Genomic DNA, 133360 nt, shown 5'->3' with positions numbered 1-133360 from the left:
CAAGGGGCTCAACAAGCAAGGATACTTGGTGCCAAGACTGGACACCTGGGTTTGACCATAGGAAATCACACGGTGGAGAGAAGAACCCATCTGCAAGTTATCCTCTGACCACTACAAGCACATATGGCATCCCCTACACACACACACACACACACACACACACACACACACACACACACACACACAGAATTAAATAAATGTGAGAAAAACACTTGCTTCATTATAAACGAGTATGTGGGACTCAGAGAAGTCACACAATGACCCAAAGAAATGTAGTTCAGGGACTGAAAACCAGGACTAAAATTGAGTCAGTGTTCTCAGTTGACAACACCTCTGCTTTCAACTAGACAAGAACTTTCCAACAGAGCAATAATACAAGCCAAACACATGACCTTAAATTCTCTAGAGTTTAATTAAAAATATAAAGAAAACATTAAAATAACCCAATATATTTTAAGTTTTCATTTATTAAAAAATGTGTTTCTCAATACCAATTCCTCAAATTCCAGTATGTATTTTACAGATGGTATATCTTAAGCCAGACCACCCAAATGTGTTCTGGGTGCCATATGTCACAATACATGACCACAGGTCATACTCTATTATGTGCATTCAAAATGGGAAGTGTTGACTTTGAGGAAGAAGACCTATGCAATGTACATGTTCACATAGTTCTCAGGAATTCTGAAGTCTGACTTTATGTCACAATCATCTGGAAGAATTTTAAACATTAAGGAACTGGACTTAGTCTGAACAGATTTTAATTTAATTGTAATGTAAATCCCAGGTATCAGTATTTTTAAACTTTGTATTGAAGCATGATGAATATTTAAAACTGAACATGTGTTCATAATCCTATGGGTATTCCTAGAATAAACACAGTCAGGTAAACAACATCCAGATCAAGGATCCAAATATACTGACACCTGGAATCCTCATCACATATCCTTTTAATCACCACCTCTGGGAAAAGCTTAATCCCCTGTGACTGGTAAAATGAGTCATATACATCTGTCCTTCCAATGCTAAATCCAGTCTAACCCATCAACTAACACATCAGTGTTCATTTCAGATGGTCCTTTTGTAGAGTTCTACTAATAAGATTTTATATCAGAATGACCTTCCCATCTCCAGGTCCACCCATCTAATTTTCCTTTCTTTCTTTCTTTCTTTTTTCTTTCTTCCTTTCTTTCTTTCTTTCTCTTTCTTTCTTTCTATTTTCCCTGAGACAAGGTTTCTCTGTGTAACAGCCCTGGCTGTCCTGGAGCTCGCTCTCTATACCAGGCTGGCCTCGAACCCACAGAGATCTGCCTGATCCTATCACAGGCTATCATGTGTCTCCTCCCCTGTTCCAATCTTGCTGATCCCCAGGATTCCATCCCCTATTCCCCATTTAGTTAGCCATAGATCACACTGGGGAGCATGCTGTGAAGCCAGTAACACATTTCAATTGGTTTATTGAAAATACATTCTTCTCTCATACAACACATCCAGACCGCAGTTCCCCACTCTACTCCTCCTGACTCCGCCCCCACACCTCTCCTCTGCTCCAGATGCATTCCTCCTCCGTCTCCCGTGAGAAAAGAGACCCCCAAGAGACAACAACCAAACAGGACAAAACAAAATACAATAAGGCAAAGTAAAGGCCTCATCTCAAGGCAACCCAATAGAAGGAAAAGAGTCCCAAGAGCAGGCAAGAGCCAGAAACACTCCTGCTCCCCCTGTTAGGAGTCGCACAAAAACACCAAGTTAACAGCCATAGCATATATGCAGGGGACCTGGTGCAGACTCATGCAGACCCAGTGCCTGCTGTTTCAGTCTGTGAGCCCATGTGAGCCCCGCTTAGTTTATTTGATAGACTGTGTTCTCCTGATGCTCTACGTCCCCTCCGACTCCTACAACTTTTCTTCCCTCTTTTCGAGGGGGTCCCCATCTCTGAGGAGAGGGACCATTGGAGACCTCCAATTTAGACTCCCTCTCTCTCTGCATAACGTCTGTCTGTGGGTCTCTGCACCTGGTCCTATCTGCTGCCAGAGGAAGCCTCTCTGAAAATGACTGGACAAGGCACTGATGTAGTAGTATAGAAGAATATCGTTAGGAATATTTATTTATTTATTCATTCATTCATTCATCTACTTATTTACTTTTTTATATTTTGTTTTGACCAAATTTGTTTATTTCTGCCCCAGGTCTCTAGGCTATCCAACCTCTGGTTCCTGGCCATCCAGACGGGGTCCGGCATGGGCTCCCTCTGGTGGCCTGGGCCTCAAGGTAAACCAGACACTGGTTGGCCACTCCCACAAGTTCTGTGTCACATTTCCCCAGAGCATCTTGCAGGCAGGCAGGATTGTAGGTCGAAAGCTTTGTGGCTGACTTGGTGGCCACTTTTCTCTTTCAGTAGCCTGCAGTGTGCCTTCCTGTGCCAAAGGGACTATAACAGTGGTTCTCAACCTGTGGGTCGGGACTCCTTTGTCCTCCGCAATGGAGTCCCACTCAAACTTCAAATTTTTACTGTATAAGCTTAAACAGAATTCCCAGGTCCACTTGCTTTTTCTTGTTATACTTCCTCAATTTTCACTCCATCTTATTACCATCCAATGTATTGGTCCTAACAGTTCTGAATGAAATATTCTGAAGAAATATCATTTGCTTCTCTTGTTGATAATCTCTCTTCTTCACATTCAAGCAGTTGAAAAACATTCACTTAGCAAATTCAGGCTTAGGACGTTTCCCCAGTAACAAAATTAGAACATAATCACCCTTTAAGATTTATCTCAACTCCACTCACCATTAAAACACAGGAAGAAAAATGTCTTGAATTCATGAGCCCCTTGCTATAGCAAATCCTGAGCAAACAAATTCTCGACATACTGAATTCACAGAGCTGTTTGGCCTGTCATTTGTTGGAATTGCTTTACAATGGAGCTTCATCTCTCTTCTCTCAGAACAGTGCTGTGTTGTGCTTCCAGCCCATAAAAAAATATTTTGAATGGATCTGACTTCACAAAGGCAGCACTCACAGCTGAGAAAGGGAAAACGTGGCCATCTGTTCCCTCTACTTGGTTCAGTTGGACAGTGGCCTGTGGCAGCTGTCTTCCTTCTTGACTCGCCTTTCTCCCACCCAGCCCACCTGCCTCTTACTCAGGCTTCCTCACACACATGAGTTTCCACATTCTTTCCCTCCTGCTCACACATCACCACTTTCCCTCATTTGATCTCTTCATTGTCCTTACAGTCAAGAGTAAACGGTCGCTTGCTGGACTCCATCCTCCAAGCCCAGTTTCCTCCCTGTCTTTTTGCTTATCATGTTGTGCACAGTGGCTCCTCTCTTCCCAACTTCTACCCAACTGATGTAACAGAAAAGGAACACCCGTCTTAATTTACTAAGATGTGATTCAATATCAAGTTCGTTCCAAGTATAGAAACAACCAAGACATTGAAGAGTCTGTCTAATGCAGCTTGGAGAAGCAACAGTGCTGTTCAGGGTGTTCTTCACTTCAATTATTTAAGAGTTCCCTGAGTCACCCACCAGCTATGGCAGAGTGGTCAGGAGTAATCATCGCCAACTGCTACCACAAGTCCAAGCCAATATAAGTTCAACAAAGTTTAGTGTCACACACTTGCTCAACTACGTTCATTGCTGCTCTATTCATGACAGCCAGAAACTGGAAACAACCTAGATGTTCCTCAACAGGAGAATGGATAAAGAAAATGCGATTCATTTACACAATTGAGTGTTACTCAGGAATTAAAAGAAATGAAATGATGAAATTTGCAGGCAAATGGATAGAACTAGAAGAAAATCATCCTGACTGGGGTAACACAGACCCAGAAAGATAAATACTGTATATATTCACTTATATGTAGATATTAGTCTTAAAATAAATAATAACCAAGCTACATTTTGTAGACCTAGAGATATTGGGTATAGAGGAAGGGGCTGGGGAGACATATGGTTCTATCTGGGAAAGACAAATATAATATATTTTATGGGTGTACTTGGGGGCAGAGGTACAGGAATGGGAGAACTTCATGGGGAGGGAGAAAGGAGATGGGGTTGAGCAAAGGAATGTGGGGAGAGACAGCTAGAATTGTGGGGCATTTGAGGGATGATATGGAAAGCTAATGCAGTGGAAACTCCCTAAAACATATGAAGATGATCCTAATAATGTCTCCAAATATTGAGGGAGATAGTGTCCCAACTGGCCATCTCTTGTTACCAAATGAAACTTCCCAGTACCTTAACTGGGTTACATCCAATCCAGTTGTTATCCAAAGGAGTCCCATGGAAATACCCAAGACAGTAAGTTGCTCTCCACAAACTGACAGCAGGCCTCAGAGTTGAATACAATACCCATACAATTCATTGAACATGAAGATTAGCTGGTGCCTACATAGAGTCTTCATCCCTATGTTCTAGTGTCTTTGTAATAGGAAAGTATTCTGCATGCTACCAAAAGAGAAACATAAATACAAACCCAACCACAAAACCTTTGATCTAAGTCTGTCCTGCATGAAAAATATGCCAGGGCAATGGTTACCTTGTGAGAGTAACCAACCAATATCTGATTTGACTTCACTTAAGGCCACTCCATGAAATGGAGCCCATACCTAATACTACTTGGGTAATCAAGAACCAAAGACTAGATAGCCCAGAGACCTAAAGTAAAACCAAATACTAGTGGTCTAAAAAAAAGTAAAAATAAAATGACTCCTAATGAGTATTTTGCTATACTCATAGATGGATGTGATGCTCAACCATCATCAGGGAACCATCATCAGGGAAACTTCCTCCTTCAGCATATGGGAACAAATACAGAGACCCACAAGTAGACATGAGAGAGAGAGAGAGAGAGAGAGAGAGTGAGAGAGAGAGAGAGAGAGAGAGAGAGAGAGAGAGAGAGAGAGAGAGAGAGAGAGAGATGGAGGGATGGGAGACTACATAGCTCTAAATGGGATATCTCCATCAAATCCCTCACCTCAGAGCTCAGAGAACCCAGGAAAAGATGAAGCAGAAATAATGTAAGAGGCAGAGGGGATGTAGGACACCAGGAGAACAAGGCCCTCTAAGTCAACTTAGTAAAGCTCATATGAACTCACAGAGACTGAGGCAGCATGCACACAGGGCCTGCACAGGTTTACACTAGGTTGAATTTCATGATTTTGTGGGACTCCTGTGTATTTGAATGAGTGAGTCTCAGATTCTCGTGCCTTCTCCTGGGGCTCTTTTCTTTCTTTTGATTTGTCCAACTTGGATGCGATGGTTTTTGTTTATTATATTTTATTTTGTTAGGTTTTATTATGCCTTAGATGTCTGTTTTTTTGTAATGAGAGACAGATAGATCTTGATGGGAGGAGGGGGAAGAACTGGCAGGAGCAGAGGCAGGGGATAACTGTAATAAAGATGTCCTGTATGAAAAAAAGAATCCATTTTTAATAGAAGGGGAAAAATAAGAATAAGTAAATAAAAATAAAAATGATTAGTGTCACACCTTTATTTCATCCTGCCATCAAATTTAAGAACCACACAGCTGATTTTAAAGCATGTGCTCAGAACCCTGACAACTAATTAACTCAATATATGACTTTGGACAATTAACTATTCTGAATCTTGCTTGCAAATAGTAATAGCATTTCTTGGGACTATTGACTACAGTCTCTCAGAATACTAAAGGTTGAGTGTTTTTTTTTTTCTTTTTAAGAAAGTTGACATTAAAAATTCATCTTAAACACTGCATACAGTGCTTAGCATACAACACAAATAAACATTAGTTACTAACACTTAGTCATTGTGTCCACATGCAACCGATAAGCTTAAATGACTTGGGCATCAAAACAGCTTTCTTTTTTCCTTAAGAAGTAAGATCACCCAACTGCACTTATTGAACAAATATGAATGACATTTTTCTAAGTACTACATTTTCATCCTGTTGGCTATCTGACAATTAAGTCACAGTCATGAAACTGATTTAGGTGGAATTCAGAAAAACAAGGACTTGAATTAGAAAATTCCTCTGGTCTATCATCAGAAAGCCAAAGGTGGAGGAGTAAAGAACTGTTATCTATTTGAAGTAGGAGGTGGGAGGAGTGCCTAATACTTCAGGACTATCTAAGAACCAATGCAAGTTCAGCCTGATCTTTTCTGTTATCTTTTCAGCTTCACAATGTCAGTAGTTAGTGGAGGGTACCGTCACTCTCCTATCACTGTGGAGTACAAGGCTATCAACAGTGGCATTGGAAGGAAGAGAAAAATCAACGGACTGTTGCTAGAGTTTTCCTGCCTGGCTCACAGTCAGGACAAATCTCTGTCACCTGCCAGTCCCAAGCCGCTCAAACCCGACCAAGTAAACACAGAGACTTATATTGGTTACAAACTGTATGGCCGTGGCAGGCTTCTTGTTAACTGTTCTTACAGCTTAAATTAATCCATTTCTATTAATCTATACCTTGCCACATGGCTCGTGGCTTACCGGTATCTTCACATGCTGTTTCTCATCATGGCGGCTGGCAGTGTCTCTCTGACTCAGCCTTCCACTTCCCAGCTCTATTCTCCTCCTTGTCCCGCCTATACTTCCTGCCTGGCCACGGACCAATCAGTGATTTATTTACTGAACAATCAGCAACACATTTGACATACAGACCATCCCACAGCAAACGGACAGTGTAGTCACCTGATAACATTTCCTTTCCTCTCAAACCTCAAATACTTCCTTCTTAGTCTTCTGACTCAGTTGCAGACAGAAACCCACACTCTCGGTACGCTGAGTAAAACTGAGACCAGACCCAGTTTTGTAAGAACTGGGACAAAAAATGAGAGAGTGTAAATGACTTCACCTAATGAAATTTTCTGTTGTGCTAGTTCACTTCAAGGAGGATCTCCAGAATCCCCCCTTACTTATCGTTTTCTCTAGAGGGAATGTTTTCTTTAGGCTTCTCTTCAATTTTAGACTGGCACCTTTTTTACAAATGAGACATATCATAAATTCATACATACTTTAGAATATAACATTATTTTTCATAACTAACATAACACACAGTAATCATGTACACTGGGGAAATGTTTTCTTGGTAACTAAAAAAAAATCCCTCTGGCATATACATGGATTATGGTGTGTGCTGACCAGGTTTATGTCAACTTGACACAAGCTAGAGTAATCAGAAAGGAGACAGCCTCAATTGAGAAAATGCCTTCATAAGACTGGACCATGCGCAAGCTTGTAGTTCATTTTCTTTTTTTTTTTTTTTTTTTTTTTTTTTTTTTTGGTTTTTCGAGACAGGGTTTCTCTGTGTAGCTTTGTGCCTCTCCTGGAACTCACTTGGTAGCCCAGGCTGGCCTCGAACTCACAGAGATCCGCCTGGCTCTGCCTCCCGAGTGCTGGGATTAAAGGCGTGCGCCACCACCGCCCGGCAGTTCATTTTTTTAACTAGTGATTGATGGAAGAGGGCCCAGCCCATTATGAGTGATACTATTCCTGGGCTTGTGGTCCTGGGTTCCACAAGAAAGCAGGCTGAGCAAGCTATGTAGAGCAAGCCAGTAAGCAGCACCCCTCCATGGCCGCTGCATCGGCTCCTTCCTCCAGGTCCCTGGCTTGTTTGAGTTCCTGCCTTGGCTTCCCTCAATGGACTATGATGCATAAACTAAATGTTTCTTCATAGCAATAGAAAGCTAAGACATGATGCTTATCAAACTGTTTACTCAACTAAAAAAATCTAATTTTTTTTTCATTTAATTATAGCAATAGTAAAATAAAAAGTGTTTTTCCTTTAGGTGTAAACAAATTTCCTAAATTAGACATTCTGGTCCATTAAATTTCAGTTATAATTGCCCTGGAGTAAATATTTATGTGAAATATGAGAACAGCAAATTATTTAACAATAATTAAGCCAGAATTCATATATCTTGAGTAAAAATAAGTAATATACCCATACTATATGTTTATTTACATGTTTCTATTTTCAAATCTCTATTTGTATAAACATTTGATAAATGATAAGTAATAGATATCTGCCTCCTGGTGGTCATATGCCATATTTTAAGAAAAATTAATATACTTATCTCTTAAAACACATTGAAGGGATTTTATTTTAGAAAACAACTCTCTTTGAATGATAGTGCAAGGTTTGCTTTGTGCCAAGAAAGGAAAACGTCAATAGTGTCAGCCAACGGGATTGTGTTTGAGGGACAAGATAGATCTTAACACATCCCTTTTGATTTATTTGTTGTGTAAGTCATAAACATATGTACATACATGGTAAAGGGTTTTCAGTGAAAACAAGAATAAGCTAAAACTTTGCCTTTTATTAAAAATATATTCCCTTAAAGCCCCCAACCCTAGGCCAGTGGTCCAGCTTGCCTTGATTTCCTTTAGCTAAGTAGACTGTGAGTCTTGTACTTTCTCCTTACATAAAATCATCTTTGTCAATCAGACCTGGCCAAATAAGTGCAGGCTTGTTTGGCTAAGTATCTGCTTTTCAATAGAATAAACCTTGACAGATACCCAACATGATTTCACAGAAGCTCAGCATTCCTTACAAATCTACAAGTTATAAATGCTGAAGGCTCACAGCCTGCATGGGTCTGTGCTAGGTCCTCTGAATATAGGGGGTTTTGTGGGACTCCTAACAGTGGGAGTGGAGGTGTCTCTGACTGTGGTACCTGCTCTTGGGATCCTTTTCCTCCTACTGGGTTGCCTCATCCTACATCGATATGATGGTTTGTGCCTCATCTTATTGCATCTTGCTATGCTGTGTTCGGTCGATATCCCTGGGAATTCAGCTCTTTTCTGAGCGGAAACAGAAGAGCAGTGGATCTGGGGGAAAGGAGACATGGCAGGGGTAGAGGACTGGGGGAGTAGAGGGAAGGGAGGCTGTGGTTGGGATGCATTATATGAGAGAAGAATAAATAAAAAGAAAAAATAATATTTTTTAAAAAAGAACTAAAAAGTCCAAAAACCATAATTTACTAAGGTGATTATTTGAAACTGTGAGTTGAAGCAAATTTATAAGTGTACACTGTATAAGAAAAATAGTAAAATACTCTTATGCTTTGTGGAACTAGTAAACATTTAGCTTAAATACATATTAGCATATGGCATAGTAAAAATATATTTTAATACACAGAAGGCTAAAATTAATTTGAAAATTTTCAACTTTCAGATTAATTAATTCAAGATTAAATTTTAAGCTCTTAAATCAGTTTGACTAGAACATGAGAATTTCCGTGGGAGACACAGACAGTATTTACATTGTGTTTAAACATCTGACAGTGTTTCATAAGTATTTGTCTGTTGATGGAGGAGAATTGACTGGGTGTACTTGGCATGTGTAATAAACAACAAACAACTTATCTGAATCCAAATCTTTAAACAAACACATCAGAACTGCACACTATTTCTATAGACACAATTGGAAATGTTTTCTTTCCTATTTTACTATTGATTTCAGAAGACGTCACAGTTGTGTTTTTGTAGAATGCCTGTCTTAGCAATTGAAAAGTCAATTCATTGGGATATGAATGTGTTTGACTGCTAAGGATAAACATTCATTTACTTATGGTTTAATATAAATTTAAATTTTAAAATGTCATTAAAAATTTAAACATTTCCCAAGTAAAAGGTAAAATGAACTTCCATATAGCCATTGTCCAGCTCTGGTGTTACTCATGTCCAGCATCCTTAGACAAAATTTCTCATCTAGAGCCCCACAATTCCCAGTCATTCAGTGATTTTTGAGGAAAGACAGATGTGTAGATATAACGGTCTTATTAAATAAGAAACACAGAGCCAAATACAGAGTTAAAAGCCCAAGAGGTCAGAGCAGTAGTTAAGAACTGAGACTAAAACTGCCTTCTTACTCCTCACTGCCACTGCCATCCTTCCCCTGAGAAACAGAGCTACTTCCTGTGTGTCTGTCTTTTTATTGACTTTCTGTTCTGCCTTCTCATTGGTTGTAAACCCAACCACATGACCTCCTCATCACTGCCTCTCTATACAGACCTCCAGGTCTCTATGGTTGGTATTGAGATTAAAGGTGTGTGTCTCCAAGCTGGCTATGTCCTTGAACATACAGACTCTGCCTGCCATGTGATCAGATTAAGGGCGTGAGCCACCACCACCCGGCTTCTGCTATGGCTTGCTATTAGCTCTGACCCCCAGGCAACTTTATTTATTAACATACAAATAAAATCACATTTCAGCACAAATAAAATATCACCATACAGATGTGACATTAAATACACATTAAGTAATGACATTGGTATCTCTGAAATGTAAGAACTATTTTTTGTCCAATGGTAACAGCTTTATCACAGCTTAAAAAAACAAAATAATTTCTGCCTATGAAAAAGTTATTTTTCATAACTTTTATTATAAATATAAAATATATTTATTACTGGCCAAGTTATTAATTATCTTACATATCCACAAACTGTAGTTATCAATAAACTCTTGAAACTCCTTTTTGTTAATAGTGTTATAATAATTTTTAGATTTGCAGATGGTAATAAATATCTGCTGAATATCTGCCTCCTGGTGGTCATAGGTAGATTTTTTTTTATTTTATTATTATTTTTTTTAATAGTGAAAAGCATAAAACAGGATTCATTCAATATGGCCACACTGGGAAGACGGATAAAGAGACCCATGACCCCCTTCCTCTTGTCCATTTCCCTAAAGTGAGATAAAAGTGTAAATAGTGGGGCAGGGATTACACACCAAAGCAATCCAGGTCAAGGTGTGATCTAGCATTGTCTGGACTTCAATCTCATCCTGGGTGGTCTGACAATTGTTAGAGCTACGTGAAGCCTCTTTAACAGGAGACAAGTTTCTCCTTTGTCTAGTGCCAGGCTTTTTTCTTTTCCTTCTCCCACCATGAGATTCCTGAGAGAAATTGCCATTTCTTAGGGTCCATTGTTTGAACAACCTGATAGACTGAGGGACACCTGTGTCTCTAAAATATCTTCATTTCTTCCAGGCCAGTTACAACTATCAACTTTCTGTTATAACACCTCAGACTTGAAATAAAATCCCTCTATGTCTGAAACACGTACAATAAACAGGATGCAAGTGGGAACTAAAGTTAGAACACATTTGGTGTCAGGTAGCCATGCATAAGAACCATTTTTTTCACAACATTTGGTTTTTAATTGCTTTGGGGAGGGTTGGCGCACTCTGCTCCACCTTGTTGGTTTGATATACATTTTCCTTTTCTTTTTCTTTTTTTCTTTTCTTTTTTTTTTGTCTTTTTTTTTTTTTTTTTTTTTTTTTTTTGAGACAGGGTTTCTCTGTGTAGCTTTGGAGCCTGTCCTGGATCTCACTTTGTAGAACAGGTTGGCCTCGGACTCACAGAGATCCACCTGGCTCTGCCCCTGAGTGCTGGGATTAAAAGCCACCACTGCCTGGCTATACATTTTCATCATGAAGCTGAAGCTGGCCTCAAACTTATGACCCTCCTTTATCAGCATCTCAGGGGCTGAGATTACAGTCAAACACAAGCAGCTAAGTATGAGACTATTTTAATTGTGACAACTTGCCCCCTTGTTACAGAAGAATATTCTCAGAAGGCATTGATGATCAATTGCCTGGTAGTTTGTTCTCCATTGTTCCATGGTGCCTGGATAAGATCCATTCTGGTTTGTCTGAAGTCCCTTCTGGGCAATGTCCCAGCATCTGAGAAATATTGCTAAAGTTCTCTTCATCAAGAGCTGTACATCTTTTCATAGAGGGCAGGCAGGGTGTCTGAAAGACCATCTGTATCCATTTCAAGTAGGCTGTAGTTGGTTTCAGGAGTTAGTGGTAGCAAAGGGAACTTTCTCCATCTCCTCATGACTCTCTACTTCTGGTGACAGCAACGGATGGAAGAACATCTATCTCTTGGGCTCTGTCTAGGAATTTTATTTTATTTTATTTTACTTTATGATCTCCAAGGATGGGCTCAAGAGTGATGAGCCAGGATCTGCTTTTAGGCATTTTGATTGCTGTTGGAGTGGCTAGAGTCATAGGGTGAGGTCCCTCCTACATGGTTTCTTACATAACTTACTCAGACCTTTGTGACTCACCTAGATTTTCATCTTTGTCTTCATCTTTCCCACTGTGGAAAACACCCAGCCATGTTAATTTAGAGCAAATTCTCCTTATGTGATGGGAAAACTGAAGGGCAAAACTCCTGAGAGGCCTGAATAAGCCAAATGTAGTCTTTTTAACTGCCGGCAGGGCTGTCCCAAACAGATTGGCAGAAAGCAGCCTCCGACATCTAGTTGGTTTGAGTTTTTAAGAGCAAAAAACCACAAGTGTCAGGACACATAGAGGCATCTCTAGAGTGTTGTTTACAGAAGTAGAGAGAGAACATTTAAATGATCAGGCAGTTAACCTTTAGGTCAGGGTCACATTGCATGGGAATTTAAGGCTGGTCCAGAGGCAAGTTTGACCCAAGATAGTTTTAGCACTTAGAGTATCTTTAGGAATACTTCCCTGAGATGAAGTATACAGTTCAGTAGCCTGATATAGGAAATTCATTGGCTCTAGAGACTGAGTTAGAGTCTGAGCTGAGTTTTCTGCTCCCATGGTCCCATTAGGCCTCCGGGAAGTTGAAAATTTAAATGAAAAAAAAATTGGATAAGAGGATGGAGGTATATAATTGAATGCCTACAGCACAGGAAATTCAAGGAGTACAGTGATCTCCTGTGGTCTCAGTGGTACTGGGAAGGAAGTTTTATGGGTGCCTGACTGCCACCATTTTAGTTTATTTATACGCCATTTTCAAGAGGAAAAAACATACCTCTGGCTCTCAAAACACAAGGGAATGGGTTTGCTTTTGGAAATTTGTTCATTTTGAAAAGCAATGGAAAGTTTATTGAGCAGATGGTACAGAGATCTCGCAGCTTCTTCCAGAGATAACATCTCCCACAAATATGGAGAATGTGTTGGAAGTGATGGAGCAGTGATAATCTCTGAAGACTAAGTACAATCCCCACATAATTCAGATTTCCTCATGATTTTGTTTGTTTGTTTTTTGATACAGAGTTTCTCTCTGTAGATCTGGATGTCCTGGAACTCACTCTGTAGACCAGCTCAGCCTCCAACTCAGAGATCTGCCTGCCTCTGCCTCTGGGTACTGGGATTAAAGGCGTATGGCCTCATGCCAGGCTCCTTGTGTTTTTCTCTTGTGGCCTCTGCTTGCTTGTTTGTATCAAATCTTCCGATACAACCTTGTACTTATCATGTTGAGTCTTCTTAGGATAACTTTGCCTCTAGAAGTTTTTAAATTTTCCTTTTTTGTAAAGACTTCATAGCTCTCATGGATACCAGTGGCATACTTTGTAGGATATCCAGTTGATATTTTTTATGATTGCACTGGAATTCTGGGTTTTGAGCATGAACACACAATTACAAAGTGCCATTTTTACTGAATTACATCTGGGAAATGACTGTCACTGGTGATACTGACTTTGATCACCAGGAAGAAGTCATCATGCCAAGGTCTCCTCTGAAAGTTATTTTCTTTCCTCTTTATACATGATGTCATTTATAAAGAAGAGGCGGTGTCTGTCCCACACTAAGCTATGCTGGGGGGGGGAGTTTCTGCATAATTAATTTGACATTCCTTGTCAAGAGCGGTTTATCTCTTCACTCTAATTTATGTATTCACTTGTTGACTAACAGATACTTATTTTATACATGAGATTGTAATCAATGTTATTTGAATCTATTAATAAAATTGTTACAGATCAGGTAATAGAAACCCTTCAGTCGGTTTCTGTGCCCTTTGACATGTGAGAAAACAATATGCTTTCTCCGCTTCCTTACTTGCTGACACTGCCATGAAATGTAGAGGATTCGCATATGTCTTCTGGCCAGTCTCAGACTCAGTCTTTAAAGAACTAAGAAGTCCTGGTTCTTTAATTGAAGAATGGCAACAAAAACCAAGATCTGGATCCTGCATGATGTCAGTGATACTTTACTTTAATATTATGAACATCTATCAATATTTCTATATTGCTATCAACTATACCAATACCCTTTATGCCTATGTTATTATTGTTCTCTAATTCTAACCATCATTACAGACATTAGTCTAGCCTCATTCATGACATATGAACTCTCATTTCAGCAATGAGAAACTGACATACACATTGCCTTCATCATTTACTTAATTATTCTATTTAGGTGTTCATGTAGATTCATGTAGAGCTGTATTAGACCCTTTCTCTCTCTCTCTCTCTCTCTCTCTCTCTCTCTCTCTCTCTCTCTCTCTCTCTCTCTCTCTCTCTCGTTTTTCGAGGGTTTCTGTGTGTAGCTTTGGCGCCTTTCCTGGAACTCACTCTGTAGCCCAAGCTGTCCTCGAACTCACAGAGATCCACCTGCCTCTGCCTCCCGAGTACTGGGATTAAAGGTGTGCACCATCACCGAATGGCTGTATTAGACTCTTATTCTGTATGTACATGCAACATACATCTGCCCACTGGAGTCCAGCACCTATACGTACTGTTCCTTTCTATTTAAAACATTTATTTTCTAGGTTACTTACATCAGCACCCTTTCCCCACCACTGTCATGAGGTTGTAGGCACATCTACAACTCAGTTAGATAATTTTTTGATGGTATACTTTCCTTCCCGCAGATCCTCCAAGTTTCTAAATAAATTTTGAATATATATATTCATTATCAAATAACTCCAGTCACTGATGTCTTCTAGTATTTTCCTGGGTTGCCTTTTCCAGAATGACATATAGGTTTCTTTCTTCTACCTAACATTAAGTTTTTGTTCATTTTTCAATTTATAAAGTAATTCATAGATTCATTCTGATACCCTTTACCTTTTAATACTTTAAATTTATAGCTCTGATACATTTAGAATTTATCACAATAGAACTGATCAAATTTTATATTTATGTGGATTTGATGTTTCTCAATACCATTTATTTAAACACTTGTATTGACTTCATACATTTGACATGTCACAGTTATCTATTAAGCTCAATATGTAGTGGGATATTTCTGGAGTTTGTTTTTGTTCTATATTTAGCATGTTTAGTCAAGCAAGGGCAATCTACTCTTCAATTAAAGCATCCTTCTAATATGCTTTAACATTTCCCAAGGCCAGAAGTCTACCATCTGCACCACTGTGATCCTTCCTCAATGATTTTCCTGGTTGGTTGATTTGTTCTTTCACATGACCATTATAAGAAACTAGTGGAGCTCCAGAAAATTTCTGGAGGCATTTTTACTGGACTTGTGTTAAATGGCTAAACTAAGAAGGAGGTGACATCATTCTGATGATATTTTTTTTCTTTTCAGGAGCACAGTTTATTTTCCATTTTTCTAAATTTGCTTTTGTAAGTTACATAAGCAGTTTATATTATTGGCCATGTATGCTGAAGGCATTTGTAAATTTGTGTCAAGTTTTGATATTTATTTATCTATCATAGTTCGGTTGGTTTTGCTTTATCTCAGTAAGTGGAATCTTCTTCCACTAAATTTTCTAACTGGTTTGTTTAAATGAATCAAAGCTGCTGACAGCAGATACCATATATGCTATAGCATCTTCTGTAATTCTCTCGTAGACAGTAAATAGAAGCTACTGAGGCTAGATTGATATGTGTGGTGATGGTTAAAGTTGAAGAACAATATTAACTTCCTGATTGTAGCTCTATTAATTTTGGTTGTATTATTAGAATTGATATGCTTTAAAATTCTGTCTAGGAGATAGAGCAATGGCTCAGCAATTAAGAGCATATGTGGATCTTCCACAGGACAGGTTCAGTTCCCAATACCCACACGATGACTCATAATCAACTCTACTCCAGTTCCAAGAGATCAGGTGCCCTCTTTTGGCCTCCATAAACATCAGGCACAGACATGATGCATATATATGTACATCCAGGCAAAACACTCACACACTTACTGTAAAAACGTAAATGCCATTGTTTATAGAAATGCTGTCTGTATCTGCTTTTGAGTCTCCATTTTACTGGTTACTATTTGCAACTTACTGTAAACAGACACGGTAATGGAATTCTTTGCCATATCAATTTATTAGAATCTTTACTACCTTCACAATTGGCCTATTAGACAATGAATAAATAAACCATAATGTTAAGGGAGTGTTATCAATTCTATGTATTGAAGCATTTTTAATATGAACAGACACTTCACACTTTGCTCTAAGCATGTGCTACCATCATTTTTCCCCTGTGTTTTTTTTAATTGACAACTTTCACTTTATACTTTTTTAGTATTTACCTTCTCTTTAGAATTCAAAGGACCACCAACGCCCTGGATTGAACAACTTTTCTTCATCAAATAGGATTCTGCAGTGCATAGATCTACTCAGTGGCAAACACCAATAAACAAATTTGTCGATCATCACCACAGTGTTCAGACTATTTTATTTTTTTAATTAAATTTTTTTTAAATTTTACATCCCAACCACTGTTGCCCCTCTGTCCCCTTTCCCCACCCCCTCTTCCCAGCCATCCTACCTCCATTCTTTCCTCATAGGGGGTAAGGCCTCCCTTGGTAGTCAACACAGGCTGGCATACCAAGTTGGGGCCAGATCAAGCTCCTCCACCGAGCATTGTGGCTGAGTAAGGCATCGCACCATAGGGAATGGGCTCTAAAAAGCCAGTTCATTTTTTAAAAATGAAATTTGAACATATTTCGTTATTAGGATGCTCAAGAATGAACAACATTCACTGTCTTCATATGATGGAAAAAATGGATAAGGGCTCCCAAAGTGGTTGTCAAAGGGCTCAAATCCCTATTCAATCAATGACAGGAAGTTTCTGATAACATTTGTCTCTGCTGTAAGTTCCAGCCCCGGAATCCTTCATTCCAGCACAAATTGACTATTTTGTCCTTGCCGCTCTTCCAGATCCAGGCAATCAAATCCACCCCAGGTTGCCTCTAAGTCTGCATGCATCCCTTTGAATTGTTACTGCCTTGATACCCTGAGGAGCACAGTAGGGAATGGGGTAAGAATATAAGGTTACACATAGCAAAACTCCACACAAACAGTATTTGGACATAGGCTTCTGTTGCTAGAGTTTTCCTGCCTGGCCCACAGTCAGGACAAACTCTCTCACCCGCTAGTCCCACAGTCACTCAGACCCGACCAAGTAAACACAGAGACTTATATTGGTTACAAACTGTATGGCCGTGGCAGGCTTCTTGCTAACTGTTCTTACAGCTTAAATTAATCCATTTCTATTAATCTATACCTTGCCGCGTGGCTTGTGACTTACCGGTACTTTACATCTTCCTTGTCCTGATGGCGGCTGGCAGTGTCTCCCTCACCCAGCTTCCTGTTCTCTCAATTCTCCTCTCTGTTAGTCCTGCCTATACTTCCTGCCTGGCCACTGACCAATCAGTGATTTATTCATTGACCAATCAGCAACACATTTGACATACAGACCATCCCACAGCACTTCCCCTTTTCTTTTCTTAAAAAGGAAGGTCTTAACCTTTACACATCTCTAAAGTCAGCTTGGTATATTTGGGAATTTGGGCGTAGCTTCTCTTACTACTTCCTGCTGGAGGGGGGCGCTGTATCTTATGGGGACACAAGGAATATTTTAGGGTTATGGAGTAGTCCATGAGGGTGTATCGTCTGAGCCAGTTGCCTTGAAATGGTTCTGGATGTTGGATCATCTGGGCCATGGTGTCATCGGAGACCTTTCAGGTGGTCTTGGCTGGTCAAACCTGATGTGTCTTAATCTGGAACAAATCCATAGCCTCTGGCTTTCTGTGGAAACAAAAGCAGAGTCTCCTTTCGAAAGTAACATATCCTTATATCCAAATTTTGAAGTCAAGGTACCTTTAAAATATACATATTGGTTTAACTCAGCTTCTTTTACAATCAAATATCTCTCTGCAGTTAAGAATCTCAAAGACAACACAATCCAGATTCTCTGTGTAATATTCATCTTTACGTGGCTTATTTTCTTATATTAGCTTGAGCCTATTGCTTTAAACTGCAGCCTTCTAAGCCTGAAACGGCGCTGGCGCCGCCCACTTCAGCTTCCCAACATGGCGGTGATGGTGATACGTTTTCCGCCAGCTCTGGGAGCCATCAACTCTCAGAAATAGTGGGTCTATGCTTCTATCAAAGCAGCGTGTAGCCCAGAAACCTCTTTTTTTTTTTTTTTTTTTTTTTTTTGTACTAGCAAAGGCTAAATCCACCACACAGTTTAATGTGCCACTTGCAGAGGCCTCATTCCAACCATACTGCAGGTAGAGCACGCACGCTAGGAACCCACAAGTAGCTCAAACCGGCAGCTGCCGCTCATTTGAGAGAGACAGTTAGGAACTCTTTTTAGCTCTGGTTTAGAATCTTTTCTCAGGTTTTAGGTGGAAATTCTTGCCACCACATTGGATGCCATTTGTAGCTAGAGTTTTCCTGCCTGGCCCACAGTCAGGACAAACTCTCTCACCCGCCAGTCCCACAGTCACTCAGACCCGACCAAGTAAACACAGAGACTTATATTGGTTACAAACTGTATGGCCGTGGCAGGCTTCTTGCTAACTGTTCTTACAGCTTAAATTAATCCATTTCTATTAATCTAAACCTTGCCACGTGGCTTGTGGCTTACCGGTACTTTACATCTTCCTTGTCCTGATGGCGGCTGGCAGTGTCTCCCTCACCCAGCTTCCTGTTCTCTCAATTCTCCTCTCTGTTAGTCCCACCTATACTTCCTGCCTGGCCACTGACCAATCAGTGATTTATGCATTGACCAATCAGCAACACATTTGACATACAGACCATCCCACAGCAGGCTTCACATTATCAAACTTCTTCTTCAAATGGTGGGTGGGAAGGACTGCTACCCAAAGAAAGATCTTCAGTCCAGGTAGCATGTATGGAGATCTTGTATGCAAAAGCATGAGGGAACAGCATTACTCTCATCTTACCTGCACAGAGAAATGAGTTTGCAGATGAAAGTAGACACTATCCCTGGCTTAGGTTTCTCTGCTGTTCAATGGAGACATTCTGCCTCTCACCTGTCTTAGGTATCGTTTCATTTTTTTTAAAGGAAGATCAAAACATGGTACAAGAGAGGATGAGGAGATGGGGACAAAACAATCCTGTAAGACAAATAAAAAAATACAAAAAAGAGATGTCATACAATATTTGCAATAGAAACTGGCTGAAAACACTACATGCTAACAGACAATATGATACATGAAAGGGCAGACAAGAAAGGGCAGAGGCCACAGGCCTACACTAAGAGCCTTTCAATAGACTACTGAATGGACTGGATCTGCTGTTTTAGCTGAGAGCCTTCTTTGATGATAGCAGAACAAGCGAGGACAAGCCTAGAGACTCCACAGGCCTGTCCTAGGTCCTAGGGCCTGCTTGGAGTGCACAGCACATAGAGGACATTCTTGTCTTCACAGCAGTGGGAGGTGCAGGATCATCTCCAAGGGCTCAGCATCTGCTGCCATCACAATGAACTCAGAGATGCCCCTGTTGAGAGTTTTGGTGGCTTCATTGGCTCCTTTCCAAAGCTGCTTGTAGTTCCGAGACTGCGGAACAAGGTCCAGAAGCTTCTTGGTGAGGTGGTCATCTGTGAAGGGATAGGCCTTTGGATTCACATCAGCCTCTATCATGGCTTCCATGAGCTGGTCTTGCTTCGATGTGAGAACAGCCCACCTCAGACAGGCAGAACTTCTTTCTTAATTGTCCATCATACCTATTCATTCCTCTTGGGAAGTGTCTGTGGTCATGGCAGCCAACGTAAGTAAACCAAATAAGCCCTCAGCCTGACTGTTTCCATGGTCACAAACTTGGAAAGCTTAAAACTGTAGAAGACTAGTGTCAAATGAATGACTTGGATGCAAGACTCACAAACCACCTACATTTTAGAATTTTAGCAGGAAAAACAGTATCTTTTTGGTGATGCTCATCCTGGAGTTCTGACTAGTTCAAGAAAAGCAGCAGCTGATTATGATTGCTGTCTTTTCACCTGTCATACCATGCTTCTGCCACTCTCAAAGGAACAGAAACAGCAAACCTCACATTTCCCATACCACTATATGCTGTCTGTTCAGTGGATTTAAAAGTAGTGTTCTCCTAGTGGCACAGTTTCTTCTCCTCAAGTGCCAGTGAGGACTGGCTGATTCCAATAAAAGAATCTGCATTTTCAAGCCTTGCACACACCAGCATTCCATTCCAGAACAAGCCCAGGCAGGGTTGTTTTTCATTCACAAAAGAAATCCACCGGCCTGAGCCAACTTGCCTTGTGTGCTTAAGGAAACCAAGTGGCACTACATTACTGAGGACCAAAATCCTTCCTGTTCTTCTTAAGGAGACTTAAATGTGTCTCCTGGCTGTCCCACAGTTGAATTTCAAGTAGGAGAACAGAAAGGTTTTGTTGTTGTTGTTTCTGATTGTTTGTTTGTTTTTTAATAGAGGATAGTTAAACTGAAAGAAGAGCATTAAACAATGACTGAAGGTAACATAGGGTTAGTGAGAGAACTTTTGTTACAAATCACACACACACACACACACACACACACACACACACACACACACACACACACATCCTCCATGGGGAGCAGGGACTAGTGTCTATATTCTCTTAAAAGATTATTATCCAGAGTATTTTATCTTGGGATCAAATAATATTAAATCTCTAGAAATTATTTAGTTTGAATTCTGATTGAACATTTCCTAATATGCTTCTCTGTAGTTGCCATAGTCTAAATATTTTGTGAGCCTTGTAAACTGCAAATTTTGGCCATAAAAAGTATCATTAAGTTTATTTGCTAAACTATAGAAAATGCTTTCCTTTCTAATTCACTGAATGGTACAGTTAAACTGACTTCCAGAGGCAATCTTAACATGGTAAGTATACTGCAAATGGAGAATGTAGAAAATATGGAGGCATGAGTGTTTTGTGTGTTAATGTTCTCTGCACTTGACTCTGATAACAGCCTTGAATATTGGATGCGCTTACACTCTTTCATAAGACCAGGAGTTAGAGATAAAAAGTGAATAATATATTGCACATACAATTCACTACATTAGAAATGTTCCTTTATGTGACCCACAGAAAGAAAGTCAACAGCTCTACTGCCATTGCTGTGCCTGTCATATGCACATGAGGCATGAATAAAGGCAACTGTGGCCCTCATTTCCTCTATTCATTTCATTACTCCTATCAGTGTGCTTCAAGAACAGATTTAGAATCCAAGGAGGAATCTTAAGCATCCAATAACAGAATAAGAATTTTGCCAAAAATGTTCATATGATATCCAATTTATAGTGTACTTTTTATTTGTGAAGAATCCAGACATTTGAGGTAGAAGTGTCATGTTTTGACAATTCAAAGCAATAGGTCCTCTATCTTCCTACTGCTGGTCTGTGCTTACCCTCTTATATATCTGGATATTCATCTATCTTTCAATTGTTCCTTTGGGAGTAGCAACTGTTATAATTAATTTTAATTCATTCTGCAAGAGAAGCAATCTCCTAACACACTCCTTTGCATATGATGATGAGTAATTTGTTAATGCTTTATTTTCTTATTTTAATTTATAAAATTAGTTTTTCTCTCTAAGCCTGACTAATTTTGCTCTACATAATGATCTCCATTTTCATTCATGTTGTCGCAGGTAGTAGGATTCCATCTCTTTTATTCCATCGCATGGAATATATTACTGAAATATTTCTTTATTCATGCATCAGTTGGCAGGCACCTAGATTGAATTTGTATCTTGACAATTTTGAGTTGTATTAAAATAAATACTGAGATGCAGATGTTTATTCATTAATAGTTATTTCATTTCCTTTGTGTGTATCCCATGCTATTAAATTTCTGAGTCTAATATTTTCCTTAGCTGCTATATTGATTTACATTCCCACTTAAAGAATCTCGGTGGTTCCTTTCCTTTACATTCTTTGTAGGATTTGGTTTTCTGGTTTTGATTTTGGGTTTTGAGTTTTTAAAAAGGACTTTGAAATGATTTTTATTTGTGTGTATGTATCCCTGTGAGTGTACATCATGTATGTGCAGGTGATGAAATTATGGGAGGTTATGGGGCTGCCCTACATGTATGTTGGGAACTCAACTTGGGTTGAGCAGCAACCACTCCTAACTATTGGACTATCTGTCCATCACCAGGATTTGTTATCTTCTGTCTTTGATGGTAGCCAACTCTAACTGGAGTCAAGTGATCTATCACTGTAGTTTGGATTGGCACTTCCCTGGTGATTATGAGAGACATGTTTTGTTCCATATATCTGTTGGCATCTTTTGAGAAATAGCTATATAAATCTATTGACCATTCTTATTAGATTATTGAGTTTTCACTATTAGGTTATATGAGTTTCTTACACATTCTAGATGATTGCTTTACAAGCTGTATAGTTTGAAAATCTTTATCTGCTGTAGAATAATTCTCTTCTATACTGTAAAGATTTTTCACTTGAATTGGTTTAATAAAATGCTGATTGGCCAGTAGCCAGGCAAGAGGTATAGGTGGGGTGACCAAACTAAGAAGGGCAGGTTCAGAGAGGGCTGGCAAACACAGAGAAGCAAGATGAGAATGTAGTACTGAGAAAAGGTACCATTCCATGTAGCTAAACATAGGTAAGAATTATGGGTTAATTTAAGTGTAAGAGTTAGATAGTAACAAACCTGAGCTATCAGTCAAGCATTTAAATAATATTAAGCCTCTGTGTCAGTTATTTGGGAGCAAGCAGTTGGGACAGTAAATGTACATTTACATTTATCCTATCTTTTCTTTACACTAATTTCTTTCAATCTACAAAACATTTAATTTGATGTAATCCTGCTTACCAAATTTTGCTTTAGTTGCCCATGGTTTTGTGAACATGCAATTTTCTCAGCCCTGTTTATTGAAAAGACTGTTCTTGAAGAAGTGCATATTTTTAGCAGTTTTGTAAAACGTATGTGCAGATTTAGTTCCAGACTCTCTGTCATGTTCTCTTGGCTTCTGTGCCGTTGTGTAAAGACAATTCCATGCTTTTAACTGTTATAATTTTTTAGTATATTTTGAATTTATGGAAAGATAAAAATGTCCTGATTTGTTATTTTTTGATCAAGATTTCTTTATTTTGTCTAGTTCATGGTTTATTTGTTTAGTTTGTTCCATGGGAGTTTTCAGACTCCCCACCCCGCCCTTTTTTTGAAGAATGCCATTAGGATTTTGATAGTTATTTCATTGAACCTAAAGATTGCTTTGAGTTCTATGGACACCAATAAAACTGATTATTTCAATTCAGGAATCTTTTCATTTTTTGTAGGTGTACTCTTCTCTGTTTTTACCAATGTTTTATAGTTGTCATTATGCAGGCCCTTTTGCCTAGATATTTTTGTAGCTATGATAAATAAGATGGCTTCCTATTTCTGATCATTCACTATTGATACATTGGTAATTCCTTTTACATTGATTTTTGTATCCTTTAGCTTTGCTGAAGTTTTTCCCACTCCAATAATTTTCTGGCTGTGGTGGTTTGAATGAGAATGGCTCCCAAAGGCTCATATATTTGAATGCTTATATGTATAGCCTTGTTGGAAGAAATGTGTCACTGGGGAGTAGGCTTTGGGGTTTTAAATGCCCCTGCTAGGCCCAGTCTTTCTTTCTCTCTCTCTCTCTCTCTCTCTCTCTCTCTCTCTCTCTCTCTCTCTCTCTCTCTCTCTCTCTCTCTCTCTCCCCCCCTCTCCTTCTCCCTCTCCCTCCTCTCTTTACTTGCCAATTAGGATGTCGCTCTCAGCTAGTGTTCCAGCACCATGCTTGTTTCCACCATGACAGTGACTGACCTTCTGAAAATGTAAGGAAGCCCCCAATTAAATACTTTATTTTCTAGGGTCGCTATGGTCATGGTGTCTCTTCACAGCAATAGAATAGTGATTAAATCACTGGTGAAGTCTTTAGAGTTTGCTATATGTAAAGTTTGCTTCACTTAATATGACAAGTGGCACTTGCTGTGGAGCAGTCTTGCTGCGTGCTGTGAATATGTGTTGCTACCATTGGTCAACAAAGAAGCTGCTCTGGCCTATGGTATAGTTATAGTCAGACAGGAAACCCAGGAAAGATATAGGAGGAAGGAAGGCAGGGTCAAAGGAGATGGTGCAAGCCACCACCTGAGAAGCAAGATGTAATGGAACTCAGGTAAAGCCGCGAGACACATGGTGATACATAGATTAGTAGAAATTGGTTAATTTAAGACAAATGAGCTAGTTACAAGACGCCTGACACATAGACCAAACAGTTTGTAACTAATATTAAACCTCTTGGTGATTATTTTAAAAGCTGCTGTGGGACTCTGGGACCGGGTGGGACAGAAGAAAGTGTCTGGTTATAGATTCTTGACCAATCTGTATGCCATTTATATCTGTCCCATAATTTTTCAGTTGTAGAATTTAATTTTGACTGTACATTTAGCCAGACAATTTTTTTTCTCCTGGTACGGTGTTTACTTCTCATTGCAATGTGCCTTAGTCATTCAAATTGAATAAATTTCTTTAAAAACTTAAATTACTAAAATCTTTCTCACCCATATGATTATTTGTATCTGTTTTTTGAACAACTGCCCTTTGTATTACAAATTTATGTCAAGTGAAACTATTTAAAATATATAAGCAAGACTCTTACCTGATTCAAAAATTGACTTTAAAAGTAATTTAGTCACAAGGAGGAAAAGGAGGCCCTCAAGAGGTACAGTGATCACAGACATCAATGAAAGAAGCTGAAAAGGGAGGCTGTGGGGAAACTCCGATTCATTGAATCGTGAGCATATTTGGTTTAGAATAAAGTATTCAAGAGAAAACCATTGCAGTGGCTATCAGAAATGGTGATTCCCAGAGCTCTGTTAACTCAGCAACTGCATAGGCATTATGCTCACTCTCTCTAACTCTAAGAACTGAGCACATGCCACGGTGGAAACTTCAAAGACTCTGTAAATGCTTCCTGTGCTACAGGACTCCAGGAGTAGATATCTGTACGAAGAATAAGATCAGTCTACATCCTTGTTAGCCCCAGGTTCCAGGGTTTGTTATCTAAATGAGTAACAAGACAAGAGTGAAGACAATGATGCTGTGTGTGCAGCATCTCCACAGCTAGTCCATCGTCTTTTCTTCATTACAAATGTTAACAAAGGTTACAAACGGTCTCGGACGCTTCCTTAGTGTTTCTGGTCCTCCAGTCTTCCTTTCCTCATTCTTATCAAGTCGCATTTTCACACAACACTATGGTATTTCAGAACAGAATATTGTTACTTTGCTTTGTAAATTAGAAGAAATATAGCCAGAGCCATTTGCCTATTTGATATGCACCTATATTGGAACATAAAGTAAGCAAGAATGCTTTGAAAATCAAGGTTAAAACAATAAGAAATCCCAAAATAGAACTTTCTGCCAAAAAACACTTAGTTGGTGCTAATATGGATAGAAAGTCCTTTTGTATCTAATAGTACCTTTTTAAAAAAACATATTTTAAAGCTTATGTACAAGCATTTATTGTATGTTGAGCATATTCTCTTAGTAGTATATAATGCTACTGAGTATCCAGACAGAATTCAAAATCAGAATTACAATTGTTTACTTAAATTCCAAATTCTAAACATTTATTTTAGATTTATTTTATAGCTTGTTGAGAATGAAGTATATTTTAAGTATGGTTGTCTTTATTTTCAGTATATGAGAAATACCAAGAGAATCAAGATGGCACTGGTGGCCTTGGAGGCCTGGGCTCACTGTAGCAGCTGAGGCCAGAGCCTAGATCTCTCTGAAGAGGAAACATTCCCGTGAAAACACCCAGGCCAGGTCCTGCCCTAGCTGAGCCCAGGCATGCACTCCAGGAAGCACAAAGACAACACTGTGGCCCTGCGCCTGGCTGGGTGTGGTGGGAAGTAAGTAGCTGGTGGAGTGATGGGAGAGAAGGAAGAGAGAATGTAGGTGGTGGAGAAACAGAAGAGGTTTGTGTGCTGTGAAGTGAGGTGGAACAGGAGTCAAGGAGGTTGCTGTTCTTGCTCCTTGGGAGAAGGTGAATTACACTGCCCATCCATTGAGCCGGTAACAAACCCAAGTGCTAGTGGGCCTGTTTCATCTTCCTTTGAGAAAACCGACCATGGTAGGAATGGATGTGACTCCCAGAACTGCATCCTAGCCCAGGAAGAAAAGCAGTGCTGACAGAGTGGAGACACACAACTGACCAGATATGTCCGGCTGTGTTTACTTTTCATCACTGGCCTAGCTGCTAATCTCTCTAGTTGGTTGTGGTGGTGGTTCAACCATGAACCGGAAGACTCTATGTTGAATTACAGTTCTACTGTGTTGCATCTAACTTTGGCCAGAGATTTGTTTCCTTTGTTAGCTTTGTGTTGAACAAACACTGGAAGACACCCAGAGATCCCGCCCAACTCTTAGCCTTCCCGAAGCATGAGGCACTATGGTATGCAGTGTAAGCATTGGCCAGAGAGATGGGGGAGAAAGAAGCTGAAAGGTTTGAGCACTGTGAAGAGAGGCAGATCTGAAGATGTGAAGGTGGCAAGGAATGTGTGAGTAGCCTGCGAAGCCACCCGAGGCCATGGTGAAGTCCTGGCCTATTCTGCTGCCGAGGACTGTGTCTGGGTCTGTGGCCAAGCAGCAGCAAGGGTCAGTGATGATGTTCATGGCCCATGTTATCACCAAAGTCCATGCGGATGTCCCTGGTCTGGACTGCCGCCTGGGACCATATTGATATGCAAGGGCTGCACAGAGTGAGCTCATCATAACTGCTCAACCAGTGTTGCAGGCAGCAAGAGACAGGGCCAGTCTTCCTGTTCTCATGCCCTCTGGGCTGGCTCTCCTGCACCCACATCACCAGGGCTAGCTCTACTGAGGGTTCTCTCTCCTGAGTGCCTGGGCAGGAGAGTGCCTGCACATGCTTGGGCAGCACAGTAGAGCTGGCTCTCATGGCAGGGTCCAGGATAAGCTGGCTCTGAGGGTGTGGGAATGGGAGAGCTGGCCCTGTTACTTCTCTGTTGTGGGGTGGTGTGTTCAAGAGAGAGATGCCCCTCCCCTTGCCCATTGTCATCTGTAGCAGATGGGAGAGCTGGCCTCAGGGATATGAGAGCAGGAGAGCTGGTTCTGCCCCTCACCAACTGCAGCACTCAGGAGATCGATCAAGCCCTTGGGTGCCCGTGAGCCAGCCCATGAGAGCAGAGCTGGTCGGATCTCTTGTTGCCTGCCTGCATTGGTTGAGCTAGTTGGGGCAGTGCTGAAGAGCTCACTCTGGTGGTGAGGATTCTGGAGAGCTGGCAGGCTGACAACTCAGCTACCATCCAGGTCCAGAACAGGTCTATGAGTTAGCCCACTGCAACATCTACCTCATCTGTCAAATGCTGGAGCATGTGAAGGGGCTAGTTCTGCAGATCTAAAGCTGCAGGATCTCCAGGACACAGGGCAGCTGAATATCTAAGAGGAGTCCCATTAAGGATCCAGTATTGATAGTGCAGCAGAAGCCACAGGTATCAAAACAGATCAATGACTCATTGAAATGAACATTTGCAAGAAAAGACATATGGATTAAAGTATACTGTGTGACTCACTATGACACACTACACCTCCCATGACAAGATTAAATTTTTTTTAAATTTTATTTCATTGGGGGGGATTGCAAGGGCAGAAGGCAGTTAAGAAGGGACAGAGAGATGAGTGGGATTGGGATGCATGGTGGAAAATCCATAAAGGGTCAATAAAAATTAAAAGAAAAATGAGAAAAGGAAGAGAAATGTAAGTATACATGGATAAAATGATAGAGTAACTTGTTCATTAAAAAAAATCACAAGACACAAATTCAGAAAATACACTATCAATACTGATTACAGTATTAGGATGAAAAGAGACTATTAACTAAATGTATTATTTTTTAAATAGGAAAAAATCTAATGATCATCTTTCAATGGTCATAAAGCCAGAGTCAAGCTGTTACACGCTTTACTGTGCCATTGCATTTGCTTTATAGGAAGGAAAAGTAAATTAACTTTTAACAAATTCTCTTTTAAAGTTTATTACCTTTTAAAGTAAATTAACTTTAAAGAAAATTCTTTCTATTTTCTGCTTATACAATTGTTTACTTACACCCTGGAATATGATGAAGACTGAAATGTAATTATATATCACCAATAACTTCAACTATTTTAATAAAAGAAAGTTTCCATGTAAATTTTCTTTCTTGTAACTGAAATTTCTCCTAGTTAATTCTTAATGAGAAACCACTAGGGGGCAACCAAGCATCATTTCCATTTCCCCTCTTGTAGCATATACATAACGTATGATAACCATCTGATTTCTTAAAGATTTCCATTTTTATAAAATTGAATTAAACACAAACAAATTGCAGAAATATTCCCAAATCTTTCATTTTGCTTCATATTTCATGAAGCATTTTTAGTACTTTCAAAATCTGAGTAAAGTTCAAATGTAAATTATGAATTGTTTTCTCCAAAAAACAAAAACAGAACCAATAAGATACATATTTTTGGATAAAATTTATTATACAGAATTAGCTCTTCAGTATGGAAGCTAAACTTTTTCTAATCTGCTCTCTGTAGGGTGGAGTTCTTCCCAGAAGCACTGCTGATATAAAATTGATAAAGTACAAAAGCCTGAATGTAACACGAATTTTATTATTTATTATTAATAAATAATCTGGTGCCAGATATTGGGGTGAAGTCTGAATGATGTGAGAGACAGAACAAGCCACAGCCAACCTCACATAACCATCTCCTCAGCTGATCTTGTTTCCTCAGATTGAAAACCTCTGAGTCCTCACTGGAATGAATCTCAGCTGAACTGCTGCTAAAAAGCCTCTAGTTCCTGGTCCTCAGCCTCAAGAGAGCAAATTTCTGTTTCCTCACACCTTATATACCTTTCTATGTCCTGCCATATTACTTCCCGGGATTAAAGGCATGTTTCTTTCTCAAGCAAAGACAAGAGATCTCAAGACCTGGGATCAAAGGTGTGTGCCACCATGCCTGGCTGTTTCCAGTGTGACCTTGAACTCACAGAGAGTTTATGTCAATGACAAGAAAAAGAGTAGTTTAAATAAACAAAAACACTTATTAACTTATCAGTTCTCCCAGTCTTTGGCCTACCACACAGACTTCTGCATCTAAACAAGTCAATGCTTTATATTTCAGACATAATGTACTTCTAGTCAATATACTGAACTTGGAATCTTGGCTTTGTCAAATGAAAATCGTGAAAACTTACCTCTGGGAACACAATTATCTACACCCTCAAAAGGGGAGAATACATTATCCCAGTCTCTCAAGTAGATTAGCTGTGATACTGTGTGCCATCTGTCATGCAACACACCTAGCACAGAGCTTCTACTTAACAAATGTCCAGTTGTTATTAATTACCAAAAGAGCACAACATCATGGGTGTGTGTGTGTGTGTGTGTGTGTGTGTGTGTGTGTGTGTGTGTGTGTGTGTCTGTTTGTCAACCATGCATGCAGGTGCCTGTGGAGGCCAGAAGAGGGAGGGTTTTGGATTCTCTGGAACTGAACGCACAGGCGAGTGTGAGCCATCAATTGGGGATGCTGGGAACCAAACCTCAGTCTTTTGCAGAAGTAATTCATAAACAATTGTTTCTAACCACTGAGGCCTCTTTCCAGCCCACAGGCATGGCATTTTGATGGCACAAGTTGAAAAGTAGAGATCACCTTCGAAGTACACCTAATGTTTTGTCACAGGTAGGTCAGTTGCTTCTGTGTACTATGAGTTCCTGGCTTTTGAACTATCCCCCACCCATTACTCAAATTATCTCCTTTCAAGACATTTCAATAAATATTTATGCAATCATAAATAATATTGGAATGATTGTAAACCAATGTTGAGGATCTGCCACTGTGCTGGATCTAATGAGCATGGCTTCTGTCCTCAAGAGTGACAACTGACAGAGTTTGGACAAAGGAGGAAAGGTAAAGAAGGAAGAGGAGAAAGAAGAGAGCAGGCAGGAGGAACAGAGAAGTAGGAAGAAGGGGAAGAAGAATGAAGAGGAGAGAGCAGACTGGGGAAGGGAGGAAGAGAGTGATGTTTCATTACTGGAGCAAGTCAGGAAGACCTTATGATTATAAACACATGCAAGGAACAATAGTGTGATAGAACATGGTACTCTCTCTATTTTATTGTGATGTCTTCAGAATAAGTGTTCACAAATTTCTGATACATGCAAAAAGGTTTGGGGTGCCACATAGAGAACGCTGTGGAACAAGGGAAGAAGACAAAGCACCGTATTTAAAGATGATGCTTTGCAAGAACTGTGTTTGGGAGTTCAGATAGAGACGACAAAATCTACAAAGTGGAAAAGTTTCCCCAAGATCTGAGTGGTCAGTTTCAATAAGCACCCTAAGGCAGACTGACTTCAGAAAGCTCACATCTGTATTGTGTAAGCTATGGCAGTCCTGCAATTTTCCAGCAGCCTTCATACAATTACTTGGCATAGAGGTCATTACTCAGTTGGAAAGTGAAAGTAATTTTGTTATTTCTTTCTGTTGTTTCTAAAGAAGCATAAAGTGGTTCTGAACAGCTTCATGCTGTGTAAAGAGAACAAGCACATGCTCTAACAGAAGTATAACATGTTGCTTTCCAATTTGGCTTCTTGTGTCCACTTGTATATGATCAATCTTTTTAATTTGAAAGCAAAATTTAATTCACTTTAAATTTCTTGCTATGGTAGAAGAAGTAGGATATTTTAGGAATATAAATAAATAGAAATATAAATAAAAGTACTTGAAGTTTCTAATATTCAGACTCCATGTGTGTATTCTACATACCCAAGCCTAAATCCAAGTATGCTTGCTGTTTTGCAATCTGAAAATAGAAAATGTTAACGCTATACTATTTGAACTCTACTTAAAAACACTTCTGCAGCCAGAATCAACAAGCCTCAACTAGGAATTTACTGACCAATCTGGAAAGAATGAGAGACTATTTATGTCCCTGTTTTAGGGGGAGGAGTAGAGCCTTGAACTAACAATTATATCTTGCCAAACCGATAAGGAAAAGTTTATTGAATAAGTACTCAGAGGAAAGATTTAGATTACAGCAGTTTTAATCTGTATCTTTTAATCATGACTTCTCAAGTATTTATTTTTGATAATTCATATCTGTATAGATAGATACAGATATATACACATTGATCATATCTACCATCGCCACACCCCCTTTCTACATCCCAGGACAACCTCCACATTACCCCCACCTGCATGCCTCCACTCTTTCTTGATGTGTTTTGTTTTACTGTTAACACACAGCGTCCAATCGGTACTGCCTGCTGGCATACTGGCTGATTTTATTGACTTGATCTATAAGGATTTTTATAAAAATACATCCTTAGTTTTGTTTAACCAATCTGCTAACCACCACTTTTCCTTGGTTCACTTGCCCCCATCCCTATTTACACCTTTAACACCCAGTTTCTCTGTTGATCTTTTGTTAAGAAAATGAAATGCTTTTATGAAAAAACAAATGAATAAAAAAACAAAGCTACAGGCTTAAAGTTCTAACCAGCTTTATTTTAGAAAACTAGGAGTTATTTTAGGAAATTATTTTTGTTTTGAACATTCCTCCTTTCAGTCCTATATTGTGAGGTGTAATTAAGTTTACTTACCAGTCTCATAATGTGTGGTGCAGTACTATTATCTTTATTATGAAATTTCCGATATGTATTTATTCGGAAGCTGGGTGGTCTTGTTCAACTCCAGTGTGATAGTTTTTACTTTATCTTATTATATTTTATTATTATCCCATAGAAGCTTTTTTTTTTTTTTTTAATGAAATCTAGGAAGAGAATGGATCTGAACGGGAGGGGAGGTGGAGAGGAAGAGGAAGAAGCAGAGGGAGGGCAAACTGTAAACAGGATATATTATGTGAGAAAAAAATCTATTTTCAATAAAAGGCAAAAAATTTTAGGATTTCAAATAAGAAAACATTTTTGTAGTAAAAACTTAACATTTTCTTTGTCTTAAAAAAAATTCCTTAGTCTTAACAAACCTTAGTCTCTTTAACACAGAATGGGACATAGTACCTGAAAATAGGTTATAAGAATTGTGTGGAATTACATGGGAATGGCATACATGATGTTATATATACCTTAGCCACTATGTGTTAAGTAAAATCAACTTACTTAAAAAACTGTTTGGAAAACTATGCTATTTATTCACATTTACTTAACATTTTAGCAAATATTTACTGTCATTAGCTGAAATCTTAAACTAATCATCCCAAGTCCATAGTGGACCTAAGAGAATGTAGAGAGTTACTATTAATAATGATTGAGTGGATAGTTGATAGGCTATGTAGTCACAATCAATCCCTTGAAAGATCTAGGAGCAAAGAGTTTTTTTTTTTTTTGTATTGGTAATATTTATATTTGAAAGTTCCCCATAGATACATGAGGTTTAGATTACAACTTATTTACAGTAAGTGATTTTAAAAAAAAAAAAAGAGGAATGGGCTGAGAAAGAAACTAGAGAGAGGGGAGGATGGGGAGAGAGGGAGGAGGGGAGGAGGGGAGAAAAGGAAACCTATGTTCACAGACATCGTCATACGGGGTAGAGCAAAGAGTTTTAATGCAAGACATCAACACACATTAGGGCAAATTTTAGAGTCTAATGCCAAGATTACAGCTGCTCATAGATCAGAGTAGCATGTGATAGCATCATTAGGCAACACATCTCCAATTCTAGCACTCAGAAAACTGAGGCAGGAGAACAGTGAGTAAAGGATAGCCTCGGTGATTTTTAAGACAGCAAGATGTCAAACAAACAAGGACAATCCAATGGCAGTCATTGCACCATCCTAAATACTGTGTGGTGTGTGTGTGTGTGTGTGTGTGTGTGTGTGTGTGTGTGTGTGTGTGTGTGTGTGTGTGTTTTTGGTCCTAGAAGTAGGAAGGAGTCTTGTGAAAGTTATTATTAATAAAAGGTTCCTTCTAAGTGGTAAGGATAAATTCAGTCTGTAGGGCAGAAGAAAATATTTGCAGATGTAATAGATGTAATCTTCTTTCTTGAAGATTGTGTTTAATATACCTGAGTCTAGCTAGCTAGTCACTCAGCCATTGTTCAGTGACTTCCACTTTAATGGGGGGGGGGCAATACCCTTTCAGTGTGGCTATACCATTTATGAGGAAGATGGTTCTTTAGAAAGAAAGCAGCTATTGATCATTAGTTATGGCTAACTGGAGGGCCAGCCTCCAGCAGCCCAGGGTATGCAAAAAATTCAATGAAGGTAGTGAGGGCTAGACTTTTCTATCTGAGGGGAAAAATAAGGAAACACATACTTTTTTTTTTTTTTTTTTTTAGATTTATTTATTATGTATACAGCATGTATGACTGCAGGCCAGAAGAGGGCACCAGATCTCATTACAGGTGGTTGTGAGCCACCATGTGGTTGCTGGGAATTGAACTCAGGACCTCTGGAAGAGCAGCCAGTGCTCTTAACCTCTGAGCCATCTCTCCAGCCCAGGAAACACACACTTTCTGATGATAACTTTCTCTTTTACTTCAACTTAAGAAATCTCTTTCCGAAAAAAATCTATCTCCACACAGCTACATTCTTTACATACAGCTATATATCTCCCTTTACATCCATCCATCCATCTCTCTCCTGCATAGCCATATATTTCTATATATAGTTACATCTTTGTTATATAGCTCCACATTTCTCTTCTATACATATTTCTTCTCTCTACTCTGCTACATTCCTTCACACACTACTAGATCACTCACTCTTTACTCACTCACTCTCCTCTGTGTACACCTCTCCCCTACACCTCTTTTTTATATAGCTATACAAGCTCTCTCTTCTACATAGCTACTCATCTTCTCCCCAGCTCTCTCTGCACACATCTCCTGCTCTCTCAGCACACACACAGACACCGCACACACATACTCACTCACACACTCACTCCTTAACAGCTAAACTCTGGACAATTAGATGTCACATTTTCAGGGCCTGACCCATTCTCATTTCTCAGGCTAGGGAGGTCACATTGACCAGCCAGTTAGTCATACTTGGCAGTGCATGTAGCAGTTGGCTGAACCTTGAGCCTCGGATCATTGGAAATATGTGCAGAAAGCCAACTGCTGCAGGAAAGTTACGTCTTAATGTTGTCAGCCTGACTTTGGTTTAACAGACACTTGAGAATTGTCCTTGAGTATTCTCTGCAGGGGCAGCTAGTTTGTTTTGAGGTCTAGCTAAACGTGTGAAAAGCTGTCTTAGTGACTGAGAATACTGTTACTTTCCTGTGTCAGTTATGAAAAAGACTCTAGTATTATTTCTATTCATCAGAATTATACAGCTTAAGCAGAAATCATCTTCATGACCATCCACAATTATATGTGTGGCCAAAAGATTGTAAAACATACTACCAATGGGCTGTGGAAGAAATCTCACAGTGTTCTTTTTAGGAAAGAAATGTAGTGGCACAGTAGAAAAATTACAGACAGAAGTCACCAATTATTGATAGTTAGTGACCCCACAGCCTTGCTAAGTGGGGCTTCCTATCAGGAAGTTATTCGTCTGGTGGGTCAACCTGTTAAATACTAGTTGTCATCTGCTGTATGCTCCCACGGCCCTTAGCAATTAGTCAACATTGAGGGAACAACTTTGAGTAAGGGGCATTAGAGGCAATAATAACCTTGGCTACTAAAGGTAATTGATGTTCATAATAAGAGAGGCAATAAGGGTTAATAACTTTCTAAATGTCAAAGAAATTTCAAGTAATTTTTGAAAATTGAATAATAGCCACTATAGTTTTCAAAATATTCTAATTTTTTGAAAATTGATGTTCAATAAGTTATAGGTAAATTAAATTGCTATAAGTGGCAATATTTACTATCTAGAGTTCTTATTTCAGTATACAAATTATGTGTCGAAAGCACATAGGTGGATAAGATTCTTACTTCTGCTTTGTTTGTCCATTAGCTGCTAAGAAACACAAATGTACATAGGCTCAAGAAATCTCAGGTCTCTTAGAAACAGCAGACAACCGATTCATATGATTACAGGCAGGCAATGTGCCATATTCTTACTTTCAGTATACTTCTAAGTCAGAAATAAATAAGCAGAACAGTGTATTGTCAAGGTAAAATGTGGCAAACAAGTTTTCAACAACAGTATGCTTCAGATGTTTACATCTGTATACATACTTAATGGCATATAATTTTATTTGCATATAGAGCATTGGGTTTCCACTTTTATGTATTCTAATCCTAAACAAAGCCAACTAATCAATTATATTAGTAATTATCATATGCTTTGAGGGTGAATTTTCACATATCTATTTATATTAAAAGGCAGATACTGAAACTGTACTATTTAATGATTGTCCTTTTTACAAAAGAGTCATACGATTTTTAAAAATGAAGAAACGTCTGTTCATTTAAATAGTTTAAATTAAGAGAGTTTTCCTTCTTTGGCAGCAGTAAAAATACCCAGATTTACAATTTCTGAGGTTCAGTCCATTATCATCATGGCAGAGAGCATGGTGGCAGGCAGGCAGACATGGTGCTGGCTACATCTTGATCAGAAGACAACAGGAAGTTGACTGAAAGTCATACGTAGGGACGCTTGAGCAAAAGAGACCTCAAAGCCCACCTCCACAGTGACATATTTCCTCCAACAAGGCCATACCTACCCTGAGAAAGCCACACCTCCTGACAGTACCACTCCCTCTGAGCTTATGGGGGCCAACTACATTCAAACTATCACAGAAGAAGAGAAGAGAAGAAAAGAAATAAAACAAGAGAAGGTTTGCTAAAACTTCCATGAGTCCCTTCCCACCTGAGTATTAAACTGAAAAAGTATTTACCACTTAAATTTCATTAACTGCTTCCATGCTATTCGCTTCATTTATCCTATTTTTTTATTTCACCAAGAAAGACATCCATTCTCTCTGAGAACTTCTTTATACTGACAACAAAGCTCCGTGTTAAATAATCTTGGTCTGAGTTTATTTCCTTTCTTTAGGGAAAATTTTAGAAACACTGATTTCTAATAATGAAGAAGCTACAATTAGATTTCTAGTCCACATCATACACAGAGGCCTCCTGATGGAGCAGAAGCCAAATGGATTAGTAAAGGTGATAATTCCAACACTAATAGGAAAATGTATAGGAAAACTTTCTCTTAGCCTATAGGTCAATATAAAATTAAATATAAATTAAAATGCAAAGATCATGAAGAAAATACACAATAGTCTCTTTTATTCATGATTTCTCCCCATTTGATTATCTGTGGTCAACTGAGGCCTGGAATATTAAGTGGAACACTATAGAAATGAAATATACATTTTTGTGAATTTTGAAATTTTATGCTTTCCTGGTTGAATAATGAAATCTAATACTGCCTATCTCTGTCCTGACCAGGGTGTCAACGCCCCCTCTGTTGAGCGCACACCACCCTGGAGTGGCATGCATCAGTCAGTCATTCAGTGGCCATCATCATTATGAGACATAGTGTCATGGAATTAAAGTGTTTATGTTTAAACAATTCTCATTCTTACTTAATAACAGAATAGGAGTAAAGACTACGGTAATTTCATTAGAGTATATTGCAATAACTGATCTATTGTTACCTTTATTGTTCTCTCATATAGTTACTACTTATAAAATAAATTGATCATAGGTACAGATGTGTAAGGAAAAAGCAAAGAATCCTTGGGTTTTGTATTACTTGCACTTTCAGGCATCCAGTGAGATCTTGAAATGCACCTCCTGTGCATAGAGGAGACTACTCAGGTTGATGGATTTGACAGACATATCGTTAAAATAATTCTTTTCAATGAATCATCAAAGGCAGAATGAACAAATTGGAAAAAATATTTTAAATAATATAAATTAGCTAAACTTAAATATCTAAACTACACAAGTCAAAGTAGATAGTACTGAAAGTCAAATCTGAATTAACATGTATATAAAGAATCAATCAGCCCACCAATTAAAAAAACAAGTTAGAGGTAAGGCAGCTATTAATGAGATGTAGGGAGGTGGATCCTCCACATGCTGCTGAGAATAGTGTACACTGACCAGCACAGCACTGCCGAGAACCATCTGGCCATAATTAGTGGAAATGAAGATGACCTGGTAATCTATCCCAGGGATGCATCCAAGAGGAACTCGAGCCCAGGTTCATAAGGGGACATGCACAAAGGTGTCCATTGTAGCATCAAGTTAGAGGCAACTGACTGTTCTTCACTTCTGCAATGAAGGCAAAGGGTGATGATGCATCAGGAACTTCCTAACCATCATTCAGAAGCAGCAACCCAGTATGGCATGCTTGTGAATCTCTGGACATACATTAAAAACTTTAATTATAACTAAAATCAAGCCTGGGAGTAGTGATGAATACTTAAAATCCTAGCACTTAGAAGACTGTATGTTCAAGGCCAGCCTCAGCCACACAGCAATCACAGGCCAGACAGGGCTTCACAAGACATTGTCTCAAAGAGAAATAAAAAAATAAAAATTATAAGTAAACAGAATTGTATAGTAAAATGTTGTTTACATACATTAAAATCATAAACCCATAAAACAGCACCATTTATGTTAGAAGAGATCACTCACACACATAGGTTTCTATGACTTCAAAGCAGTGGTTCTCAACCTTCCTGACACTGTGATCCTTTAATACAGTTCCTCATGTTGTGGTGATCCTCCACCATAAAATTATTTTCATTACAACTTCATAAGTGTAATTTTGCTACTGTTATGAATCAGAATGTAAATATCTGTGCTTTCTGATGGTTTGGGGGGGGGATCATGACCCACTGATTGAGAACCACTGCTTTAGAGCATTGATGTAGGATAATGGTGTCTAATAGTGAGGGTGCTTTAACACAGAGTTAAAAAGAGAATGAAGGACAAGATTGCAAAATTTTTAGAAAGATATATTAGAATATAGAATTAATTCAATTCCTTGTAACTGGCATTAAAATATATAAATCCTATTGCCTGAACTACTAGAAAAATATTATACAATAATAAACATGTATACACGCACTACCCTTGTTTCTTTATTCTTTCCCAGAATGTGCCAGGCTGACATGGTATTCCTAATAAAGCTTATACCATTATGTTTTTGGTGGTCCCTGCCTCTCAAATGATACTCTTCAAGATACAATTTAACTTCTGCATCTCATACATCTTTTAAATATTTCCATTCATAAAAGTATCTGAAGCAAATTGTTTTTAGACATTGTTCCATGACATCTAAGACTTAGCTCTGCATCATGTCTTATGCAGGACTCCCTCTACTTGGTATGAACTTCCCAGAGATCAGAGAGATATATTTGAAACTCCCTGCCATGTCTAGAGTACTGGTGTGCACACAGGGAGATCCCAATGAACATCTAATAGATTTGCAGTAGCAATTTTAAATCTATTGGAAGTTCTGATTGCAAGAGATGGATAGGTGGGATCCTAATAGGAGGTTGAAAGATGCAGTGTTTTCTGTGTAGAAATAAGTTAGCAAGTAGAAGGGAATGGAAGATACTTCTCTAACTGCTAACAGAAAGGCATGGATCTCTTGTCCACTGAGGAGGATACAGCTATACATCAGCAGAAAGAGATGAAGCTGGCTTTAGCTTGCTCGTTATCAAAACTTCCTTTCTTACTTGGTGTCGTCTTGCCTAGGATACCCTTTTCCTCGACAAATTCCCATCTCTTACAGTATGCTTTTCATTCCTGATTGTTCAAGGCAATAATCAACCATTCCTACTCTTTCCTGAACATTTAATGGATTTTGCCTTTTACTTCAAAATCAAAGAAACCTTACCCAGTTCAAAATTTGCATCTTAAGTCTACAACAGCCCCCTCCCCGCACTTATAAGTACCATGTTTCTTTTTATTTAATACTGAAATATATAATTTGCTTATGATTACCTAATGCATATATTATTTTTTGAATACCAAACCGCAGTTCATTCACCATGTTGCCACAGATGCGAGAAATGCCCTCCATAGCGAAGCTGATTAAACGAAGCCGTGTTTTCTCACTGAGATTCAGAATCTCATTCAGCTGCACTGTGCAAACGATCTGAATGAGAACCAAAGGCTGGCTTTTGAAAAGGAACTTGAACTTTGTGTGAGATCCAACAAAAAGCTGGAGCTTCCAAACACAAAGCCATGTGTAGCTGCCTTAGTTCCACGGAAGCTGAAGAAGGGCAGTGCAACAGCTCCAGGGAATGTGACAGACGGGAACACAATATGAAGTGACCAAATCCTAGATTTGAAGTAATAAGACGCAGTAGAATATCTATTTCATCTGCTTCCTACTTTGGGGGTCTGGATCAGGGCAGACAAGTATTTTTCTTAGTTTTCCCTTTTGTGTGGTAAGAAAATGAGAAAAGTCCCATCATCAACTACTTACTAACATCACTTGGGAGCTAGAATAGAATGCAGATTACAGCTTAGAATCATAAGAGAAAAAACCTGAGGCATTCACTTTTGCATCTGGCTAGTAGAAAAGTGAGCCTGAGGCCTAAAAGGTAATCAATAAATGTTTGCTAAATGAATGCACGAGGAAACAGCAATGGACTACAGAGACATTACATCAGAGATATGTGCCAAGAAGGAAGGTATTCCCAATGCAGGCTTTCAGGGGGCAGGGAGAGGAACACAGACAATCAGAGAGGACTGTGTCTTCTTTATGTTGGAGCTGGTACCAGGGGATAGCCTCAGGAGGTAAGATGGCTGTAACATAAAAGCGCTGGGAGTCCAGCACTGCAGAGGAGACAGGCAAACATGATTTTAGAATTAAGATCCACTATAGAGGTGTCTGTCCAAATGTGTATTCAGCAACAGGTCTGAATGCTTGAATTCCTATTTGCTGCAGGAAGGAGACAAGGCAGGGGAGAGACACATAGGATATCACGGTAGGCTTCAGTGTTACACGCAGCAGAGACTAAATCCAGGCTCTACCAGTCATTCTGGCACCGATACTGACACACCGTTAATCGCTGAGACATCTAGAAGACGAAGATTTTAGTTTTCAAAGCTGAAGGTTGTGGGATGCGCGCTGTAGGCCTGTTTTGCAGATTGGATGTATGAGGGGCAAAACATACTTCACATGCTATATGGCTTTTTCCTTTTTATTATGAATGTGCTATATGGTGACGCGTGTAAATACACATGCGCACGTGCCATGGCTCTCATATGTGGAGGTCAGAGGACAACCTAGGAGTTGGTTCTCTCCACTGCCGGCTCTGGAGAGCAGGCTCACAAGGCCAGGTTTGTACACTAAGTGCTTTTCCCTAAGTCGACTGGCCTGCCTCACAATGTCCTTTGTTGTTGTTGCTATTTTTATTATTGTAATTAATGTTACTGTAGATTTTATGGTCGTAAGGTTTGTATCCAATCACCTAAATATTTGTCTTAACTTCAGGTGAAACACTTGCAATTTGCAAATAAGTGGCTTCTTTAATTTTATATTTTCTTTATGTGTATTTTTCCCCCTTTGATATTCTTGTAAAAGCTGCCCCAACCCCATCTGATTTTGTTTTAGAAGCATGGAGGAAGAAAAAGTCGCATAGGCTAGCTAAGTTGCCTGTGTGGCGGTCACCAGGCTGTCCTGGCTTAGAAACTCAGAAGTAAGGAAGGGCCAGAGTAGAACCGGGGAAGGACTCATGAGACAACTCCCGAAGGGGAGGTTTCCTGCATAATTCTATATAAGAGACGACTCTACTGCATTCAAATACACTCCAACATCTTCTCAAAGACAAGACTCCTTGGGGTTTACTTGTTTAAAAACAAAACCCGAGCCCACGCCTTTAATCCCAGCACTTGGGAGGCAGAGGCAGGCGGATCTCTGTGAGTTCAAGGCCAGCCTGGGCTACAGAGTGAGTTCCAGGTAAGGCGCAAAGCTACACTGAGAAACCCTGTCTCGAAAAAAACAACCAACCAACCAACAAAACAAACCAAAAAAAACAAAAACAAAAACAAAAAAAACCCCCGAGAGTTCCCTGTTTATTAAATGTATACAGAATTAAGACAGGATAACCTTTGAATTGGACAGATCAGTAAGAAAGTACTGTAAGATTTGTAAAGGACAAAATAATAGTGGTAACTTACCAACACATACCTTGGAATCAGCAAACAACAGGGTTTATTATAGCTAAGCAAATTTTCAAAAAGCTGTAGTCTGGAGGAAAATGTGTTAAACTGTGAAGCAAAACCATTAAAATGGTTGTAGTTCCTTTTGAGTGTTCTTCACCCCCACGTTTTGATTCTGACAGAAACAGGCCTCCTTGTGCCTCTGGTAGGCTGGCTTCCCAGTTTAAACTCCTCAGTACAGCGTTGTTTTGATGAGATGTAGAACTTTGCTTAGTTCTAAGGAGAGCAGACTGAATGTAAGTGCCCTGCTGGGCAGGGGAAGGTTGTGTGAGCGCAAAGTTTCACTTCTAATTTTGGGCCCAACTTTTTATGCTGAGGAAATTGTTTTCAAAGTTTAGCACCGTCTCAGTTTCACAACCCCAGACAGAAAATAAATCCACCTAGGAGACATTGTCTGTGTCTGTAAGAAAAAAAAAGGGGGGGGTTAGGGGTGGGGGTCGGGGGGAGCTGTGTCTGCAGAGCAAGTCTAGGGGATGTTTGACTAAAAAGGGAACCCTGGAGGATGTAGGACCTAGGCTCCTTTAGATTGCTACAAGAGCCACTCCTGTTCCTAGGGACCGCGAAAAGACATCCTTGTATTGACTGGAGGAGATGAGGCGCTCCAGAGGTGCAGAGGTATTCCAGGCAGGAAAGCAAGGTAGGGGGGTAAATGCTGCTGGGGTGGAACAAAGGCGTGGCAGGATCTCAGGAATGCCGAGTGAAGCCGCGGCCGCTCCCAGGGAGGGCTGCTGGAAAAACCCCGGTGTAGGGAGCGTTCTCCCTGGAGACGGCCGGAGGCGCGGCCCCGCCCTCCGAAGCCCCGCCCCAGCCAGCGTGGACCAATGGGAGAGCTGGATGTTAGCGTGTGGGAGGCGCGGCTGGGTTGCTACAGCCAGAGCTGGGCGGCGGCGGCGGCGGCGGGCGCTGCCGGAGGAGCCCGAGGCGCTGCGCCATGGAGGGGCTGGAAGGTGAGATGCCAGGGGAGGCGGCCGCGGGGTCGAGCGGGTCGGGGCCACGGGGGCCGGGACTCCCGGGGCCCGTGCGGCCGGACGGCACCGCGGCGAGGTCCCCGCGCCCGCCGATGCCGGGGCCGGAGCGGTGACCGCGGGCTGCCCGCGGCGCACGGTCCGCGGCTTCCCCGCGGGGTCGGAGCCCCTCGTCCGCTCTCCTGCAAGGCCTTCCCACCATTTTCGGGTCCTTCCTGACCCCCGAGTCTCCCTTGGGGAGTCAGCGTCTCTGGACCGGTTTTATTATCTTTGCAAACTGTATTCTCGGTGGAGGTTGGCGAGGTCCGGGTCGCCAGCCCCTGCTGGCCCCTCAGGACTCGCCCCGCCTCCTGCGAGCTCCCGACACACACCTTGGGCATTCCTGGGTAGCCTTCCTTCCACGTCTGCCGCGTCTTGGTCGGAGGGATGCCAGAGCATCTCCAAGGAGGTGTCCCTGGCCAGCTCTACACCGCGAACAATAGCTCCAGCCTGATGGTTTATTCACGAGGACTGACTAGGGGAAGAGCCAGCTTTGGTTCCTTATCTTCCCTTTTTCCTGGTGGTGTAACCATGGCTTCAGATTTTGCTTTGTTCCCAAGTCTTTCACTTTTTCTCCCTTTTCGTCCATTTTAATCCCGTCTGAGGACAACATTCGCTTAAAAACAAAAGGAGGAAAGAAAACAAAAAAACCACCTAGCAGTGGTAGCAACAGCTTCAAGATTAAAAAAAGACAGTATACATTTATGATAAACAAGCTTTCAGAATTTTGGGATCCTGGTTTTTGTTTTTTTTCTTAAAAAAAAATTCCACCACTTAACGTACTTGGAATGAGCAGGGGCACTGAGCCCTTCATTTTCTTGTTTTAAAGATAGTTATTTCAGGACATGGTATGAAGTGAAAAGTGGTAACTGATAACTTTTTTCAGTGATTTCAGTGCACCAGAAAGAAAATGCAATAATGTGATTATGGATTTTTATTTCATAGTTTTATTTTGCAGTGAAGCCCTCACCAAACACCTTGAAGGCGATAAAGAATTCTAGTTGACCACATATGGGCCCAGCTCCAGTTTTTTATGACCTGTGAAGGTCTTGATGTACCATTCAACTTTACATGAAATGAGAAATTGTAAAGACTTCTTTTCAAAAATCTTTTTTGGGATCCTCTGCAGGCAGCTTATTTTAATTATTTAAAACTATACTGGTGTAGAGACTGTATATAGAAAACAGGGCTGAAACATGGGTTCCAGAATTTTTATAATGTTATAGTGCATGAAGGGTGTTTTAGAACACTTCCCAGATTTTTACTGATCAACATTTACTGTGGAAGAAATATTCACCCAATGTTTCATTTACTCATCCTATTCATGCAAAGAATAAAAGTATAGCCAAAGCTCTACCCATTCTAAGAATCTTTACATTTTAATCTGTGCTAATATTGCTGTTGCAGTCTAAGTCAGAAATTTTGAAAATATAATTGAAAACTATCATAATATTCAGTCGCCTGTGTGTGTGTCTAGAATATACGGATCCTGTTGTAATATGGAATGAGCATGATTTCTGAGTCTGGTTTGTGTCAAACAGTACCAACCCGATCCAACTCTTGGATTTTTTTTTCTAACAAAATAGGATGCCATCATTAAATGTGTTTAATTGTAATGATTTAGGTTGAAATATAAGAAAATAGTTCTTCTTGTCTGGCAGAACAGCTGAATATTGGCATTTTCAAGTAGTTCAACATAATAAAAGCTCAGAGTGTTCTGTTGAGTGGAAAACTGTGCGCTTTTTTTGGCTTCAACCCCACCCCACCCCCACCTTCCTTAAAAAAAAAGTCAGTTCCTATTACATCACATTTTGCAGACTTCATTCATTCATTTATTCACCCAGACTTTTACTTTGTAAGTTATTTGATAGCTTTCCTCTTTTTTTGAATTCATAGGACAGTGTTTTGTATAAAATACTCACGTTTGCTTACTGTATCTTTGTCATTTAGCAAAAATATTCTTTGACATTTGACTTACATTTTTGAAAGTAGTTACTGGTCTCTTGAAAAAGTTCTTTCAAAGCTATTTTTACTCTTTTAAAGTAAATGTTTATTGCTTATAAATCATATACCATTTATGTTATTTTTGATCTTCTGTGACTTTTATGTCTCTGGAATTATCACAAAGTGAATTATTCAATTGCATACTGTATTTTAAACCAGTGTTGTTATAATTTTGTATAACCCATTGCAGAACTTCTGCACAGCTTGAGTGATTAGAGAAAAACCTTTGATCCCTTTTTCTGTGAAAGTGTACCCTGGATGTACCTAAGGAGCGTAGAAGTCATTTTAGAGCTGGGGACTTCTAATACCTTACAAGTTTTATCATCTGTAAGATGTCATTGCCTTCCTAATATCCTAAGATATGCTATAACAATTATGGCAGACATTAGGCAGGCCATTCCTCTTCTGGACTGCTGCATTTATTATCTTAGTATTGCTCTTCTGTATTGTCATACCTACCTAGTGGAAATCTGCCATCATGCTTATCTTTTGTTTTAACTTAGTATAAATGTGTACTGGTTTACTGAATAACTATTCACTTTGTTAGTAGCGTTCACCTATTTGTCATTGCTGTGGCTTTTGATTGATGCTGAGTTGGAATTCAGGTATTTTAATGGCCAGAAAGGTTCAAAGAAGCTTTTATCTAAACTTTTGTTTTCTTGTTGTCTTTGTTTCTTGTTGTCTTTTTTATTTTTTTCTCCGTGATTTGGGAATGTATATTTTTTTGGAAATTTATTTTTGTGTATGAGTGTTTGGCTTACATGTATGTACATGCACTATGTCTATGCCTCGTGCTGACAGAGATCAAAAGGAAGCATCAAATCCCCTGGAACTATGGTTACTGACTATTGTGAACCCCCATGTTGGTATTGGGGTTGGAACCCTCGGTCCTTTGCAAGAGCAAAAGTGCTTACTAGTACTCTTTACCGTTTGGCCGTCTCTCTAATCCACAATTTGGGCATATCATTCAAATCAGAATCTCAGTTATCTCAGCTATAGAAAGCAAAGCTATTAAACATTAAACCTCACCAACTCTGTTAAGTGTTAAACATGCATAGAAAAAAAACATTAGTTAAATGTCAGGTGCTTTGAAGTACATATTTATTCAATGGATGAAGACTAAGGAAGCATGTTAGATGCTTAAGAGTATTCAGTTATAGCTAAAACATTGCATGCCATCTCTCCTGGCCTACCAGGTGAGTCCCACATAACTGTGCCCAAGAGGAACAAAAGCAGAGACCTCAAATGCATATATACGGTGAAGATTAAAACTATGAGTTCAAGGCCAGCCTGGTCTACAGAGTGAGATCCAGGACAGGCACCAAAACAACACAGAGAGACCCTGTCTCGGGGGCAAAAAAAAAAAAAAAAAAAAAAAAAAAAACTATGGCAAATGTAGAGGAAAATCAAAGGGAGGGTAAATTGGAAGATAGTTCTGAGATTGGAAAATGAGCTACGACTTTTTGGTACATGAGAGAAAAAAGATTCCTGACTTAATGACTTTGGTTTGAAATATGTTTGTGTAGTTCTTGGGAGTATCAGATTTAAAATAAACAAACCTCAGAGTTAACTTGGAAATTATTTACCTGAAAGTTTTAGTGGTTATCACTAGCAAGAGGGAGCCATTGCCTAGGCAAATCATACTTAACAAAGTGAGAAAAGAAGCTACTTACAAAATTCCATGTTTTGGGGTTAGGTAGAATGGGAAATTGAATGGGCGGAGTTTTTAGAGGAGTTTTAAAACTTGCCAAAAAAAAAAAAAAAAGAATGTGGGGAAGAAACAATATTTATGAAGAAACAAATGAACTAGAAGAAGCTTATAGTATCTGAGTATAGGTAGGAAATCTAGTTCAAACCTGCCAAATCCTGCTTAGGTGGTGAAACCTGGGGAATTCAGGATTGGGAAGAAATACAGAAGCCTAAAGAGGAAGAACATTAAAAGTCAAAAAAGATTTGTGAACAGGACTTTATGCTATGAAAAAGCCTAGTCAATGAGGGTGCAAAAGAAGTAGTTAAACATGACAGTTAATAGATTGATGGTGAGTAGTTACCTCCCATTTCTTAGTCTCTGTTACTATTAGTTTTCCCTGCTCTTGTCTACTTCCCAAAAATAGCCTTGCTATCTTTCCCATATTCTTCTTTTTCTTCTTTTTGTGGTTAATCCTCTGACATTTTATTAGTTTCAATTCACTTTTCTCCCTAGTATTTGAAGAGTAGGGTCTCTGTAAGATTAGGGTTCTTGTTTTTATTTTATTTCATTTTATTCTTTTGCCTTTAGCTGCATATGTCTTAGAACATTCTATCTAATGCAAGAATATCAACTAGTATTTGTTGAATCAAGTAAGAGGCCTGCTTTAATTTAGTGGATAGGCTTAGAAAGTGTGCCTGTAATTGTGTAGGGAGGGAGTGAGAGGGAGAGACTAACCAAACAACGTCAGTATTTGAAAATATACTACTCAGGACATTGGTCTTAAGTATTTCTTGGGTGTAAAAGGATTACTGATGAAATGAGTGTAAGAAAATACCAGCACTCTACGTCTATTTTTTTTCTTAATTGAGGAAGTAAGAAAACTCATTTAACTTTGTTTAATATAACTTTTCATAAATATTTGCCCATATAATAAGGAGTTTGAGAATGATTTATGAAAAGGAGAAACAGGTTTCTGTTCAGACTGGGTAGAGAGGGAAATAAGACTAGGAAGGAACTTAGAGCAGTGTCTCTGTGTCTGCCACATCCCTTTTCAGCTCCTCAGTGGATACCTGGAACCAGCCCTCAGGTGCTGTGATTTTCATGTATGCACTTAGCAAAGAAAAAAATTGAGCTTGTATATTAGAAATACTAAGAGATTGACAATAAATTGAATAATTATACTCTGACATTAACTATGAAAATGTGGTTTTGAGAGAGCATGTCAAGATAAAAGTTAGTTTCTTGGATTGTAGTTGAATAGGTCAATGAAACTGCAGTAAAAGAAACCCTAGATTAAGAAAAGAAGTCAGAATTATTCTGAGATAAGATATTGATTGAGAGAGAGCTGGAAATCAGAGAAAGCTTGAGTGCTTTAAGAAAATTTTAATCTTTTAAATTATATTTATTAATCCAAAGTCAGATAATTCAAGTGGTATGGAGGGTGAAGGTTATGCACAGAATAACGTAAGTGTATATGTGGAAGTCTAACGTGATTTGAAAAGGGAAATTTTGAGACGTTTTGGAGATAGTAGGTCTGAAAGGAGACCGTCTGTAAAGGATCTTGGGAAGAAAGTTATATGACAAATTCAAGAGTTCTGTTACATGCTAAAAGTTGGATTCAGATGAGCTGTGGTCCTTTATAATTTATAAGACTACCTGTAAGCAAATTGGTGTACAATAATGAATACCAGAATTGCTTCTGTTTTCCAAAATTTCTTTTGAAATTGTTTCTCCTATGAATTGTATACATTTTAGATTATTACAACTATTTTGGATAGTATATTATTTCATCTCACCAATATTATATACTAGTATTACATAAAAGTATAATTATACAAGTTTTGAAGCTAATACATACTAGAACTCTTAATAGAATCAAGTTTGTGCTAGATAAGTTTTACCAAGATTGGTTTTCTGAGTTATACTAAAGTATTTTTAAGTAAAATATTTTTCTTATATTTTGGCAATTTTATATGTATGTGCAATGTATTATGATCATATCCACCCAGACTCTTCCTTCCTACTTCCCAGAGACACTTGCCAACACATCCCCATGTCTTCATATTTTTTCCTTATTTATTATTTTAATAACCATTGAGTCCAGGCTCAACGTATATATATGCATATAATGTAGCTTCAGTGACTTCTAAGTGCAGTGTCTGTTTCTTTTCCTGAGAAAAGCATTTCATAGCAGTCCTTCCCATCTTTCACTTGTTGCATTCTTTTAGCACCCTTCTCTGAGATATTCTGTGAGTCCTGGTTAAGCCCTCAGCAGTCACTTATTCTCAGCACTTTGACTGCTTTTGAATCTCTACATAAACTACTGCCCACTTGAGAAGAAGCTTCTTTAGCCAAGCTGAAGACAGTACTAATCTATGGATATAAATGTAAATATTTAGAACACTATTTGACAATATGTCTGTTTAGTAAGACAACAGTTATAGGCTCATTCTGGAGTCCACGGCCCTTGAGCCAGGGACTTTTGACCAGATTTACCGGTACCAGTCATGAAGCCATCCCGTTGATCAGGCCTGAAATCCAATTAAAAAGTAGTTGGTTTCCTCATATCCTTCATGCAACTATTGCCAGGCAAGTTGGTATTATAACACCTGAGTCCAGCACTGGATAAGACTGCATATGTTTTTTCTCCCCCAGTGGCCCTCCTGTGGTGGTTTGAATGAAAGTGACTGCCATAGGCTGATAGGGATTGGCACTGTTAGGTGGTGTGGCCTTGTTAGAGGAAGTGTGTTACTGAGGGTGGGCTTTGAGGTTTCAAACCAGGCCCATTGTCGCTGTCTCTTCCTGCTGCCTACTGCCCCAGATGTAGAAATCTCAGCTTTGTCCAGCACCACGTCTGCCTCTGTGCCACCATACTTCTTCCTACAATGATGATAATGGACTAATCTTTGGAATCTGCAACCTAGCCCTAATTAAATGTTTTCCTTTGTAAGAGTTGCCATAGTCATAGTGTCTCACAGCAGTTAAACCCTAAGACACCTCCATAGCACCCTTTTGCACTATTGAAAGCTTGCCACCAGGGAAGAAGTTTTCAGGGCAGTTCTAGCTTGATGTCTACATGTCTTGCAACCAAAGGGTGTCCTGTCTTTGGCAGTAGGGTCTCACCATCTAGTAATAGTGGGTAATCAATCAAGAGCAATGGCAATATCTTTGTTGGTTTATGGGCCTGTGGGACCTCTATGACCAGTAACTAGTCAAGAAGTATCCTGTATATGGCACTGAAATTTCATTTAATATCCCATGTCTTTTGGGGGAATCATTGTCCACCCATGCAGGGTACCAGTGGTACAATAAAGTCTTTGTTGACGTGTTTCCACCAATTGATTAGAGTGCTTTTTTCCAACAGGGTTTGGTCTCTGCTACAATTTTCACCCCTTGAATGTCAACTCTGCCGTATTTTTATGTGCTTTAAGATTTGCTAGATTTTGGCACTGAGGAGAACTTAGTGGAATTTGCATAACTCAGAAAGTATGAGTATTATGTAAGGTAAAGCGTTTTATTATGTGACATCCTAATTGTAAATTTTAGGTAGATTTAATGCATATTATCCATATGTGACAGATGCTAAGCTAAGCCTATCCATATGATTAGCTACATAGTTATTTCTAGTTCAACTGATGATGACCTCTAACAAGAAGGAAGAGTACATTTTCTTGGTATAGATCCTTTGACATTCTCAGTTCTCTGTCTGGACACTTGGAAGTGATTTCATCAGCATAGTACATACTACCTGAGGTGTTTGTTTTCCATACACATTGGCTTATTCATTCTTATATCTGAGGAATTTAAAAAATACAAGAGACAGAAGTGTTTTGTTATCCATTCATATTTCCTACGAATGCAGTTGTGATGTTTTGATATGTTGTAGATAAAAAAGAGCCACATGCATCATGTAACTTAATACCCTTATTTTATACCAGAGAGCTGCAACTTAAAGTTAGATAATATAAGACAGATTCCAGTTATTTTTCTACTACACTGTACTGCTATTACTGTTATACCTTTTAAATGATTTCATAGAACAAAATGTAGCTTTTAGTTTTTGAGACCTAATTTATTTATCATAACCACTTTGTGTAAGTTTTTAGTAGGTCTTGGTATCAATTGATATGCACATGTTGGTAAATCAAAAGGAAATTAGAAATTTGTGTTTTTCTTATTTTGAAAAACCTTCCCCCCTTTTATTGAGGTTATTACCTGTGGTGCTTTAAATGAGGATGGCACCCCCATAGGCTCATATAATTTAATATTTGGTCCCTAGTTGGTTGAACTAGTCAAGAAGGATTAGAAGGCGTGGCTTCTGTGTTGGAGGAGATATGTCGCTAGGAGTAGGCTGTGAAGTTTTAAGGCCCATGTCATTCCCAGCTAGAGCTTTTTCTGCTCTGTGGTTGCTGTCTCAGCATGTAAGCTATCAGCTACTGCTCCAGTGCCCTGACTACCTGCCTGCCACTGTACTCTCTGCCGTAATTGTCATAGACTGGCCCTCTGAACTGTAAGCTCCCAATAAACTTTTTCTTCTGTAAGGTGCCATGGTCATAATATCTTCACAGCAACAGAGAAATAACCGAGACAGAAGTTGGTACCAAGAAGTGGGCTATTACTCTGACAGGCCTGGCCATATTGTTGGAAGGCCTGTGGAAGACTTGGGGACCTTGAACCAGGAAAATGATGGAATGCTGTAAGGTGAGGTCCCATGGGCCATCCTAGTAGGAGTTTTGAAGACTGGTGCTGAGAGCACTGTGGACTATGGAGGCGGCTCAGGAGGTTTCAGAGGAAACAATATTAACAACTGAGGTAGAGAACATTCTTAGGATAGTTTAGCCAAGAATGTGGCTGCTGCTTTTTCCATTGGTCCTAAGAATGCCCCTAATTTAAAGGCTTTTGGACTAATTTTATTGCTAGAAGAGATCCCAAGACAGCCTAATATTGACTCTGTCACTTGGAAGTTGTAGTTTGGAAGTATGTATGTTGGAAGTATGTAGTTTGCTTTTTCCTTTTATAGGGGGTTACCACTACAAGATTATCTTAGTCTCAGAAGAGACTGGACTTTTAAACTGTGCTGAGACTGAAGGACTGGGGAGTTTTGAAGTTGAACAAAATGCATTTTGATATGGCCATAAGCCTCTGGAGGTTAGGGAATGGAATGTGGTAGTTTGAATGAGACGGGCCTCTATGGCTCATCATGTGTTTAAATACTTGGTCCCCAGTTGGTGGAACTGTTTGGGAAGGATGTGGTCTGCTTGTAGGAGGAGGCACATTTCACTGGGGGCTGGCTTTGATTTTTCAAAGTCCATGCCATTCCCAGTTAGCTTGTGTGCTCGCTCGCTCGCTCCCTCCCTCCCTCCCTTCCCCCTCCCTCCCCCTCTACCTTGTGGTTGTGTCAAGATGAGCATTCTCACCTACTGCCCCAGCACCATCCATGCTTACCTGCCTGCTCCCATGCTCCCTGCCATGATAGTAATGGACTTAACTACTGAAACCATAACCCCCCAATAAACTCTTTGTTTATAAATTGCCTTGGTCATGGTGTATTTACAGCAATAGAAAATTAACTAAGACATTACCTTTCCCCTGCCCCTCTGAAACAGGGTCTTGCTAAGAAAGCCAAACTGGCCTTAAAAGCTCTGATCTTCACATCTAGCCTCTCTAGGGTGCCAGGATTGTAGAAGTGTATCACACAGCCTAAGATCATTTCTGCTGTGTATATTCCTTTTTATCTTTTTTTAGTGCCAGTGATTTTTCCTTAAAGACATTTTTAACATGATTGATGACTTGAAAGAATTTCCAAAATTAGATTTTATTATATGGTAAACCAATGGCAGCCATTAAGTTTTAAGTTTTTTATTGAAAACATGAGAGATGATTTTATCCTCCTGGAGTGAATAGAGAAATAAATAAGTGGATAGTGCTGGATTTATGAGAGCAATGATTCTGTTTTTCACTATTGTGCTCCAGTATGTGTCTGGTAACCAGTAGATACTCAAATAGCCATTCAGATCATATCAGTGAATTGAATTCATTTTTTTCTGAATGGTTAACTGGTAAAGGAATATGCATATGCTTGTGTGTGTGTGTGTGTGTGTGTGTGTGTGTGTGTGTGTGTGTATGTGTGTGTATGTATGTGTATAGTGTGATTAAACCTGTGGCTTTAGGCATGCTAGGCACCTACCACTAAGCCATACCTGCTGCCTCAGAAATTACCATGAGGTTTTGATTTGTAATGGACCTAATAAGTGGATAACTAAAGAAAGATACTTTTAAGCAAGTGAACTGTGTGAATTTTTTTTAACATTTATACTGTTTAATTTTTAAATCATTGCTTCATATTTAAAAGAATATATGAAAACTCAGGAAGCTTAAAAGATTATTAAGCATGTTCTGTTACTTTGACTTATTAATTTAAAGACATTCTTATCTTAATGAACTTACTGAGGTTCTATATGGAAACTGCTTCAGCTTTCATAGTCCAGTCGGTGAGGTTCCTCTTAAGTAACCCATTTTAATGCCAGTATCAGGGGAGGAAAACATCAGGTGAATCTTAGATTTGCTTTTCTAATGTCAGCTTACTACTGTCCAGACATCTCACCTCCACCTGAGATTCCAGATAGTCACTGTTCACCTGAACTAGGGCAGTAGGGTACTAGGCAACTCGAGAACAAGAGCTCTTCTGTGACTGCGTTTGAGTTCCTTCTGGCTGCTCTATTTTGGATCACTATATTGTTTTTCTGTGGACTCACCTAATGACTGAAGGACATATTTTATGGAGTCAAATTGTGCATTTTTTTTCAGGAGTTTGTTACTTTAAGCAGAACACTTTTTCTAATTTTTCTTTATATAGATAAAGAGCTTTCATAATCAGTGAAATTTCAACAGGAAGATATGTGGGTAATTTTACAGGTTTGCAGTTCACTTTTAGAAAAGTACAGGTGTAAAATTAAGTTTAAGTTTAATACTTAGGTAGAAAATAAAATACTTATTAAATCAGCTGCATAGTTTCCCAAAGAACATAGTTTTATTTTCTTTTGAATCATTTCAGCAATAAAATTTGTATGATGGTACATGGTAGGCTACTTTAATGGTATAAAGATTGTAGCTAGCTATTCATTATTTAGTTAACTGGGACCAATTTTACCTCAATGTAAAAGTCTAATGGGTGATTATAATATAAGTATTATATGTATGTATAAAAATGAATAATTTACAGGATACTTGGAGGTTACATAACTAGATGATCTCTTTTTTATTGATTAATTAACTTTTTCCCAGTCTGATCACAGTATAACTAGATGATCTTAACTTTGGGAATTTATATTTTGTGTTATCTGTTGATAATAAAACAGGATTCCTTTGTTTCTAGGCTCCCAGATAAGCTCAGGATGATTAACTACTCGTAAGTGATAGTTCTTCATGCCTTAGAGCTGTTATTAAGTTAGATCTGATTCTGAATTCTTTGTCTTTACAGTAGACATAAGTAAAAGAAAACTATGTTTCCAACAATATCAATTTGATTATCCTTGGATTATCATTGTTTTGTGTGTACTGTTGTATTTTCAGGTCACTGATAACTCTAAGCCTTAGGCCATTTTATTGATGATTTTCCTCATTTTGAAGTGTAACTTTTAAATAAGAGCTCCCAACTCACCTCTAAGACCTAAGAGAAAACATTAAAAGTTAAAATTTTGCAGTTTGAGTTGTGAAAGATTTTAATTGGATTATTTTATGTTTTAGAAAATGGAGGTGTTGTCCAAGTTGGAGAACTGTTGCCCTGCAAGATTTGTGGAAGAACATTCTTTCCATTGGCACTGGTGAGTAGGCAGAGTCTAGCCTGTGTGCATTGGAACCTAGTAGATGTGTGATCGTTTCGTGCTTGAGGACAGTTGTGCAAAAGTTATGGAGGACTCACAGGATAATCTTTGAAGATTAGTTTCCTCTGAAAATGGCTGAACTTCTGAGCTCTGCTTTTATACACTAAATCTTCCAGCTTTGTAGGAATAGTAGGAATATTATGAGATAGAAACACAAAACACAAATTTAAGAGGCAAAACTCCTCATGAATGTAAATGAGACTATATTAACAAAAATGTTATAATCTCTAGAATTTGCTTTAAAAGTACTGCATGAGCAGGATTATTTGCTAAAATGTGAGGAATTGTTGAGCAGTATAATGAATAAATACTGTCACTCTTTCTGTTTTCTTCCTGTGTTTGAAATCATCCAAAGCAAAGGTTTTGTTGTTTTAACAATATAAAAATTCAGCTAAAAATGTGTAAATTTCATCTGCTTATCATATAAAGATTGAATAGAAACATGTTTAATTAATATTGATAAAATTACTCAGGTATGTGTAGAATAATAATTATGCCTTTATATCTTCTTTAATCTCAAATAAAATGTGCAGTTACTAGTAATTTAATATTTATGTTTTTAAAGTATCAGTCTGCTAATTGGAGTTCTGGCACAGTCTACTGTGGATCTTGCAGGCTACTTCTCTTAAGGATAGGAAGGAATTAATGCTTGAAAATGTTCCGATTACAGATACCTTCTAAATAATGATGACTTTTTTGTAATCATTTAGAAATACTGTCAATACATTCAGCAATTTCTTCACAGAGTATTTTTAAAATATGCCACTTAGTTTCTACAGAAGAAAACAAAAATCATATACCTCCTGATTTAAATATTTAATTAAATGATGTCAAAGTTTAAAACAGCTGCAGTTTGTATAATAAAATTTCTAAGTATGGCACCACATACCCTTGACATATACTGCTAACTTTCCAAGAACAGACAAATGTGAAACTACTAGAAAGTTGCCTACTAGCATTATTTTTATGATTTATGAGTAGAGTCAAAAGCAGTGGTCAGCACCTCTAACCCTAACACATGGAAATCCAGGGAAGGAAGATAGATGCAAGTTTTTAAGGCCAGCCTGAGCTATACTGTAAAACCCTGTGTCAAGAGAGAAAGAAAAAAAAAAGATATTTTAAAAATACATTCTAGGTGATGAAGAGATGATTCAACAATTAAGAGCACTTGTTGCCCTTGCAAAGGACCCAGGTCCTGCTTCCTGGACCCATACTGATGGTGTTTTACAACCCTCTATAACTTCATTTCCAGGGGATCCTACAACCTCCTCTGACCTCTGTAGATACCAGGCATGCATGTGGTACACATACATATTTAAACGTACATGCTCATGCACATACAAGTACATCTTCACACTTTTTATTTAAGAGCATTTGTAGTCCAGTGTTGATTGAAGTAAAGCTAAAAACAAATACAAATAGACGGTGGGTTCATGATTGGCTTCAGTACTAAATGGGCCAGTTCCTTCCTTTTTTCCCCAGACCGACATCCCAGTGCCCGTTTCCTGAGCACTTACTGAAATGGGAAAGGAACAGAGGTGCATTCAGTACACCGACATCAGTCAGCAAACTTTCTGTAGTGGAGGGAGAATTTCATTTTTCTAGAGAACTGGTTATTTGGAGATCAGCTGAGATAAGTTTAACTGTGTGTGCTTAAAATGAACAAATGAGTTAGCATTTATTAACAAAACAGTTTAGATGCAGATGATTACATACTACAAGAAAAGTCTTAGATGAAGAAAGCAAGCTTGAGTTCTAGATGGAGGAAAAAGTTTTGAATTCTAGGAGAAAAGGGATAATTGTATGGGGAAGGACACAGATCTGACCACTCTGCTCGTTATTTTGGGTTAGTGTTGTATTGATCTATTTTTATGTTACCGTATGTAATCCAACTACCAGAGGGGTAACTTTTGTAACCCCGAGACTGAATCAGTCTCCCCTTACATGGTTTTTCTCATGTTTATGTTTTGTGTTTACTGAGGACTTTTCACTGAAGTATCTTTGAATTGTTTCATTATTGCTTATTCTTAGCAACAATGAAAACTGGAATATTAAGTGACTTCTGATGAAATTTTAGGATAGTATTTCTTAGTTTCCTGAAAGGTAGGTAGAGTGTGTGTGTGTGTGTGTGTGTGTGTGTGTATATGTGTGTGTATATGTGTGTGTGTGTGTGTGTGTGTGTGTGTGTGTGTGTGTGTGTGTTTTAAAGCTTAATTAAGGAAAGATAGAACTTTTTCCCTCTGGGTTTTTTGATGTGGCGTGTAAGCTGGACTGAATTTTTAGTTTTGTGGTCTTCCCTTCTGTAGAAAAGAAAACATTATGCTGCATTTCTTCATTTTAACAGAAAAAGCATGGACCCATTTGCCAGAAAACTGCCACTAAAAAAAGGAAGACTTTCGATTCCAGCAGGCAGAGAGCTGAAGGCACTGATATTCCCACAGTCAAACCTCTTAAACCCAGGGTAACTATAAGCTTCGGAACACTATAAATCTTGTTACTACACTTACTGAAAAAATCAAATGAGTAATGAATGTTATTCTGGGTAGAGTAAACAAAATTCCATATTATGTGTTTAGAATAAATATCAGAAACCTAAATCTTATTTTAATGAAAAACAGATGAATGAATAAAAATGTCATTGATAGGAAGTGTAAAACTATATGGAAATCTCTGTGAGTTCGAGGCCAGTCTGGTCTACAGAGTGAGGTCCAGGACAGGCACCAAAACTAACAGAGAGAAACCCTGTCTCGAAAAAAAACAAAATAAAGAACTGCCTAAAGCAATTGAAATCCAGTCTAAATTACCCCAAAAAGAATATGTAGGAAGTTTATGAGATTCTGAGGCTAAGGATCTGACACCATATATATGAGGAGGTCTTTTCATCTTAAAGGTAATTTCTCTAAGGTGAGTTCTTTAAGGATGTATAACTTTATTAATAACTATACCATATTAGACACAAGATAAATTATGCAAACTTGTATTGGTGGGATCTGGAATGGGCAGGGCTAAAGATGAACAGAAGCCATAAAGGAGAAAGTGGGGTGATGGGGAATAGAATGGAGCAGGCCCTGGGCTAGAGGTTTTTAGAACCATTCCTGAAGGTAAGAGGCCCAATTAGAAAGTGGGTGTCTTTCCAAAAGTGGTTACTTGAACAGGGAGGGGGAATCACAGCAATGGCTTTCTATTCTCCATAGACATGTAAGAGGCAAGTACCTGCAGTCACACAGAGCCTTATTCACAGTAGCGTGTTCCTCCCCAAGAAGGGAGTTGTTTCCTCTAGCCTAGCAGTTTCCTTGTGCTTTTCTTCCCTCAAATCTCTTCCAAGTAGCTGCACCAGTACTGCAGCTCTAATTGGTGGTGTAAACCTGGAGAATGGAGCCTAAAAATGAGGTGGACTAAAGTCTCATGCAATAGGCAACTTTATTTAGGGCATTAGACAGTTTATATTCTGAGGGCATTCTGAGGGTAGAGCCAGGTCATATGAGCAAAGTTCACTTGAGTTCAAGTTGTATACAGTCACAGGGGTAAATCACATGAGTTTAGGCTGAATATAGTCAGGAGGGCAACCTGTGCTTGGAAACATCATCTGTATAATAATGGATAAGATAATGGGTGATCCAAAGTGAAACCCACTCCTGTTGTTACATCTGGGAGGGGCACGAAAACATTGGAACAACCCATGTTATGGAGGACCAAAGGTTACAAGACTCTTGTCTTCTTTACTTGGAGTTTTCTCACAAGTGCTCAGAATTCTCTTCACACAGCTTCATTCATGGACCCATTTGCCACACCAGAAAAACCAAATACATTCATTGATGAATAAATAATAAGAAGGCTGTTAGCTTCCATTGATACAAAGATCTGTCTGTACAGAAAACAAGTGGAAAAGACCAGTACACCTTGCCATTAGATGACTGATACTGCGGAGCAGATAAATGTCTCCATTTAACTGTAAATAAGAAAATCTTAATGTAAGATTTTTGTGTATATATCCATGAGTGAAGTAGGTTTATAATTTTTCTTTTAACAAAGTTTTTGTTGCTCTCATAAAATCTTTTGGGAATATTGCTTTATTGTTATACTTTAAAAGAATTCAGTAGTATAGGCATATAGGCCTGGGAAATTTTTGGTGGGAAAATTTTTAAATAGTAAATTTACTTTTTAAAAACAGATACAAGTTTTGTGATGTTTTGCTGGTTGCTATTTTGTTTTGTAAAGATACTTTCCATTTTATGTTAATTATCAAATTTTTTGTCAAAGGTTTTCTTTTTATATTGTTTCATGTAAGAACGATGCATCGTTTGGTATTTTTAATTTATAGGTGAATTTGAGAACTTCATACGTCAGTACTGTGTACACAATACTCCTGGCTCCCTTCCTTCCCAGCAGTTCCTCCCAAATTCATGATGTCTTCTTTAATTGTTATATGCATACTACATGCACACACATGTGTATGTTCAACTTACTGAGTCCATTTAACATTGCTCAGATGTACATGTGTCCAGGGTTGACTTCTTGGGATTAGACAACCTATACAGGAGCTCATCCCAGGAGAAAATGGATTCTTCCTTTCCCAGTAGCCACAAACTATCTGTAGCTCTTAACTTGGGGCTTTTCCCATCTACTTTGATATGTCAGCTGGTATCGTCACTGTGCTAGTCTTCTTCAGGCAAGCATATCGTTTAGTTTTTATGGATGCAGCTCTCCTGTCGTGTCTAGTGGGCACTGTCTTGCAGCAGGTATCTTGTTCCTCTGACTCTTAAAATCTTTCTGTCTCCTCTCTGTGATTACCTGAGGCTTGGGGATAGTGGGTTGCCTAATGGCTATATCAGTTGGGCTTGGTTACCACAGTCACCTGTTGTCTGCAGTTGGGGATCTCTGTACGAGTCTCCATCTGCTATAAAAAGATGCTCCATGGATGAAGTGTGAGAACTACACATTTCAGTCTAGGCCTGTACATATGCTGCATGACCAGAGCTAGGCCTGGGAGTTGGGGTTTTAATTCTTATTCTTTAGTTTTGCGTTTATATTTTAAAATAACTGTCTTTTGACTTTGATTGAATGCATTTTCCTGATTTTAAAAATAAAGACATTAAGAATAGTTGGATTAATGTAAGCTAACATCATAGTTAGTGGATAGATTGCAGGAGTGGTAGACGCAGCTAGTCAGGAGCTGGTTCATTTGCATCCAATATTTGAGATGCCAGCTGATACACTTCAAGAAACACAATGAACCTGTGTGCATATTGGCAATTATAGCATACTGGAAAATAAGGGAATCAACTGAGAAATTACTATGGACAGTTAGACAGTAAAGTAAAAATGGAAAATGTACAAGAATACTAGGTTTGATATACTTAATAGTCTCTTAAGTCATGATGAATCTTGTATAGAAGAGCAGAAGAGCAACACAAGGTGTAAGATTATTTAGAAATACATTTTACAATAAAGAGGAAGCATTCTATGAAAAATACTTGAAATACTAAAAGATGCAAATGAATACTTGTTCAATCGAGATAACATATAAAATGTACTTACATAGGTCAATTCAGCATAATAAAGATTAGGTTCCCTAGATTACTTATGAATGAAATGTTACATTTTTCTAGTTAAACTAATAGTTTTTATTTTTAATGACAAGCCAATTATAAAGATGATACACAAATTGCACATATAAGAATAAGGAAAAGATTGGGAAATGGCCATGTGTAGTGGGTAGCCATTCCAGCTTTGATCTGGAAGTTCCAACCCCCATTGAGACTTCGGCAACTGTCACGCCTATAAGGCGGGGCCAAGGGAGGCGCCTGGAGACCCGAGATGGGGATCAGCAGGCGCGCTCTCTGTGGCGGGACCCTGGATAGTGGAGGTGGACCGAGCAGAGCTCCAGAGAGCACCGCTGGACTGTGATACACCTTCCCCAGACTCTGCGACCTACCTATCCCTTAATTTGTAAGTTACGCCATTAAATAAATCTCCTTTTAACTACGTAATGCCATAAGGTTTTAGTGTTTAAAATCTTAGTTCTCAAACAAGGATCATCAAAGCAGTGGCATGAACAGGAATATTCAGGTATAAATCTACATTCATGTGTTTAGTTGATGGTGAATGTTTTATTTCAGTATTGGGGTAGGGTAGAGTAGGGAGTCGAAGGGTACAGAAACTACAGCATGACTTTTTTTTAAAATAATTAGTTGAACTCTTTATGTCACAGTATATACCAGAATGAATAAAATACACAATGACTAATAATTAAAGAAACAAAGCAAAACACACACACACACACACACACACACACACACACACACACACACACACACACACAACGGAAAATAGTGAATTGACTAACACTTTTCAAATAATTATGCATATCAGAGGACCTATAGGTCCACAGGAATTGGAGAGAAAAAGAATAATTTCTTCTCTACCTAGGGAAAATTATTCCAGAATGCCTAAAAGCCAGGGAAAGAAGTTGACTAGGAATATGATCCATTTGCAGGATAAATACAGAGACTCAGTGAAATGATGACAGCATCTCACTCATAAAAGAAAATCCAATGACATCCACAGTGTGGACTGTTGCCTTCCTCTAAAGCTGGTTTAAAACCTGTAGTTTCGGTCAGTTTTCCTGTAGAGAGGCTGAGAAAGGAGAAAGTCAGAGTAGGAGCACAAATACAGCTGCATACCTGCAGAGGACTTTAACAGTATCTGCCTCAAGGAGAATTGTATTTCACAGCTTCACAGTGTGATTGCAGATTTTTAATTTGGGAAAGATCACTGATGGATTCCTGCTAAGAGAACATTTAACGTAATATGGCTTTAACCGAACTTTTATTTCACTCTATTAAAAAGTAGATTTTGATGTTGGTTTTTCCTTATTTTTAGCCAGAACCACCAAAGAAGCCATCTAATTGGAGAAGAAAGCATGAAGAATTCATTGCCACCATAAGAGCAGCAAAAGGCCTTGATCAGGCACTTAAAGAGGGGGGCAAACTTCCTCCTCCTCCTCCACCTTCCTATGACCCTGGTATGTGGAGGAGTGGTGACAGAAAAGTTCATGTGGGCAGAGAACTACAGAATTTATTTTTTCAGTTGGTGTAAAATAATTTTTATGCTGAAACCCAAAGACACATAATCTTTAAATACTTTGATGTCAAATAATAGTGATAATTCAAGCATCTAGATATAAAGATATATCCTTATAGAACAATAAAAACACACTGCTTTTTATCACAATGCTTTTATTTAAACGTAAGTTTTATGTCTTTTTTTTTTTTTTTTTTGGTTTTTTTGAGACAGGATTTCTCTGTGTATCTTTGCGCCTTTCCTGGAACTTACTTGGTAGTCCAGGCTAGCCTCGAACTCACAGAGATCCGCCTGGCTCTGCCTCCCGAGTGCTGGGATTAAAGTCATATGCCACCACTGCCCGGCTAAGCTTTATGTCTTAAAAATTATAAATATAAAATATTAATAATATAGAAAAATCAATCATGCTCATTACACATTCATCAGTATTCATATAGTTATGTTGCTTGGTTCTTTGGTACCTTGCATGAAAAGAAAGTTATATTTCTAAAATCTATAATCCAGAACCTGTGGTATAGAATAATTACCTAAATTATGTTTCAGAAAAATATATTGTTACAGTTTCCACTGGGAAAACCAAAGCTAATTATTATCAAGGTAAAACAATTGTAATAAATACGTATGAGATATTGAGGTAGATTTAAAGTAGTAGAATTTACATTTTGCTGTTGGATATTAGAGCATCGTCAACAGGCTGTTACTTTAATGTAAACAGCCACATTAAAATTGAATTGGTGAGATGGGCGGTGGTGGCGTACGCCTTTAATCTCAGCACTTGGGAGGCAGAGCCAGGTGGATCTCTGTGAGTTCGAGGTCAGCCTGGGCTAACAAGTGAGTCCCAGGAAAGGCGCAGAGCTACACAGAGAAACCCTGTCTCGAAAAAACCAAAATTGAATTGGTGATGTAGATTGGAGTTTACTCCTAGTAAAGAGAATGTTTAGCAGACCTGGATATGATTAAACGTTTTATTCTAGAGGAGACATTTGCCAGCCATTTCAGTAAAAGACCGAGTTGTAATTAGGTATTTAATATCGCTAAGGCTACTGATATAACTACTTAGCTTTTTCTTGTTATAAGCCATGAATAATACGTAAATGAATGGGTAGATTATATTAAAAAAAACAACAACTTTATTTTCTAAAACGGGTAATAGGCAGACTGGATTACACTTATAGGCTATAATTTGCCAGCTTCTGAAGTATTAATGTTTCTGTGCATTTCTGGATAATCACACTGGGCTACCTAGGACCCTTCTTCGTTTACATTTATGTTCTATGAAGTTGAGCACCCTGCTTTAGAGACATTTCCATACTACACCTTATCTTCTAAGGCTTTTCATATCCATGTAAGTAATAAAGGAGTGCCAGTCTGTCAGGATAATCTGGACTGTAGGAATTCTTTCAGTGTTTAAAATTGCCATACAGATTGTTGCTAAATATTTTAGACTGTTCCACTAATAAGCAGAAAAATTTTCTGAAATTTGAATTGTGTCATTGAAGGTTTGATTTTTAAATTATTTCTTCCATTTCTTGGGACCACTTTTTAGAAAATAAGTTTCTTGGCAGTCTGCTTACCTATTCCTTGATTTTTTTTAAAAAAGATTTTTTAGTTTAATCTGTATATGAATTTCTATTTTAATGTGTTTTTTACTGTTTAAGTGCCATATAAAGTTTATGTCCATAATGAAAGCAAGTATTTTTCTTTTACTGTTTCTTTTCTACTGACAGTTTTATTTTTTATTCTTTCTTCAAATTGATTGTTGGACTTTTTTTGTTTTGTTTTGTTTTGTTTTTCGAGACAGGGTTTCTCTGTGTAGCTTTGCGCCTTTCCTGGATCTCGCTCTGTAGACCAGGCTGGCCTCGAACTCACAAAGATTCGCCTGCCTCTGCCTCCCAAGTGCTGGGATTAAAGGCATGCGCCACCACCGCCCGGCTGATTTTTGGACTTTTTAAAAAAATATCTTTACTAAGTTTAGGTCAGCCAAGTTGGATACTGTATGAGAATGGGAGCCATGCTTTTAAGATGCCATTGTTTCTATTATTTATTCATCTTGAACTACTGATCCTAAAAGTCCTACTGTTTAGGACTTTACAGGTGTTTTGTTACTAACTGCTTTCTTCTTTGATGTGCTTTAGATTACATTCAGTGTCCATATTGCCAGAGGAGGTTCAATGAAAATGCAGCGGATAGACATATCAATTTTTGTAAAGAACAGGCAGCACGTATTAGTAATAAGGGCAAATTTTCTACTGATTCCAAAGGAAAGCCAGCTTCTCGGCCACAGGTGAAATGCACGATTTAAATTATTTCTTCCTATTAGTAAGAATGTGCCTCTTTGAGGTTCATGATTTTATGTTTATGATTTATAAAATTGAACTATAGTTTTCCCATCAGCTAAAATAGATGTGTTATTGCTAAGGGCTTTGATACAAAATTTGAATGACTACTTGAGAAAAAATAGCACAAATTAATTTATTTGAAAGATATTTCATTTAGTAGGGACTTCATTCCTTTCTCTAGTATTGCTAAATTGCATTTTATAAATCTTTTTTACTCAGTTTAAAATATATTCTAATTTTTATCTTTTTACTTACAGTTCATTTCAAGTGAATCATTTATTGGCAGATAATTATAATGTTTATAGATATATTTTGTTTATTTTTAATTCTGTTTTAGTTCAAGACTGTATTTGCCAAAGGTTTTTTTTTTTTTTTTTTTTTTTCCTGGAGCTGAGGACCGAACCCAGGGCCTTGTGCTTGCTAGGCAAGCGCTCTACCACTGAGCTAAATCCCCAACCCCCAAAGTTTTTATACTATTAAAATGTGTTCTGTTATCTCGTATGTGGTCTTATGGTATATGCTACACAGCATCTGGAATCAAGTGTTTGTTCTACAGTTGTGTGTTGAGATTTAAAAATGCCAGACTGAACTGACTGAGTCCTGTTGACATTTCTTTTGATTTTTCACACCAGTTATAGGAGATTTGTTAAACTCTTTAGCTTTGATTATAGTATTTTCTATTTCTTATGTTAGTTTTACCTCTTGTATATCACATACTTGGAAATCTTCTTAGATTTTAGTGATGTCTACAATTGTAATCCACAATATACAATTGCTTATTTATTGGTTCTTTAAAGTGTCTTTTTCCTAATGATTTTATTTTGAAGTGTATTTTACCTCATAAGAAAATTAGTTATTTCAACTTATGATTCTTAGTTTTGCTCACATTTTCTTTCTTAAATATGTGCTTTTGCCAGTCTATAGACTAGACAATTAGGTGGTGGTGTTTTTTTTTTTTTTTTTTTTTTATTGGTCTGCTACGCACCCTGGGCTGTTTGTTTGGACAGACACATGAAATACAATTCTTGTTAGTAAATTGCTTTAGGTCTGTCATGCTTCTGCCTTCACTTATTTTCATGTACATAAACACATGCACATTATTCTGCTGCTTTTAACTTTTTTGCTTTGTTTTCATTGCTTTTCTAACTCTTTGACACGGTCTGTCTGGAGACATTTCAAATGAAATCAATTGCTGTCAGTTTGGCTGACTAACTTTGATTTATACATCTGATCTGTGTGCTGGCAGGTGTTTGCTACAATCTCAGATGGGGTTGAAATGGCAGTTTCTTCTTAGCTAATCTAAAATTCAGTGCTTTAAAATGGTTTTCATATTGTAAATACTATTTGTAGTTTCTTGAGATATTTACAGTTTTGTAGAAGAGTTGGTCTACTCAAACAATTTTGTCAAAAATAAACTCGTTTTGATTTCTCTATTAGAGTACTTTATTTTATAAATGTGGACACTTACCTTAACCGTATTTAAGTATATACTCGGTATTACTAAATGTATTCAGGTTGCTGCATAACTGCCATCACCGTCTGTCTCTCTAGCCTTTTCTTGTAAAACAAAATTTCTGTCATTAGGTCTTCTGAGATGTTGAATTGCTAGTTTGCACTCCTTGATAACAAAATGACATTGATTTTTTTTAAATTTTCATTATTTTAGTATAAGCCATCTCCACTTAAAAAATCAAATTCTCCTGGAACTGCATCATCAGGATCTTCCCGACTACCACAACCAAGTACTACTAACAAAACTGTTGTAGGTAATGAGATCTGTATGGCAAACTAAATAAACAAACAAAGGAAAACCATGTTAGTTGATAAAGAAATGATGAAAGTGGCCTTATCTAGATTGTTAAAAAAAATTATAAGTAAGAAATTTAGATTAGTAATTCTTTCTGGGTAAAACTGAAATAGGGTTGAGTCGATTCTACAAGCAAGTTCTTTTCTGGATTACTTGAAAGGCCACAGTGTTTGTAGGGGCTTCTTGTACCTGAACTTGACAGCTGTTCCTATAAGACAGGTGCTCACGGCTTAAAGAAGATAACCTAAAGTGAGATGTTACTTGTGTGTCAGTGATGAGATGAAAATGAGAAGGAACATTTTCCTCAGTAGTAGTTGTAAATTATTTATAACTATAGGCACAAAGAGTGTTGATAGGGAGCTGTTTTCCTTGTTAGAGGCTTTGTTTTGTATGACTTTTCTTTCAGACTATTCTTAAAACTGTTACCTTTTTTTATTATAAGGTGTGCCTTCGGGTAAAGCATCTTCAGTTAACAGTTCTCTGGGAAACAAACTTCAGACCTTATCTCCTTCTCATAAAGCAATAGCAGCCCCTCAGGCAGGGTAAGTGTATGTTGAATGTGGTATTGGTGCTGTATGTTTAAATTATATTAGTGTTTTGTGTTTGTCCTTAATCCTTTTTCTAAGTTCATTTGTTTCTTTTAGTATATTGCTAGTAAGGAGATGTTCAGTAATGCTATTGAAAAATCTCAGTATAGCTGTTTCAGAAAAATATAGTTGGTGTTCATCAAGATCCTTAAAGTTGTGTGTGTGCGCATGTGTGTGTGTGTGTGTGTGTGTGTGTGTGTGCTTGAGTGAACAGTTGTGTTTTGGGGGCATCTAAGAAATAATGGAAAATATTAAAGGTTTAGTAATAGCTGTCATATTTTGAACACTGTATTTCAGACATTGTGCTGCACATTTTGATAGGATTTAATTTAAGTCTTCACTATCGTCATGGAGTAACTCAGAATCAGATTTGTTTAAAGCTGTGTAACTTTTAGGAAGAGCCAGGTGCTGATTGAGATCTCTTTGAGTAGAAAACAGTTAAATGTTTTTATTATAATGTATAAAAATTGCCTATTTTATAATAATGTATAAAAATCATCTAAATGTATAGTTTTGATGGAATAATATATATAGAAATATAAAGATATTTGGCAACCATGAAGATATATTTAAAGACATTTTTATAACAATTTTGCTATGAGAAAAATGTAGGGTACAGAATTAAAAATGGAATTTCCTATTGTATACCTACAGTGTATGAAGTGTAGTATGATGGAACTGGAACTAAAAATATGTTTAGGCAAAAATACACTGAATTATCAGTTTAGGTAAGACTGTTCACTAATAGTTTTATTCTTCCTATATGTCTATCATTTTATACAGATGTCTTTTAGTGAAAAAGCTTCTACTTTCAATGATCCATTGTAATGTTGGAAACATTTTTGATAATATTAGATAGTTTATTGTCTAAATATTTATTTTCATATTTAAATGTAAACTAAAGATTTTCATTTCTCTCTGTTAATGAATCACAAGCTTACGGAATTGGTACAAAACCGTCAGTACAGACGTTTTTGTCTTTTTTTTTTTTTTACATATGTGATGGTTAAAAAAACATGGCTCACACTATTTTCAAGTATGCTTTATCTCTGACTCATAGTCACTAATTTTCATGAAGACAATTTACAGAGGAATAATTGCCAGTTGTCATTAGCCATCTTTTCCTCACTCAATTCAGACAGCATAGGAAATCCAAGATATACAAAGACTTCGAATCTGGGAGATGAGTCAGTGGGTAAAACATTTGCCATTTAAGTAAGAGTTCCTGAGTTCAAATCCTGGAACCCATGTAAGACCCAGGCGTGATGATACACATAACTGTATTCCCATCATTCTGCCAGGGAATCCCTGGAAGCTCATGGACCAGCTAGCCTGATATACATAGCAGTAAACAAGGGACTTGTGGCAGAAAGGCAGAGGTGAGGACCATTTCCTGATGTTGTCTTCTTAGCCTCACGTGTGCAACATGGCACATGTGTGCCTACACTTAGACACATCAATATGTGTACACATACACACAGATATCGCATACCCGTACACACACAAAAAGTTTAATGTGATGACAATACAGCTTAGTGGTGGGACAGTTGCCTAGCATGTGCAAAGCCTTGAGTTCAATTCCCAGCATCATCAAAAAGAAAACAAATAATCAAGACTACAGAATAGAAAAGGAACAAAAACCAACTAACAATATGCTAACAAAGTACAATAAATTAAGTGTCTTTTTCTTATTTCATCTTCTGGTGGTTAAAAAAGCAAAACAATACTAGTTTATTATTGTCTTATCTACTGGTGAACTCATTCCATAATAATGCATAGACATAGCAGTTAATTCTACAAAGCCTTTTTACTATAGCAAAGAGAATTGCTTTTACTTAGGCTCTGGTCTTTTTAGTATTTTGGTTATCACTGATTATAAGTTAGAAGGCAATATTTTTCAGTACTTCTGTTATACTGATGATTTTCTCTTTGGTCATATTAAGTTGTATTTCAAACTTTTTAAGTAGGCTGTGTACATGAAGCTGGCTAGTAGAATTTTTCAAAAACAATTTGGGGGCTGGGGAGATGGTTCAGTGGTTAAAGCACATACTGTCCAAGCATGAGATCTAGGGTTCTTATCCCTAGCAGCCCTGCAGCACTGAGTGGGCATAGCAGTCTGCCTGTAATTCCAGCCCTGGAGGTGGCTTTGCAGTTCCCAGATTAAGCTGGCTGACAAGACTAGCCTTACCAATAGCTCTGGGTTCGATGGAGAGACCCTGCTTCAATGAATAAGGTAGAAGAACAGATAGTCAAGGATGATTCCTGATACCAACCTCAATCCTCCACAAGCCTTTATACACACATGCATGCACACCCACAGACAGACACACATGCACCCACACACGTCCAAAAATAATCAAAAATGTGCACACATACATGCAAACTCCACAAAGAGACAAGAGAGAGAGAGACAGAGAAACAGACAGCACACAATAGTGAGTGAGTGAGCACACTGATCATGGAGTCAGAACCTCAGGCTCTTGTATTCTCCTCTAGGTGGGTGTGTAACAGTCTGTCTCTGACACCTCTCTGTGACTGTGTTTAGACTTTGAATACTGCTGTAAAAAACCTAACCAACATTTATATGATCCCTAAGAGAAAAATGTTTTTACTAAGAGGCAGAGATTTTGAGCACTGCTTATCATGCCATGAAAATTGATCACTTTGGTTACCCCATATCATATTAAACTGGCAGTCATATGTGTTCAGATTCTAATTGTCCATATGGAAGAGCCTTCTACTTGAACAGGAGTTATTGTTTACTTCTGGTCAATAGATTGACTATATTGGTTGGAGTATCACTATGTTCCTGTAATGTATTTGAACCACTCAACAACTGTCTGTTTCGCCAGCTACCATTTCTGTTTTAGAAGTTTTGGAGCAGTGATTCATTTGATTGTTTCCTTGATAAACTGTAAAACACCATGATGACAGGATCAACAATAAAAAATAAACAACAATAACAACAAAACCACAGAAAACACCTTAACTAAATTCCTGGAATTTAGTGAGTGATAAGACTAATGAATTGATCAATTTAATTTATCAACTATAAGCTTGTTGGCTCATCCTAAAGTAGTGGTCCTGGTGAAGAATTACGTAACGTTTGCATGGCAATGATCTTTTCAGTTATGCATTAATTCCGGATTGAGTGAAGCTAGGATTAAGACATTTAGTCAGCTGTAACATTGAAGGTATCGAGCATTATCTGAGATTGATAAATGTCAGCACTTGATGATCCTGCAGTTGTTTCAAACATGCTGTTTATAACCTTTAGTTTGGTTTACTCATGTATGCTAGTCTTATCATATATTGAGATTATGATATTTTAATATTTGACTTGGAAAAAATCTTATGTTTGATAATTCTAGAGAACCTGTAGTGAATTTCTACATTATTTTAAATAAAACATGCAAATAGAAATTTTCACCTGGATTCTCAAAGATTCAGAAATATGATGCAACACTGAGTTATTAAATATTGTCACCTTTGGATAAGATCACAAAACTGACACTGCTTAAGCTGTATTTTCTTAATGTATGTCATTTTAAATGTATGCTGAGCATAACATTTTCTATAGCTGAATTCCTGTTTTTCAATAATTTATTTCAGTTACTATGGAAAAAATACCTAGAGATTGATCATAGTAGATGGGTTTAAAAAATACAGCTACAGAGTACATGTAAGGAACATGTGTGAGTGTGTGTGGATGTGTGTATACAAATGTGTGTGTGTAGGCCTGAGGTCAATGTTGATTGCCTTTATCTTCTCATTTTCTGAAGCAGGGTCTGTCATTGAACCCGTAGTTCATAAATTCTGCTAGCGTGGCTGGCAGGAGCTACAGGGATTCTCCTGCCATCACCCAGGACAGGTGCACACAATGATGTTCAGCTTTTTACAGGGTTTCTGGGGATTCGAACTCCTGTCCTCTTGCTTGTGCAGCAAGCAGTTTACTGACTGAGCCATCTCCCCAGCCCTGGAGAACATCTTTTAATAAAAAACTGAATTTTTAATGCTTTATTATAATCCAATTAGTAGGAAATAAATGTCTCTAGTTTTTATATGGTAGAAACATGTTCCTTTAAAATTTTTTCTTTTATGTTTATTCATTTTGTGTGTGCATGTGCATACCAAGGCATACATGTGGAAGTCATAGACAACTTGTGGGAAGCAGGTGTTCTTTTTTCCACCATGTACACCCTAAGGATCGAACTCAGGTCATCTGGATTAGCTGAAAGCACCTTTATCTGCTGAGCCATCTTGCCAACCCAGAAACCTCTTTGTTTTACAGAAACAAAGCCAGCTTGTTGTGTGGGTTAAAAATGATTGAAGCGATTGTATTAGGGTGATTTCTTTATTGTGGAGTTGTTATATGAAACTATCTGTGATGAATTAAAAATTATATATAATATGTAAAATATATGTATTATATATGGATCATTCTAGAGCTTTGAATGTCACAGACTCTCCTAACTACAGAGATCCACAATATAACAAATGCCACCTGGTAAGGTTTCCCAGTATGATTCCTGAAATTGTCTCTTGATTATGCAACAATCTGTGCTGTTTTCTGCAGTTAAAGGCTCTTCATAAGCAGAGAGATTTATTTCTCAGTAGACTTATTTTTATATCAGCAGTAAACAAAGAACTTTTCTTAAGTTGAAATTTACTTCATCAGGAATTGGTTGAGATCATTTCCAAATATTTCCTCAAATGGTCGTTCAGCTATGAATCCTTTGAAAATTCAAAGAAGTGCTGAATAAGATCTTGATAATTAATTGATATGTATAAAGTTTAGTTTATGTACACAACCTAACAATAGGAGATTGTAGCAGAACATATGCTTGCCTTTAGCCCCAGTCACATTTACTAGTATTTAGTTTAAGAAACATTTGAATTTTATGTCTGCCTAAAACCATCATTTATATGGACACTATATACATTTTTATATAGTGGGTTTATATTTTATATATTATAGTGGGTTGAATTTGTAACTCACATATCTGGCAGAAATCATCTCTGGGGCCCGCCTACCTTTCAGTTAGGTTTTCACAATGTAAGCATATTCCCATCCCTCTTGTATATAGAGAACAGGAAGCAGTCACCTTAGATAACTACCATTCTGTGTATCTCATTTTTATGTGTTGATTCACATGCAGGATTTACACCTGTTACCATAATTAAAGAATCTGTTTGTATTTAAACTATACTTACAGTTGGTGTGTGGTGTGTGTGGTGTTGAGTTAAATCCAGGGCCTTAAGTGTGGTAAGTTGAAGTTTTTTACATCTAAATTTAGTAACTCTTTCTCTGAGACAGATTTCATTCCTTATTCATAAGTCACCGATGCCTTTTTACAGACAGTGTCTGTGAAAGTATTGCTTTGACTATTATTTAACATTTAACAACTCAAAGCATAAAAATGACCAATTAGAATTTGAAGTCACTGGATTGTCTTATAATCTTTTAAATTAAAGATAAATTTTAATCCCAAAGACTTGTAGAAATGATGTTTAAGACATTTACTGAGGGTTGTTTGTAATGTGCATGCTACTATGTGCATACTGTTACCACCAACTTTGATGAACAGACAGGAACATCAAAATGACTGTAACATTGTCCTGAGAGACCCTTACATGCTGGAAAGAGGAACAGATCCTTTTTCGAAACTAACCTCTTTAAGAACAAGCGTCAGCTCTTGGTTTACTGCTCTGTTCGCTCAAGTTAGCAGCATCTGACAACATCATATATGTCTTTAGGGCTTACTGAGTTAAATGAGTAAAAAATAAAAAGTGAGTGAGCAGATATCTCTTTAAAGGAATATGTATGTTCATATATATATGAGACAGAATCTTACTGTGTAGTTTTGACTGGCTTAGAACTTGTGAAGACTGGGCTGAGCTTGAACTCATGGTAGTCATCCTCTGGAGTGTTGGAATTAAAGGCATGCTCTTCCACACTAGCTCAAGAATATATTTAATGTTAAAGATGGCGTGTTTTTACCAATCATTTGAGATCATTTTTCTAATTTGCTAATTTTCTTGTTTTCTGCCATGAGTGGATATTTGTTGGTGATAATATATGATTTGACTGCATAGCTAATGTAAAACAATTGTGTCCTATAAACCTGCAGTTAGCACTAGTATCCACTAGATGGAGATATTGTATGCTTTAGGTTTAAAAGGTTTCACAATGGTGTGGTTGTTCAAGGTTTTACCTGTGATGTTTAGAATGACCATGTCTTTTAAAGTATAGATCATATTTTGCCTTTTTACTACATATATTTCAGAAACAAACTCATTCCTTATTGGAAAGTGAGATAAGGTAAATATGTAAGCATTCCATATTCAATTATATCTTTCAAATTCAAGGACAATCATAAAGTAAAATAATAGAGAAGAAAGGTTCTTCCATTTCAGGGAAAATGAAAATTGTGTTATCTGTGACTAACAGCTTGGAGTTCACATCTAGCTTCACACAGACCATTGTTTCCTGATCTATTCTCCACTCTGGATAGATGTGGCACTGGTGCTGCGTGGAAACAGGCAGGGTGGCCTAAGTGGTCAGAGCTTACCGTCTTAATGATGGACACTTGGTGAACTCAGAAATCTGTGACATGTGCCTTTATCCTGGCAGGCAGTCATTTAAGGGAAGTGGGTGCATGTCTAGTGAACCAGAATGTCTTTTTCTGAAGAAAAATAATCCTTATGTCTACATAATTCTTTAGAGGCAAGCAACCAGTAGCAATCTCCTTATGGGTACACCTTTATATATTTTGATAGTAAGATGGACAAGTTAGGCCCTCCACTCCGAACTGGAAGACATGTGCAAAGGTTGTATGCCAATGACACAAAGTCAGACAGTGCCTTCAAAAGACATGAGTTATTTCCAGTTTACAAGTAAGTATTTATAATGCAGATACTTCTTATAGGCTTCCTATTATAGAATACTGTACTTTTTTACTTTCTATGTAAAAGTGATCTTACCTTAATCATTTTAAGCCATTTTAGTGCTAAGTGGCTTACAAGCTATAAAATACTTTTATTATTATTAAGGGTTTCTATTCAAATTAACATTGATCATGCTTTTTATTCTATTTAATGTTAATTTTATAAGGTATTGTAGCAGTCACCTTCAACAGTTATTTTTTGTGAATGCTAAATATTTTTAGGAGTAGTAGCCTTACAAAGAAGCGTATAGGGCAAATTACATAGTCAACCAGATGATGAAATCTAGCTAGAGGAAAATGGGTCCTAGAAAAGCAGTCAGGTGATTCGTAGTCCTTTTGAATTGTTTATAAAATCCACATGATATATAGAAGAGGTATGAAACTGCTGGATAACACACCTATCTCTTTTGGCCTACTGGCCAAGAACAACGGCAATCACAGTCACTCTTAAAGCACTCAGAAGCATGAGATTTGAGGATTGACCTATTTGGACTTCAATATCTATCAGTTTTAGTCCTCATTCATAATTATGAAATTAGGATGTAACAAATGAATATCTGTTTAAAATTTAAAAATATTAATGAAGTTAACAGTACATCCTACTTATTATTCATCATGAAATATACTGATAAATTCAACTATGTATGCTATGAAACAGTTACAGGAGAAGATTCTAACATAGCGTGATTGATTCTGAGTAGTTAGTGATCATTTGTAGAAGGAAGACATTGTGTTCTGAGCCTTGAATTGATGCAGATAGCAGGGGGAATTGTCTAGGAAAAAGATAAAAAAAATAGCACATTAAGTTTATGTATAGACTTAGGATAAATCTTACCAGATTGTGGCCAGGAAGAAAAATGTTTTGAGTATGTGAGCAGTAGGTAAAGAATTGATCAGCATAGATAGTTCTTTCCAGTCACTTCAGAATGGCTCTTGACAAATTTCATCTCTTAGATGAAATTAGAAGAACAATAGGTGTATAGTATCAAAGCAGTTTGGGTTGATAATCTTATATTTTCTTTTAAGTTTAATCATTTAATATTTAATATATTTATAGATGATATTCAAGGTATTTTTAGCTATGTATCTTAGACACATTATATGAAGGTAATAGTGTGCCTGGCAATACTTGTAGAGCTTTTAAAAAAGAAAAGGAAAGAACTATACTTCCTATTTGAATGGCACTCTGACAGTTTTCTTTACATAGAGATCAACTTAGAAAGACATGATTCCACTCCCACTTTACAGAACTAGAATAGAGTAAGCCTCACAGATAGACTCGAGACCATTTGAAGAAATGTTGGCTACCTCATCAGTGTACTAGTGTGTTTCTTTGATTGCTGGAGAAGTAGCTACTCAGAGCAACCATTCTGAATTGTAGCAGTGTGTATTGAATATAGGATCTGTACTGCTATCCACTAAATTCAAGTACTAGTCTCGCCACATAATAGCACTACAGCTTACACAGTCTCTAAACACAGGTTCTCCAAGCCCGTCATGTGGTACAGTATATTTAGACAATATCTCAAAAACAAAATGTCAACATAGAAGGAAATGATATCTTCATATTTAGTATAGTGAATATTTGGAGAATAGTTATTACATGCATTTATTTTGGAAGTAGTTATTCAACCTATTAGGGATGCTTCCAACCTTAATATATATATATAAAAATAGAGTTGGAAGAATTTCAGCCATAGATTGGGAACTGCTAGAGAATTTTTCACGTTTTTTTCCATTTATATTACATAATTGCTTGTTTGCAAATGAACTTAGTCCTTAAAGAAGAAGAGGGACTGTTGCCTTCTTGGCTTTCTGAATATTGACTTTGCAGCATACTTCTAGAGTCACTTTGGTTAAGTTACTCAAGGGCTTTTGTCATTTTTAACTCATCTGTAACATGAAAATTATTTATTAGAATTAAATAAACTTAGGCAAATCAGAAATGTATTTAGTATGTAGTAGTAACTATTAAAAGTGAACATGTGGAGCTGGAGAGATGGCTCAGCAGTTAAGAGCACTACCTGCTCTTCCAGAGGACCTGGGTTCAATACCCACATGGCAGCTCCCAACCATCTGTAGCTCCAGTTCTGGGGTCTGACATCATTACACAGACGTATAAGTGGGCAGAACACCAGTGTGCATGTAATAAAAATGCATCATTTAAAACTTTTTAAAAGTTAACATGTAGTGGTGATATCAATAGTAGTAGTATAATAAACATGCTGCATTTTTATATGAATTTATACCTCAAAACCTTTCTGTAATGTAAATGGTCAATTTACCAATGAGGAAACTCAAGTTATCCTCATTATCATTGTCGTTACCAAGTTGTTCGTTAACAGTTTTGATCTATGTTATATTTTAGGAAAGTAATGCTATACAATGTATCATTAACACATTATACTGCTTGTTTTCAGATTAAAAATACTTACTTGGAATTGATTCTCTTGAACTTCTCTACGGCCTCTGTTTTTCCACTGGTATAAAAAGATCAATCAAGAAACATTCGTTTCTATACTTTTTCATCATGTTGACACTTTCTCTCTTCCAGAGCTAACATCAAACCTCGAAATACTACACCTCCTAGCTTGGCAAGAAATTCTGGGGCAGGTGTGCTTACCAACAAAAGAAAAACGTTTACTGAGAGCTATGTAGCCAGGTATGTTTAGCTTGCTCACCTAATAATTAGAGTGAAAATTAATGTATGCAGTCAAGTTCTATATACAATGATAGGTAATATGCTATGTATGATTTGGTTTTCCTTTATTGTAGAACTCAATGTAGCTTTCAAATGGACCAGAAATTGTTGAGGCATAAATACTGTTTTCTTATACTTTTTCATTGTAAATACTCAAATACGCCCATGTTCAGTTTTACTGCATTGATTTAGCTTTTTCTTTTCCTTTTTTCTTGCGTGTTTAAATATCAAGTGCAGTATTAACTGCAAATAGACCTTATGAATATCACTATTATAATTTTCCATATTTTGATATTTAAGCCTTTCCTGAAAAGGCTATATATATATATACGTATATATATATGTATATATATACGTATATATATATATATACGCACATACACATACATATACATACACACATATACATGCACATACACACATAGACACATACACACAGAGATTAACATTATTTTTTAATGAAAAGATGGAAAAATGGAAAAATCATAATTAACAGATAACTGGAAAGTTAATATAAAGTTTGTCCATAAGATGTGTCATGAGACCCTGTCCATAGGTGAGCCATAAGCTACAAACTGGATTTTGAAATTTTTAGTAGTGAGGGGACAATGGCTGTAGAGGTACGGTTTATAATGTTTATAAAGTAAAAACTACATTTTCTCTGAAAAAGTGTACTTAGTCCGAGGTCTTAAAAACTCTTCTAGGGGCTTTATGAGGAAGGTCCTGGGTGACATCATGAATAACTTCAGTAATATCCTTACTGTAAACATGGGACAAGTTTCATAGTTTGTTTCACTGAAGGCCAAGGACATGATATCCTGTGATGTACTCATGGTTGTGATGTGTGTGTCGTAAGTGTCTATTTCATGCTTTGTCTCAAGTGTGTAATGTATCCAGTTCTCCAGAATTTTGATTTAACTCAGGGATAGGTTCAAATCCTCGATCTTGTTCTCAACCTTAGCTGCCTATCAGAATCATCTTGGGACTTCCTATAGCTGAAGTGATAGATTTTGAGATCTGGTTTAGAGAGTGGGCATTTGTGCATCTGCCATAGACAGAGCTTTAAGAGTGATGCTTCGTGTAACAAGATGTGAATAACAGTAAAACACATGAATTATTATGCTCCCAGCTAGATTCTTGAATAAATGCTGTCTGTCTCTGCTGGGATCTTGATGTATATCAAATGTCATAGACATGAACCTCTTTCTTGGAAGTCTGAAATACGGCTTTACTGTGATATATATACAGATTTACATATGTGTATCTCCTTGTACTTTGAATCAAGGTTGGAATTAGGATTAATGTTCTCTTATTCTTAATAAATTAAAAAATATATGCATATCTGTATCATATACTTTAGTATTTAAAAATGTCATATCCAGAGAGCGATCAAAAGAAAAAGAAATACTAACAAGCAGGAGCAGAAACTTCCCAGTAAGAAATGCAGTTTTTCTTAAATGATTGATACCTAAGAAAAAGCCAGAACCTTTCTCTTCAATTTTTTAACACTTTTGCATCTTAGGGGGTAACAATCATGATTGTAACAGACCAAGATTTCTGAGATATTTCTTTTCTTAGAAAAATAACAGAGTGTACAGTCTCAAAATTGTTCTTGGTGAAACACCCAGAAATGCGAGATTATAGTGAAAATCTATTACTGTATATGTATATATATATTGAAAAGACCAATTATTGAGTAAATCACAAGTAATACCTAGTATATTTTCTGATTAGAGATTGGTATATTAGATGTTATTACAGTCTTTTTCTCAGCAACAAGCAGGAAATACAGTTTTTATGAAAATCCCACTTGAATACCCAAATTTAAATTACAAGGGAATCAGTTTAAAGACCATGAAAATTTTTTGACATAGAAAATTTAAGACTTTAATGATACTGAAGAATATATAAGTAGATATAATCTCCCCGTAGAATATTTATTACCAAAAATCCATTTTGAAAAGCTTTCTGTACCAATCACTAAATTAACATATATATTAATATCATTTTCAAATAATTCATGAATCTAGATTAATCATTTTGAAAATATGTGTAAAGAACAAAAGTTCTGAAATTAACCAGGACAAGGCAAAAACAGTATTGTGAATGATGTGTGAAGTACAGTAGTTCATACGGTTTGATATTGATTCCTGGATAAACAAATAGAAACGATTAGAGGGAAAGGCCTTAGTCACATGGATGGCTAGAAATCTGCCCCCACTGCAGAGGAAGCAATGCAGATGTCTAGGGTAGAGTATTCGGGGACTAACAAATTTGCCCATATAGGAGAAAATCAGTGATCGGAGCCCTTGCTGTGCATATGTGTGCTTGAGTATGTACACTGATATTCTCTTTCTTTCTTTCTCTCTCTCTCTCTCTCTCTTTCCCTCTCTCCTCCCTTCCCCCCCTCCCCATACACACACACACACACACACACACACATATAAAACAGTAAATTAATTGCTAGTAAACTAAATGCCTACATTTGGAAAGTATAGCCATTACGATTTTAGAAAAACAGGAAGTCATTATCTGATACAGGAAGGGATGTCTTGAATAATTTAATAAATGCTGATTTACAACAAAGGATACATTTGACCATACTAAAGCAAAAAAAACAAAACAAAACAACAAAAAAAACCCCATAGTGCTGTAAAAGCCTGAGATTCATTGAAATCACACAACATATTGGGAGAGGAGCTTACTATTCACAGCCAAATGTGTCCAAGTGACATTGTGTCACTGTGTTGTCATCTACAAAGTTTATTTTGATATCAGTGCAGTTGACTTATCAAAAAATGAAATCTGACTATATTTTAATAAGCTTTAGATTTTGTGTTGGATCCCATTTGTAGCTTTCTTTGGCCACATGAGGCCCATGGTTACCGAGTTGGACTTGCCTGACTGACAATGATATGTGGGGATTTGCTACAAATACAGTAGTAAGGGTGAACCCATAAAATTAATAACTCTGTGGCTTGGTGGGAATAGAGGACAGGAACAGCATATTGCCAGTAGAAGAAACATCAATGCCAGAGAAATGTGAAAGGATATTTAGCCTTACAAACAGGAATGTGCATATATTAAAACTATGTAGGTAACCATTTTATACTTACGAGGTGAACAAAAGAAAATGTCTTAGCACAAAACACATTGATAGGAAATGGGATAATGAAGAACCTTGTGTGCTCCTAGTTGGTGCATGCATTGGCCAGCAATTATGTACAGAATTTAGTAATGCCTAGCAAAGTTGAAGTTTTAGTACTATATGAAATTTACTAATGGGTGAGCATGTTGGGTATTTAAATTTTTTTTTTTTTTTTTACATTTTGAATTAATTATATTTTTCACTGGCATAAACCTAGTTTATTTTCCCCTTGTTACTCTCTCTTGATTAATATTGATTATATAGCCTAATTCATTTAATATTGTGTTTGTGGTTTGTAAGAATTATACCAAGCTGTAATTTATTCTCAATATCTATCAGTGCATGTGTTTCCATTTGGATAACTTTAGTGATTTTACAAACTGTTCCTCTTGGGACTACAATCAGGAAAGTATATGTGGAGTATTAAAACACAGGAGAAGCCAGGCAGTGGTGGAGCACACTTTTAATTCCAGCACTTGGGAGGCAGAGACAGGCGGATCTCTGTGACTTCGAGGCCAGCCTGGTCTACAGAGTGAGTTCTAGGACAGGCTCCAAAGCTACAGAGAAACCCTGTCACTAAAAACCAAACCAAACCAAAGCAAAAGAAAAACACCATGAGATGCTGATATTTACTTCATTTTTATCTCAAGTTTTAAGTGCAAAGCAGCCTGTAGCCTTCTTCCATTACCTTCCCACATCTGGAATTACAGGGGTGTTTCACCATGCATGCCCAGAGATCGTTTTATAATTTGAACTAGAGGACTATTAAAGTTCACATCAAGATTTTAGTTTCTGTATATTAATTACTTCCTGTTATTTATTGGATCATGTTAAAACTACTAGTGTGAGTGAAATTGATTCCTGAACTTCTTTCTCTACTTCTGTAGGCCAGATGGAGACTATACATCTTCAGTTAATGGTGGAAACATTAAAGGCATTGAGGGAAATTCATCTGGACACTTACCCAAATTCTGCCATGAGTGTGGGACAAAATACCCTGTTGAGTGGGCAAAGTTCTGCTGTGAATGTGGCATTCGAAGAATGATTCTGTGAACCAACTCTTACCAGTTGAGGGGCGAGGCTCAGAATTTGATGATTATTGCTGCTTTGACACCCAGGGCACTTCTAGTTAGTTGTGCTAAAGCTATTTACAGTACCCTTTCCCTTAGTCTGTGGAGCATAATCCTTTGGCTGTATAATGTGTTTGTATATATATATGTATGTATATATATTCTGTATATAATAAATCTGATTTCTTCAGCCTGTGCATTCAAGGAAATACTTAAGTACATGTCAAAACCTAAGTTGATATGAGATCGTTGTCTTGGGTATTGCTCTTCAGTTGTTTAAACACATTAGTATACTTGCACAAGCATTCCTACTCTAGTGATGAGCCTTACAAGCTTTAGGATAACCACATCTCTGAACAAGAAATCAGAAGAGATGCTGATGTTGATGCCTATGACCAGTAGCATCATAGAGAATGGGATACTGGAGTTTCTGCTATTAAGAGAATGTTGTTTAGTCATTATCAGTTGATGTGAAGTCATTTTCCCAGCTGAACTCTTCAGCAACTAGTGTTAAATTCCAAAAAAAAAAAAATGATGAAAAGGAAAATCTTAGGTCCATATTGCTGGTAACTTCATGAATTATTAATTACATAACCTAATTAAATTATTGAACATATACTCATTCTGTGAACATATAATTATGCAATCTCCTTTTCAGAAATGACTGGGCATATAAATGTATTTTACTCTGCTTATAACTGAATGATTAATTTACCTCCATCTTGTTTGAACACATTTTCTCTCCACTTCCAATTGTGTTCTGAGATTTTATTTTTCCTTCTTTTGGCATAACTCCTTTGAAGAGTAGTTTTAGTTTACTACTACAGTCTTAGCAGTATTAAATATAAAATTATTTAAGGTTTTTTTTTTGTAAAATCTTACATGTTTAAACATTTTATTTGTGTATGGTATTTATAGAAAATTAATACATTTTAAAACAAATTACCCTTCCCAATAAATAATAATTGTGGTACTCATTAATTCTGAGCATGCAGGCGAAGCTGTTTTTAGTTCCTCATGGTTCATATAGTTAGTAGTACATTGAAAGAATATCTAGTTTTCCTATTCATATTTCCTTTAGTGCTTACCATTGAAATAACATATATTACACTTGACTACAATACGTTTTGATCGTTCTTTCACTCTAACAGCACTCACTGGCAGGCCGCTTTGGCAGAGTATGTTCCACAGTCCTGTAGTAATAGCTGTTCAGTCTGAACTTTACCTTACAAGGGTACCAATAGCATTTTTTGTGTGGCTGTGGTTCCTGCCTTGCTTGTTGTTTCTGATTAAGGATGGATGTAGAAATTCATTGCTTAGAATTTCATTTCTGAAATTTATCCGCTTCTGTTTTATTTTAATTTGTGGAGGGATTTTAAACTTGTAATGAGTCATCATTTTGTTCACCTAATACTTCCTTTCTTGTTATTAGATTTTCTCCCTTGTTTATTCTATTTGGTCATATTGATAAATTCAAAACCAGTCAGCTTAAATAAGTAGTAATGAATTTAGAAGACTAATAAAACAATTTAGATTTTCATTTTAGTAATTCCTTTTTTGTTTAATTGGTTATAAATATATGAAGAACTTTTAATTCAACTTTAGAAATGAGCACTATTTCTTTCAATTGTATTTTTAACTTATATAATCTTTTATCCTACTTAAAGAGTGGGTGGATAAATCGTTTTTAAATAAACAGACATGTATGTCATTGACTTCTACAGTAGCCAGTGTTAAAAGCATACTACAGAGATAAGCTGATCAAACACAGTCAGTTCCAGAAACTAGTGATCACTGTAGACAGTAAGTTGGTGAAATACACATTTGAAATATGTTACAATTTTAACAGATTTCTATGGTCCATATTTTACTCTCATGTTGATGTGTTGTGCAATAGTTTTTTTTTATTCTTCCTATGCACCATTCATTTTTATTTATTTGCACAATTATTTGCAAGTGTGATAGAATGAAAAGTGATTGTAAGGTTAAATTAAGATGGAATATTGCTTATAGATTATTCTGAAAGTTATTCACTTGAAACAAATAAGACCATTGTGACCGCTGTTGTCTCTTATTCACTGTTTTTTAAATTATAAATGATATATTCATTTTGAATCAATAAAGACACAAAACATAAATTGTTGTTTGTTACATTTATTGACATCTTTTAGAATGATAGGAATAAACTAAATAAAATATTTGTAAAATACATTTTTAATAATACCATAGTTTTTTAATTGCTGTTTTATGGCTTTAAGTAAACATTTGTTACAAGCTTTTTTTTTTAACTTTTTAATTGATTCTCTGTGGATATCCCATCATGCATCCTGATCCCATTCATCTCCCCTTCCCCTTCCCCTTGCTTCCACCCTCTGTCCTTGCAACTTCCCCCCAAAACAAAATTTAAAAGTAAAAAACAAAGTCTCAGCATGGAAGCTGTAGTGTGGCCCAGTGAGTCACACAGTATACCCTTTAGTCTGTCCATCTTTACTTGTATGTGTTCATTACAATGAGTCATTGGTCTGGGTTGAGGCCTCTCGCTTCTTCTGCTACACTATTGATACTGGGCCCTCACTGGGACTCCTCTTGGATATCCTATTGTCATGTGTCATGGAGATCCTGCAGCTTTGGATCTGCAGGTCCAGCCCCTTCACATGCTCCAGTAGTTCACAGATGTAGTGGGTGTTGGGATAGGCTACCTTCTAGTCCTGGTTCTGAGCCTGGGTGGTGGCTGGATTGGTCAGCCTGCAAGCTTTCCCTCAGCGTCACCTCCCAGGTGATCTTTCCAGCACTACCTCTGCTAGTTCACCTAATGTAGCAGACAGCAAGGAGAGGGCCATTTCTCCTGCTCTTCACACCCTTGGGTCCAGCCCACCTCTACTCACACCGTCAGGGCCAGCTCTGCTGTTTTGCCCAGGGTTTGCCCAGAGTTACAGGGCCCACTGTCGGGATTGCTGCAGTTGGTGAGGGGCAGGGCCAACTCTTTCACTCTCATGCCCCCAGGTTGGCTCTCCTGATGCAAGTGGCAAGGAATTGGTGGGGAAGCGGGCTCTACTGCTCCTGAGCCTGCAGGCCTGGCTCACCCAGGCCTGACAGCAGGGTTAGCTCTAGTGTGCAAGGTGTCCTGCTGTAGCACTACTTTTCTTTGGGCTGCCAGCTCACAAACAATGACATGGAGACTTTGCTTTAATTATGAAAGCTCGGCCTGTAGCTCAGGCTTGTTCTGACTAGCTCTTATATCTTAAATCAACCTATTTATATTAATCTACGTTCTATCACGTGGCGGTACCTCTCCCATCTTGTACCTCCTGTTTCATCTCTGTGTCTCCTGGCATCTGCACGTCTGGATTCCTCCTCATCTTCCTTTCTCTCTCTGGAAATCCCACCTACATCTCCTGCCTGACTATTGGCCATTCAGCCTTTTAATACACCAATTACAGCAATACATCTTCACACAATGCACAAGTATCCCACAACATCCGGCTGCTATCCTGTGTGCTGCAGCTGGTGATGGGCAGGGACAGCTCTCCCACTGTTGTGGCAGGCTCTCTCACCTGCAGCAGCAGGCTCTCTCACCTGAGGCAGGTGGCAAGGATCAAGGGGAGGAGCAGCATTTTTCTTCTTACAAGTTTTGTAAGGTATAGAAATACTGTTATTATACCCAACAAAGTTTTAAAATTGAAAGCAGTAATATTTCTAGATAAATACTATACAATTTAATGGAAAATATTTATAATGAGTCAAGACTAGACCATACTTTAAATTTTAAGACAAATGCTATATCTAATGAAAATATGGCTATTAGATGTTTCATTTGTATTCAGTTTTTTCCTAAGCTAAAAATGAATGCTTTTTCACTAGGAACTCAAACAGTAAAAAATCTAATAGGAAAAAAAAAAACCACAGACTTCATCACAACACTTGGTTATTTATTTATGTTGAACATACATGTATTTTATGTGGTAAATATATCTTCAGTACTGAGGTCATTCGATTTTTGAAATGGATTATGTTATTGAGTATATCTGGGAAAAGTTTAAATTAGAACACTCGTTTTATTTTTACTTGGAAACATTTTGATTAAATATTTAAATGCTCATTATTTAAATACTTTCTCTTTTATGTGTATTGCTTTGGTTGCCACTAGAGGGTGCTTTTGTATAATTTACAATTCCCAGCCTCCAGTTGTAAAGGTCTCTAGGTTTTGATTTTGAGACATGAAATTTCAGGGATTTATGAATAATTCTTTGGTGCTTGTGTCACTCTTAGAAATCTCTATATTGACACCTTAGAAAGCTAGTGTACGCCATTTGGAGCGCCACCATGGGAGTAACTTAAAGCAATAGCCAATATTGCCTTTCACCAAGTTTTAGCAAAACACCATTCTAGAATATTGCCGGCTGGCTGTTGCTTTAACGTCTCACCTTAGCTGTACGTAAACACGACAGGTAAAGATAACAAATTTATATTTAATTGCGAAGAAAAATGCTTTTAAATTGTACATAAAATACTCCAATTGTGTTAAAACAGTACAAATAAAAGACATGAAACATTTTTCCTATATTGTGCTTGCTTCTACTAGAATATTTGGTGAATTTTATGTAAATTTCATACATTGTGGACTGTCTAAATATGTAGTTTGTTTATACTCTTTATGAAGCAAATAGTTTTATAGTTTTCAGAATCAAGTGTGACTCTGTCTTATCTAAAACTGCCACTTTTCCATTGAATTCAAGCATAGACAGGTGTAAATGCTACCTTTGTGAGCTGGGTAAGCTAAGTAATTTTTGCAATAATTTACTGTGAAAAATGCAGTTAAACCTAAGTACTATTTTAATGAAATTTTTCTGAATTTTACTCAAGAAACTTATAAACCGTCTGTTTTTTTGATTTGTCATACTCTTTTCTTTTAAGTGAACTTTACTCTACTTGAAATAAGAATTAAACTTAGTTGGAATAGCTGGAAGCTGTTTGTCTTGCTTCTGTTGACCGAGTTGTGCAGCTGTGAAATAATTCGAAGTTTTTCTGCTATTGTTTTTGTCTCCCAATTATTTTGGTCAAGAAATATACTTTAAAAAGTAGAAAGTTTTCAAGGCCAGCCTGGGCTACCAAGTGAGTTCCAGGAAAAGGCTCAAAGCTACACAGAGAAACCCTGTCTCGAAAAACCAAAAAAAAAAAAAAAAGTAGAAAGTTATTTTGTTTACCAGTCTCCCCAAACTTGCACTACTTACAGGGAACTGTCATATAAACCTCACAAGAAAGGAGTTTTCAATTTTATTTTAAACACTGCTTTCTCAGCTCTTTGTAAAGATGCCACTTAATTAGTATTTCAAAGTAATTAAACAATTTTAGGATACAATGGACTATAAGATAAAATCAAAACGCCAATTACATGAGCATGACATTTCTGCCCTTCTTGGTCCATTTAGTAAGTATTGTCGTAGTTTTCTTGGGTCTGTAGAATAACTGATTCTCCCTGATGATGTTACCAGGGAGCTCCTTACTATGGATAAGAGACCTAGACTCACTTTACCAATATTTAAGTAGAAGACAAGAAGCAATATAAGAAATTAAACATTCCCTAAGTAATAGTTAAAAGTAAAAACGATTGGATATGTGGTAGATTTTTAAACTTAAATTTTGTTATCATTTATAATGAACATTTTGTGTTCGTATGGCTAGTCTCTTTTGAAAATCCTCCTGCATTTGGTGAGTTTTCTGAGTTGGATTATCTCACTGCCTCTAAATCATAGTCAACTTAGCTTTCCATCCATTCTTGCTTTCTTGTAGTAAGATTATGACTTTGTGACTAGGAAACAACTGAGCAGGCATGTATTAAGATTCTCCAAAAGAACTAATAGGAGTGTGTATGTGTATGTTTGTACACATAGATGTGTGTGTGTGTGTGTGTGTGTGTGTGTGTGTGTGTGTGTGTGTGTACTAGAACATATACATATGTTGTAGTATAGATATGTATGTGTACTTGTATAAATCCACAGGGACTTACTAAATTCATTTTCCACATCAGAGACTGACTCTGCAGTCCTATCAGAGTTCACCTCAGAGTCCCACAGTGGCCATCTGTAGGCTGAAGAGCACACATGTTGAATGAACTGTTAGAGCAAGAATTTTACCAACAGTTCAAGTCTTTCATTAATAAATAATTAAAACCAAAGAAGAAATGTTAATAACCTTTAATAAGCATTTAAATATTGTACTTTATTTTGCCATAGTCAGAATATTTTTCAGTGCTGATAGGGAGCAGTACAGACATCTTGCATATTTAGAGTTGACCGTTAGATGCAAATGCCCTCAGGTCCCTAGCTAGTGGCTTATCCGTTCTACCAGTTCTTCAAGGTAGACGACTACCATGTAGTAGATCCTATTTTATCATGAAACGTAACCCACTTAGCAGAGTCTGATAAAGAAACTGAATTTCTTAAAGTATAATTTGTTCTTGACAGTTTGAGAGAACTGGGTTTTTGTTGTTGTTGTTTTTGTTTTTTTCAAACAGTGATTAAGAAACAAACTTTAAACAATCAATTCTTCTCTCAAAACTGTGTTCATGCCAGCTGTCTGTACCATTGAGGATGAAGTCCATATGGGTTGGGGAAGAGGAAGAGCAAGAAGACATGGCCACCCCACATGGAATGTCACTGGAGCATGTGTAGACTGCATACAAACATCCAGCCCACAGCTACATGCTGAAGTGGCTGGGAAGAGCAAGAAGAATGTGAGTTCAGCAAAGCAAACTGTCATCTCTTTTCGAAATTTGGCCTCTGCGGGGTAATGTTCCTCTCCCTTAAAATTGAATGAAGACTGCAGGCCTTTCAAATGGTTTAAACAGGTGTATACATAGAATATACAGAGGCATCTTTTCAATGAGAGTCATTTAATGTAACAAAAATCGTGTTCCTAGCTGAACATATTGGCTCATGCCTGAAATCTGAAATGGGAGCATCATCATTTCAAGACCGGCCTGAGGTACACATGAGACACCACTGAAAACGAGAAACTGGAGTTTCTTCTTTTAACATAGTTGTGGGGGCTGTGCCATGCTGATTCTTGGTACCAATGTGTTGATGGGATGTGTTGGATGAAAGTAGGATCAAATGGCAGTGCACAGGGAACGCTTGAGGTCAAGGGAGCCTGACGGTGTTAACACATACGCCATTTATTTTAAAAAGAGAAACTATTCAAAGTAGGCGGTTGGTAGTGTTGTATGAAAATATTTTATATAAAGGTAATGTCAAAATTAAATATATACATTAATTAAAAGTCTAACATATATTATTATCTTAAAATATACTTCCCAAATTGAAAATTCAGTTAAACAAGCTTTAGTATATATAAATGACAAAAGTGACTGAATACTAAAGTTCAATATCTTTGGACTAAGTGCATTTCTGTCTTTAAAAATTCTTTTATTTAAAAATATGTGCTATGCTCTTTACTGAAGGTATGTGTTATACATTCATGTTTAACTACATTTCTTGATATCTGTCTTAAGTGCCTTAAGCTTTTTTTGTAATTTTTTCTTTTTTCTTTTTGCTGCTGCTGCTGCTTTAAGATGTGACTCTTGCTTTTTCATGAGCATTATCCATCACTGTGAGCCCTCCAGCATCTCCAGCATACAAGATGACAGTTCCACTCTTCAGATTGTTCACTGATGCCCAGTGGACCATAACATCATTTTGCTGATGAATTCTCGTAGGTTTTATTTTTGTAGGTTTGATATCTTCTGAAATATTTGGAAAGGTTTAGAAAGTATTGCAGATGACATGATTGCCTTACAACATCAGTGCAGCCGATACATGTCCATATGTATATTCTGACTGCAGCCATCAGTTACAGATTGTTTGTGTCCATTTTCTAGTACCTCATTGTGGATTTCCCAGTGGTTCTGGTCATTTGACCAGGAGGCATCCAGAAACTTCTGAGGAGATTTCATTTCCTCAAAATATATAAACTGGTAGATTTTTGGAGACTGCAATTGCACGTCCTATGTTTATATACTGCCCTTCAAAATTTTATTCCAACAAGTTTTTATCTCTCTCAGTAGTCTCTTTAGGAAACATGGGTCATTCTTTTTCTGTTCCTTCAAATTCTTTTCTTCCTAGAGAAATAAATTCATAAGATTTAATTTAATTTAACTCTTTGACATAACATGTCTCAAGATATTTGCGTTTTATTTTTCATTATGTTAGATTATACCTAATATTTAGTATACCAGAATGAAGACTCTTGCATGACATCTTAAAACTATGACCTATGGTGATAATTATGATTTCTGACTGACAGGAAAGTCTAGGCTACTTAAGCTTAATGTATCATCTGCCATTTTCACCCTGCATCAGTGGACTCCCATAAATGATACATATTTTACATAATTTAATTGAACTTCTTATATGAAAAAAATTAACACTGAAAATATTTAGATTAATAATAATTTGTCTGATTCAACTGATATCTTAGAGTTTGCTACAAAACTTAGTGTTTACTGAAGTATTGCTGCCATCTGCCTCATAAGTTGATTTTTGTCACCTCAGTAAGAGCTTTTAAAGGCTACTGGTACAGTGTTGAGAAAATGGAGAGAGATGCCTGCATACAGCAGATACTGGAGAGCAACAGTCATATTTCCTCTGAGCCATATGACATGGTAGGATGATTCCTCATTTAATGAAGAACCGGTTATTGAATATTTTCTGGGCCAGATATTACTCTAAGTATACCACATACTTTACTTTATTCTGTTTACTTGGTAACCCCATGACCTAATGATTTCACCTCTGTCCAAAAATGAGGATACTAAGTCACAAAGAGGTAAGAGCCAGAGTGACATGGATACATCTTGAGCTCATCTCTTCAATTCAGTCACAAATTCATATCTCTATTAGTTATATGCTTAAGTAACAGCAGCATGTGGCTTTTAAATAACTTCAGAGAGTATATGAGAGATTTTGAAGATAGATATGGGGAAACTTCATTAATCTTTTCAGCGGGGACACCAGAACATTTTTAAAGTACCAATGGAAGTTCCCTTGAATAAGTACTGTATTTCAATAAGAGAAAGGCAATTGGTACATTTGTGTAAGTACATTTCCATAGGTTCTACATCCTTGGATTTAATCAACTGAAATTGGAATATACTTGAAGAATATGGGTAGACTGCACTGAACATGTGTGGACTCTTGTTCTTGTCATTGTTCCTCAAACTACACATCGTAAAAACTAAATACTTATCATTTCCATTGCTCCATAGGCATTTTAAGAGGCCTACATGCAATTTAGAGTATATAGGAGGATATGTGTAAGTTATATACAGAAACCCCATCCTTTTCTGTAAGGAATGTGAGCATTGACAGAACTTTGTATGTGAGGAGATGGCCTGACCATTCACCTTGAATAGTGATGTACAACAATACACGACATGGAAAAAAGTAGGCAAAAAAAAAACCAAAACATTGCTTTTGTCTCTCAGATTCTGGAGATTAAAGTATTCTAAACTTTTCAAATGCTTAGTCACAGGTTCTTGGCATTTTTATTTTGTGTCCAGCTTACATATTTGTGTACTTTGAATTTTATAGTTTGAGTTGGAATGTCTAGAGTATGCAAACTCCCCTACTGCCTAACAAAGAATGCTTATGCTTCCATATATGTGTTGATTAAACATCAATAATGGAAAGAATCTGTCATCCACAAGTCAGCATACTCATTGTTCAATGTCCCAGACTGGTTAGTTTTTAAAGCAGGTTCAAATGGGCTTTCTGACTTTGGAACCAGGGCAAGACCAGCTTTCTAAAAGCCGAGGCTTCCTTGTAGAGAGAGGTAATACATCTGTTCTTGAAGTGGTCAGCAGCACTTACAGTGATGTCACAATAGAGGTGACCACCAGAGAATGATTGCATCCTAAACAGGAATGAGTATATTTGGTTCACAGTCAACATGCTTTTGGTTCACAACCCATGCTTACCTTGCTTGTGCAGTTCACCAGTGTTTGTGTGCCTTGGGAAACTGTTAGTAAGTGGATATTGAATTCTTCACTGATATTCATTTTCAGAAATTGCTTCAATTTACGAGCAGCACGATTTAGAAAAGCAGCTTCCTAAGAAAAGAATCCAAAAGGGCTGTGATAAGAAATTTAGTTTCTTAATTAATATAAAGCTAGAGCCCTGTCTCTTAGTAAAACCCCACCTCCACCCCAGCTTTCACTTCTGGTTAATCACATGACTGACGAGTAACAGAATGAAACTGCTTGGCTCTGAGGAGACAGAGAACATGAAGTGCCTAGACTCTGGTTTAATGATTATCTGGCTTTGAAATAGCCGTTTCTCCAATGTGTACATGTGGCTTTATCATTTATGGGTGAACACATTACAAGGCTATATACTTTTAACAGGGTAACCAAAGAAGAAGGCTGCTGGAAACATTAGTGAGGAAAGGTATGTGTGGTTTCTCTTGCTACGATTTTTGAAAATTAGAGTTCTGGAAGAATAGGTGATAGTAAAATAAAAAAAAAATGAAGAGCCATGTAACCTAAGACATAGGCTTTTTAGATAAATTAGTTAATAAGTTAATACATAAAAAGAATTTATGGTTTTGTGATACTGTGGTGTTAATAGCTCCATGAGTTGTAGAAAGACTATTAAGGAACATCTCTGTTTCTTTAGGGGGAAACTACAAATTTTTGAAGTTATTTTTTCATTGTAACTGACTAACTAGAGCTTATTTGGGCATAAACTTTAGCAAATCTAAACAAAAAAAATTTCAAACTGTCTAAAACTAAATGGTGTGTGTGTGTGTGTGTGTGTGTGTGTGTGTGTGTGTGTGTGTGTGTGTGTGTACATGTTCAATCATTTAGCAAGATCTTTCCTTCATAAGATTTTTTTTCAGGGAGAGACATTTGTGTCTTTATATTTTTAGTATTTTCAAGGTGAAAAACAGGAAAGTAGAAGAGCAAATTATTATCTACTTTTTAATCTATTGAGGCCAGGATGTTTGTAAAATTAACATATAATAGACCACAGTATAATATAATAGATGAATGATAATCCTGTCATTAAGATAAAAAGATTATGGCATTAATTTAATTATCTAACAAGTCTGTATAAAATCAATCTCATATGGCAAATTCCAAATTATTATTACCTTTGTATCATCACATGGATGTTTTTTAAAAAAGTTTGGTTCATTATTTGGGCAATTGTTTCCAGTTCCTGTCATTTTGTCCTGTAATAAATAATATAAAACAATATGGTTAATGCTGAGGATGTCTCTAACATATAGTTATAAAAGAACATTTTAATATCTGGTATACATATGAACACTTTAAGGAAAGTAAATTTGCCTAGCTCCACTTACTAGGCATCAAGAATAGTTTTCTTTACATGAAAAATAAGGAAATATGTACAGTATCACCTCAAATAAAATTCAGACTCTGTTAAGAACTAGTTGGACTAACTCTGTCCAACAAACTACCCATTCCAGGCGATCATACTTCTTGAAGACTTCACACAGTCTTAGTCTGTTTGATATTGTGAGAGCCATAAGTAGAGCAAGGGCCAGATTAGTAAAGGGCTTGTAATGTTCACCTGCCACTCAAGAAAGTGTGTGTTGGTCTTATTATTCATACAAAGGATAAGTGGTTTCCTGACTTTAAAATATATTTAGGAAAAGCATGCTTTTGGAGATGTGTCTGTGCCTGCCAACCACATAGTATGTAGTTCATTCTCTAAACATCACAGTTGTAAAGACATATATTTCTCAAAAATATCATCTTATTATAGCTAAAGGTAGTAAAAAAATTGTCTACTAAGTCAGTTTTCTATCAACTTTTATTTAATCCCAAGAATGACATCAAATTGTATATACACTTTTCTTTGGTAAAACATACAAAATCTCATATGTAATATGTCAAATAATTAAATCCTTGGAACATTCTAGCAAATTCATAACAATATTTGAAAATCCTTTTTGGTTAGGCCAATGCTCTGGAAAACTAATAAAATTCAGTTTTGTATGCCTGCAGAAGAGAATGTTGTACAGATTGACTTGTTTGTCACATGTTTGATCAAGAATTAGCAGGGATGCTACTATACCTTTGACATGGGCAAATAAGATGTCAGAGTTGCCTTCTGAAGATATTATTCATGCCTATTGAGAGCAGCTCTGAGTATGAATTTATAGCAAAAGAAAACAGTTCCTATCTCACGGTTTAGCAAGTATCAGCATAATAGATTCTTGTAGGCATTTTGGTTCATTTAAACATTATTCTTGGTTTATTATAATATGGAAAACCACAATAGAAGAGCAAAGACACTGTGAGCTATGGTTGGAATTGTTCCTAGAAAAGGTCTTTGATTTCATTAGGTTGTGCCTTTCAGGTTTTTTTTCTATTACTTATTTAACCCTCTTTGTCTTAATTATTGTTCTGCTGCTGTGAAGACACACCAGGATCAAGGCAACTCATATAAAAAAAGTATTCAACTGGGGGCTTGCTTAAAGTTTTAGAGGTTTTGTCCTTGACCATCATGGAAGGAAGTAGACAACCATAGCACTGAAGTAGTAGCTGACAGCTTTACATCCTGATCCACAAGCAACAGGCAGAGACTAGGCCTGGTATGGTGCTTGAAACTTCAAAGCCCTCCCTCACCTCTCCAACAAAGCCACAGCGGCTAATCCTTCACAAATAGTTCCACTAACCAGGAACTAAACATTCAAGTATATGAGCCAACTGGGGCCATTCTCATGCAAACAATCACATTCCACTCCCTGAGTCCCCATAGGCTGGTAGCCATATCAGAATGTAAAGTGCATTCAGTCCAACTTCAAAATTCCCCATAATCTTTCAGTCTCAAGACTAAAAATTCAAAGTCTCTTTGAGACTTAAGGCAATCCCTTAATTTTAAAACCCTGTAAAAGCAAAAGTCAAAATGCCAGTCACATACTTCCAACATACAGTGGTACAAAATATACATTACCAATCCAAAAGGGAGGTACAGGAATATATTAATGAAACACTGGACCAAAGCAGAATTGACACCTAACAGGGCAAACTCCAAATCCTGTATCCCTCTGCCCAATGTCAAAGGGCTGAATGGATAGCTCGTCACATCGTCCACACCTTCCATCTTTGCTGACTGGAGCACACTTATCTTTCTTGGGCTGGTTCCACACACTGTGTCGCTTCTCTTCTTGGCAAGTATCCCAAGCTGTAGATTCTTCAACATGTTAAGATCCTCCTCATCACAATCCAGGCTTCACCTTCACAGCTTTACACAATGGCCTCCCTGGGCCTCTGTGCAAGGACTCCCTTGCCACATGCCTTGCCTCAACAGCTTTTCTCAACCATGGAGGGAGATTCCATAATCCCTTTCCTGTATTTTTCATGATCTAAAGCCAGAAGAACTACCGCTTGCTGGAGTTGGAATCAGACTCTAAAGTCAGAAGTTCTTCTGCTTGCTAGAGTTGGAACCTGGTTGCTCCTTGAATTATATTTGCATAAGCCTTCCATTGTTCAGGCCAAGGAAATCCTTCAGACCTTTTCCTTTCACAGGTTGCAGGATTAGCTGGGAGGTATCTTGCCCAGAGGTTACTGCTCCCTTTATTCCATTCAGCATCAGGCCTTTAAGCTTCTCATCTGCTTGAGTGCCAATACAAAATTTCTTGTCTCGAAAAACCAAAAAAAAAAAAAAAAAAAAAATTTCTTGGTTCCCTTTTTCTCTTTAAGCTGTACATTTTGTATTTCTCATTGTGCTTCTTGCTCCTCTTCATTGTGGATATGCATGAGTGATCACTAATAACCACTTGGCACAGTTCATACTATGCTGTCTTGAAATCTCCCCTGCCAATGATATTATTACAAAATTCTTCAATTTAGCCTCCGGTGGATTTTTTTGACAAGAGCAGAAAGCATTCATATTCTTTGCAAAAATATCACAAGAAAGGTGTCTAGTGCAGGAGATATTCTTTTCCTCTGAAACTTCTTGAGCAGTGCCTGCCTGCATAGTCCAAATTGCCCTCAGCACTACTATCTTCCATGCTTGTACTAAGATGGCCCATCAAACCCCACTTAAACAGTCAACTGACTTCTCTTGTCCAAAGTGCCAACGTCATCCATATTCTTCCAAACAACAGCATGGTCAGGCCTGTTTCACCTTTATTTGCGAACACTAATAATAGGACATACCTTCTATATCAGTTTTAAGTATATTTTTAATTATTTTGCTTTATGTGTGTTTTTCTACAAAATACTATATATGATTACTTAATGAGGCACTAATTTCCAGTTTATATTTTAGTCTTCATTTTCCCTTGAAAATCCAAAGAGCTCACCATTTTTCCAATTTTCATTTCTCTGGTATTATATTAATTTTGTCATCTTTTATGTTAGTTTCTTAAAGAATGCTAAGAAGAAAAATGTGAGCATTTTCTTGTTGTTCGAATCTTAGAGTGTCCTTCAATAAAAATCCCAGAGCCAGATATCAGAGTGAAAGCTGAAAGATCAGAGAAGCAGAACAGCCAGCCACTAGTTCTTACCTTTATGAAATGCTCAGTCTAAAGAGAGTGAGTTCCTGTTTCCTCACACCTTATATACCTTTCTCTGCCCTGACATATTACTTCCTGGAATTAAAGCCATGTGTGCTTCCCAAGCAAAGGCATGAGATCTCAAGTGCTGGGATTAAAGGTGTGTGCCACCACTGCCTGACGTCTATGTGTAATCTAGTGGCTGTCCTCTGATCCTCAGGCAACTTTATTAGGGTACACAATATATCACTACATTTTCTACTGCTTTTATGAGTAATCTATTATTTATTTTGTGTGTGCAGATGAGAGAGTGCAGGTGTGTGCTTACAATAGCACATGTGTGGAAGATAGAGGACAACGCCAGAGAGTTCTTTCCTATCACCTTGTGAGACCCAGGGATTGAACTCATGTCTGTAGGCCTACACATAAATACCTTCACCACTAAGTCATCTCATTGGCCCTAATATTTTTATTTAAATTCTTCCTTTTACTGTGCTTATGTATTTTGTTCATTTCTTCATTTTTGCTGGAGTCAATAAATCGTACTTCTGACTTTCTAAGTGGAGGGCAAAGTTGATTATTTTATTTTTCAGCTAATACTTAGCAGTGCTTCCCTCCTCATGAGAGAATGGGTCCACTTCCCATGGTTGCTCTAGCAAATTATCAGAAACATGTTGGTTCAAAAAAAAATGTATTCTGTTACATTCCTAGAGATCAGATTTAAAATCAAAGTATTGGCTGAAGGTTCTAAGTGAAGATCCATAATCTGGCTCTTCTATCTACTGCTGGCTTCCAGCATCCCCTGTGTTCCTAGCTTATGGCCACATCACCATATTCTATCATCCTGTATGTCTCTGGTCTCTCAGGTTTCTGTCTTATAAGGACATTTGCAATAGCAGAGCTCCTCTGATTTGTGCAGTATAATTTTTTTTATTTTATTTTACAATAAAATTCGGTTCTACATATCAACCACGGATTCCCTTTTTCTCCTCCCTCCTGCCCCTCTCCCCTTCCCCCTACCCCCCCCCTCCCATTCCCACCTCCTCCAGGGCAAAGCCTCCCATGAGGAGAGGACTGAGATCAACCTGGTAGACTCAGTCCAGGCAGGTCCAGTCCCCTCCTCCCAGGCCGAGCCAAGCGATCCTGCATAGGCCCCAGGTTTCAAACAACCAACTCATGCACTGAGCACAGGACCCGGTCCCACTGCCTGGATGCCTCCCAAACAGATCAAGCCAATCAACTGTCTCACCCATTCAGAGGGCCTGATCCAGTGGGGACCCCTCAGCCATTGGTTCATAGTTCTTGTGTTTCCATTCGTTTGGCTATTTGTCCCTGTGCTTTATCCAACCTTGGTCTCAACAATTCTCGCTCATATAAACCCTCCTCTTTCTCGCTAATTGGACTCCCAGAGATCCACCCGGGGCCTAGCCGTGGATCTCTGCATCCAGTTCCCTCAGTCTTTGGATGGGGTTTCTAGAACGACAATTAGGGTGTTTGGCCATCCCATCACCAGAGTAGGTCAGTTCGGCCTGTCTCTCTACCATTGCCAACAGTCTGTTGTGGGGGTATCTTTGTGGATTTCTGTGGGCCTCTCTAGCACTTTGCTTCTTCCTATTCTCATGTGGTCTTCATTTACCATGGTCTCCTATTCCTTGTTCTCCCTCTCTGTTCTTGATCCAGCTGGGATATCCTGCTCCCCCAAGCTCTCTTTCCCTCGACCCTCGCCCTTCATTACCCCGACTCAAGTCCAGGCTGTTCATTTAGATCTCATCCATTTCTCCGTCATTGGGTGATCCCCGTGTCTTTCTTGGGGTCCTGTTTTCCAGGTAGCCTCCCTGGTGTGCAGTATAATTTTCCCATGTCAAATCTTTGATTTAATCCCATTTTCCAAGACTCTTTTACTTCAAATTTCCAGGGACTAAAATTTGGTGTGTTTGGATGACGTAATTTAACATATTACTGAGAAGTATGTTGTCTGCCCATAAATATTGGATTTGACCTAAAGATTGGCTTTTCAGTAGTGGACATGAACAGATTAGACCAAAGTATACTTCACTCTAGAAATTGGTCTCTTCTTATTTTTTCTGTATGGGGACAAGCATCAGGAAGCAGCTGGTTCATTATCAATCACCACATAATAAATTTTAGTAAAGGTAGTATAAATAATAAAAACTTATTCTATGTAATTTCTGAAGTTAGAATTTGGGAGAAGCTTCTGGATCCACATCTGCCATGAAACACAGTTAAGATGATAGCCTTGTCCATAGTCATCAGGTTTCAACTAAAACTTGAGTATTTACTCTTAAGGTGCTTTATTTATGATAGGAGCTCTCAAGGTTTTAAACACAGAAGCCTTTACTCAGGCTTTCTTGAGTCCTTAAACATAGTGTCTGGCTTTTCTTCATTGTCCCACACCCAAAAGAAAGAGGTTTTCTACTTTTTCTGATTCAGTTTTAGATGTCACACACTGTCTTTTCCACCTTATTTCATTAGCTCATATGGAATCATTCAGTCCATTCTACCTTCAAGGGGAAAGAATTTGAACTCTATTTCAAAAGAAGTTTCAAAGATTTTGTACCCATATATAAAAACAACCATATTCTTCCATCTCATGACTCAGAATGAATTGTATGGAAAATGATGGATCATGGTGTGTATTTGTGAGTCTGAGGAATGCATGTTACATGTTTTTCTTATATAGTAAAAGTTACTGTTAGATATCAGTTAACTGGCCAAAAATAAGGGAGATTAAAGATAAAGATAATCAACAGGCCAGCTATTCTGTTACCCAATTGTTGTATTTTTCCACCATAGAATAGTTCTCTTGGGTTTCCTTTCTAGAATAGAATTTCAGCAGTGATCCCAGCGACTCTTCGTGCTCACATGGCCTCTGAGCAAACCTGTGTGCATTTGTTGCATTCACTGCTTCTAGTTAGTATTTAACTGCCTATTTGCCACTTCCTTGCATATGTTTTCTGAGATTGGTCCTCAAGACACAAAATACAGGCAAAGAAATGGAAAACTCAATCTTAAGTTTGGCTCTAGTTTTTGAAAATTTGTTTTCTGCAAAAACATTCTTAATTTCTGATTACCATCATTGCACTATAAATCTTAGCCCATCAAAAAGTCTCATGGGAAGGAGCTTATAAAATGTTGACCTGATATTCCCTGTATGAAATTTATAAAGTTATATGTTGTTTACAGAATCCTGTTTCAATTGGTACATAATTTACAGTCTAGCAGGCTGTATTTTGAATTGGCATTTAGTTGATAATTTAAACGAAAAGTCACTTATCCTTTATCAAATACTTGTACACCTACCATTTGCCGTTTATTAGTAGAGATACAACTGTAATAAAAATTACAAAAAAATTATATATGGTTCCTCCTCTCAATGTGTTATTGTTTGGTGGTAAAAACAGAATTTAATCTGATAGCCACCATTAATTACCAACTTGGTAATTGTGAAATTATGAAAGATAAATGGTATTACCCTGATTGATTTTGTTGTTGTTAATATGTCAAAAGATGTAGTTATCTGAGAAGAGGAAACCTCAGTTGAGAAAATGCCTCCATTATATATTGTCTATAGGGCTTGTCTGTAGGGCATTTTATTGATTAATGATTGATACAGAAGGTCCTAGCCCAATCTGGGTGGTTCCAACCCTGGGCAGGTGGTCTTTGGTTTTATACAAAAGCAAACTGAGCAAGCCACAGGGAGAAAGCCAGAAAGAAGCATTTCTCTAACATCTCTGCTTTGGTTCCTGTCTTCAGATTCCTGTTTTGAGTTTCTACCCTGATTTACCTTTCTTGATAAACTATAACTGTGAACTGATATAAACTTTTCTGCCTCAAGTTGCTTTTGGTCATGAAGTTTATCACAGCAATAGACAAGTGCTACACACATTGTACTTAGGAACTCCCATCAAGGCTTTGACTAGGACTGGGCATTTCAACTAAAAGCTGTACCAAAAGTTGCCTAGAGATAAAGAGACAGAAGGACTCAAAACTTAGAAAACAGGGTTTACAATTAGCTCCCTCTGGAGTAAAAGTGGCATGGCAGTAGGTGGCTGAATAAAATTAATCAAATTAAGAGAACATATCTGATAGATAAGAGATACAGCATCCTAAAAAAAGAAGGATGCTGGAAAAAGTCAAATTGTTCAATCTTAAGGGTGTGTAAAGAAACCTTTCTAAGTTCTACAAGTAAAAGTCAACTATTGACTATATACCGGGTTGGGTTGGTAGGGGTCAAGTATGTATCTGGGTGAATATCAGATTTTTTTTGTCATCTGTCATTGAATAATGGCTTACTGGTGTCTTAGCTAGAGTTTTAATTGTTGTAATTAAATACCATGACCAAAAGCAACTTGAGAAGAAAGGGTTTATGTCAATATACAGTTCCGTATCATAGTCCATAACCCATTGAAGTGAGGGCAGGAACTCAAACAGGGCAAAACCTTGGAGAAAGGAAAGAACTGATGCAGAGACCATGGAGGACTGCTGCTTACTGGCTTGGTCAGTGTTCTTTCTTTTTTTCTTTCTTTTTTTTTTTTTTTTGGTTTTTTGAGACAGGGTTTCTCTGTGTAGCTTTGCGCCTTTTCCTGGAACTCACTTGGTAGCCCAGGCTGGCCTCGAACTCACAGAGATCTGCCTGGCTCTGCCTCCCGAGTGCTGGGATTAAAGGCGTGCACCACCACCGCCCGGTTTGGTCAGTGTTCTTTCTTATAACACCCTGCATATAATCCACAGTGGGCTGGGCCCTCCCACTTAAAACACTATCAAGAAAATTGGCCACAGGCTTTCCCACAGGCCAATCTAATGGACAAAATTAATCAATTCAAATACTTTTTTCAAAAATGACTCTATTGTGTCAAGTTGTCATAAAATCAGCCAGTGCAGCTGGATTTCCTGGTAGGAAAGAAATCATAGATGTGGGAGGAGGGGGAGACTTGAATAATATTTAGGAAATAAACTTAACATGATTTTAAAATAAAAATTAAGAAAGACTGATATATTAGGGATGATTCCTAGGTTTTCTGGCCTGTGTAATAAAATATTCTGTCTGGAAATTTACTCGAATATGGAACAATAGAAAAGGTAGCATGAATCCAGTTATGTGTCTGAGATGATAAGTGATGCTCAAGCTGACTTTCAGAAATCCAAGAACAGATGTCAAACAGAAAGGTACATAGTGAAGCTATAGACGTAAAGCTAAGAGAAGAGGTTGTTCTGATGTTGCAGTCTATATTGTAAATGCTAAATAAAAGGTCACATTGAAGCTTGTGCACATATATCCACAGAAGGAAAACGAAGCTAATATGGAGAAGATAGTGCTAAAAATAACCATGGAATAAATAAAAATAGCATGCATTATCGTCAACCGCAGATTTAGAAGTAGAAAACTGACAGAAAGTAAATTAAACCCCAAGTATCAAAGAAAATAAATTTTAGAAACAAAAAGAATAAAACCAACTAAAGAAGTAAATGTAATACAATGCACTATAGTACTTCAGCAGATGGTTTGGCAACAAATAGATATCCCTTTCCCAAAATCAAAAGATCAATCAGAAACCTCTATCCCTGTTAAGAAATAAAAAGAAGATGCAAATTACTAATACCAAAATTGAAAAGCCTACTTTACATAGATCCAATGGGAATTAAGATTAAGAGTAGCATGAACAATTCTACATCCACAATATGTATACATAAATGCATATATACATATATATATGTGTGTATATATATATATATATATATATATATATATATATATATATATATATATATATATATATATTGGTTTTTTCAAGACAGGGTTTCTCTGTGTAGTTTTGGTTCCTGTCCTGGATCTTGCTCTCTAGACCAGGCTGGCCTCGAACTCACAGAGATCCACCTGGCTCTGCTTCCCGAGTGCTGGGATTTAAAGACGTGTGCCACCACCGCCCAGCTACATCCACAATATTAACATTGTACATGAAATAAGTATATAATTTGGACAAAATAATCTTCCAACATACAACAAAAGAGAATTTGAATAAAGTTTAGTTAATTAAGATATTGTATAATTATTAATATTATAGAATATACTGTGCTGAAGTTACTGACTATTCTTCTAAATGTTAACAGAATAAATTCCATTAGTGGCCTGTCATGTCTTCTAGTTGAAAGAAGTGGTGGAGTGCTTCCTAGCTCATCAAAAGATCTGCGTTACCATAATACAGAAGTTACACAAAAACATTACAAGAAAACTGCAGACTAGAATGTCTCATGAACCTAAATGCACACTTCTCAAAACATACTGGCACACTAAATCCTAGAAAGTACAAAAATATATGTGTACTCAAGAAATATTTATCCTAACCAAGCAAAGCTGATTTAGTATTCAAATACCGATTAATGTAATTGATCACATCATCGGACTAGTGAAAATTCTCGTGATTGTATTAACATATGCACAATAAGTTTTTTTTTTCTTCTTTTTTTTTTTAAGATTTATTTATTTATTATGTATACAGAAGAGGGCGCCAGATCTCATTACAGATGGTTGTGAGCCACCATGTGGTTGCTGGGACTTGAACTCAGGACCTCTGGAGGAGCAGTCAGTGCTCTTAACCTCTGAGCCATCTCTCCAGCCCCCGCACAATAAGTTTTTATTTATACAAAGTCCATTAGAAACTAAAAGGCTAGGGCTAAGAGAAACTTTCTCATTTTATGAGAGAGACATGAGTATTCGTGATTTTTGGTTTCTATAGCTATCCTAAAACCAACACCCTATGTGAGGGATGACTGTACTACCAAAAACAAGTGAAATTTGACATAAATATATTTATTATCAGTTTATTATAACATCCCTAAAACGAGATATTAAGGCCTATATCTAGAAAGGCATGAAGGAAAGTTTTAAAAACTCAAGATATCAAAGGCATAGAGGAGAGAGACATGCTATGTCCATATATAGAAAGATTGCTGAAAGTCCAAACGACTTGACAAATTCGTTAATCCAAGTTAAAATCCCACTGAATTATTTTAAGAATTAGCAAACTGATTCTACTGTTTATATTGAGAAGAAGGACTCTTAGTCGCAAACAATATTGAAGAACATAGTTCAAGAGCAGATGTTGTATAACCTGGAGACTCACTATAACGGTAATCATCACAGTTCTGGGATATAGATGGAAGAGTAACAAGTAGATGAATGGGACACTCTTGATACCTTTTAAGTAGACCTGTTTGAAAATAGAGAGCTGATCTGTGGCAGAAGAGCAAAGGGAATAACTACAATATTACACTCTGACAAGTGGTTTTGGGGATAAATAGATATAAACCCTCCTCACCCCAAAAGAAGTTGAAACAAATATTACACCTTTCAGAAGTTTGACTCAAGTGAATCATGATGTAATAGAAAATGCTAAACTAAAATCCTCCTAGATTATGACATAGGGGAAAACCTAGATGACCATTTGCATGCTGATGTTTTTAAAGACAATAATTTTACAAGGATGATCCTTTAAAAGTATGATATAAATAACTGAAAGTGAAAACTTACCCAACTTTATAATTTTGCTTTGCAAAAAGAAAGTGTCAAGACAATGTGACAATCTAATGCAGACTGGGAAAAAAGTTTCACAAGAAACATCAAATGAAGACCCTCTTTAAATTTTAAATAGAAGTCTTAAAACAACAGTAAGATAAAGAACAACCCATTCAAAAGGGGAAGAAAGCCCTGCATCCTGAACATACACCTCACTAAAGATGATATGTGGATGACGAAGTATATAAAGAGATATTCAACATCACATGTCACCAGGGAAAGGAAAAGAAAACAATGAAATGCCACATCTCTCTCATGACTTTTGCAATATCCCAGACCACACCAAAAACTGGATAGGGTATGAAGCAATAAGAATTCTCAATTATTGCCTGTGGGAATCCAAAATGGCACTTCCATTTTGGAAGACAGTTGGGTTGTTTATTTTATAAAATTAAGCAAACTTTTCTTTAACTCAGCAATCTTGATCCCCAGTATTTACCCAAAGGATTTGAAAGCATGCTCATACAAATGCTGCAAATAGAGATTTAAAGTGGCTTTGTTTTTTTCTCAATTGTGAAGCAATGAAAAAAATTCTCAGCAGGTAAGTGAGTAACCAATGGAACTTCTAGACAATGGGATACTTTTTTACTGAAAAAAGGGGTGTCAAACTACAATAAGACCCGAGGGAAATTTACATCCATTTTGCTAATGAAAGAAACATTTAAGAAAACCATTGATACAGTAAAACTCCATGACTTCCAGAGATCGGGACAATGAAACTTTTCTATATGGCTCTATGATTTGAATATTTGATATTTGAAAAATCAGTTCATAGTTTGATACTTTTCACCAAAAAAGAACTCTGAAGTAAGTGTGACAATGATGTGCAGAATCTTAGATTGTAGCAAATGTATCATTGTAATAGAATGTGTTGCTTTTAGAGTAGTTTTTCTGGAGGTCAGGGAGATATTGGAGCTCTATTCTTTTGGGTCAAATTTGGTTTTGTTGAAATTAACATTGGTCTTAAAAATAAATTTTATTATTTGGAAAATTTTCTACAAAAATTAAATGAGAGGTGCAACTCCAAACCATTGAAAAATGGCTGGTCATGACGTCAAATGTCTATAATCTCAGCACCTGGTTAATGGAAGCATCAAGAGTTAAGGTCATCTTTAACTACATCTTCAGCACATTAGAGGCCAGCCTAGGCTGTATGAGACTATGTCTCAAAAAATGTGTGAACAATAAACAAGGGTGACATAACTAGCACTTTGAGGAAGTAAACACAGACACACACACACACACACACACACACACACACACACACAAATACACACACACACACACAAATAACAGGTTAGTATTATTCAAGTGTCTAAAGCCCTGCAAAGATAGAATCTAGGCATTATAAATGATATTTTCTGAATATACATTTTTGTAAGAAAACTTACAAGCAACCAAACCAGTTTTTATATTAAAAAAAAATGCTAACCCTTTGTTTAGAAAATACCAAATGGTAATAGAAAAAATGTCATTAGGAGTCATTTTATTGCTATGTTCTTTTACAGAATAATAGTATCTGGTTTTCCCCTATGCCCATGGCATATTTAGTCTTAAGTTCTTGGGTGTCAAGTATGGGTTCCATCTCATGGAGTGGGCCTTAATTCTAACCAGAAAGTAGTTGGTTGAGCCCATAACATTGGCGCCACTATTGTGCCATATTATACATTGCAGGCAGGACACTGCTGTAAATAGCAGGGTTTATACCTGGGTTGGTGGTTACCTTTCTCCTCTAGTAGTGTGTAGAGTACCTTCCAGTGCCATGAATGCTTCTCACTAGAGACCAGCTCAACTTTTTAGTGTTTGATAGATATGTAAGTGTTGTCTTCAGCAATAGGGCCTTACTGCCAGTTCGTACAGAGCAACCAATAAATAGCCTTGCTAATAGCCTGTGATGTTTGGGGGTTTCCATGGGCCCCTTTGTCAATGACTCAACAAGATATTACCCTTTCCTGACACTGGAAACTTTACTTGGTGGTGTAAGATATCTAGTTGGGACACTGTCTCTCCTGTTATTTGGTGACTCCATTTAGATTTTTTTATATATGCACACATTTTAGAGAGCTTCTCACAGTAGTAGGTTCCCATATGGTTTTTCAAATGGCCTTTAGTGTTAGTTGTACCTCCCGTTTTTCCTCCTTTACCCTTTTCTTCCACCGTTCCCCATTTAACCCTATTCTAATTTCACCCTTTCTCTCTATAACAATATATTCTGTTTCTATGGGAGATCTTCTCCTGCTCCCTACTCCCTTACTAAGTACCTGACCTCAGTGGTTATTGCGACTGTAGCTTGCATAACTATGTCTTAAAAGCTAACATCCACACATAAGGTAGCCTACAATGCTTATGCATTATTCACTATGCTGTCTTTTTATAAATGAACTTGATGCAAAAGTTTGAGTCAACAATGTTAATAGAAGAGTTGTAAAGATAAATTCTATCAAAATACATCTAAATCTTAACTCTCTTCCACATATTGGTGATGCTTTTTATTTATTTACCAATGCATACATTTACCTTAAAATATTTTATGTAATATAAATTAATATTTTAGAGCAATATCTGTCTTCATAATAAGATAAAATGCTACAAAACAGATTAAATTTTGACTAGTCTTTTGAAAGAACCTAATCCTAGATGGTTCTTAAATTTCAATATATGACTAATAGGAAAAGAGAACAGTGGAAGTAGGAATTCCAGAATGAGAAAACAGAGTGAAGGCACTGTGGTCCAAAAACGTGTAGCTTGTTTGGGAAATAGTAAGGAATCCTGTTTAATTATATTGTTAGGAAGACAGCAGTCCAGACATGGTGAAAATTAGGTTGAGCAAACTGCAAAGAAAAGTATTCAGATAGGAAATTAGTTTTGTGTTCTGGAACAACTAGTGGGAAGTTACTGCACCAGACTGCGGCATGGTCTCAGCCCTGCATTGTAATGACAAGCACTTGTTTAGGAAATACTCAGAAAGATGCCGAAATGCATTTCTGAAGATTGTATTTACTCACTTTGCCTGAGAAGCAAATTCAGTGATGGGTAGACATGAATCATGGGAGGAATAGAGTAAGACGAAGGGCAAATGCCGAAACAGGAGAAAACTTGCTTGCAATAATTCTGCTTTGTTGGAAGTTTGCAACTGGGACAGTGGATTGAAGGCCCTGACTCCCACCTGGCAATATCTTATCAAATAGACAAGCATGCTTCAGTGTGGAACAGCCATTGTAAAGTAAATTATATGGCAATCAACTCCCAAATTGTTCTATTTTCTGCAAAAAGAATATGGGAAAAAACAAACATTTATGGGCTGAACCATGTTTAATATATTTAATATTTTGGACGACTCTATACAAGTTCTCATCAATGAACAACTTTTGCAAAGGTATATTTACAAATAACAGGAATTTGTAAAAAGCTAAGGCACTCTCTATGAAATCCTGTACCCTAAGTCTCTCCTTTAACTGCCCCATGCTTCTAAGTTAATGAAGACAGCTATCTGAGAACAGAAACTGCAATCTTCCTGTTTGGACATTATTTCCTTATTATGAACATGAATAATATTTTTGACACACGAGAAACAAACTATACTTAATATACTAATTAAATACCCCCAAAATGTATCCTACTAAAATGTATGTATAAATTCTAATGTGTGCTACATTGTAGTAAATAACAAAAAATTATTTAGAAAAACAAAATTGTAATTTTGTTAATCTCCCACTCCTTATTGCCAAGAGTAGGTCAAGTGAAGCACAAGAAACCTATAGTTTCCATTCTGCTTATTTAGTTTATGCTCCTAAGGCAATGTGTTTTATAGTATGTGTGTTGATTGCAGTTAAAACAATAGTAGAAATAGAAAAATAAATGTTTTAACAATTAGTATCGCCGGGCGGTGGTGGCGCACGCCTTTAATCCCAGCACTCGGGAGGCAGAGCCAGGCAGATCTCTGTGAGTTCGAGGCCAGCCTGGGCTACCAAGTGAGTTCCAGGAAAAGGCGCAAAGCTACACAGAGAAACCCTGTCTCGAAAAACCAAAAAAAAAAAAAAAAAAAAAACCAAAAAACAATTAGTATCTATGGAAATTTACTGTAGAGAACTCCAGGGGGAAAATGCAAAGACCCCCCCCCCAAAAAAAAATAACCTTCACAATACTGTTTCCCAAATATAGTGTTTCAGAATATCATCATGAAGGTGTCCCACCAAATACTTAGATAACAAACATTGAGATGGTTAGTTTTTGCTTATAAAAACACTGCTATACAATTTATTTGATCAGATGGAGCATAAAAAGTCAGTTGGTAAAACTGTTTAGAAATATTAATATTATTAAATGCAAAAGAAAAGAAGATCTCTCAAAAAGGCATCTCAAAAATACTGTTTATTAAACTCTTGTACAAAATTATATCTACACTGGATCCCTTTTGCAGGGGGTGAATATGTATTCTCTGCTTGTGGGGTGCCTCCTAGCTCGACTTCTAATGCAACTTCAATATACAATGTGCCGTTTTATTACTTTGTGCTAGTTAAGTTGTAGTTATGTAAGACTGATGATAAGAAAGGATGTTGCAGGAATTATATGAGTCAACAATTGGCAGATTTCCTTGGATAACAATGTTCATGTCAAATACAGACACACTGCATAGTTATTGGAAACCTGGTAACATAACCACCCACTCTTGATGTAGTGCCACAGACCATAAAGTTTGCATAATACTGGTCTAAGGATGTAGATTGGAATTTTAAGATTTAACTGCTTGGGTATCCCTTTCAAAGTCTTCAAAGTAGACTGTAATTCTACATCAATGCAGCAGAAAGAACATAGCTTAACATAAAGTTAATCATGCTATTGGAATTAAATAATTATATAATAAGAATAGACCCTAGATATTATGCAAACCAAATGTATAATTATGAATGAGGAAAGTGAGACTCTGAAAGAATGAGATGATTTATTCAAAGTCAGATAGACAATGACAAAGCAGAATCTCTGATTCAAATGCTTCCTCCTCCAGTCCAGTGTTCCTCTTCTAAGGCTGGGGTGACTTGGGGGAGCCTATGTTTGAACATCTTGTGCAAAATGAAAAGGCTTGATAAAAGCAATGGCTTACACACACACACACACACACACACACACACACACACACACACACACACATTAGTCCATGAACTTTGGAGTTCCACATGGTAACTCAAGGCCTACTTAGAAGTGGACATTCCATGATGGAGGCCAGCTACAGCTTAGGGCCTCATTGGAGTTCTGGGTAGTATTTTATTAAAAGAAATAATGGCTAAATAAAAATTTGAAGACAGAAGTTAATATATACCACTTTGTGAATTCTGTAAAATGCAAAATCATTTTGTATGTTTGTTAATAGAAATTTACTTGCTTGAGCCAAGCAACTTGGAGCCATTTTGAATATGACAGGGTTTTTATTTTCATCTGTTCTTAGGGGTGGTCCTATGACAGCAAATTTGGAAAGCATTGTTGCATGTATTTTCTTTCTAAACTGAGTTGTATACTACCACTGAGAAACTCTTACCAAGTTCTGGTCACTGTTCCATCAGCCTTCATATATTGAATCATTTAATCCTTATATCAATTCAATGAAATATAGATGCTGATATTATCTTCATTTTATAAATTAAGAAATTTAGCCCAGAGAGATTAGCTCATTTGTCCATTATCACATAACTAGCAAGTGTTCTGCATGTTGTTGAAGGATCCATTGTACCATGACATATGATACACCAGACATTGCTCTCTGTAGTCATCGTGGTGTACAGAAAATTTCTTCTCTTTAAATTACATTTCTCTGTCACAGTCCTTAATACCAGTGATGACCACTGAGTTAAACTTGTGAAAATGACCTACATTAATAGAAAAACAGCTAAAGCACAGATATTATTACTATGTGATCAAAAATGTTATACAATAACCAGTTATCTGACTGAGAGTCAACTTTTTAAAGCATATAGAAAAATTATTGAAAGCAGCAAACAATGTTCAGATGTGGGTTTAAAACTAATAAAATTAATATAACTTTACAAAATAGCTCTTAAAGTACAAATATATTAGCTATACCAGACTCATCAAAGGACTGGCCGTAGGACACCTACAAGCCAAGTATAGCGCAAATGAGTCCTGACAGTAAAGGAGATGTGTGCAAAAGGAGTTGGAGGAAGCCTCCCTCACTGAGGCAGACTTCAGAATTCTGTTGTGGCTGTAGCGTTCACTTTATGCTCCAACCTAGAAAAAGCCTTCTTTTCCAAAATCCCCGGGTGCTGAGGCCATGCATTCTGTTAAGAATGTCATCTATTCCTCCCACCCCCAGCTCTCTCTCCCAAGCGGTGGCTCATCCCCACATCTCCCCCAAATCAAGGTCTCCCATGGGGAGTCAGCAGAGCATGGTATTGTGGGTGGTATGTGAAGTGAGTAGAAAATTTCTTAATAAAGAAAAATGAAAAAAAAAAGAAGAACAAATTTTGACAAGAATGATGTCAATAGGGATGTAAAAGGGTATAGCCATTATGAGAAAAAAATACAAAGTGGTTAAAAATAGAACTAATATATGGCTCAACAATCTCACGGGTGGGCATATACCAAAGGAAATAAAATTAATATGTGGAAGAAAAAAAAGAAAGTATGTTAAGGTGAATATGTCGATATATGTTCAAGGTACAATGTACGGCTCTTATGTATATATAATTAATATATACAGTGAAATTTCAAACAAATTAAATGAATAAAAATCTCTCACACTAGAAAAAAAGAATGTCATCTATTTAATAGTGTTTTCTGTATTGTGCTTACTCCTTCCTGCTGTAAGAACTGCATTTCATGCTGGGCGGTGGTGTCGCACGCCTTTAATCCCAGCACTCGGGAGGCAGAGCCAGGCGGATCTCTGTGAGTTCGAGGCCAGCCTGGGCTACCAAGTGAGTTCCAGGAAAGGCGCAAAGCTACATAGAGAAACCATGTCTTGAAAAACCGAAAAACAAACAAACAAACAGAACTGCATTTCTTTTTCATTTTTCAATTTTTGCATATTTTCTATAAAAATGTCAATATTGCCAATCACATATCCCTAAACTTTCAAAGGATACCTGCTGCCATTTGTCATTTTTTCTATAACTTTATTCTGACATACTGTAACCGGTCTAGGTTTAAACGTAAATGTTGATGTATCCTTTCTGTAGACTCTCCCTGGGAGTTTCCTCTCAAGTGCACATCTAATTTTCCCACCCTGAAATTAAAATTATTCACTCTGTATTATTTGGTCTTACAAAATCCAGTTCAGTTCCTCATACTGGCATGTTTTAGCTTCCACATTTTGTATACATACTCAGATTTCTATCTGAGTTCTTGCCACAGGAGCCATTCACTTTTTGGTATAAGTACTAAGCAGCCAAGTCAGATTAATTGGTACCTTCAACATTTTAAACTATAATCATCCCACTGTTTTGTAATTATTTCTTCAAGAGTCTTATCTCTCCTTCAAACTGTTTACTTCACAGGCCTCAGATTCAGAATGACAGACCATTCTTTTGTATAGTTGCATACATTATTTAACAGTTTACGTACAACCCATAAGAAGTATTTCGTAAAAACATGAAAGACTTCATTCCAGGTCCAGGATTCCAGGCTTTACTGGAGCAGTCCTTGATGATGTGGGACAACTGCCTTTTAGTTTTGCCTCCTTTTTATCTAGTCATTCTCCAGTGTCCTATTAAAATTGAAATTCCTTCAGTCACTGCAGTCCATTAAAAGTAGAATACATCATTCATCTCTCCTTTGGCAGATTGCAATTAGTAAATGCTGTTTTACATTTAATTAAATGATCCATGAAGTAACATAAGGTTTTCAAGAGGTCTGGAAAAACTGATTGAGGCCCTATTTTTTGCATTTCAGATGATAATCAATAATCAGTCTTAAGGTTAATATGCTGTAATAGCTGAATACTATGTCAAAGTGGCAACCAAATCAGCAATTAAAAATATGCCAGATATGAATTTGTAATAATTACTGCTTAAATGCTTTACTTTATAACTGTTTATAACTACATGAACTTTATATATTGATTTCAACTCTGGATCATTGTGTGTGAGTGTTGTGGTATCGTGTGTGTGTGTGTGTGTGTGTGTGTGTGTGTGTGTGTGTGTGTGTGTGTGTGTGTGCATGATTACAAAGTGATTAGCCTAAGACCTTTCATATCTTAGCACAATGCTCTACCAGTGAGGTATATTCCTTTTGCCTTCCTAGGTTTATTTTAAGGATACAAAATGCAGAGTCAAGTACCAGGTTGAATATATTTAAAGATTCTGGAAAGCAGAAGTGAGGTGATCACCAGTAGAAGAAATATTTCTAAAAAGAGTTGCCAAGTGAAGCAACACAGTCCAATTTGGTAGACTAAGCTATCACTCAAAATGAGAAGGGAGTGCTTTATTCTACAGTTTGGTCCAGCAACAATAAGCAACCTACTAGTCAGATTGCAAGGACATAAGCCAACAGTAATGATAATTATTATACTCAATTCATATAAAGAATATGTAAAGAATATAAGTCATATAACTATTTTACACTGTGGCTGTTATGGTCTAAAGGTTTATGTGAACCCAGACTCAATTGTTGAAATCTTAATTCTCAGTGTGATGAGGTAGGGGGTCTGGAAGGCAAATATGTCCTGAGGATAGAGCTGTCAAGAATGGAGTTAGTGCTCTAACAAAAGAGACCTCAGAAAGCTCTCTTGTGCTCTTTCTACATTGTGAAGCCATGCAAAGGCCAATGTGGGCAACCAGGAAGTGCTCTTACCATGCTGCTACCATTGTCTCCTTCCTATTGTTTGTAAACCACCCACTCTTGTTACTTTGATATGGCCATGAGAAAGGACAGCCACTCCTGCATGTCAATATCTTTATAGTATAATTTAAAAAGTTTATATACTCTAGTATACTATAATCAAGTATATTCAGTGATTAACTTAGTCAATAAACACTAGGTAAGAAGCATACTTGATGGTGAAGATGTAGTGTCTTACAAGACAGAATCTGCACTCACAAATAAAGCAGTTCTGGACAGTTAGTAAGAGTCATGAGGAAAGAAAATTAATTGACAACATAACAGAGAGGAAAATTTCTGATAGTAGAAATAAGTGAATAAAGCTGGGCATGGTGGCCTTTAATCTCAGTACTGGAGAGGCAGAGGCAGGCAGATCTCTGTGAGTTGGTCTACAAATCGAGTTCCAGGGCAGCCAGGGCTGTTACACAGAGAAACCCTGTCTCAAAAAAAAAAAAAAAAGAGAAAGAAGGAAGGAAGGAGGTAGAGAGGGAGGGAGGGAGGGAAGGAGAAAAGGAAGGAAGGAAAGAAAGAAGGAAAGAAAGTTCATCAAGTGACTCCTGTGGCAACCAACTGACACTGTACTTCTGCACTCATTCTCTTGCTTCATTGGATTTTGAACACTGTCTTGGGCTGTTTCTCACCTTCTCACCTTTTCTTACTCTCCCCCTCTCTCAGTTTTTATCTTACAGCAAAATGGACAGAAAGTGCACCAGAATAGCTTCCACACCATCACTCCTGTGCTCCCATCTAATGGCTTGTTTTCTGTTATAATGTGTCATGAGTGTGGTGAACTGACTCCCGTGATGAGATACATGGTCTGCGGCCTTTAAGTTCACTCCCAAATGAGAATGTTCTTAAAGTCCTTCTGCCCATCATGTTATTTATGGAGTGGAATTACTTCCTCCCTGGAAACTAGTTGTGTTGTAAAAGAGGTGAGATTTAGAGAATTCAAATAAATACTGCCAGTCTTTATTTAATTGTATGAAATTATATTTATTTTACGTTTTTTAAACATTATGAAAACATTTTAGCTTTCTAGAAAAACTAGAGATTCACATATTCTTCTTCTCTGTGCCTAATTTTCCCAATTTTTAATGTCTTACATTAGTGAAACATCTTCACTATAGTTCACAAGCCAATGCTGAGTCATTGCTACCCACTTAATTTCAGAGACACATTCCTTCACCCTTTGTGCTACAAAGTTCAAGGAGTTTTCAAGTGTGTATAAAGTGTAAAATTTAATGAATACCCATTATCATCCTTTTCTTGAATAGCATGTACTACTTGATATCAAATCCAGTAAAGCCCACATTTTCCCCTTGATTATTTTCTGTGGCTGTGTTTGTGGCACTTGTCCTATAGTGCATCTTATGCTAAGTTGGAGGGGAAATGTACGATCTGCTTAGTTTTGTTGCATTGTTTCAAATATGGATGTTTAATTGTTCAGTATATACTGTTTTGACTCCTCTAGCCTTATGATGGATCTTTAAATTATATAGTGTCAACTCACTGAGTTTTGATTCAGTGATACACTGGTTATTTAAAAAACTTTTGGTATTTTATAATCTTTAAATCCAGTTACAAAGAATGCAGGTGAGGCTCAGCAATTGCATGCTTACTGCTTCTGCAGAAGGTCAAAGGTCGGTTCTCAGAGCCTATGTCAGATGGCACACAATCAACTGTAACTCCAGCTACAGGGGCTCCAGCGCCCTCTTCTCACCACAGGCACCAGCATGTATGTAGTACACATTGTCACACACACACACTCACATGCACATAAATAAAAATAAATCTGTTTTAAAAACTCAGTTTCAAGTATCACAAACAAACCTGACTGGTTTAGCTTGGAATTGCATTGATTCTGCAGAAGTCAGGAAGAGACAGGTTAGTAATATGGGGTCTTCTTACTCATGATGGGCATTATTTCCTTTTTTTCACTTTCCACTCCGATTATTAGTATTTCTTTTTTCCAAATAGTTTTGATGTTTTCCTTTCTAATTTTCTAAGTTGGAAGCTTGGATTGGTCATTTCCTATGACCAATCGTTCTTAATGCAGATAACCAATGCTAAAAGCTCTCACTGTGACCCACCATTATTTCAATGAAAATATTCATTTCATTCAATTCAAAAACTTTTAATTAATATGGAGAAGTCATGATAGATCCACACTATCTAAAGTTGTTTAATCTCCTTTTGTTTTCTGTCTTTCTGATTTTGTTCATTTCCAGCTTAATTATGTTTTAATTTCAGAATATATTTCACATGGTTTTCACTTTAAAAAAAATTAAAATGTACATTCTCTCCCCAAATATGTTCAGTTTTGATGAATGTCTCAACATGCGAGCTTGTGAAAAAGTTGTATGCTCTTGTGCACTGAAGTACATTATAAATGCAATTAGATTGGGGTGATTTATAGTGCCTTTTAGCTCAATGATATGTTTCTGATTTTCATTTTTTCCCTTGGCTGAATCTGTCAATTAGCACTAAAAAGTTAAAGTATTTTAATAGTAAATTTATTAATTTTTTTCATGCAATTTATTATTCTTTTTAATTTTATTATTCCCATTTACTAAAACCATAATGGTTTACAAAAAAAATCCCATTTTTTCCTGAGGAAAGTCTAGGGACATTCTGTTGGGTTATAATTCAAAGTGTCATGTGAATGAAATCCAGGTGCTGGCCAGCCCAAGTTCTTAAATGGAGGGTCAGGGAAGGATCTGCTTGCATACTAATTCCATTTGTTAGCTCATTCACCTCATTCTAACTGTAGGTCAAGACTGAGGCTTTGTGATGGATCTACTTCCAGACTAATCCCATTTGTTAGCTCATTCACCTCATTCTAACTGTAGGTCAAGATTGAGGCTTGGGGAAGGAGATACCCTCATCATGTTATTCTTGTGATTCTGCCCACTTGCTTCAATCTTTAGGGTGAGGTCTCCACTCTTCAGTGATAATAATCAGGGAAATCTCTCTGGTCCTGTGAATGCCAACATCCTTTCTAATGTAGCCTTCTTTAATCCAGCAGCAGTTCTTCATGTTCTCTCCTTGTTTAAAAATCACTGTCTCCCTTTTCTTTCACCAGCTGGACAAAGTGTCCTACTGTTAAGATCTTAAATGATTATATGACACGTATGTGAATAAAATCTCTATCATAAGACTTAAATGCATGGTTCAAATGACAGGGGATTTGCTTGCATGCCTGAATCCCTGGGTTCAATACTTAACACAACAGCTGATTAAGTTAACAAATTCTCTATCTTAAGGTTAAATAATCATGGAAATGATAACTCATCAAATTTACAGATTATGAGGTCAAATAGAACATATCTAGTTGGCAATTTAAAAAATTCTCCGTGCCAAATTATTCAATTACATTTGAACTTTTTAGCATACATCATCATTTCTGAATTAATATCTATGATTGTTTAGAATTTTCCTGTCATCTGGTATCCTATTTTTATTTCAAATAAAAGATAGGAAGCTCTTTAGTACAGAAATAATATATTTAGTAACTGTTGGGCACCAGCTTAGAAGCAATGCACAAGATCATCAAGAGAGACTAACGGAACAGTATACAATAAGTGGAAGAACTGTGGAACCTTTGAAGGATGTAGAAGAATAATTCTGCTAATCTAATGAAATGGACCTAAAACTCGAGTAATTTAGACTGTGTGACCATGGACACAAACATATACTATCAATCATTCTTAGTAATCTACAAATGCATTCAAACTGTATTTAACAAGTATTGTTTTTATTTCAAGGAAGGGGAAAACTAGTTTTTATGTATGTAGATACATAATGCATGGAGGCCAGAAGACAACTTTGTAGGATTGGCTCTCTTCTACTTTTATGTGAATCCCAGAAACTGAACTTAGGTCTCCAGGTTATTTTTTTTAAGTGTTGAATAATTTTACCCATCAAGCTATCTTGGCATCCCTACTTAGACATACTTAAAGTAATAATTTATGATAATTTGACCTTTCATTAGTTAGTCACTTCTGCTAGTAAATCAATCAAATGCAAGGTTGGGCCCACAGTTAGAAAGAGTTATTAAATACAATAGAGTACTGTGCTTAAGGAAGAATATTAGGGACAATAACTCAAATGTCGGAAAGAGGAAAGATGCACACCAGAGGCTGGGATATGAGCCAGGGCCCTGCTGTAGAAGCAGTCTCAGGGGATCAGGAGATGACCTGTCCAGATCATTCACATGGGAAGTCAATATCATGAATAGGACTATGCAAATGTTAAGGAAATGTATTGAATGGTAAGGAATTTAATGATAAATGAGATGAATGAGAGGGAGATGTTAAGGGTGGTCCGGGAGGTCAGGATTCAATGATAGGTCAAATGCTAATGAACTATCTAAGATAGAGTAAACAGAAGCAGAACAGAATAAAAGTAATTAGTTCACTAGAATATACAGGACAGATGGCTAGATATTTCTATTGATATTTAAATTAAATGGTTTTTAAAGTTCATAGGAAAAGTGTGGATCAAAAGCTCTTTGAAAGCTATAAGCACAAAGTTAAAGATTCAGTCTGTGAAGACCTCAGAAAAGAAATAGAAGGCAAAGACATAGGAAGTTACAAACTTACTAGTTATTAGAACGTAATTTATAACATTAAGACAATTTTTCATTGACAATAATTAGACTGAGCCGTTCTTACACACTCCCATTTCTAGCAATGATGCTATTTTGAGATATAGTCAGAAACTTGTTCTGATGAATAAGAATTAAACAGTGCAACCATGCAAGTTAGGGTTAAACAAAATAGTTTTAATTGACATAACACTTTATAAAACCATCCAAACTTACTCAATCAGAAAGTTCCTGATACTTGATGAAAAGACTATATGCAACAAAACTTAATTATTAAGTGGAGACAGACAGGGCATTTCCTCTAAAATCAAGAATGAGACAAGGATTGCTACTCCCCCTTTCTTAATTAATATAGAGCTTGAAGCCCTAGTTGATGCTATGAGAGCCTATGACCCCATCAAGAACTGTGGTCCTGTTGTGCTTCACAAGACAAATACTATATCCCTCAGCATTTTATAGTTCCAGAATCCTACAAGACCCATATACTACTTGTACTTGATTTGAAGGACACTGGGGCAAACTTGTCTATATCTTGCAGTGAAAAAAACTGTGACAATCCAGTCTACAAACCCTGTTACTACTTTCACACATCCTGTAAATGTATTGAAGTTCTTCTCTTCAATCTATGGCCTAGGTTTGAAGTTAATATCACCCATGTTTATTCAATAGGAACTGAGGAAGTGTGTGTGTGTGTGTGTGTGTGTGTGTGTGTGTGTGTGTGTGTGTGTGCTATATTTCAAGGACATCTCAGATGTTCCAGCATCACTGACATTTGCTACGCCATATCTAAAAAATACCAAATAAATGTCTTGAAGCTCCAGGACACCAGGCACCAGGAGCACAATTTGTAGTAACACTTACATTTGTCTCCACAAAATCTCAAGATGGTCTCTTCCACAGTCCATGGGCTTTGACCAGAGTCAATGGTGCAAAATTCACTGGTGTCGTTGTGCTTGTCCCACATGTACTATAAAGGATCCCTTCTTGGTTTGTGACCAAAACACAGCATTTTCCAGTACCATACACAAGAGCATTACCATGCTCCTTCCACAGGACCTGAAGAAGATAATTCTCTATTTTCTGTAGCTTTAGAATGAGAATGATGGGTGTTTCCCTAACACCTGTCATCGCCCATTCCTGTCTTGTGGGACCTGGAGACAGTTCTACAGACTGTGCATCAGCATAACCATGACTACTGCGATCACATATCAAAGTTCCACAAGTGCTTGGTTCTGTAGGGCCTGATGACATATACATTTAGAAGTTCGCATTATCTTAAACTATGGACTACTACATTCATGAGTCACTTCAATATAGATCATCAAGGCACTCACAGACTCTTTGACAATAAATCACATGGACACTAAACTTTTAAGACATCTGGAGTCAGAGGAAGGATCAACTGACACCTTCCATATTTTTTTAAATGAAAAAATTGTTCTCATACAAAGGATACTCAATAAAATAAGTGTTTCATTACATGTGCAGAAATCAATGCAGGAACCTAAGGTTCATGGAAAGCCAAAGAACTTTGATACCTTCAGGGAGAGCAGGCTGATTCTCCAGGAAAGGATCGCAATTGTAAGGAAATCTACAAAATGCTGGAAAAAAGAATCCAAATGAGGTTAGAGAATCTCAGTGACACCCAAGAGGATGTGGATAGGTGACACAATGAAATGAGAAAAACAAAAACAAACGAGCAAAAAAAAATCATGACTAGGAGAGTCGACATAGAAATCATATCAAGTCATTAGAAATCCTAAAGATGCAAACTTCAGCCTTAAATTTCAAGAAATAGAGAGATCAAACATAAGAACAAGTTTCTAAACTTGGAAGACACAATAAATAAAGAAAGCAACAGAAAAATAAGGAAATAAAAAAGGACGATTGAAGTATGTTTAATTTAATATATATATATTAAAATATTTAAGACACCATTAAAAGAAGAATTATTTATATTACAGAAACTCTAGGAGAACACACATCCAGAAAGCACTGAGACAGTTAACAAAATGAAAGCTAAAGAGTCCCCCCATCTTCAAATTTGTCTTCAATCGCAGACAACCAGATCCAAGGAGTTCAAAGGATCCTGACTAGACTCATTCAAAGAAGACTGCCTCCAGCATAATTTTATATTCCAAATGTGAAAGTACAAGACACATGGACCTCTGAAACCAGTGCAGGAAAAATGTCACTAATAACTGAAACCTCATCAGATTGGTAGCAGGTGTTTCCACAGCATTCCTACATGCCAGAAGGGAATGGAATGATATATTAAAACTCTGATTTTTTTTAAAACAGCCAATCAAGATTAGTATATCCATCAAATCTATCATCTGTAAATGAAGGAGAAATAAGTTTTTCTAGAAAAGCAAAAAACTGACAGAATTTACCACCACCAGACCAGAGTCCTTCACTGGAAACAAGGACGGTTACTACTGTTCTGAAAATATACCACTGTACAAATTCATAGACCAAACAAATACATGAAAGAGAAAGAGAATAAAGCCTTGAAGAACAGGAGAGGCACCAAACTACAAAATAATTAATTGATGTGGGAAGAAACGAAGGATACACAAAACAGTAAGACAATACAATGGCTTGGCATGATAGCTCACACCTATAATCTCAGTACTTGGAAAGCAGAGTCCAGAGGATTCTAAATTGGCTGCCAACCTGGGCTATATGGCTAGATAAAGCTTATCCAACAACAAAATGATTAAAGGAAGCTTAAATTTATAGATAATAACTTTGACTGTCAGAACATGTAAGTCACCAATCAAAAGACATAGATTTACTGAATGAACAACAACAACAAAAAAGCAAGGCCCAGTTATACAACTATCTATTGGAAACCCACTTCACTGGCAAAGACAAGCAGAGGTTGAAAGTGTTGGAGAAACTTGAGAAATGCAAAGAAACATAAAGTGATGAGGGTTATAATATGATAATAAAGCAATTAGCAGAGTATGCATTAATTATAAATACATATGCACCCAACATTAGACTACACAATACGTAAAGCAGACACTCGTCGACCTAACGGTAGAGATTCAGTGCAATGCGAGTTATTGGAGACTTTAGCATCTGATTTTCATAGTAGGAAAATATTTCAAACAGAAAATCAGCAAGTAAGAATTAGAATTGAACCATACTATAGAATAAAGGGACCTAAACAGGTATTTAAAAAACATTTCAACCAAAAGCAGCAAAATTTACATTTTCTTCATTGGAACACAGAACATTCTCCCGAATAGATAACATGTTAGGTTATAAATCACATACCAATACCTAAAAAAAAAAAAAAAAAAAGGAATCGTATCGTGTATCTTCACAGAGCATGGTGAAATCAATGAAAAGTGTGAAACAAAACAGGAGCCACGTTGTTATTAAGGAGCCATATTATCATATATTATTATTAAGTCTCCATATCTTACAAGAATAAGTTTGTTTCCTAAGCCTAATGTATCCTGCAAACCATGCTTTCAACCTATGCTGAACTTGAGACCCCATGATGTATACCCGCCCCTTTGCCTTGCTAAACTCCTGAGCCAGAAATATGTGATTGCCCTTCTGTCTTATGAAAACGTGTCTTCCCAGGTACCTTGATGATCCTCCTTCCACAGGATGTATTCTTGCACTTATTTTTATTGCCTCCTTTCTAACACTCAGTTATCTCCACAGCTGTTTTCTATCAACCCTTCCCCTTTCCCATAAAAGGCACCTCAAAAGCCTGTGAGGGGTTGCTCTCTGAAATTCCAACGTAGGGTAAAGCAGCTGTCCGGTCAGTCCCTGGGCACCTCTGAATGAAGCTTGCTTAATCAAAAAGCCATGGAAATGTTTTTTTCTCAGGTCTAACATAGATCATATGTTAGGTTACAAATAAAATATCAATAATATTTTAAAAAGGGAATCATGTCATGTCTCTTTGCCAAGCACAATGAAATTAAACTAGAAATCAAAGAAAGGAAGAGCAATAGGTATCACAATCTATGAGATACATCTTTATTAGTTATTTGTTTATAATAATAAACAAATACATTAAAAGTAAATAGAAAATTTTCAAATAGACAAGCTAACAATACAACTCAAAGACTCCAAACTACAAAATAAGATAAAGTTAGTAGGAAACGAACTTCAGAGCAAAAACAGATGAAATCATAAACCAAAAAAGATCAAGTAAATGAGTTCATATTTTGAAAATACAAACAAATTAAGAAATATTTATTTACAGAAAAAGGGAAAAGAGCTAAGTCAGTATAATCAGAACTATAAAAAGGAGACACAAACTGATACCACAAAACTATACAGAATATACTGTGGACAACTATATACAAATAACTGGGACAGCGAAAGGAAACGTTCTGAAAGGGATGACTCTATCATCTATCTATCTATCTATCTATCTATCTATCTATCTATCTATCTATCTATCATCTCTATCTATCTATCATCTATCTATGTATCTATTCGTCCATCCATCCATCCATCCACCCCTCTATCTATCTATCTATCTATCTATCTATCTATCTATCTATCTATCTATCTCTCTCTATCTATCTATCAGTTGGGTTTTTGAGACAGGGTTTCTATCTATCTCTGTCTATCTATCTATCTATCTATCTATCATCTATCTATCTATGTATCTATTCGTCCATCCATCCATCCATCTATCCCTCTATCTATCTATCTATCTATCTATCTATCTATCTATCTATCCATCCATCCATCCATCCATCCATCTATCTATCTATCTATCTATCTATCTATCTATCTATCTATCCATCAGTTGGTTTTTTGAGACAGGGTTTCTCTGTGTAGCCCTGGCTTTCCTGGTACTCACTCTGTAGACCAGGCTAGTCTTGAACTCACAGTTTTACCTGCCCCTGCCTCCTGAGTGCTACAGTCCCAGGGAACTGGAATTACAGATGCTTGTTAGCCATGTGGGTTCTGAGAATCAAATGAGGGGCCTTCTGGAAGAGCAGCCAGTGTGCTTGACCCTTGAACCATCTCTCTACACTCTCCTGCAAATAAGACTTTAAACACACAAAAAATAATTTGTACCAACAATTGAAGAAATGTGAATTAAAATAGGTAGTGCAGACTGGAAAGATAGCTCAACAGTTAAGAACACTGTCTGATCTTGCAGAGGACTGGGGTTTGGTTCCCATCACAATTTGTGTGGCTTACAGATACCTATAACTCCAGCTCCAGGGGACATAATACCCTAACTGATTTCTGTAGGCAATCAGAGGCATTTGCACTGCTCACACACAGACACATACAAATAAACATTAATAAAATGAAATGTGATAAAGGCATCTTTCTGTTTTGAGAATTCTAAACATTAAGTGCTTTTGCTGACGAAGAGCACGAGATGGCGGCAAGCAGTCTGTATACACTAGCACTGTTGAGGCCTCCTTTGGAGGCCAATCCACTAAGGTCTGCCAATCCTTTAGTGTGCTCTCAGGGACTAAATCTGCTCTGCAGGACTGTTGGTGGTAGAAATTCCCTGTGACTTTCTCTTCCCTTTTCCTCAGATTAACAGAAAGCATCTTTATAATCACATTGCCATGGTATTGCTCAGTTGGACCTACAGAGATTTCTCCTGTGCCTTCTCAGTCCGTCTTTGTAAAAGTAGCTATGCCTTGTCACCAGGAGTAGCATCAGTGCTGCTGTGCTGGCTGCCGGCTGAATGTGTTATTATCTACTCTGTATTTTCAGGAAAAGGTGTGCCATGAATTGGTTAAATAAGCCTCTTCTGTTAAACTTCCAACAATCTCCTGTTCCCTTAGCCCCTCTCTTTACATTTTTTTTTGCATATGCATCTTTGCTTGTTGACTGCTGTTGAAATACTACTATTTATTTCTGTGTACAGGTGATACAATTGAGCCAGACATATCATCTTGGTGAAAAAGATCAGATTAGTAGCAACATTTAATGTACTCAATATCCAAATATCATGAAATAGAAAATGTGGAAATTACTGTGTGGTGGGCACCCTTTTCTTTTTCTGTCAGTTGGCAAGCGACATGGAACTTTATGTCCCAGTTTTCATTAACCACTTTGCATTTTCCATACCTCTTCAAGAGGCAAAATAGTTTTCCAAGATATCAGTCCACTTCAGTGTATGTAGCAGAGACAGTAGAGTAAAAGAAACGGATCTTTACAATGTCTCCTGTCTTATGAACATTTGGGAGGGATTTTGTTTGACACACAATGCTCCAGTCTGACTACAAAGGTATGATTACTGATTAAATCAACCTTACATGATAACTTTTACATGCTACTTTATTGTCTAAGTGGAAACTCCAAAGAAATGTCATCAGCAACAAACTCCTGGAACAAAGTAGTAATTTTAAAAAGATTGCAAGATACATGGTTAACATAAATATGTCTGTATGTATATAAATATTGCAATAATAAATGCAATTTGAAATGAAAACCAACATTATTTAGAATCCTGCTAAAGTATGGAATATTTCAGTTAAGTCTACCAATTATGAATGTGATCTGTATGGAGAAGAGTGCAAAACTCTGGTGAAAAAAAAATCAAAGAAAGGCATGGGCAGGTGGTAAGACAACTCACAGTAGTATTTAAGAGACTCTGTCTTAAAGATATGGATTCATAGGTCTTACCAAATAAGATAAGTAGGTGACAATAAGGTATCTTATACATTATAAGGAAGAATTTGACTCACATTTCTAAGAGAAATAATCAAGTTTGAAAGATTGAAAAATGAGCATGATTGCAGCTACTTAACATTCCAGGAAAACCTAGAAAGACAGCTGCCAAGGATTCTGGGAAGGAGAAAAGGATGGGTTGATGGAACATGGGATGGGGGAGGTGAGCACAGTGAACCAAGGCGTGTGATATTGCGCTGATATGGCATTATCTGTCTACCTAAACCCAAAGACCTGCATAAAACACAGAATAAAACCTGAAAACAGTGTATTAGTATTGTTTCATTTTTTTGTGACAAATCCCCTACACAATAATAGTGGAAACTGCAGCGGGGGGGGGGGGGGGAGGAGTACGTGGAAGTTTTCTACTTTTTGCTCAAATGTCCATAATAAAAATCTTGAAGACATAAAATCCATTACTTCAGAAAATAATTTATTCACAGCAAGTGAACATTAGCTTAGAGAAAATTATACTCTATACACAGTAAGATATATGCAACTGTACACCTTGAAATAAAATAGCTGTTTATTACTTTCCATCACTATTTGCAGATGTTATATTATGTTACTTTCTGTCTCCTAATGTGAAACACCTTCCACAATGAACAGGGTAAACAGGAGGCAAGCAAATTCAGGCCATAATGAGTTCTGCTTGTCGGGTAGAAGATGAGAACAGGACCTAAATGGATAATGTGAGACTTTGTGACCAGGAAAGTTTAATTTCTAAAGGACAGAGTAATGCCATGAAGGTGCATAGTTCCTAGTTCATTACATTTTATTCCATACTTACCTCCTTTCTTGTCAAGAATTACAGTGGATATCTAATTATAGAACTGAGTACCAAAATTATATTCACATTTCCAAGTAAGTGAAAAATGTAAGGAAAATGAAAAAGCACGTACCAATTCATCGATGCTGATCATCAGCACACTCTCATATGCTCTACCTTCTTTATCTTTAATGTGGCAGTCAGATGATGTGACAGGCAACAGAACAAGGATCAGGGGAGGAATTCCAAAGATATATCTAAAAGAAACTGAACCCAACAGTTAGTAAGCCCAAGGTAGATATCACAGCATGCTACATGAGGTTGTGTCTGTCTTACAGTGGTAATTAACACCTCCATCTAATAATTTTTAAAATGTATCTTAATTCTGGCATAGCATAGAGAGATCTATAAAAATTAAACTGTATGACAAGGCAGGGCAGCAGTGTGATTTAGGATTAGGTTTGTTGGTGGTATATAGGTTGTATCTACATTTATGCAAAGCAACTAGAACTAAATCAAAGACTTCTGAAAGATATCCAGTAGGGGATGGGGGTGAGCATTTTGCCAGGTGAATTTTTATCAAACATCCTCAAAAGAAAATATATTTACAAGAAAAGAGGTATGTTACAGTTTCTAAAGTCACACATTATTTAAAATATGTGAAAGATGTCATGTGAATGTTTATTCACACAGAAACCATAGTCCTCATGAAGGCCAGGCCAGTCCTTTTCTGGAGGCAGTGATGAGGGGGGGCAACTCTGGTGTTTCTTTGGTGATTCTTTGTTTGTCATGATGAAGCTTAGAGAGTTTTACCTTCCCCAAACTCTGATAATGTTAAATTCTGTTTGAAGACTCTTCTCTGTATTTTATTATTTTGTGTATCTGTTTTACCAAAGACCGAGATTCTGTTCAAGCAGAGCTCTTTTTTAATTCCTTTCATGTTAGGAAAAGCTCAACTCAAGTGATTACTTTCGGTAAGTCTTGCCAGTCAGAGTCAACTGTCCAATCAAAAGGAATGAAATTTTAAATGAAATCACCCAGGGTAAGTAATTAAGATGAAAACCAAAATGATACCTAGAAACATTAAAACCAACCCATTTCTTCATGAGTCTACACGTGTCTTGCTTTTATCTTCCTATGAACTCCATTGTATTAATGATATAATTTGCATTTCACAAATTAACATTATAACATTCCAGTGCTCACCATTTTATGTGTGTCTTCTCTTAGAGTCTAAACAATGTTTCTTTTTTTTTAAGATTTATTTATTTATTATGTACATAGAAGAGGGTGCCAGATCTCATTACAGATGGTTGTGAGCCACCATGTGGGTGCTGGGAATTGAACTCAGGACCTCTGGAAGAGCAGTCGGTGAACTTAACCTCTGAGCCATCTCTCCAGCCCTAAACAATGTTTCTTTAAACCCAAGAAATTGACACTAGCAACAGCCAAAATACTGTATAGGATATCATACAGATGTCATCTATTATATTTTTATCCAATGATATTAAAAAGGCAGAAATATTCACCATAAATTATAATACAAGTAGTCCATGTTTTTACAAATAAAGAAAGTGAACTTGGTAGAAGTTATGGGGTCTCAGAGCCTCAACTGTAGATAAAGAACAAGAGGCAACTAAGGCATGCTAAGCACAGTGAGAAGCCCTCCCCACCAAATTGGTTATCCATTACCAAGTCATTAGACCTGAAATCTTTTATATATATCCTTATACAGAACAAGCAGGTTATATTTATGTATTTGTGAATATCTCTCTCCCCCATTTCTCTCCCTCTCTCTCCTCCTCTTCCCCCTATTTGCATGTATGTGTATGAAATAACAAAGAAAAGAAGGCCATCAGTTTGAAGGAGAGTAATGGGGGAAAATAGGAGAAGTTGGAGGGTAGAAAGGGAAGAAGGGAAATGATAAAATACTATTTTAATGTCAAAACCTCATATAATGTAAAGATTTGTCACTGTGATTGTTTTAATAAAGAAGATGACTGTCCAATAGCTGAACAGGATAAAGTTAGGCAGGAGAGCCACACTGAGAAGGAAGAGAAAAAGAAAGGCAGAGTCAAGAGGATCACCAACCAGATGCAGAATAAGTCAGACACACAAAATGGGATAGAGGTAAAAGTCACAAGCCTCAGGACAGCACATAGTTTAACAGAAGTGGGTTAAGTTGTAAGAGCTAGTTAGTAACAAGCCTGAGCTATTGGCCGAGCATTTACAATTAATATTAAGCCTCAGTGTATTTATTTGAGAGCTGTTGGCAGGACAGAAACTTCTGCCAACACCATAATTCATAGCTTCCCATCTCTATATAAAACTAATACTTGATACATTCAGAGAACAATCCAGGAGTGGGCATAAAATTTATTCAAAACTCTCCACTAAATAATTCATTTCAGATCAAAGATTATGATCTTAGCTGCTTTTAATTGCACTACTGAGCCAGGGACTGTTTGGTAAATCTATCTATCTATCTATCTATCTATCTATCTATCTATCTATCTATCTATCTATCATCTACCATCTTATGTATCTATTATTGAAGATTATTTATTTATGTATAGATATAAGTATATGCTACATATTTTATTATATATATAAAGAAAGAGAGAACTTCAAGTTAGCCTACAGTTTGTAGCACACAAACAACAAGTACTAAGATTAGATGTTAACCTGAGTCTTCTATCTCATTGGGATTTGATTTTAATATGCCCACAGTCACTTGATAACATATTTCACACTGGTATTTTGATTGAAAGCCACTTCCTTACAATATCATTTATCTAGCCCTCTCCTATTACCATTCTTTCACCCAGGATACACACTCATCAATTATTAACACGTTTTATCATAGCTACATAAATTTTTATAGCAATATGCTTTTGATTTCATCTTTGGCCTTACAGGTCTCCAAAACTTGAGCTTTTGAGAGGAGTAGACAGAGGAAAGAGATGGCGGATGTGACATGAATTCAAAGAAGAATGTGATGAAGTCATTAGTGAAGAGATTAATTTGCATCTCTATATAAATGTTATTACAAATGTCCATTTTCTGTGTTTTAATAAGTTATTTTATTTTATAAGATTAAAGTTTTCCTCTTCATTTCAATAATACGTGCTTCCCAGATTCATATAACTTACAATTCACTGGACAGCATTTTGTCAATGGTTTGCAACATTAGTTTGGTGGAATATTCTTTGCATATGTGTACTATGTGAAAATTTCAATTCTAAAACTATTCTTAAAATACAGTTCTTTGTCTGTAGACCCTTGAAATTAAGCAAGGTAGCTACTGACAGACCAGGATAATACAACACAGAGAGAGTTTAGAATATAGAGAATTGGGGATCTTGTCTTGATCTGACAGTGGGCTATGTGACTCACAACAGCTGAAATTTATTTAAACTTCTTGTACCTTATCTCTAAAATTAAAACTTTCCATGACCTCTTAATGTAGCTCTTTTCTCTCTCATCTCTCAAACACTTTAACTTTTAAGATTCTATTTTATCATCCAAATAGAGGAAGCCTTCATATTTAAATTGCCTCAAGCATAATTCCATAAATACACCAGGGTCCAAGATATCTCATAGGTTCTTGGCTCTACCATCAACAGTGTGTTCTTTTTTTCTGTAATTTCAGTGTGTATTCCACATACATGCACAGTAACAAATGAAGATTTTTCTGACTTGAGGGTGTCTCTAATGCTGTTGTTTCAATGGGAAAGGAATTCAATATTTGCCATATTTTGCTTCTTTTTGTTTCATAGCACACTCCCAAGCCTCCCCTGAACTTTTCATTAGGTCACAGATAAGAAAACTGTAGGAACAATACAAGACATGTGTTGGCATGTAGGGTTGTCTTTAAATCTCCCGAAGGGTTTGAAACTGGAGAATTTGTTTTCAGTAGGGAATTTGGTTAAACCAGAATGATAGCTGTCGAAAAATTCTTGTTGGTTTTTAATGTCAGCCAAATAATACATTCAATCTTCAGCTGTTTAAGTTATGAGGTCAAAGTGAACATAAATAAGTTGACTTCTTCAGTCCATCATATCCAGTCATTTATTAGTTTCTTTGTTTCTTTTAGTTTTTGAAATTACAAAATAATTTTATTTCTCCCATCCATTTCATCTCCCAAACCCTCCTATATAACTTTCCTTACTCTATTTCAAATTACGGCCTCTTTTCTCATTGTTGGTATATGTGTTTGTGTGTGTGTTTGTGTGTGTGTGTGTGTGTGTGTGTGTGTGTGTGTGTGTGTGTGTATATATATATATATATTCCTAAATTCATAAACACAACCTGCTCAGTCTGTATAATCTTAGGTATATGTATGTTGTCCGAGCTGACCATTTGGATAACCAATTGGAGTGCTCTTCCCTGGGGAAGACTATTTCTCCCACACTCAGCATTTCTTAGTTGCCTGTAATCCTTTGTCTAAGGTTGAGGCCTTGGGGGCTTTTCCCATCCACATTAAGAAGTGTTCATTGAATGTCTTTTCATAAATCTATTTCAACAGAGAATTCAATTCTATAGCCACTTCATGATGTTCATGCATACAAGTAAGTCATTCACATTTTACAGTGGAGAATCTGGAGCCCAAAGAACAATTCTCCAAAATAGTGTTTCTAGGAGAAGCCAGGACCCACATCTGACATGCTCAAGTTGACTTGTCCAGGAGTTCAGCTTTTAGCTACTCAACTACACTTCCTATAATGGTAACTGCATGTATAGTCAAAAGAAAAAAAAATCATTGTCTTCCATGAACTTCCCCAAGGCACTTCCTGGCCAAGCTCTGAAACTACAGCATCTGCTCCTATTTCAAGGGAAAAAAGTAAATTTTTGAATATATTATAAAGTTATTTGTCAAGAGTCAGGATAAAAACACTTTATAACCATGGGCCATGCAATTTGGTTTTATGAAAGAACTTTCCATTTTTTGATTAAGATGTACACACACTGATATGAAATTTCTAATTCTCCTTTAGAGCTCTTCCGGTTTCCTACTCATTCTTAATTCTCCGTGTTTCTCATTAGTTCACTTTATTGGTATGCATGTATAATAAAATTCTTAAATGAGGAAGCACAACGGAAGGTCAGCTAGGGAATCGCCACTTACTTACTGTCCCAAATAACGGGGTGGAAACAGGAATAGCACAGTATACAGTCTTGATGGAGCTTAAGCTTCTAGTGAATGTATTTTGGAACAAAAATGAAGAAAGCCACTCATTTTAACTCTCGAGTTTAACATTTTCATGCTCTGTTTACTAACACCTTATGATGCATAACTAACACGGACAAGAAATTAAGCCTCTGTATTTAAATTACACACCTTTGCCTTCTTTTGTCTTTTTGTGTCGCCAGACCATAGGTAAATCGAGGATTAAAGTCAGGAATGAAGCAGAAAGAAGCAAGTTCAGAACCAAGGGCATTCATTGCAAAGGAGACAGGGATGCACCCTTTCTCCTTAAAATTAAACTCCCTTACAGAGAGGACTTTCATGTTTCCTTGGATAGTCTCTCATGTCCCCACGTCCCTTATTTGGTTTCTGACAAGTACTCCATTATGCCGGTTCTTGGTTCTCTGGTGCCAAAGAGATGGAAAATGATTGGACCTAAAGGAGTGGCCAGGAAAGCAATAACAGAGGTTCCCAAGGAAGAGCATGGGGAAGGCTCCCTGCTCCTGCACCCCGCAGGTTCTCTTGCTGGAGGAAGTATTTACTGTGTATTTCCTCAAGTAGATCCTCTCTCCTCACACTCCATTCTGTTCTCCTCTAAGCTCTTACAGCATTTGTTTATTTATTTATTTTAGTTCTAGCTGCAAGTGAATTCCAGCCACTGTCAATTCTGTTCTTGCCCATTTTTAAGACCTTATTTCAAGCAAAAACAAACCTATTAGATTTGATGGGGGTGGGGGCTAAGAATTTGTATTCACGGGTACTTATAGTTCTATCTCCCTTTTGTAGCAAATATGTAGAAGGGGGAAGAAAATCTGGCATTTTGCAATTCCAGCCCCAGGACTTGGGTTCCCAGCAAACAATGCAACATACAGCCTGGGTCGGAAACTCCCAGAATTACTGAGGGGAGAAGAGGGGGTTTTCCAGTGACCTGTCCTTTAGGGTTTAAAAGCGCATTCCCGGGAGCGACTCTCATTCTCTATGAAGTTGTGAGCTACGAGAGCCCAGCGACTCCCTGAACCCAGGCAGCCTGTGAGTAACTTTGCGCGGCCAGGAAGCGGGGAAGGGCTGCTTGGGCATGTTGCTGGCTAGGGACAGAGTGTGGCTGACAGCCCCTGACAACTGAGACCTGGCTGCAGGCGGCCACCGCGGCGGCCGGACTCCTGCACTGAGACTCTGGGTCTGGGGATCGAAAGCCGGCGTCGTGAACGGCTCCTCCCCGCCTGCCCCGGGTTGTAAGCCCAGGTGCCAATGGCTCTGGGCCACCGAGCTCAGCGCGGGTAGTGGCTGACCATGGGAGAGGCCATGCTCCCGGCCGGTCCAAAGTGCAAGGCCGGGCTATTCCCGGACATGCGGGGGCGGGTGGCGCGTCCCGGAGTGTCCCAGAGTCCCCGACGCAATAGGCGCTGTTACTTGCGCGCACGGAGAGCAGCGCTTACCATGGAACATGGTCTGCGGGAGGTGGATGTAGTCATGATGATTGGGGCTGCAGCAGGAGCGAGCTCTCACCACCCATAATGACGCCCGGGTCCCCGGTCATCCGCCGAGTGGCCGCACGCCGGTGCTGGGCAGGGCAGTCCGGGCAGCTGGCTCCTCTCATCCACGCGGCGCCTAGTCCATCCATCCCAGGAGGGGCCGCATGCATCACTGGCTGGCCAGGCGCTCTGGCTTTGCCATAACTTCCGTAGACTCTGCCGGCAGAGTAGGCAGGGTACTTTCAGTTTCTGCTTTGCGCTGGGTCTTCAGGTTCAATGTTTGGGTTTATACTCTTAGCGTCTTCCCCATGCACCTGGACCAGGATCTGTGGTCGCTGCAAATTTCGAAAGTACCTCAGCAGAAGCCAGCTGGCCTTCTGGATCAGAGAGATTCGGCTAAACAGCTTTCCAAATGACTTGTAACCGCTTTGGCAACTCTGAGAGACTGGGAGCTAAAAACCACCGGTTAATAATATGTCCACAGAAGCCACAATTGTGCAGCAGTGCGAAGGCTCTCTATTGCAAGTCAGTTCCACTGAGGAGGCGTCGCTCGCTGCTTCTGCCGCCCGATGGGGCGGACGTTGCCAAGTCATCTTTAAAAAAAAAAAAAAAAGGAAGTGAAGAATGATTAAGAGGGTCACGCCCTCTGCCCCTCCAAGCTCTCTAGCTAGTTTTCTTTCCTTCCTATCTTCTGTGCAATGCACCTGCTCAGGTGGGACTTTAAGAAAAAATAATTCTTGTGAGCCCACTTAGTCTAGTAGGTAAGTGGTAGCTTCAGAAAACTAAAACTCATTAGTCAGGGGACGAGAAATTGCTCATAGTAATTGCTAACTAAATCCCACGGGTGCGTTTACCTGACATGATTAATAAACTATCCCGATTGCTTCATTGAAAAAAAAATTTTTTTTAGTAGGCCTGAATTACCAAGGTGATTGCTGATTTAGTGCTGTTTCTCATAATCAGGTGAAAGTGAACAGTGCCAATAACGAGAGAGATCGTGTTAGTGGTTACCAGTTATCTAGCATCTGCTCCAAACCAGTACTGTGGTGAGCATTTTACATGGATTGTGGCATCCGAAGCTCTCTGTGAGGCATACCATTTTCTTATCTGCAATTCAGAGACAGATGTGGGAACAGAGGCTTTCTTGACTAACAGAGCTAAGTCCACACAGTTGGCCTAATTAGGACAAAACCCTCCAGCAGTCTGGCTTCAAAGTCTCTGCTTAGCATCCCCCGTGTAAGAAAAACCTCTGAATCCTGCAGTGTAGACCTGGAGACTAGAAGGAAGGTGCCTGGGGGCCGGGGTGTGCCCCTAATCCTCTGGGGGAGTTTCAGAAGGGTTTCTGGAGTTTGCGGCTCCTAAGCTGACATCTGAACAGAATCCGACTTGGGGATGGTATGGAGAAGCTTCCGTGTCTGTTGTGGTGTAACAATGAAAAGAAGCAGAAGGGAAGGAGTGAGAAAAAGGAGTGTTAACAATGAAACGAAGCTGGGAGGGGGGAGGCAGGGGCAGGGGCGGCTGTGTGTTAGAGCGTGAAACAAAGAGGTTCAAACTGGGCACTTGGCTGTGGATTCTGCTGTTCCTCTGACTTTCCACATTCAATCTACAAACCCGCCAGAGCTCTTCCGAATAAACGTTGCCAGGTGACGACAGAGGCTGATTAAAAAGATTTCCATTATCTCTCTGGCCTACAACAACTCTTTCATCCTTATCAAAACATCTGGGTATTTGATTGCACTTGCTTTTTTAATAACCTAATATTTTATTGATTATTTGGAAATTTCACATAATGCACCCTGATCATTCCTCCTTGTCACTGCGCTCTGCTTCCGCGTTCCTGCACGAGCTGGGCCCTTGTTGTTCTCCTGGGACCTGACTCATCTTCATCGCCGCGCCGGCCTTTCCTCCCTGTTCCCAGACAGCTTCCCTCCACCGAGAACTTTTACCTAGTATGTGATTAGGATCCAGTATTGCTGCGTGACAGGTTGGGAGAAAACTATGATGGTGAGAAAGTGCTTCAAGGAAGGAATGTGAAACAATGTCCACAAAAGCAGGAAGAAAAATCAAGGAAAGAGAAAGAAAACGGGAGAGGGGGCAAATGAAATCAGGAAACCAAACAGTGGGAAAAATTGTGTACTTCCAAAAGTGTCCCTGAAACTTGGATGTGGGGATAGGAAGTAGAAAGAGATGGGCTGCTGTGACTGTTAAAGATTAATTCTATAAACATGCCTAGGTCTGTGATAACAATATGGAACTCCCTGGCCTTGAAGATGAAGTAGTAACTAGCTGCTCATGTTCTGTGCTTTCTTTTCCCCCTTCTGTTTTTGGGCTTTTCAAGGGGGTGTTGAGTCAAAGAACGTCTATCAGCAATGCGCAAAAGGGGAAATCCGTTTTCCTTCCTGGTGCAAACACTGTGTAAAGGCTGACAGAATGAGGCTTGTGCATAGGCAAAATCTGAGGAAAATGAGGGGAAAGTATCTAGAGTTACAGGAAAGAAGAAGTACATTTCTTATAGGACCGTATCTATCCCCAATTCTTAGGAATGTCTTCTGAAGAAATCATTTAGGAAGCATTTGGAATTTTAAAGGTTATTTGAAAATGAACACCTTTGAACTACATCATATTATGAGAGGATTCTGAGAAAATTCGTGTCATTTTCAAAGAATCAATACAGCTTTTTAAATTAGTTGTTTGCTTTTTAATATAGATTGAACATACATATTGACAAAGATAAATGTTTTATAAAGTTTTAGAATGCTGATGATTAAATAAATGAAGTAGTAAGCCAGGCCTGGTGGTGTAGACCTGTAAACCTAGCTACTCAAGAGTCAGAAGCAGGAGAATTAAAATGTCAGTTCCTGCTTTGTCAGATTAGTGAGACCATGTCTTTAAACATAACAGAGTAAGAAGAGGACTGGGGATATAGCTCAAATGTTGAGAGTTTGCTTAATTTGTATGAACCCCTAGTTCCATCCCTAATATCACAAAGAAGAAGGAGAAGAAGGAGAAGGAGGAGGAGGAGGAGGAGGAGGAGGAGGAGGAGGAGGAGGAGGAGGAGGAGAAGAAGAAGAAGAAGAAGAAGAAGAAGAAGAAGAAGAAGAAGAAGAAGAAGAAGAAGAAGTTGTTTATGGCAAAGTTACAAAAATGGTTAATACTGTGTAATAGGAAATACTAAAATAAATGATAGGGTGATGCTGACTTAAGAAAGAAAATTATTAGGGTTAACCAATGTCCTTCTAACTCTCTACACTTTACAATTATTAAACAAAGCAGTCAATCATTAATCTCTCTGTTGTCCATGCCTGCCTTGAAATGGTCCTCTTTATTTAAGCCTCCTGACTATTGAGAGGTTCTATGTGCATACCAACATCCATGATGAAAAATTACTTTCTTGACTAATTATCTATACTCATTTTGCCTGATTAAATAGGACATCTTTCTATCTATCTATCTATCTATCTATCTATCTATCTATCTATCTATCTATGCACTCTGAGTTCTAAAGTCTGTTGTATTGTGAATTGACATTTGCTGGAGTCTCTATGATTTAATATTCAAGGCAAAAGTATTAAAATAATAAATATTTCAAACACACACACATTATAGAAGTGTGAGCAGCATAACCGTCCAGGACCTATGGTTTGAGAGATCCATTCTTGGTCTACTGTTATGGCCATGGATATTTTAAATTATAGACAAGGAGACTCTTCACTTTTCCTTGGGCTTCATGAATTCAGTAGCTGAGCTGACTATGCTAGTATGAATAGCAATGCATGCTTTTAAAGTGATTTTATATGAGAGGAAAAAATGATGCTAAATGTCTCATTTAAAAATTCAATGTGTTATGAGAAGAAAAATGAGACACTATTTTAACTAGAGATTAAAGGGACTCTAAGCCCATTTTATTGTAAAATAAGTGTACAAGAAGATTAATCCACCCTTTCAGGAAAGAAATCTAGAATAATCTCCTGACCTATAATTCTAAATCAGATATAAGTTTCAAGTATTTTCACAGAATGAATTTTGGACATTAGCAAATGGTAATTGAGCATCTATTTATGTGTCATGGTTTCTTCTTGTTACATTCCTGAATAAACCATAATTTGACTATGATACTACTTTTGAATTTACTAATCTTCAGCTTGGAATTTCTAATTATACCCATAACCAGGACACATTTGTTCTTCATATCACTTGTGAGATTCAGCTAATTTTATCAGATTTTACTAATAACACAAAAGGAACTGAGAGCTGTGTTTTCTAAAACTTTGTAAAAAATGTCCCATGAAACTATTCATTTTTGGAGAA

At 37.5% G+C, this 133360-nt stretch overlaps 2 protein-coding genes and 1 pseudogene across 3 annotated transcripts; 1 reads left to right on the top strand and 2 right to left on the bottom strand.

Annotated features, from left to right (window-relative positions):
- Positions 1-19072: 19072 nt before the first annotated feature.
- Positions 19073-20336, bottom strand: LOC128096587 (NHP2-like protein 1; annotated as a pseudogene).
- Positions 20337-41962: 21626 nt separating this feature from the next.
- On the top strand, positions 41963-81525 carry Zc2hc1a (zinc finger C2HC-type containing 1A). 2 transcript variants are annotated; one of them, XM_052716338.1, is made up of 10 exons: positions 41963-42071; positions 53569-53645; positions 56050-56166; positions 60588-60729; positions 62924-63072; positions 64794-64893; positions 65377-65476; positions 72302-72418; positions 75023-75130; positions 79205-81525. In XM_052716338.1, exons 1-10 carry the CDS (start codon positions 42056-42058, stop codon positions 79368-79370), a joined length of 1092 nt encoding a protein of 363 aa, XP_052572298.1. In that variant the 5' UTR covers positions 41963-42055; the 3' UTR covers positions 79371-81525. The 2 variants fall into 2 exon arrangements, with proteins under 2 accessions (XP_052572298.1, XP_052572297.1); XM_052716337.1 differs by lacking the exon at positions 72302-72418.
- A 4347-nt stretch (positions 81526-85872) lies between these two features.
- On the bottom strand, positions 85873-129565 carry Il7 (interleukin 7). Its single transcript, XM_052717429.1, has 5 exons — positions 129017-129565; positions 122526-122659; positions 90536-90616; positions 89361-89492; positions 85873-87503 (listed from the first exon to the last, which is right to left on the bottom strand). The coding sequence occupies exons 1-5, from the start codon at positions 129024-129026 to the stop codon at positions 87396-87398; spliced, it is 465 nt and encodes a 154-aa protein (XP_052573389.1). The 5' UTR covers positions 129027-129565; the 3' UTR covers positions 85873-87395.
- Positions 129566-133360: the final 3795 nt, after the last annotated feature.

The sequence above is a fragment of the Peromyscus californicus genome, unplaced genomic scaffold (assembly GCF_007827085.1).
Source record: "Peromyscus californicus insignis strain IS unplaced genomic scaffold, ASM782708v3 Scaffold_5__1_contigs__length_169319896, whole genome shotgun sequence".
NCBI classification, from domain to species: Eukaryota; Metazoa; Chordata; class Mammalia; order Rodentia; family Cricetidae; genus Peromyscus; species Peromyscus californicus.
This window is presented reverse-complemented; position numbering and strand designations above follow the sequence as displayed.

What these genes read in the sequence shown, in the direction of transcription:
- Zc2hc1a (XM_052716338.1), top strand. An exon ending in TACTAACAAAACTGTTGTAG is followed by an intron (nt 64,894 to 65,376) that starts GTAATGAGATCT and finishes TTTTATTATAAG; the next exon opens with GTGTGCCTTCGGGTAAAGCA. An exon ending in GAGTTATTTCCAGTTTACAA is followed by an intron (nt 72,419 to 75,022) that starts GTAAGTATTTAT and finishes TCTCTCTTCCAG; the next exon opens with AGCTAACATCAAACCTCGAA.
- Il7 (XM_052717429.1), bottom strand. An exon ending in TGATCAGCATCGATGAATTG is followed by an intron (nt 90,617 to 122,525) that starts GTACGTGCTTTT and finishes TATTTATTACAG; the next exon opens with GACAAAATGACAGGAACTGG. An exon ending in TGGTGAACTGCACAAGCAAG is followed by an intron (nt 87,504 to 89,360) that starts GTAAGCATGGGT and finishes TTATTTCTCTAG; the next exon opens with GAAGAAAAGAATTTGAAGGA.